This window comes from Eulemur rufifrons, chromosome 4 (genome assembly GCF_041146395.1).
Source record: "Eulemur rufifrons isolate Redbay chromosome 4, OSU_ERuf_1, whole genome shotgun sequence".
Lineage (NCBI taxonomy): Eukaryota > Metazoa > Chordata > Mammalia > Primates > Lemuridae > Eulemur > Eulemur rufifrons.
The window spans coordinates 23,144,427-23,288,605 of record NC_090986.1 but is presented as its reverse complement, the minus strand read 5'-3'; the positions used below and the strand labels follow the sequence as shown (position 1 = coordinate 23,288,605).

The 144,179-nt window shown below is 38.8% G+C and overlaps 2 protein-coding genes, 1 non-coding gene and 4 pseudogenes across 3 annotated transcripts; 6 read left to right on the top strand and 1 right to left on the bottom strand.

Annotated features, from left to right (window-relative positions):
• Window positions 1-57,471: 57,471 nt before the first annotated feature.
• Window positions 57,472-66,057, top strand: LOC138382442 (ATP-dependent RNA helicase DHX58 pseudogene; annotated as a pseudogene).
• A 6,804-nt stretch (window positions 66,058-72,861) lies between these two features.
• On the top strand, window positions 72,862-73,795 carry LOC138382441 (formylglycine-generating enzyme pseudogene; annotated as a pseudogene).
• Window positions 73,796-81,613: 7,818 nt separating this feature from the next.
• Window positions 81,614-81,688, top strand: LOC138383073 (U6 spliceosomal RNA; annotated as a pseudogene).
• A 19,844-nt stretch (window positions 81,689-101,532) lies between these two features.
• On the top strand, window positions 101,533-112,592 carry LOC138382440 (N-alpha-acetyltransferase 16, NatA auxiliary subunit-like). The gene is made up of 5 exons (XM_069466940.1): window positions 101,533-101,812; window positions 108,161-108,245; window positions 110,274-110,375; window positions 111,801-111,958; window positions 112,572-112,592. Exons 1-5 carry the CDS (start codon window positions 101,759-101,761, stop codon window positions 112,590-112,592), a joined length of 420 nt encoding a protein of 139 aa, XP_069323041.1. The 5' UTR covers window positions 101,533-101,758.
• A 4,723-nt stretch (window positions 112,593-117,315) lies between these two features.
• On the top strand, window positions 117,316-118,865 carry LOC138382438 (serine/threonine-protein phosphatase 4 regulatory subunit 2-like; annotated as a pseudogene).
• Window positions 118,866-119,129: 264 nt separating this feature from the next.
• LOC138382437 (leucine-rich repeat transmembrane protein CCDC168-like) lies at window positions 119,130-124,677 on the top strand. The gene is given in 3 exon segments (XM_069466939.1): window positions 119,130-119,151; window positions 122,749-124,273; window positions 124,275-124,677. Coding segments are annotated over 3 exon segments (1,950 nt in total).
• An 8,094-nt stretch (window positions 124,678-132,771) lies between these two features.
• Window positions 132,772-132,875, bottom strand: LOC138383119 (small nucleolar RNA U13). The gene has a single exon (XR_011233561.1). It is a non-coding gene; the product is annotated as a small nucleolar RNA U13 (small nucleolar RNA).
• Between the last annotated feature and the right edge of the window lie 11,304 nt (window positions 132,876-144,179).

Genomic DNA, 144,179 nt, shown 5'->3' with positions numbered 1-144,179 from the left:
TTTGGAGGAAGACACAATTCAACCCATAACAGAGCCCATTATCTGTATTTTCATAAAGCCCTCCATATAACCCTTAACCCTATCATTGCTTTATAATTGACTGTTCAAAGCTCTGTTAACTTCACGGGACTGTGAGATTGTTTGCAGAAGGCACTGTGTTCTGTGATCTTTATACATCCAATGTTCCAGCAGTGTCTGGAACATCTAGGAACTTAATGAATGAATAAATGAATGAGAGAATGAGTGAATGAATAGAGCCACTGAGACGACCCAAAATATTATAAATGAACTATGTACAGATTTACTTCAGTCAACTTAAATATATATTTTTGTAAATACATACACAGCATAATTTAGCCCCAAATTGTACTACCATTTGATTTGCTACCTGGAATCCCTTTGCATCTCACCATGACAAATCTTAAGGTCCCTTTCTTGCTCCCAGGAAATTATTTTTACTGGATATCACTGCTTGAATTTTCTTCATTATTTTTTATCAGTTCTTCCTACCTATAGGCTCCCTGTTACCAATTCATTTGAATTATCTGTCTTGAATCAGTGACTGTTTTTACCATTTACAGATCATTGTTAAGCACTTATTTAGTGTGAGATTTGACTATAAAAGAAAGTGAACGTTTCTAACACGATAAAAAACATATATATATATATATACACACACACAGCATATATAAACATATCTATGTAAACATACTTGTTTATATATACAAGACTATACATACCCAAAACAGTAAACACATGACATGTAGATATAATAACTATGGTTAAACTGCCAATCCCTACCCAGCTGTATATTTGTAAGGTTTTTGCCAGCTCTGTTCCAAATCCTTTTCTTTTTTCTTTCTGGTTTTATCTTTTCTGAGCTCTTTCTTTGTCCAACCCCAACAAGTGGTTTCCCTGAGTCAGAGCCACTTGGTGAACGCAGAGAACCTTGGGCTGCTCTGCTGCCTAAACCCATTTCCATCACTCCTTTTCGTTTCTGTTGCCTTTGCATAACCCCGGCACTGAACTTCCCCTTCCTTCTGCTGGAGCTGCCCTCTGGCACTTCCTGCTTTGCCAGATCCTCCCCAGTGGAGGTTTGGTCAGGAAGGGAAGCGTTCTTGGGCAGAAGGCAGCCAGGAAAACAGTAACCCCTCCCCGCATTACTTACAAATTGTGTGTTCCATAATTATTTCCCAATTCTTACTGCAAATATTCTCACAGCAAATACAGAGATCTCAGACCCAGGCGCCCTGGGGAATGCCAGTTCAGCTGGCCCTTATGTGCAGATAATACTCTCAAAACTCTTTCATTCCCATGACATTTGGGTTACAAATGTTTAGAATATTTTCAGAAGCTCTGAACAATCTCCAAATTAGAGTTTGCTCTGGTCCATGCTTAGTCATTCTCGAGGTCCTTCTCTGAGTGATTCACATCTCTGGAGTTTTCTCACCTGTTTGTTGGTAGAGCTGGCACATTAACACCCCATCGCAACAGGGTCAGATGCAGAAAAGGAGGTATAATACATGTGCACACGTGTTTGGTTTTTAAAATTAAATACTGGCCTGATTGTCAAAAGTATTTTTAATAAATGCACACACTTACATTAAAATTCAAGAACAAGAATCATGTCATGAGTGCCAGTGTTGTATGAGCTTCCCAGGAGTGAGGGCACTAATGGAAACCGACTCTTGGCTTGCGTGAAAGGGCTAGCTGAGTTAATTACAGCAACTTATCCTTGAAACTGACTCCAGAAACCAAGTCTAGAAGATTTGAATTCTAACCCTTTCTCTGCTACTTCCTCACTGTGGGACCTTAGGCAAGTTACTACAATTCTATTCCTCTTCTGCCAAATGGTTATATTAGTAGTAGCTAATTTATAAGTTTCTGGGCCGGGCGCGGTGGCTCACGCCTGTAATCCTAGCACTCTGGGAGGCCGAGGTGGGCGGATCGTTTGAGCTCAGGAGTTCGAGACCAGCCTGGGCAAGAGCGAGACCCCATCTCTACTAAAAATAGAAAGAAATTATATGGACAGCTAAAAATATATATAGGAAAAATTAGCCGGGCATGGTGGTGCATGCCTGTAGTCCCAGCTACTCGGGAGGCTGAGACAGGAGGATCGCTTGAGCTCAGGAGTTTGAGGTTGCTGTGAGCTAGGCTGACGCCACGGCACTCACTCTAGCCTGGGCAACAGAGTGAGACTCTGTCTCAAAAAAAAAAAAAAAATAATAAAAAAAAAAATATAAGTTTCTGATAATTCAACAAGGAGGTAAATGTTTAAGGTGTAACTAAGTATCTATAATAATAACACCTGATAAGCCCAGAATAATTACTAGTTAATATTTATTAGTGTGTATAGGTCTGTCTGGCTCAGTGTCCATACCATTAAATATAATGCTAAGCATATTTAATTGTTTATAGTTTTTTATTTTTCACATTTTCTGTTTTCCATGGTTATGGATGATTAAAACAGTTTACATGATATAGTTGTATAAAGTACATGGCAAAGTACAAAATAAAAAGTACAAGGTGTCCAGGTGCAGTGGCTCACTGCTCACTACAGTGCAGTGTAATCCCAGCACTCTGAGAGGCCGAGGTGGGAGGATTGCTTAAGCTCAGGAGTTCGAGACCAATCTGAGCAAGAGCGAGACCCTGTCTCTACTAAAAATAGAAAAATTAGCCAGGCATGGGAGAGCATGCCTGTAGCCCCAGCTACACAAGAGGCTGAGGCAGAAGGATCACTTGAGCCCAGGGGTTTGAAGTTGCAGTGAACAACGATGACACCACTACACTCTACCCAGGGCAACACCATAAGACACTGTCTCAAAAAAAAAAAAAAAAAAAAAATCAAATCCTATCTATTTTCTGAATATCCAATCACTTTATACTGCCTCCATCACTACAGATGAAATGTAAGTCACCATCATCTCTCCCCCTAGACTGTTAAGATAGCACCATTCTAAAAGGTATCTCTGCTCCATACATTCCTGCCATCTGTCAATGTCCTACAGTGCAGCCAGCTGGATCTTGTTAAAACAGTTAAGTCAAACCATGTCTCTCTTCTGCTTAACCCCCCCCATTATGCTTAGTGTATCAATCAGAGCTCTTGCTCCATCCGAGCCCGGCCCACCCCCAACCTCCTCTTGCTGTGCCCCAGTCTTCCGTCCTTGAACTTACCAAGCACATTCCCATCTCAGGGCTTTTGCACTTGCTGTTTCCCCTCTGCGGGACCCTTCCTCCCCAGCAAATCTGCATAGCCTCCCTTCTCACCACATTCCCATCTCTGTTCCCCAGAGAACCTTCTATGCCCCTGTCTTAGAGAGGACTCTCTTCACTCTGTAGCCTCCTGTCCTGCTTCAGTTTCCTTCCCAGGTCGTGTCTACCAGGTATCATACACCTGTTTACTTATTTGGCCCCTCTCCTAGAATATAGCTCCAGGAGGGCAGTTTATTTCTGTTTTATTCGCAGTTGTATTCCCAATCCCCAGAGCAGTGCCCAGCACATACTAAAAGATCAGTAAATATTTTTTGAATAAATATAGAAATTGCAGTTAGAGACCAGGTTACAGGGTACATTATGATAAGAGTCTAACTGGGAGAAGGAATGACAGTAATAGTAAATCCATATTAAACACTTAAAGCTCTGTGTTAGAATTTACTGTATAATTTTCTTTAATCCTTAAAAAGGCTTTGCCTCTTTCCAGCTGTGTGATCTTGAGCAATTGCTTAGCTACTTGGAGACTCCACTTTCTCCTCTTTAAATTTCAGATTATGGTACTTACCTTAAATGTTTTGTGAGGAGTAAGATGATACATTTCAAGTGCTTAGCACAGTACCTAGAAAATAATGATCTCTTAAAAAAATGTTAGCTAAAGCTATGATTTGTACAATTCCCCGAGAAAACTGAGAGAGATTGTCACACTATACCACATACACAGTAAATGATGCACCTGGGATTAAAACACTGCTCTGTGACTCTAGATCTCACAGTTTTAGTCACCATGTTCTTGTAGTAATTAACTGACTAATCTCCTTATTTACTCATTTGACATATAGACACTGGTTGACTACTATGTGTTGGGCATTATGCTGAGGACTAGAAATGCAGCAGTAATTTAAACAGGCAAGATCCTTACCATGAAAAAGTCTATAATCTCAGGAGGAAGACTAATAATCAAAAAGTCAACTGGTCATACAATCACCTAAATGTTTTACTTCAAGCTATAGTAAATATTATGAAAGAAAAGTAGAATGAGTCGCTGATGTCAGCAAAAATGGAAGAATTTACGCCTCCATAAAAGCAATGAAAAAACTTGCAAAAACTATCAGAATCAAAATTTTTATTGAGGCACAATTGACAAATAAAAAGTTGTATATATTTAAGGTGTATAACATGTTGTTTTGATATAAGTATACATGTGCAATGATTCCCACAATCAAGCTAATTAATATATTCATCACCAGACATAGTTGCCTTGTGTGTGTGTCATGAGAACCCTAAAGATCTTAGCAAATTTCAAATATACAATATATTATTATTAACTAATATATTATTATTAAGCTAATTAATATATTCATCACCAGACATAGTTGTCTTGTGTGTGTGTGTCGTGAGAACCCTAAAGATCTTAGCAAATTTCAAATATACAATATATTATTATTAACCATAGCCACACCATACTGTACATTAGATCTCTAAAGCTTACTCAACTTATAACTGAAAGTTTGTACTTTTTGACCAACATCTTCCCATTTCCCCCATATCCCAGCTCCTGACAACCACCATTCTACTCTGTTTCTCTGAGTTTGTCTATTTTAGATTCCACATATAAGTGCAATCAAATCATGCAGTATTTGTCTTTTAATGTCTGGTTTATTTCACTTAGCATAGTGTCCTCCAAGTTCATCCACATTGTCGCCAATGGCAGTATCTCCTTTTTTAAAACTGAGTAATATTCCATTGTAAATATGTACCATAATTACTTTATCCATTCATCCACTGATGGACACTTAGATTGTTTCCTTATCTTGGCTATTGTGAATAATGCTGCAATGAACATGGGAGTGCAGATATCCCTTGTGATTTCATTTCCTTCCAATATATACCCAGAAGTGGGGTTACTAGATCACGTGTTAGTTTTATTTTCACTATTTTGAGAAACATCTATACTGTGTTTTCCATAATGGTTATACCAATGTACATTCCCACTGACAGTGTACAAGGTTTCCTTTTTCTCCACATCCTCGCCAATGCTTTTTATCTATTGTATTTTTGATAATAGCCAACCTAACAGGTGTGAGGTGGTATCTCTTTGGTTTGCACTTCCCTGATGATTAGTGATGGTGAGCACTTTTTCTTATACCTATTGACCATGTGAATGTCTTCTTTAGAAAAATGTCTATTCAGGTTCTTTGCCCATTTTTTAATTGGGTTACTTGTTTTTGGCTATTGAGTTGTATGAGTTCCTTATATATTTTGGATACTAACCCCTATTGAGATATATGATTTGCAAATATCTTCTCCCATTCTGTAGGTTGCCTTTTCATTTTCCTGATTGTTTCCTTTGCTGTACAGAATCCTTCTAGTTTGATGTGGTCCTACTTGTCTACTTTTGGTTTTGTTGCTTTTGTTTTTGGTACCATACCCAAAAAATCATTGCCCAGACCAATGTCATGGAGCTCATTCTTTACCTTTTCCTCTAGGAGCTTTTTAGGTTCAGGTCTTACATTTAAGTCTTTCATCTTTCATTTTGAGTTGGTTTTTGTGTATGGTGAAAGATAAGGGTTCAATTTTATCCTTTTGCATGTGTTTATCCAGTTTTCCCCACACCATTTATTGAAGAGGCTATTCTTTTCTCCATTATGTTTTTTGGGCTCACTTGTTGAAAATTAGTTGACCATTGTCAACTAATCAATTTTTTACAAAAGTTTTTTTTAAGTTGATGCCTGTCCACATTTGTGAGGGTGGATCTTCTTTACTCAGTCTACTGATTCAAATGCCAATCTCTTCCAGAAACAGCCTCACAGAAAAACTCAAAAATAATTTTTTATCAGCTATCTAGGCATCCCTTAGCCCAGTCAAGTTGACACATAAAATTTACCATCACGGAAAAAGAAATAAAAAAACCTGTGGAGAAACTGGAACCCTTATACATTGCTAATGGGAATGTAAAATGGTAGAGATACTGTGGAAAATGGTTTGGAAGTTACTCAAAATGTTAAACATGTTTACCATGTTTACCATGTGACCCAGCAATTGCACTACTAGGTATATACCCAAGAGCATTAAAACAGGCGTTCAAGCAAACTTGCACATGAATTTTTATAACAGTAGTATTCACAATAGCCAAAATGTAAAACAATCCAAATGTCTATTGACTGATGAACAGGGAAACAAAATGTGGCACATCCATACAATGAAATATTATTTGGCCATAAGAAAGAATGAAGTACTGACTCATACTACAACATGGGTGAACCTTAAAAACATTATACCAAGTGAAAGAAGCCAAACAAAAAAGGTCACATATCCTTTTATTCCATGTACATCCAGAATAGGAAAATCCATAGAGACAAAAAGTAGATTGGGTGGATGCCAGGGACCAGGGAGATGGGGGGATTGGGAGTGACGTTAATGGGTACAAAATTTCTTTTAATTGTGATAAAAATGTTCTAGAGTTGGATAGTGGTAGTGATTGCACAACTTTTTGAATAAACAAGATCCACTGAATCATACACTGTCATATGGTGGGTTTTATGATACATGAATTTTTACATTATGTCAATTTTTTAAAAGGAGAGTGAGACTTGAGAGTGTGAGAAAGGGGTACTGGTCATGTGAGGAAGAGGGTGGAGCGGTGAGTGGTTTCCCTGAAGTAATGATATGCAAACAGCTGAGTGGGAGTTAACCAGGTGAGGTGGAGGAGAAGAGCATTTCGGGGAGGGCCTGCATAGGCAGCACATCCCTGGAAAGTGGTGTGAACACCCAGGAAATGCTAGAGAGTCCGCATCCCCGAGCATGAGAAGATGAGGCTGGGAGACTCAGTCCCCATCACTCAGGACCTGCTGGTTCAGAGCTCCCTGGCTGTGCACGTGGAACATGCCCGTGTGCCACGGCTGCATCAGGGTAAACCATCAGGTGGATCCCATCATCCTCTAGGGCAGCCTGAGCCCCTAAGCTGGTTGCCTCTGAACATAAACAACCTCATTTGTTTCGTTGTGAAATCAAAACAAATGCTCCCATTTTCTATGTGTGCTAACATGTAAAGAATATTGGGAAGTCCAACTTTAGATTACATAAAGGATTCTGATGGAAAACCGGAAAACCGTTGACACATGACTTCATTTAAGCAGGGGCGTCACCTTAAAGAGATTGCTTTTTTAAAAGATTCCTTCAACTGCAGTATGAAGTAGTGATTGGATAGTGGAAAGATCAACTAAGCAGCTGTTTCAATAGATTAGGCAAAGTATTATGACAGCTTGAAAAGTGCAGGTGGAGAGGTATAGCTGTACTTGAAAGACAATTAGAAGAAAAAATTAATTTGGCAATGGACTGGCCACAGAGGAGCAAGATGAAGCAGCAAGGATATCTTAATAGGTTTTCAGCAAGAGCACCGAGTAATCCAATTCTCTCAGAGAAAACTGGAGGAGGGATGGATTTAGGGGAAGATTATGAGTTTGGTTTTGGGCATTTTGAATTTGAGTTGCATGTAAGATATTGAATAGTAGATATCTGCAAGCAGTTGGATATATGGATCTGAGTCTGGAGATAGAAATTTAGATTGTGCATGTGTGTTAAGGGTAATTGATGCTTTGGTTGTGGATGCTGTCACCTGGAAAGACACTGTAGACTGAAGAAGATGTTCTTAAACAACTGCCATATTTACAGTGCAGCTACAATAAAATAAGTGAGAAGGACCAGCTTCAGAGGCAGGTGGAGACCCAGAGAGGCTCTGACATAGAAATGGAGGGGAGAAAGTGTCTCTAAAGGAAGATATAATACCTGGCAACAAAAGTTGCTGAGCGTGTGGTGATGACAGAAAATTCCCCGTCAGATGTAACAAACTGAAGGTGGCGTTAGCTGAATGAAGTGCACTCCATCTAAAAAGCTAGATGGAGTGCATGGAGAAGTCAGTGGGAAATAAACAGAAGGAGATCTCTTTCGAGAAGTTTTGGCTATGAAGGGGAGCCAAGAAATAGCTCAGAGCTGGCAAGGAAAGGGAGATAGAGACTTGAGCATGTTTGAGGGTGAGTGGGGAAAATTCAGCGGAGAGGATACAGTTTGCCATGAGACAGAACTGGCTAAAAGGCACAAGGAAATAAGCCCAGGTGAACAAGATTAACCTAGAACAGACTGTCTGAGGGATAAGGTCGAGGATGTGGGACAAAAAATATTTAAAAAGAAAGTCACAAGCCATCAGAGCTGATGGGCTCTGGTCCAAGGGCAGAAGCCGTTTGTTCTCCTTTCCACTGTCCTGCAGGTTTGATCAACAAATATGAAGACATCTGCCACACTCCAGGCACCAGTTCAGGGGACAGGTAGTCCTGGTGTCAAAGGTGAACGTGATCCCTAAATTAGCAGATATAGAAATGCTAAGATAACCACCCATTATGGAGGTGGCACCTTTGCAAAAGGAAGGACACCCAGGATGAAAGAAAGAACTGAGGAAATGGGTAAGAGAACACTAACCTAGTATTTAAATCATTAAGTCCCACGATGAGAGTAAGGAATTCTAAGACAAACAAATTCTGAAATACCCATATATGCTATTGTAAGTAGTTGCCTACTTTTCTGTCATGTTAAGTAGGTCCCTATCCCACTATGGTAACTAACTTGCTTATTTAAGGAGTTACCAAGCCTCAACTTTGTGTCAGGCACCAGACTAGGAGCTGGGCATATGTTGAGAAACCAATCAGAAACAGTCTCTTCTGTAGTAGAGCTTGCACTGCAGTAGAAAATGACAAACATCCATAAATAAACTATAATTTCCAATAGAGATAAATGCTCTAAAGAATAAAAGAGTTAGGGAAGAGTACAGTACAGGAAGTTCGTTAGAAGAGGTAGTCAGGGAAGGCTTTTCTGAAGTGGTGACATTTAACTGAAGCCTAAATGATGAATAGGAGTTAACTTGGTAAAAAGAGGAAAGAACATCCGAGAATTAGGGAACAGCACAATCAAGCTGAAAATAAGTGTTCTGACCCATTGCACTAGGAACCCACTAGTGGTCTCACCATGTCAAATCAACAAGGAATTTCATTTCTTTCTCTTCATCTTCAATCTCAAGCTTTCCTCAAACAGTCCGTACCATCTTGCCCTTGATTTTAAAAGAACACTAACAAGAAGAACAAGGATATATCTGATTACAGCATGCTCAGTCTTAATTGCAATAGTCAAAATGACTTTAATTCCACTGCAGAGATTTTTTTCTTTCATTTAATTCTAGCCTACCATATTTTAAACTCAAACGGCCTGAGATTTTAAGACCAAAACCTTTCATGTTCTCTGTGTCTGAACCCAAGGATTGGGCTGTTGGTGCCCACATGCTGGCAGTGCAGTTCTGGTGGACAGAGGTCAACTGTGGCTTCTCCTTAAGGTGAGAAAGGACATAGGCAGGACAGCCTCCACCCTGACCTTGTGCAACTCTGATCATGCTCCAGAATCATGCCACATTCTGGCCTTCGGAGCAGGGGAGAAACAAAAGATAGAACTGGGAGTTAGGGAAGGGGTAGACAAGAAAATGAGAAGGAAGAAAAAGAGATCAGGGCAGGGAGGGGAAAACGAAAGGGCGGGGGAGGGAATATTCCATAGGAAATTGCACCTACGTACAATGGGAGGGAGGGAATATTTAAACAACCAGTACACAAGTTTTTCACCTTCCTTTACTGCCTCACCCAAGGACATGTTTATTCACCGGGGCCCAAAATACACAAATTGCTATTTTAGAATAGCCCATAGAAAGAGTTTTTTGGCCAAAACTCAAAAACACTGAGCCCAGGATCCAAGTTAGACTATACATCTGTGTATATTAACATCTTTATTTTGCTTTTTGAAATAGCACAAGCCCCAACACACAATACCCTGTGTACTCCTTCAGAAACATGCTGGCATACGCTGCCTTTATAATGTGCCTTAGGCACTACCAGACACCGAATGGGTTTGATTTATTTGCGCATCTGACAGTGCAAGCTCCTAGGTGTCTTTGATAGAAACTATTTGACTTTGGCCTTACAGGAATCTGACAGGCTCAAATCTATCCACTGGATTGTAAGCCCCAGCAGAGGATTCTTGAATATTTTTTTCCTGAGGACCTGCTTTGATGTGAGCTTTGCAAGAGGAAGGGCAGAGGAATGGAGGGTGGATGGGGAGGGTAAAGGGAGAGAGGAAGGAAAGAAAGAAGGGAGACAGGGAGGGAGGGAGGTCTTTGACTGAAGAGGAGGATGGTGCACATTGGAGAGGAGGAGGATGCATGGCCAGCTATGGTTTTTGACATCAATCAATAGATTATCACTGGCCCATTGGTGACAGCTGCTCTATTTGCACTACACACAGCCCCAATCCCACACAGGGCCCAGTGTAGAGCTCTGAATGGTGGTTCATTAACTGAGCACCCTCCAGGCACTGCGCTCAATGAGACACTGTTCCAGTTCTCTCAAAGTTCACCCTCCAAAGAGAAGAGAAATGGACACTGATACCAGCCCAAAAACACACACAGTTCTATTGAACACACAAATATAAATTCATACACTCTGAAACATTCACTTTTCTGCCCTAATCTCCACCCCCTATTGTTGAGCCAGCACTGGAAAATTAGAAAAGGATGTCTGTCCCTCTGGATAGATGGGCCCATGGGCCCAGGGGTCTACACAACCGTGGTGGCCCTGTTCATTATAAACACCCTATGCATCTAGAATCCAAGAGAAGAGGATTTGGGGATTATTCTGGATTCTGAAGAGTAAGTATGGTAGTATCTCTGGATATATTATTTTACAGAAAAATGAGTAGGGGATAGAAAGTGAACATACCTTTGTATTTTTCTTCAAAACAGCCTGTTAAAGCTCCTCAATATGAAAAGGATTTTTTGTTAATGTTTTACATGCCTGTCTAGGCACCTGTGCTTGCTAATGGATATTTCTACTTAATCCAAATGACAGAGTTCCACGGACCTCATAAAGAAAAGTTATTCTATTGTGGTACTCTATTTACTAACTCAAAAGCCTGACATTTCTGGAGCAGCAGCCACAAGTAATTTCATGATAAATTTTATAAGACAAAATATTCTGCTCTGCGGAGCTCAGGTGTAATTTAAAAGGAAGATAAACAGTTCCAACACTTAATGGGTAAACAAATGTGACAGAATAATTTATTAAGATATTAATTTGTGATTTTTTTTCTTGATCCTGTGGGAGTCTGGAAAAATGGAAAGATATTGTCCTTTTCCCAGGCAAGAATGTGGGCATATATGAGTCTGAATTCCTTTGCATCTATTACTAACAGCAGTATAAAGTGGCCAGGTGCTGTTCATCCAAACAATGGAAGTACAACCTCAAGGTATTTCATGGATTATCAATGCTGCCCATATCACAGCAGTCCCAGAGTGACAAGGCCCAGGGGAAAGAACAATGTCAAAAGATGGGTCCTAAGCTTCTGCAGAACCTCGGTGTTTGCTGTCCTGCACCACCTCGAGTCTCTGCTCCTGAATTCTGACACAGTACTCCTTGGCAGCCCTAGGTGTGAAGCAGGCCATAGTGGCCACCCCTGTAGAAGGCATTTGTACATTTGGCAGTGCCCACACAGTGCCATCTCCACAGGTGCACAAGCTGTGGGGGCGTGACTGCCTCCACTTGGATTTCAAAGGGTCCCCCAGAGAACTAAGGGCCCAGTGGAAAACCACTGTGGGGCAGGGCCACAGCAGAGAGCACCCACAAGGGCAATACCCAGTGGAGACACCAGAACTACCCAGAGCCTTGGATGCCCAACACCTACCCAGCAATGCAGTGGAGGTTGGACCTCTGCCCAGTGGACCAGGAGGACAAAACATTGAATCAAAGATTATTCTGGGACCTTAAGCTTTAATGTTATTTGATCTCTTGGGTTTTGGACTTGCTTGGGACCTGTCACTTCTTCCTTCTTCTTTCCTATTTCTCCCTTTTGGAATGGGAATGTCTATCCTATGCCTGTCCCACCATTGTATTTTGGAAGCACATAACATGTTTGATTTCATAGGTGCACGGCTGAAGAACAATTTGTCTCAGGATGAATAGTACCTTGAGTTTTACCCATAGCTGACTTATATAACATTTAGATGAGACTTTGGACTTAGAACATTAAGGTTGATGGTGGAATGAACAAGAGTTTGGGGATTACTGGGATGGAATTAATATATTGTACATGTGAGAAGGACATGGTTTGGGGGATTCTAGGGGTATAATGCCATGATCTGAATGTTTGCCCTCCCAAAAATTCATATGCTGAAACCTAATCCCCAATGAAATAGTATCAAAAGGTAGGGCTTTTAAGAGGTAATTAGGACATAGGGGTAGAACCCTCATGAAAGAAATTATAAAAAAGAAGCCCCAGAGAGCTGCTTTGGCCCTTCCACAGGTTTGCCTACAGGAAAGTCAAGTCAGAGCATGCACCGGTGCTTATACCTTCAGACTCAGGACGACTGTCCTCCCTCTTCCTTCCTCGCCCTGAGTTGTCTTCATCCCATTGGCCCTATCAATTTCCTCACTTGTAGTAACCCTATTTAAAGCCTATCCTAAAAATGGGCCTGAACAGAACCAGTCTAGTCTATCCCAATAATTCTCTCTTAACTCTGTGTCTCAGGGTATCATAAGTTGAATTGTGTCCCCCAAATATTCATACGTTGAAGCCCTAGCCCCCAGTACCTCAGAATGTGGCCTTATTTGGAAATAAGTTCATTGCAAATATAATTAATTAGATGAGGTCATACTATATAAGTACCTAATCCAGTATAACTGGTGTCCTCATAAAATGGGGAAATTTGGGCAAATGCACACAGGAAGAACACCATGTGAAGATAAAGAGATACAGGTGATGCTCCCATAAGCCAAGAAATGCCAAAGATTGCCATCAAACCACCAGAAACTAGAGGAGACGCATGGAACAGATTCTTGCACAGCACCTTCAGAGGTAATATGGCCCTGTCAACACCCTGATATTGGACTTCTAGCCTCCAGAACTATAAGCCAATAAATTTCTATTATTTAAGATAACTGGCTCATAGTACTTTGTTATAGCAGCAAACTAAAATACAGGGAGAAGGTATTAGGGGTCCCTGTTTCTTACCACTCATAAGAGTCTTGTTTCTTTATACAAATTATCAGAGTCTCTTCCCCAGCTCCCTTGTCTGCAAAGCAATGTAAAATGAAAGGCCTTGTCAAACACTTTCCCCAGGTCAATGGCTTATGGACTAGCCATGCATATAAGTTACTTTCCTTATTAAAAAAAAAAAAATTAATCCAACTCCAGGGTAACTAAAGGCTTCCTATATACAAAGAAATAATGTTATAAATTTTCTCAATTTTTACAGCAACAAATAAATATCACTTTATATACACTATCAATTTGGGTTATATGCATTATAAATTTGCTTTATTTACAGATTCTTTGATCCTGGAAACCCTGGAGAAACAAACGTTACATATGCATTTAATTATACCATGTTTGAATGCCTCTTTTGACAAATCAGAATTTCTCTGAGCAAATTATTTCTTGTTTTGGAACTTGCTTATGCTATGCATATATGGATATCTGAAATACATCTCTATTAAACAAGAAAGAATATAAATGAATTAATTAAGGATTTGACTCAAGAAGTTAGAAAAAATAACAAAGTAAGCCAAGGCAAAGTTAAAAAAAGAAAGTAATAAAAATAAAAGCATGAATTAATACATTATAAAAGACATGTAATATATATGATAAAAAATATGTAGAACCTATTATTTTCTTTAAGAAAAAAAGCCATATTCAGCCAAAGTTTGTTAAAAGGGAGAAAGAGGAAAGAAAGAATACATGCAAATGGAAATGAGTAAAGAGTACCACAGATACAGAAGAAATTAAAAACTTGCAAGTCTTAACTCTGACTATAGCTCTCTAACTAACTTGGAAAACGTGAGTGAAATGTCTACTCTTCTGAGACAATTGAAATTACCAAAATTGATTTCATACAGATAGAAATCTTATCCTCACAGACCCATATCCTTAAAAGAAATTAAATTTTTTTGTCCAACAACCTCTTCCTGAAAAAACATGTCAGTCCTGAAGCTTTCTGAGGTAAATTCTTTCAAATCTTCAAGGTTTGAATTCCAGTAGTACATATATCTTTCCATTAGAGAAAGTAAGAGCATTGTTAAATTATCTTTTTTTTTTTTATTATTTTCATTTTCTACTAAGTGAAGTATCCCAAGAATGGAAAAATAAGCACCACATGTACTCACCATCAAATTGGTTTCCCTGATCATCACCTAAGTGCACATTTGGGAATAACACCAATTGGGTGTCAGACAGATGTGGGAAGTGGGAGGAAGGGATGGGTGTATACCTACATAATGAGTGTGATGCACACTGTCTGGGGAATGGACATGCTTGAAGTTAAATCATCTTTTTAAAAGCAAAAAATAAGACTTTCACTTCTGCCCATAATGGAGTAATAGAGAAAAAAGTTACTCTCCAACCTAAATGAAAACAAGAAAAAGAAAAGAGACAAAATACATGAAACAATAGTTTTTAAGGCACTGGACATCAGGCAATGAAGGATAGTGATCCCTAAAAGCCAGAAAATAAATAAAATGAGCCCTATGATTTCCTAGGTACTGCCTAGAGAAAGTTTCCAGGCTCCAGCACAGAAAGGGGTGACCCTGGTGGAGCCCAGTGGACTCCCTGAATTGAGGAGATGATACTGAGAGCCCAGAAAGACCAAGACAGTTAGATCTAGCCAGAGCAAGCTGTATAATGGAGGAGTATGGATAGAAATTCAGTTTTTATGTGTACATATCAAATATTCCATACAATGTCTTTAAGAATTTACCTTTTCTCCTCTGAATCATCTTTGCACTTTTGTTGCAGACAATTGTCCACTTATTTATGGATCTGTTTCTGGATTTCTATTCTATTCCTTTGATGCATCTATCTTTACACTAATACCATAGTAGTCTTTATTACTATCATGTTATAATAACTCTCAAATCAGGTAATGTCCCTCTATCTTTGTTCTTTATTATCATTGCTCTGCCTGTTTCAGGTCCCTTGCACTTCCACAAGAATTTTAGAATCAGGGTATATATTTCTACAAAAACTTATGCTGTAATTTTTGAGGGTTGTGTTGAATCTAGAGATCGATTTGGAAAGAATTGACATCTTTAGAAAATTGAGACATTTATTTATTTGGGTCTTCTCTAATTTTTCTCGGGAACATGTTATAGTTTTCAATGTACATGCATTGTATACCTTTTATCAAATTTATCCCTATGTATTCAACATTTTGCTGCAAGGCTGCTTTATATTTCAATTTTGGATTATCCATTCCTAGTTTACAGAAATATGATTAATTTTCACATATTGATCTTGTACAATGCAATTTTCCTAAACTTATTTATTAGTTCTAATAACCTTTTTGTCAAATCCATCAGACTTTCTACAAAACTTATTATGTCATTTGCAAATACAGACAGTTTTACTTCTTCCTGTACAATCTGAGTGCTATCTTATTTCTTGCCTTGGGTAGACCTCCAATGTAATGTTGAATAGAAGTGATGAAAGCAAACATTTGCCTTCTCATAATGTTAAAGAGACACTGAGTCTTTCACTATCAAGAATGATAGCTGTAGGTTTTTCATAGATGTCCTTCATCACATTGAGGGATTTCCTTTTTTATTCCTAGTTTGTTGAAAGTTCATATCAGGAATTTATGTTAGATTTTGTTCATGTTTTTTCTGCACCTAATGAGGTGATCAAATGATTGGTCTTTCTTGGGAAAGGCAATGTCCTGAGTGCAGTCTTTTAATCCCTATTCAACTGCATAAGAATGGGCCTTGGGCCTGGAGCACTTTCTTGGCAAGATATAAAGAGTCCTCACAGCCTATGCTGAACTTGTTGCCCTGTGTGGGAATATATCTGTTTCAGACTCAAGGTGTGCTATTTTGTTCTGCTTTGTGCATCATATGGCACTTGGCCATTCCCACTGCTGTATCTGTCCTCTTCAGGGGATGTGGCCCTTCTGCTGAAGCACAAAAGGGGCATGTGCAGGCCAATTGCCCTGCATCAGCTTCCAGGAGGGACCCACTTGCCATGGGGACTGGCGCCAGCTACTGAAACTGATCTTACTCTCTCTCTTCTCAATGTGAATCAAGCATCGTTCCATTCAGTGCTTGACTGCATTGTATTTTCTCTGGTGACTCCAATAGCAAGATACAGTGGGCAGAAGTGCACAGACTTCTACTCCTGATAATAGGCAACAGAGACCAGTTGCTCAACAGACTTTAATTATTTTGCTAATATGGTGAATTACATTGGTTGATTTTCAAATGTTAAACCAACCTTGCATTCCTGGGATAAACTCCACTTGGATAAACCCTTGTGTGCATTGATAGATTTTATTTGCTAAAATTTTGCCAGGATTTTTTGCATCTATGTTCATGAGGAATATTGATCTGTGGTTTTCTTTTCTTACAATGTCTTTGCCTGGGGATTGTTTTTTTTCTTTTTTTCTTTTTTTTTTTTTTTGAGACAGAATCTCTCCGCTGCCCAGGCTAGAGTGCCGTGGTGTCAGCCTAGCTCACAGCAACCTCAAACTCCTGGGCTCAAGCAATCCTTCTGTCTCAGCCTCCTGAGTAGCTGGGACTACAGGCATGTCCCACCATGCCTGGCTAATTTTTTCTGCATATTTTTAGTTGTTCAGATAATTTCTTTCTATTTTTAGTAGAGATGGGGGTCTCACTCTTGCTCAGCCTGGTCTCGAACTCCTGACCCTTACCAATCCGCCCGCCTCAGCCTTTCAGAGTGCTAGGATTACAGGCGTGAGCCACCACGCCTGGCCTTTGCCTGGGTTTTAATATAAAAGTAATGCTGGCCACAAAGAATCAGTTGTGAACCATTATATCTTCTTAAAGTCTTCAGAAGAATAGTTGTAGAATTGTTATTATTTCTTCCTTAAATGGCACAATTCACCAGTGAAGGGATGTGGGGTGAAAGTTGTCTTTTTTTAAAGTTTTTAACTACAAATTTAATTTATGGAATAGACATAGTTCTATTCGGGTTATATATTTCATCTTGAATGTGTTTTGGTAATTGTATCTTTAAAGAAATTTGACCATTTCATCTAAGTTGTCAATTTTATTGCCATATAGTCATTCACAATATTCTCTAATTATCTTTTTAATGCCTGTAGGAACTGTGGTGATGTCACCTCTTTCCTAATCAGTCTGGCTAAAGGATTATCAATTTTATTGATACCTTCAGAGAACCAACTTGGTTTCAGTGATTTTTTTTCAGTTGTTTCATTTATTTCCATTCTGACTTTTATCATTTCCATTCTTATTCTTTTGGATTAAATATGCATTTCTTTTTCTAATTTCTTAAGGTGGAAGTGGAAGTAATTGATTTGAGTTCTTTCTTCTTTTCTACTGACTGCTAAAAATTTCCTAATAAGTACTGTTTTAGTGGCATGCCACAAATATTGGTATGTTAGGTTTTCATTTTCATTCAAGTCAAAATATTTTCTAATTTCCTTTTTAATTTCTATTTTGACTCACAAATTATTTAGAAGTGTAGTATTTACTTTCCAAATAATTGGGGATTTTCCAGATACCTTTCTGGTTTGGTCAGAAAACACACTTTGTATGACTTGAATTCTTTTAAATATATTGAGACATGTTTTATATTCCAGAACTGGAGTACCTTGGTAAATGTCCCCTGTGGACCTGAATAAAGAAATATGTATTCTACTATTGTTGGGTGAAGCGGTCAAGTTGGTTGATAGTATTATTCAAGTCTTCTACATCCTTGAAGATTTTCTGTCTATTTGTTCAACCAATTATTGAAAGAGGGATATTAAAATCTCTGATTGATTTATCCTTGCTGATCATTCAGATTTGGCTACATTTTCTAAAAATCTGTATCCTTAGGTTTATGATTTTTGTGTCCTCTTGATGAGTTGACCGTTTCATCATTATGCAATGGCCTGCTCTATCCCTGGTTATCTACTTTTCTCTGAAATCTACTTTGGCAGATATTGTAATAGCCATTTCTGCTTTCTTTTCATTAATGTTAGCAGAGTATATCTTTTTTCATCCTATTACTTTAAACACAATTGTGCTTTTATATTTAAAGTGTGTTACTTATTAGTAGTATGTTGTTGGGTCTTATTTTTATTTTAATACAATTTTAAAATATCTCCCTTTTAATTCAATGTTCAAACCCTTTACATTTGGTGTGATTATTGATATTGTTAGGTTTAAATCTCCCATCTTGCTATTTGTTTTCTATTTGACCTATTTGTTCTCTGTTCCCTCTTTCCTCTATCTTTTTTTAATTCATTTTTATCTCTTTCATTTGCTTATTAGCTATAGCTCTTTGTTTTGCTATTTTAGCTATTGTTTTAAGGGCTTGTAGTATATATTTTTCACTTATAACAATCTACCCTAAAATAATATTATACCAATTCAATAGGAGTATAAGAACCTTACAACAATATAGACAGATATTCCTTAACTTACAATTGGGTTATGTCTTGATAAACCAATCTTAAATTGAAAATATTGTAAATAGAAAATGCGTTTGATTATTCCTAGAATACTGAACATCATAGCTTAGCCTAATCTACCTTTAATGTGTTCAGAACACTTATGTTAGCCTATAGTTGGGCAAAATCATCTAATGCAAAGTCTATTTATTAAAAAGTGTTGAATATGTTGGGTAATTTATTGAATACTGTACTGAAAGTGAAAAGCAGAATGGTTGTATGGGTACTTAAAGTACGGCTTCTACTGAATGTGTATCACTTTTGCACCACAGTAAAGGAAAAACAATCACATCAAACCATCACAAGTCTGGGACCATCTGTATTTTGATTACATTGATTTTTCTTGTCTCAAAAAGTCTTTATTTCTCCTTCATTTATGAAAAAATCTTTGCTGGGTATAAAATTCTAGGTTGAACAAATTTTATTCTTTTAGTACTTTAATGATGTTGCTCTACATCTCTTTTTTGCTTTGTTTCTGAGGAAAATGTGCTGTTATTCTTATCTTACTTCTTCTGTTCTTCTGTATGTAAAATTTCTACTGTTTTCCTCTGGCTGCTTTTAAGATTTTCTCTATATCACTTGTTTTGTATAGCTTATTATGTGTCCTGGTATAGTTTTCTTCATGTTTCTTGTGCTTGGGGTTTGCTGAGCATCTTGGATCTATGGGTTTATAGTTTTTATCCAATTTGGAAATTTTTCATCCATTATTTCTTCAAACTTTTTGTCCCCTGCCTCCCCATATGCACATATCCCTATTATTCCTGCAGGGACTCCAATTATATGTATATTAGTTCACCTGACATTGCCCCATATCTCACTGATGCTCTATTCTTTTTTTTTTTTTGTCTCTGCATTTTATTTAGACTAGAATCTATTGCTATGTCTTCAAAATCACTAACATGTGTTTTTGCAATACATTATCTGATGTTAATCCTATCCAGTGTCTATTTCATCTTAGAAACTTAATTTTTATCACTAGATATTCAATTTGGGTCTTTTTATATATATTACATGTCTCTATTTAACATATCCAATCTTTCTTTTAGTAATTTGAACATATGGAATACAGTTGCATCTATTTTAATGTCCTTGTCTACCATATATAACGTCTATGTCAGTTCTGGAATGGTTTCAATTAATTGATTTTTTTCTCCTCATTATGGGTCATATTTTCTTGCTTCTTTGCCTTATGAATTTATAATTTAATCAAATCTTTGTAAAAGGATATTCACCACATTATGATTTTTAATAGGAAAAATGGACATGACCTATATGTCAATTAATAGTAAATTAAATAAGTCAGAAATATAGAATATAAATATGAAATATTAGGCAGATAATAACAGGAATGAGGTTGTTGCATGTTTGAAAATATGGAGATATCTCCTAAATATAGATTACAAAAAGGCACGGTTATGACAGTATAAAATAAAAATGTAAAGGGTTTTAATGTATATAATACATATTTACTGGTATATGTATTTTTTCTGTTTAAATATAAAAAAATATATTAGTGGTTACTTTTAAGAATAAGACATTCAGGGATTCAGAGCATAGTTAGAAATGTTTACTATTCATTTTCACTGAGTGGTACATTATATTACCATGTGCATGTATTACTTTAATTTTGCATTGTTTTGTCTTGTGTTGTTTCATTAATGTAATGGTGTCTTTCTGAGAAAAAAAAATGGAGTTATGAGCCACTTCCACTTTCTTCCAAATTCTTTTCTACATTTAAATAAATAATAAATAAAATATTTACTTAACAATAAAGACAGATCCAGATTCTATGGGGGCTGATGTTTAAACAACCTGGAGAACTCTCTTTAAGACCAAAAAATATACAAGTATCTTACTTTTGCAAATTTTTCCAAAACATGACCATGCAAATGGCTCCTCTCTTGGAAGTGGCTATGCAAGTGAGGGCTGTAGGGGCTCATGCTTCCCTGGCTTCCTGATAGATCTGCAAATATCCATAGAACTCAAGCCTCTTGATAGAACCTCTGAGATGGTCACTAAGCTTTTGCAAAGAAGAAAGGGTAGGAGGAAGGGAACAGAAAATAGGAAGAAAGGATCCAGGCAGAGAAAGAATAATACCTACTGAATGCTTTCTAATGAAGACACATTGTTAGGCAATGTCACTAATTATTAATATGTCATTTAATTTTCACAACACCCTCTGAATAACAATAAAAATGCTTTTTTGTGCATGCTTTGTGTCAAACACTGATCTAAACAACTAAATTAATCCTCCTAACCTATTTCATGAGACACATAGTATCATCATTATCATCATTGTGGCAATAATGAGCATCAGTATCATACTCATTTTAGTATGGAGAAACTGAGTCATGAAGGAGTTACATCATGCCCAAGTTGGACAGTGGCAAAACTGGAATCGAACCTAGGCAGTCTGGTTCCAGAGCCTGTGATCTTAACCACACAGCTACACTGCCTGTATATTGCATTGGTTTGCTAATTTAGAACCAATGAACACCTATTACATAAAAGCAGGTCCAATTCAATAAAAGAAAAAAGACTTTTAGGAAAGCATCCCCCAAAACATGAAAGAGGAGGCTCCTTAATGAAGTAGTGAGTTTCCTGACACAAAAAGTGTTCAACAAATGTATAAATCCTTGTCCAGGAAGATCACTCTATTTAAATGACATTTCCCACATCTACCCCACTATCCCTAGGTCACTTTCCTATCTTATTCTTTCCACATCACATATCACTTTCTGCTATATCACACGATGTCATTGTGCATGTGTTTATTGGCCTCCCTTCTACTAGAATGTAAGCTCCATGAGGGCTGGTTTTCTATCTGATTTGCTCACTGTTGTACCCGCAGTACTAACACATGGTAGACACTCAACACTAGTTGAATAAATGAGTCAATTGGATGGAAGTTTGAACTCTGTAACCTCTAAGCTCCTGCCAGTGCTAAGATTGGCGAGCCTGTATTTGGGGTATAATAGAGGACAAATCCCTGAGGGGGGGATCCTCCTTTTTCTCTCTCCTACTCCCTTTCCCCACGCCTACCCAAGAAAATCCCTTACCCAACTTTCACTTCTCATAATTCTTGGAAGGGAATGGATGTCCTTCATCACACGTCTGAGAGATAACTAATAATTGGTTGGCAACATTGTCGAGGCAAGCGCCAAACATCCAGCACTAACCTTGGTCTGCCCGAGTCTGCTGGCAAGGAGTTCTGTAGCCATGATTGGTTATTAAATCTTAATCACAGCCTTCTCCTGCAATCAAGAGCTTTGATTAACTCCATTCACAGTCCTGCAAGGTCAGAAATGAGGAGGTGGAGGGAGTAGAGAAATCAGAGGGGAACCATCATTTAGAGCTCCACAACTTGTCCAAGGCAACTATTTCATTTCTTGTTAGCCCTAAGAGGTTACAGGCCAGAACTTTCACTCTCCTGTTATGGTCCTTCCCTGCCAGAGACTTTTCTGCTGTGAGCCCTGCCGCCAACCTAGGTTCCCAGGAGAGAAGCTATACAAAATACAAAAAAGCAAGTCAAGTCAAGCGTGCACCTGGTCAGATGGGAGGATTCCTTAGGGACGGTCAGAGGGAAAAATCAGCAGTTTTGGAGCCACCAGCAAAGGCCTGACAGCCCATGACCAGAGCACACGTTTCCCCTAAAAAATCAAAATGTTGCTTTGAGCTTCCTTAGCAGAATCTTGACTGTTCTTGGAGACAGCTGTCTTGTTGCATGATGAGTTTGAGGCCGAGACTATTCCCTCTTTTGACTATTTTATGAGGCCAACACCATCTGGGATGATATTTCATTTTTGAACCTCACTGAGAAAACTAAACTAGCCCTGGGGGTAGTCATTATGTTGCAAATATTTGGTTGTCATTCAGAGTTTTCTGTGATCTAATCAGTTCTCATCAAGTTCATGTCATAGACAAGACACTCTGAGGACAGCATGCCTTGTAAGAAATATACAACCTTCAAGGGGAGATGACATGTAAACTGGTAATTATAACACAAGGTAAAGCAGTGACTTAAAGAAGATCCCAAAAAGTATCAAGGCACTTAGTGGCTGAAACCCTATCTGGTGGGAATTGGAAAAGCATGGGGAAAAGTAGCTTTGGAGATAAGCCCAAAAGAAGGAGAACTATTTCAACAGGTGGAGATGGAGTGTGAATCTAAAACGTTCCTCTAAACTTCTCAAACATTCACACCTTTAAATTTTCCACTGAAATGTGTCGGGCTTAATTAATTCAGTTTCAACCCCTCATTTGCCTCTTTTTTCTCGACTGGTTGCAGCGAGATGGGAACAATGTGTTCCTGCTTCTCCACCCACTGGCTGGTGGAAGTGCAATGCCTGTGAGCAGCAGAGGTAAGGCTGAGAGGCTTAGTCACAAACTCCATTCTTTTTTTTGGAACTGCTCTACCGAGGTATCATTGACAACAAAAACTGTATGTATTTAAGGTTTACCATTTGACATTTCATATGCATATACATTGTGAAATGACTACCACTGATGAAAGGGAGCAAAGCTTCGATGCAGACCCAGTCCTGACACGTGGCCCTGGGGATGGAAGGCTGCTCTCCAGCCTCAGAAAATAGCCCTGGAGGTCTGATGCTTCTATGACAGAAACATGCTCAGGCCAAATAAGTTTGGGGAGATTGTTCTGACAGGGATGCTCTTCTGTTTAGGTTAATCCAAAAGGCATCATGTGTTAACTGCAGCTCCTTGTGCCTGAAGCACAGGCCACACAGAGCATCTGGTTTTGGTCAAGCCTTAGTTTGTATTCAGTTTCCCGACTGGGCTGAGTCACCACAAGGTCAAAGCACGTGCCCTGTAACTGCAGCCTGTGGACACCCAAGGGTTTGTGGACCTATTTTCAGGGAGCTGAGTTCTCTGAGTGTTTTCTTTTTTCGGAGTGTGTTTTCATTTTACTGTTTATATTAATGTAAATATATCCTCTGGGTAATCATCTTATAACCAATTTTCTTTCCAGATTTCATTGCTTATGTTTGAGTTTATGTTTGTAGTTATGTCAGAGACAAGTAGAACTATCCAGATAATGAGAAAAGAAGTGAGGTTAATCCATAAATGAAGCATGCTCACTTAATGAGAACAAAATGATGCTAAAATGATTCACCATACAAATGAAGGTTTGTCATGGTTTACATAGAATAAAATAGTGGGAAAATTGATTAACCACAGAGCCTATGGGGGTATAGGCACAGCAAACTTATTAGCAAATTGAGGTGCTGAATAGCAGTTTAATTTCAGCAAAATAACACCATCCTCCACATCCAATTAATGTTGCAGCTTATCAGATTTTAAATTTTTGTTTGTATTAACTTTATAAATTTGATTTTAATGAATAATTTTATAAAAGCTGTAAACATAAGGATGCTATCTCTAGTTTTATGTTTGTTTGTATTTAGATTAAATAATAAAAATGTGAAAATGATTTAAGTCAAAAATTAAAACATCAAACATTTTATTACACTTTTGCTCAAATTTGAGAAATAATGAAGCAAGCCTAATCCTTTCCCTGTGTCTAAAATGTGGTGGGCTAGATCAAGAAGTCAAGATCCCTGACTATCTTTCAAGCCAGTTTAATTAAAAGAGAAGCATTTCTGTATAATGAATGCAAAATGGTCAAGGAGCTAGGATTTCAAATCTAACCTCTGCCACTTGCAGGCTGTCAGAACTTGAACAAGTCACTTTCACTTCTCTAGACCTCGGCTTTATCATCTGTGAAATAAGAAGGTCTTAGTAGATAACTTTTTCAGGTTCCTTTCAATTTTGAAATTTTATGATTCTATTTCTCCTTTATTCTAAAAAAGTTCCCTGGAAGTCTCTGGCCCGTGGAAGCCTGCCCTCTGCTGGCAGAAGCCCATTGCTGCAGTCCTGACATTTACCAAATGTGAAGGTGAGGGACCTCCACTGGGCTGCTAAGAAAAGTCAGGTAGCCTAGTTTGCATTTTTCCATCCTCTCTCTCTTTTCTCCCTTCTCAGATTCTTCTGTTGGAGTAAAGTAAATGCTGAAGTTGTCCTTCATGGTTAACCTCATCTCTACCCTGTTCTTAGAAAACAGCCCTGCCTACCCGCTGCCACCTACAGCAGCTAGATTTACACTACGAGATCCCACCCCACCTCACCACAGCTGGCTGGCAAGTCCTTCAGATTATCCTGCAGCATATGGCATGACCTGCAGTGAAGAAGAGCAGCATGGTGTAGAATCTTGCCTCTGAATTGATCAAATCTTGAGCTAAAGAGATGTGGTAGCCCACCCCACACTGATGAAACAAATTGTAGCTGACACAAACATGTTCATGGATTGGAAGAATCAATATTGTTAAAATATCCATACTGCCCAACGTAATCTACATATCCATTCAATCCCTATCAAAATACCAATGTCATTCTTCACAGAATTGGAAAACTCAATCCTAAACTTCATATGGAACCAAACAAGAGCCTGAATAGTCAAAGCAATTTTAAGCAAAAGAACAAAGCTGGAGACATCACATTACCTGACTTCAAAATTATACTACCAGGCTGTGGTAACCAAAACAGCATGGTACTGGTATAAAAATAGATACATTGATCAATGGAACACAGTAGAAAACCCACAAATAAAGCCACATATCTATAGTCAATTGATCTTTGACAAAGCAGACCAAAATATACACTGGACAAAGGACACTCTTTTCAATAAATGGTGCTAGGAAAATTGGATTTCCATATTTAGAAGAATGAACCTGGATCCCTATCTCTCACCATTTACAAAAAATATCTTTCACCATTTACAAAAATCAACTCCAGATGGATTAAAGACTTAAATGTAATACCTGAAATTATAAAAATACTAGGAAAAAACCTAGGGGAAACTCTTCTAGATATAGGTCTAGGCAAAGAATTCATAAATAACACCTCAAAAGCACAAGTGACAAAAACAAAAATAGACAAATGGTACCTACTAAACTAAAAAGTTTCTGCACAGGAAAAGAAATAATCAACAGAGTGAACAGACAACTTACAAAAGGAAGAAAATATTTGCAAACTATCTGTCCAATAGGAGTCTGATATCCAGAACTTATAAAGAACTCAACTCAAAAAAAAAAAAAAAAAATCAAACGACCCCATTAAAAAGTGAGCAAAAGACATGAATAGACACTTTCTAAAAGAAGACATGCAAATGGCCATCAATCATATGAAAAAATGCTCAACATCACTGAGCATGAGAAAAATGCAAATGAAAACCACAATGACATACCATCTACACCAATCAGAATGGCTACTATTAAAAATCAAACAACATATGTTGGTGAGGATGCAGAGAAAAACGAATGCTTATACACTGTTAGTGGAAGTGTAAATTAGTAAAACCTCTATGGAAAACAGTATGGAAATTCCTCAAAGAACTAAAAAGGGAACTACCATACCACTCAATCAAGCAATCCCACTACTGGGTATATTCCCAAAAGAAAATAAATCATTATATCAAAAAGGTACCTACCTGCATGTACGTGTTTATCATAGTGCTATTCACAATAGTAAAGATTTGGAATCAAACTCAGTGTCCATTAATGGATGAATGGATAAAAAAATACAGTATCTGTGTGCGTGCACGTATTATGTATGTATATGTAATATACATATACACACACATATGTGCACACACACATGCAAACACACAATGAAATACTATTCATCTATAAAAAATAAAATCATGTCTTTTGCAGCAACCTGAATGGAACTGGTGGTCATTATCTAAACTGAAACAACTCAGAAATGGAAAGTTAAATACCACATGTTCTCACTTATAAGTGGAAGCTAAATATTGTGGACACATGGACATAGAGTGTGGAATAATAAATAGACGATGGAGACTAGGAGGAGTGGGAGGGTGGGAGGGTGACAAGAAATTACTTAATGGGTACAATGTACATTATTCACCACTACACAATATATCCATGTAACAAAATTGCACTTGTACACCTTAAAATTATACAAATAAAAAAATTTTTAAAAAGGAACCAGTCAAGAAAATCATAATTTAAATCTACATTTAACATAACTTGGCAGGTATGGTCATGAGACACACTAAGATAAAAGTAACACAGCTAGAACGAATGTGTTATGTTCATGGGTGCATTGAGAGGGTACAGGGATGTGCATGTATGTGGGGAGATTAGGGAAGCATGAACACAGAAACCAAGACTGAGAAAGGTGGGGCTGGAGAAGTTATAAAAAGGTTTGTTGTTCACATTTATGAGGCTTTCTGGGGAGAGCAGGGCAGGCTTCTCAAGCTAGTCCAAGAATGGCCTTAGAGAGCAGGGCACAAACCAGCACAAGACAAGACTAGGTTTGTATTGTGCTTAGAGGGTGAGTCTGGGGTGAGGGTGGGAGTGGTGCTGCTTTGAGCTTCCTGCCAGTGCCAAAGGACGGAGTGCTGGGATTTCTTATCAGTTTGCCCAGGTGTGGGTCACAGGGGAAGAGGGAGGGAGGAGGCTTCAGAGCTATCAGCAGGAAACCATCAAAAAATAGAGTCAGACTCTTTATTATAATTTTTAACTAATAATACTTTGGATTTGTCTATTACATTTACATTTTCCAAAGAACTCTCATGTCTTTTTTTGTGGTAGGCTTGGTTTAAATGGAATCAATTTAAATGACTAATCAAGGAGACTCAATCAACGTATCCTACAAAAATGCATTTTTATTTGATATTATCTTGCTACGCAGTTCAGAAACCCAGTTATATGGCATAGAATTCATGGAATTACAGAGGTACACACTGTATTGTGAAGCTGATATTTTATGACCTATTTTATAGTCACATGAGAAAACCTAATGATAATATGATTATTTTTGCCATAGTCAACGAAAGCAGATGCTGCTTTAGTCATAGTGTGATGAAGCTTTGCTAACCAAAGAGGTGAATCAGGAATGAATGCAGGATGTTGTTTTTATGCTCTACTAGGAAGACAGCAGCCACCATCAAAGCCATATGTCAAACATAAAAATTAATATTGCAATAGTGCTCTGTGGCTTAAACACTGATTTATATTTTGTTTACTGCCTATCTCCCTGCATTAGAACGTAAGCTAGGTGGAAGCAGATTTTTCATCTGCCTTGTGCACTACTGTATCTTCAGGTCTCATAGCCCATTCAGGCTGCTATTAGAAAATACCACAGACTAGGTGATTTGTTAACAACAGAAATTTATTTCTCACACTTCCAGAAGCTTGGAAGTCCAAGATCAAGGCACCAACACATTTGGTGTCTGGTGAGGACCCATTTTCTGGTTCATAGATGGCACCTTCTCGCCATGTCCTCACATGGTGGAAGGACAAGGATCTCTCTGAGGCCTCCTTTTTAAGGGCACTAGTCCCATCATGAGGACTCTGCCAGCATGACCTAATCACCTCCCAAAGGCTCCACCTCCTAAGACCATCACCTTGGGGGTAATGATTTCTTTTTGATTATTTCAATAATTTTAGGGAATATAAGTAGAGTTTTGTTACATGGATATGTTGTATAGTGGCGAAATCTGGGCTTTAGCTGTAACCATCACCCAAATAGTGTACACGGTACCAGTAGGTAATTTTTTATCCCTCACCCTCCTCTTACTTTCCCCCATTTTGTGTATCCAAGGTCCATTCTACCACTCTGTGTGACTTGTATAGCCATTATTTAGCTCCCACTTCTAAGTGAATATGTGTGGTATTTGTTTTTCCATTCTTGAGATACTTCACTTAGGATAATGGCTTCTAGTTTTATCCAAGTTGCTGCAAAAGACATTACTCCATTCTTTTTTATGGCTGAGTAGTATTCCATGGCATATATATATACCATATTTTCTTTATCCACTCATCAGTTGATGGGCACTTAGGTTGATTCCATATATTTACAATTGTGAATTGTGCTGTGATAAACATTCAAGTGCAGGTGTCTTTTTTATAAAATGACTTCTTTTTCTTTGGGTAAATACCCAGTAATGGGATTGCTGGATCAAATGGTAGGTCTACTTTTAGTTCTTTGAGGAATTTCCATGCTGTTTTTCACAGAGGTTATACAAATTTACATTCCCCATTCCCACCAACAGTGTATAACCATTCCCTTTTCACACATCCACACCAACATCTACAGTTATTTTACTTTTTAATAATGGCCATTCTGACAGGGGTAAGGTAGCATCTTATTGTGGTTTTGATTTGCATTTGCCTAATGATTAGTGATATTGAGCATTTGTTTTCATGTTTGTTGATCATTTTGAAAAATGCTTTTTGATCCTCTTTTGAAAAATGTCTGTTCATGTCTTTTGCTCACTTTTTAATGGGGTTTTTGTTTTTTCTTACCAATTCATTTGAGCTTTGTAGATTCTGTATATTAGTCCTTTGTTGGATGTATAGTTTGCAAATATTTTCTCCTATTCTGTAGGTTGTCCATTTATTCTGTTGATTATTTCTTTTGCTGTGCAGAAACTTTTTAGTTTAATTAAGTCCCATTTATTTACTTTTGTCTGTGTTGTATTTGCTTTTGGAGTCTTAATCATAAATTCTTTTCCCAGGCCAAGGTTCAGAAGAGTTTTTCCTAAGTTTTCTTCTAAAATTTTTATGGTTTCAGGTCTTATATTTAAGTCTTTAATCCATCTTGAGTTCATTTTTGTATTTGGTGAGAGATAGAGATCCAATGTCATTCTTCTGCATGTGGCTACCCAATTTTCCCAGCACAATTTATTGAATAAAGCATCCTTCCCCCAGTGTATGTATTTCTCTGTTTTGTCAAAGATCAGTTGGTTGTAGGTATATAGTTTTGCTTCTAGGTTCTCTGTTCTATTCCATTGATCTGTGTGTCTATTTTTATACCAGTACCATGCTGTTTGGTTACTATAGCCTTGTAGTATAATTTGAAGTCTGGTAATATGATGCCTCCAGATTTGTTCTTTTTGCTTAGGATTGCTTCAGCTATTCAAGTTCTTTTTGGATTTCATATGAAATTTAGGATTGTCGCTTTCTAATTCTGTGAAAAAATGACATTGGTATTTTGATGGAAATTGCATTGAACCTGTAGATTATTTGGGGCACTATGGACATTTTAACAATCTTGATTCTTCCAATCCATGAGCATGGGACATTTTTCCATTTGTTTGTGTCATTGATGGTTTTCTTCATCAGTGTTTTGTAGTTATCCTTGCAGAGATCATTCACCTCCTTGGTTAAGTATATTCCTAGCTAGTTTATTTTGTTGCAGCTATTGTAAATGCTATTGAGTTCTTGATTTCTCAGTTTGGCTGTTATTAGTGTATAGAAATGCAATTGATTTGTGTACATTAATTTTGTAGCCTGAGACTTTACTGAATTTATTTATTAATTCTAGGAATCTTTTGGAGGATTCTTTAGGGTTTTCTAGATATAAAACCATATCATTGGCAAACAGGGATAGTTTGACCTTTTTTTTCCAATTTTGATGCCCTTTATTTCTTTCTCTTGCCTGATTTCTCTGGCTAGGACTTCCAGTACTATGTGGAATAGATGTAATGAAAGTGGTCATCCTTATCTTGGTCCAGTTCTTAGAGGGAATGCTTTTAATTTTTCTTCATCAGTATGATGTTGGCTGTGGGTTTGTCATACATGGCTTTTATTGTCTTGAGGTATGCTCCTTCTATGCCTAGTTTGTTATGGGTTTTTATCATGAATGGGTGCTGGATTTTATTGAATTTTTTTCTGCATCTATTGAGATCATATGGTTTTTGGTTTAATTCTGTTTATCTGATGAGTCATATTTATTGATTTGCATATGTTGAATCATCCTTGCATCCCTGGGATGAAACAGACTTGATCATGGTAAATTTTTTTTTTTTTGAGACAGAGTCTTGCTCTCTCAGTCCAGCTAGACTTCAGTAGTGTCATCATAGCTCACTGCAACCTCAAACTCCCAAGCTCAAGCAATCCTCCTGCCTCAACCTCCCTAGTACCTGTGACTACAGGCATGGACCACCACACCTGGCTAATTTTTCTATATTTTTGTAGAGAAAGGGTCTCACTCTTGCTCAGGCTGGTCTCAAACTCCTCAGCTCAAGTTATCCTCCCACCTTGGCCTCCCAGAGTGCTAGCGCTCCTGACCAATTTTTCTTTTTTCTTTTTTCTTTCTTTTTTTTTTTATGTATTGTTGGATTCAGTTTGCTAGCATTTTCTTGAGAATTTTTTCATTTATGTTCATAAGAGATACTGTTCTGTAGTTTTCTTTTTCTGTTATGCCCTTTCTTGGCTTTGATATCAGGGTGATACTGGCTTTGTAGAATAAGTTAGGGAGGAGTCTCTCCTTCTCTATGTTATGGAACAGTTTCAGAAAGATAGGTACTAGCTCTTCTTTGTAGGTCTGGTAGAATTCAGCTGTGAATCCATCTGGTCCTGGGCTTTTTTGTTGTTCTTCTTGGGAGATTATGTATTACTGATTCAATCTCACTATTCATTATTGCTCTGTTCAGAATTTCTGTTTCTTCCTTTTCAGGCTTGGGAGGTTGTGTGTTTTTATTTTTCTTTTGCAGCAACTTGCATGGATGGAAGTTTCAGTGTTTTCAAAAATTTATCCATTTACTCTAGATTTTGCAGTTTGTGTGCATACAAGTGTTCATAGCAGTTTCTGATGATCTTTTGAATTTTTGTGGTATCAGTTGTGATGTCTCCTTTTTCATTTCTGATTGAGTTTATTTGAATCCTCTCTCCTCTTTTCAGAGTTAATCTAGCTAATGATCTATCAATTTTATTTATCTTTTCAAAGAACCAACTTTTCATTTCATTGATCCTTTGGATTTTTGTTATTGTTGTTGTTTCAATTTCATTTAACTCTGCTCTGATCCTTGTTATTTCTTGTCTTCTGGTAGCTTTGGATTTGGTTTGTTCTTGATTTTCTAGTTCCTTGAGATATGACATTAGGTTGTTAATTTGTGATCTTTCTTTCTTTTTGATGTAGGCATTTAGTGCTGTGAACTTCCCTCCTAGTACTGCTTTTTCTGTATCCCAGAGATTTTGGTAGATAGTGTTGTCATTGTCATTCAATTCAAAAAATTTTTATGTCCATCTTGATGTCATTGACCCAAAGATCATTCAGCAACAACATGGGTGAAACTGGAGGACATTATGTTAAGTGAAACAAGCCAGGCACAGAAAGACAAATACCACATAATCTTACTTATATGTGGAATCTAAAAAAGTTGATCTCCTAGAAGCAGAAGGTTGAATGGTGGTTACCAGGGACTGAAGTGGTTTAAAGTTGGAGAGATATTGGGAAAAGGGTATAAAATTTCAGTTAGACAAGAGGAATAAGTTCAAGAGGTCTATTGTACAGCATGATAATGTTATTCTTGAAAATTCCTGAGAGTAGATTATAAGCGTTCTTACCACAAAAAAATAAGTGAGGTGATACATATGTTAATTGACTCCATTTAGCTATCCCACAGTGTATATATATTTTAGAACATCATGTTGTACACAATAAATATATATAATTTTTATTTGTAAATTTAAAAAGTTAATTTAAAAAAAAGAATTTTTCCTCAGCAGGGTCCCAGAGGCTAATGGGAGTACAAAATGAGTTAATGCATAAAAATATTTGGTGAAAGTTAGCAATTATCTTTGCTGCTGCTGGTGGTGGTGATGTTTGATGACTGGCTGACCTGGGAGATCAAACTATGGCTTCCAGTCCTAACTCAGGACTCTTCCACTGGTTAACACTATCTAATCTCAAGTCTAAAGTTTAGATCCACCCGCCCTCTAAATCAAAATTCAAATCTATCTTTCCAAGCTGGCATGTTTTCCAGATTGAACAAAAGTTATGAATCATGGAAAAAGAAGTCCAGAAGAGGCTCAGGTTTCCAAATCTAAATCTCAGAAAAATAAAAGCAAAATATGTTCCTCCAAGAAGCTACATCCCAGCCCTGAAAAATATTGATTTTCAACACTCAGAGCATAACCTATCAAAATAGTTAGATTGGGCTGGGTATATTGCAGCTTTGATAAATTTCACAATGACTTAATATAATTTTAAACAATTCACATTTTAAACTATCCAGTAAATCTAAAGATGTAACAGTACTATAGCAATAATGCAACCATTTGTGTGTAAATATGTCTTTGTTTCCTTAAAAGAAGGCTCACAAAAGGATTTAACTCAGAACCACTTGAACTAATTTAATTCGACTATTTGGAAGCTTCGGTTTTCAGCAAATTGGCCACTTTCTAAATAAATCATCTAATGGTATTAAAAGATATTAAACACTGATAATGCTTATTAGAGGCATAATCCCATCTCAGGCAAATTCTCTTGGAGGTTAATATGGAAGATACATTTTCTTTCTCTAAAGATAACAATAAATGCTTAAATTTCAGTTACTGAACCAAAAGAATATTAGAGCCCCATCTGGTGGATTTAATGCTTATTCAGTAGACAAAATGGAATTTTTCACCAAGCCATTACTGAGCACTGTGCTGTTATTGCTTTTAGAATATGGCAGTTAGTCTCTGTCTCTTCCTTTTACATTTTGGTGTCTATTTCCTTTTGCCTGAATGGCTGGACTTCCTCCTCTGGTATCTGTCTGCCTCCCTCTCTAGAGAAACAGACTTCATCTAGAGAGTGATTAACAAAATGATGTTTAATATATAGAAAATAACTTTTCAAAAGAGTATATTTTAACAAAGTAGACAGATTAGATAACATAATCAAATAATTATATCACAACAGAAATTATATATTATAGTATACATAATATATATCATAGATTATTAAATTTTATATTAAAATAGTCATGTGTCACTTACAGATGGTGACACATTCTGAGACATATGTTGGTAGATGATTTCACCATCGTGTAAGCATCATAGAATTTACTTACTACACAAACCTAAATGGTATAACCTACTACATACCCAGGTTGTATATGGTATAACCTATTGCTCCCAAGCCACAAATGTGTACAGCATGTTACTGTACCGAATACTACAGGCAATTGTAACACAATGGTATGTATTTGTGTATCTAAACATATCTAAACATAGAAAAGGTGCAATAGAAATATAGTATAAAAGATTTAAACATAGCAAAGGTACAGTAAGAATACAGTATAAAAGGTTTTACAAAATGGTTCACCTGCATAGGTCACTTACCATGAATGGAGCTTGCAGGACTGGAAGTTGCTCTGGGTGAGTGAGTGAGTGGTGAGTGAATGTGAAGGCCTAGGACATTACAGTACACTACAGTAGACTTTATAAACACTGTACACTTAGGCTACACTAGATTTATAAAAAATTATTTTTCTTTCTCCAATAATAAATTAACCTTAGCTTAATATAACTTTTTTATTTTATAAACTTCTTGATTAATTTTTAACTTTTGACTATTTTATAATAACATTTAGCTTAAAACACAAATGTACAGCTGTACAAAAATATTTTCTTTCTTTATATACTCATTCTATAAGATTTTTCCATTTTTAATTTTTTTTTTTTACTTTTTAAACTTTTTTGTTAAAAACTAAGACACAAACATGCACATTAGCCCAGGCCTACACAGGGTCAGGATGATCAATATCACTGTCTTCCACCTCCACTTCTTGTCCCACTGGAAGTTCTCCAAGGGCAATAATGCACATGGAGCTATCATCTCCTATGATAATAATGCCCTTTTTCTGGAATACCTCCTGAAGGACCTGCCTATAGCCTGTTTACAGTTAACTTTTTTTAATATAAGAAGGAGAAGTACACTCTAATGATAAAAAGTATAGCATGGCAAATATATAAACCAGTAACATAATCATTTATTATCATTATCAAGTATGATGTACTGTACATAATTGTGCATGCTATACTTTATATGACTGGGAGTACAGTAGGTGTGTTTACACCAGCACCACCACAAACACATGAGGAATGCATTGTACTACAACATCATGACAGCTGATAGGAATTTTTCAGCTCTATTATAATCTTTGGGGACCACCGTGATATATGTGGTCTCTTGTTGACCAAAACATCATAATACAGTGCATGACTGTATATATATATACATATATATGTTAAACTTTATATATATGTTAAACTTTATATATACCTTATAAGCCTATAAGATATACTATCAAACATGGACAAATTTTAGGAATAGAGTACTAACAGCCTTCATTTTCTCAACAAAGAAGATGAGGCCATCTACTGAAATCCCAGGAGTGGTAGTTGTCCAAAGAACTGGAATAGCTGCTGAGCATGGCAGAGAGAAATAGCTACTCTAGGAAAAGTAAAAGCATTTCTCAAATAAGGCTTGCTCTTGATAATCTGGGGACAGGGTCGGAAAAATTAACTCCAGAACTTGAAATGTGTAAGAGTCAACCTAATGTAGATGAGATTGGCCATGAATAAACATCTTCTCCAAAAGGAGTTTACTTCAGATATCCACTCTAAATGTGTTTCTGATGAGGCCAGGACATGTTCTAAAATCTGATTGGGGGAAAAAATTCTAAAATCATAGTGAATAAGACAAATGGAAGTGATCAGTGCAACTTGCTCATCATGAAGTAATGTAGAAGTAACAGAAGTTTGGAGTCACTAATAAGAAATAATGAAAAGGGGAAGTTGCCAATTGCCTTCCCAACATCTGCTCTCCCCTTATTCTGTCCTGGCTGAACCCCAATGTTGTGCAGTGTAATAATCTGCCCTGCCAAAATATTTTGACTCCCACCTTCCTTGCAGCTAGAGGTGGTTAGATAGGCCAGCCCAGGCAGTGAGATGCAGGCTGTTCCTGAGGAGGGCTTCCAGGATGAAATGGTAAGGCTCACGGATGTTAAGAGTAGGTGAACTTGAGTAAGAAGAAATACAACATTGAGCAGCAGGGTTAAGAGTAAAGAAAAATAGTTTGGAGAAATATTTAAGGTATGTAGAAAAAACAAACTTCCAGTGATGGTGCCAAAAGCCAGCTAGACACATACAATCCTTCACAAGAGATCCAGCTTCAAATGAGTGCAGTATTTTTACCCAGCAGGAGGTAGAACTCAATCACACAGTTTGTTCTCTCAGTGTCATTTTTTCACGGAACTACCCCCAGCCACCCTTGTCTGGTACCTTGAGAAATCATCCTGTCCCAAAGCCCATCAGATGCAGGACCTGATGGACAGATGAGGTCATCTCATGAAATGGAAAACTTGCCCTCCAGGAAAGATGACCTTTTTCATGCCACTGCTGTGGGACTCTACGAAAAGTCCAGTCTCTTCTCCAATGCTGCCACCACCTTAAGAATGCTTAGGCGTTGCTTTGGCATCTACAGCTGAAATCTCCCTGATTGTGAAGTTTTTCTAACTGCATCTTTTGAATTCATTTTGCAAAGGCTGATGACTTGGCTCAAAAAAAAAAAAAAAAATACAGAGCTTTTAGAGACCATTATCAAGCCATCAGAGCTGCTTCCCATTTTCTGATGGTTCATTCCTCTCCATCACACTTATCCATGAAGTCAATTTCCTTTATTGGTTTACTGAATCAATTCATATTAAGATAAAAGGTCAATCTTCTGGTTAAATGGCAAAAAATCCAAAGTATTGATTTTTTGTATTTTATCTTGGGTTCCCTTCCTTCTTTCTTTTATAAAATTAATTTGTGGGTATTTTCCTCACATATTTGTTGTAACATAAGAAGGGATCACTTTTTAAACTTTTTATTGAATTATAGAAAACATCCAGAAAAATGTACTAATCAAACCAAACAATATCCTTTCACAAAGTGAACACACCAACATATCCAGGGCTCGTATCAAGACACCAAACATTACCAGAACCCTAGAATCCCCCTCAAGCATCTATTAATATTTAATACCAGTGACTATCCCCTAGTGCCCCCAAAGGTAAACCAATATCCCAACTTCTAACACTATGGATTAGTTTTACCTGTTTTTGAGCATCACATCAATAGAGTCATATCCCATGCACAGTTTTCTGTCTGCCTTCTTTCACTCAAGATTATGTCATATCGACTTTGTTCATTTCCATTAAGTAGCTATAGTTCAATCATTCTCGTTGCCACATAGTATTGCATTGTTGGAAGATACCACATTTGTTTTATCCATTCTACTGTTGATGGCTGGACATTAAGATTGTTGTTCATTTGGGGCTATTACAAACAGTACTCTGAGAACACTCTCCCACATCTTTGGGTGAACGTATGTATGTATGTATTTCTGTTGGGATTGTATCTGGTAAGGATCATTTTAATTTAGAAGTTATTCCTATAAAAACAATTCCAAATATTCTTGAAGAAGCTAGTATTTTAAATTCTGAGTTCCATATCTAAACTCTCAGAAGGATTCTCTCTATCACATTCCCTTATCTCAAAAATAAACAGATTTTTGTAGAAGAAAGGGGCCAGACATTGAAAGGTATCCAAGTATTAACAGCACAGGAAATGTAGTAGAAAAGAATATTAACACTTAAATGATTCATGCTTTTTCTTTTTGGGAGTGTTAGAAGTTTTAATTTTCTTAATATATTTCAGTCACTGTAGAAAATTAATTTTGAAGTCAGAACCCAAAGCCAAGCAGTTTTTCCTTCAGTCCGTTCCAACTTCACTCTCCAGAGGGCCAGCTGACTGAAGGTCATATTTAAAGAGTATAAAAACAAGTTTCTACCAATTGTCAGTGATCTGTCTGCAGCTTTTCCTCACCAGAATACACAAACTAGAGTGAGGTCAGTCAAGGGATATGGGTGGCAAAAGTAATAGACACAAAAATGGTCTTTTTGGAAATGGAAAATGATACAGCCACTTTGCAAGACAGTTTGGCAGTTTCTTACAAAGCTAAACATACTCTTACCCTGTGGTCCAGCCATCATGCTCTTTGGTATTTACCCAGAGGAGTTGAAAATGTATGTCCACGCAAAACCTGCACATGAATGTTTATAACAGTCTTATTCATAACTGCTGAAACCTGGAAGCAACCAAGATGTCTTCCAATAGGTGAGTGGATAAACAAACTGTGGTACATCTATACAATGGAATATTATTCAGAGAGAAAAAGAAATGAGCTATCAACCACAATGAGATACTGCCTCACACCCATTAGAATAGCAACCATCAAAAAGCAGAAAATAACAAGTGTTGACAAGGATGTGGTAAAATTGGAACCATTGTGCACTGTTGATGGGACTGTAAAATGGTACAGCTGCTGTGGAAAACAGTATGGTTTTTCCTTAAAAAATTAAAAATAGAATTATGTTATGATTCAGCAATTTCACTTCTGTGGTCTATACCCAAAAGAACTGAAAGCAAAGAGATATTTGCACACTTATGGTCACAGCACCATTATTCACAATAACCAAAAGAAGGAAGCAACCCACATGCGCACGGATGGGTGAGTGGATAAACAAAATGTGGGGTAGACACACAATGGGACATTATTCAGACATTAAAAAGAAGGAAATTTTGACACAAGGTATAACATGGATGAACCTTGAGGACATTATGCTAAGTGAAATAAGCCAGTCACAAATCGACAAATATCATGTGATTCTATTTATATGACGTACCTAAAGTAGTCAAGTGAAAGAAAAAGAAAAAAAGTAGAATGGTGGTTGCAAGGGCTGGAGGGAGGAGAGAACGGGGAGCTATTGTGTAGGAAGAGTTTCAGCTTTGCATGATAAAAAGAGTTCTGAAGGTGGATGGTGGTGATGACTGTACATTAATATGAATGTACTTAATACCACCAAACTACACTTAAAAATGGTTAAAATGGTAAGTTTTATGTTATGTGTATTTTATCATAATTAAAAATAGTGTTAAAAAGAAAGAATGAGCTCTCAAGCCAAGAAAAGATATGGAGGGAGTTTAAATGCATATTGCAAAGTGAAAGAAGCCAGTCCACACACTGTTTGATTCCAACTATTAATATATAACATTCTGGAAAAAGCAAGACTATACAGTAGAAAGATCAGTGGTTGCCTGATATTCAGTGAAGAGCAAGGGAAGGATGGATAGGTGGATTGGAGCACAGGGATTTTTAGGGCTGTGAAACTCCTCGGAATGATACTGCAATGGTGGATACATGACATTACACTATTGTCAAAACCCATGGAATGTATCACACAAAAAGTGAATCCTAATGTAAACTATGGACCTTAGTTAATAATACTGTATAAATACTTGTTCATTGATTTTAACAAATATACCACATCAAAGGAAGATGTTAAAAATTGGGGAAATTGAGTGTACGTGGGAGCTCTCTTTATTTTGACCCTGTGGTCCACCAGTGGAATCCTGGAAATTGAGTTCCCAAAACTTCTCCTCTCTCTTAGCAGTCAGGTCATCATTATTTTATTGGTCACTGGCACCCACCTCTGCCACCTCTGGTGCCTCTGCCCTTGTGATCCCAGCTGCCTCTGGTACTCCTGTTTCCCAGCGCGGCTGACCTTGCCTTGATTCCGTCTGGAGTCTGTGGCCGCCACAGTAGCCCCCTCTCCCTTCTCCACTGATGCTAACCTGGACACTGACACTGCTCATGCTGGGGAAGCACACCAAGAATTCTCTCCCCACCAAGAATTCAATGATTATAAAGTGACTGAATGGGATGATCCTGATCCCCCAATCTCCTGCCTCAGCCTTTGACACCCTTTAATTAGGTGTTAGCTCGCCTACAACCCCTGCCTTCTTCCCACGTCCAGGGGATTTAACCAAGATGCCTTTGGGACTGAATAAGGTGTTACACAAGTGACCCTACACAAAATCACATACAAAATATTCCTCTGTTTTCAAGGTAAGTCAATGCCTTATGCTTCACCCTTACCTCTGATATCTCCCCAATCACCAAGAAATGGGAAGCTCTAAAGTCTTAATGACAATGTCCTGAGCACCTCATCATTAGTCACTCAAAGACCTTGAAACTGTTTTTCCATTGGGATGACTGATTCCACATGAAATAGATTCCTGGGAGATCTGCCCTGGTGTTCCAGGTTTTTCTAGAGGTGGGTTCCCAAATGCTAGTCCATGGAAAAGTTCTCATGATCCAAAAAAATTTTTTTAATTTTCCTAATCCATAAAAATCCCAAAGTCTGCAATTCATTGTCCTCAGTGACAGATTTCCCCACTTCTTCCAAGGATCTTAAATACCTACAAGACAAACTTGGATACTTGAAAGCACCACCTAACCCAGAAATTGTAGCAACCCAAAAGTCCCACCACCTACTTCTTGCACTGAATCTCCTGCTAGAACTGCCAGCCCAGGCAGACTTTTCTGTGCCGCTTCTCCTCTTGATCTGCTTGATGACTAAAATCAGGCAACACAAGGGAGGAAGTGGAGACCCAAATGACTGAATCATGTATCTGTATCCAGATCCTTGAAAACGAGGTTTTTCTGCAGCCCATCGCAGTTAGATCCTGCACCCAGTCAGAGCCTAGCACAGGCCTGAGATCCACAATTGAATCTCCTAGTTAATGGGAGCAGGTGTTTGGAGCCAAACACAGCAACCTGCAGGCTTCTGTGTGGCTTTAAAGATCACAGGCTTGTACAGGATTCATTCATCTCTTTGGAGCTTAAAGGAGAAGCTTGAACTGGGACCATTTCCCAGGAAGACCATCCCACAGGGCTTGAGGGGGAAGAAACATCACTCCTACCTGGAAAACAAGGCTCATTCGCTTTAAAGGAACCTCCTGTGGGCTACTGCACAGGCCATTTCTTTTTTTCAATCTCAAAAGTGGGATGACTCCATTATTAGTCACTAAGTGAAGATTTATTATAAAAATTGACATCAGTGAAAATGTTGGCTTGTCTAAGATGAAAGAAAATTTCTTTGCCCATGTCCATTTTCAAATTAGGTTCATTATTTCTCTCTGGCTTTGCATAATGATTCATCTGTGAACTTGAATCACTTTCCTGATATCCTTGAAAACTGAAGGGAGGCTGCTATTAATTAATATAACCATTTTAGAGACCGAGAAATGGAGACAGAATTCAACTCCTCCGTGAACCAATAGACCAGCTGGAAAAAATATCCCTGTTATCCATCGTTATAGCAACTTTCTTGCAATCAGACCATACTTTCTCTTATAATAAAGCTTGCAATGAAGTAAATCTGTGAGCTTAGAGTAACCATGACTCTTCGGCTTCTGAGATTCTGTATGTATCATATAAAGGTCTGCTTAAGTCCTATATTTGATCAAATACAAATTTGATACAACTTCTAGAGGTTTTCAAACTGTGCTCGGTAGGGAAGGAATCCTTTTAAGGGGAAGAAGATGTGGGTACAAGTGGAGACATTTGGAGCGTTAAAACTCCACCCCTTTGTTCAACCACAGTAAATCCACTTTTATTATTCTCTTACATATTGGGCTTCCATGTAAGAAAATGCAAGAAAAAGTTCATTCCTTTTGAAAAAACGTTTGCAAATTACTCATAAATATGAAACTGTTTTGCAAACTATAAGGCACCATGCAAATATAGATACAGATTTGTTAAATATATACGCACAAAGGGAGTGAAGTCTGCTCATTAGTGGGGAGAAGCAAATGAACATTTCTTGAATGCCCATTATAAAGATGAGAAAAATGAGGTAAATTCACATACCTAGCAATATTTGAGAATGACTAATTCCAAAGCCTGTGTTTTTTCTTCTTCATCAGGTTCTCTAACTTTTCAGCCAATGCATGTGTCTGGCTCCCTCAGAAAATTAAGCACCACAATTTTGGTTCTAAAATATCCACAGGGTCTCAGCAGAAGGTAAGGTTGGCAAGTTCAGCTCTTACTGCTATTTATGATATTTTTATCACACCAACTGTCAAATATATGTTTTAAAATTGTTTTTGAAAAAAAGAACCATTTACTGTTTCTTTCCTGAAATAATACACGTCCAATTTTTTAAAGCATGGTCCTGATTCCTTCAATGGCAACCAAGTCGTTAGGCTCCACCTGGCGTTTATTAGGCTTAATGAGAAAGAAACAGCCAAAGGTTCTCCTTCCTAGGAGTGTTTTATTCAGTCTGCACTGCATTTTCTTTCTCTTCATCAGTAATAGTCCATATGGATGCACCCGTTGCTTGAAAAATGATTGTCATTTTTCTCAATAATTCTGATGAGGACCCCTATTTTTAAAACCAATCTAAAATACATTAGAGGATCCATCTAGTGTTTTGAAGTTGGCATTTAGTGGTTATATAGAACATCCCTCCTCCCTAAATTTGATTTACCATCTGTGTTCATTTTCAGTGTTCCAACACATCAACACAGGGTATATATTTCATTTGGGGGAGAAATGAGATTAAAAAATAAGAGCTCTTTAAGCTGCCTCACACCTGATTCCCTGGTATGTGGAGCAAGGAACTTAGCTCCATGGTTACTGCAAGTTCCTTCTTTGGTGTTGGGTACATCAAGGTAATAGCACATAAACAGCTGATCCATTTGAAATAAATACATTGCATGTTCAGAAGCCTCCTAAACATGAAACCTAGATTATATTAGCTATTTTTTCTGACACCAAAATAGGGCCAAACTTGGCTGAGGCAGAGCAGGTAACAGTCTACTTCATGAAATTTTAGAAGCTTCAGAAAAGGCCCCAACACATCTTCCTCCACCTTCTGCTTAATGCTTGTTAATTTTATAATAGCTTTACTGAGGTATAATTGGCATGGGACAACTGCCTATATTTAATAAACTGTGCAATTCCATGAGTTTCAGCATATGCCCAGACACGAAACCATCACCACAATCAAGATCTCCGCTAAAAGTTTTTTCATTCCCCTTGGTAATTCATCTCCCCATTTTCCTCCCCCAATGCTAGGCAACCACCGCTCTGCTTTCTTTCAATACAGGTTAGTTTGCCTTTCTAGAATTTTATAAAAATGCAATCATGTAGTATGTACTCTTTTTTGTCTGGCTACCTTCATTCAGCAAAATAAATTCTTCCGTGTTGTTACATGTGTCAATATTTTGTTGTTCTTTGTTGATAAGTACCATTCCATTGTAGGCATATGCCACAATATATTGATCCATTCACCTTTTGATGGATATTTTAATTGTTTCCAGTATTTGGTTATTAAAAATAAATCTGCAATAAATGTACTAGTCTTTGTAGAGACATTTACTTTTATTTCTCTTAAGTGAATTTCTAGCAATGGAATCACTAAGTTGCATAGATCATACATACATGGCATTTTAAGAAACTGTCTGTTTTCCAAAGTGGTTATATCATTTTGCATCCCACCAGCAATATATGAGAGTTCCAAGGACTCTAAATCCTCACCAACACTTAATATTTTTAGTATTTGGATTATAGCCATTCATACATGTATTAATAATAGATGTATAATGGTTTCTCATTGTGATTTTTCATATTTTTTGTCTTTTATTAATATATAATATTTGTACGTATTTATGGGGTACATGTGATAATTCTTCATGCATTACACATGTAGAAAGTGTGTAATGGTCAAATCAGGGTATTTAGAATATACATCACCTCAAATATTTATTATTTCTTTGTATTGATAACATTTCAAAATTTCTTTTCTAGCTATTTTGAAGTATACAGTATGCTATTGTTAACTATCATCACCCTACTGTGCTATTGAACATTAGCATTTATTCTTTCTAACTGTATGCTTGTACCCATTAGCCAGCCTCTTCATTCCTCCACACACACACATACACACACACACACAGACACACGCCATTTTCCCAGTCTCTGGTATCTGTCATTCTATTCTTTCCCTCCATGAAATCAACCTTTTTAGCTGCCATATATGAGTGAGAACATATATTTGTCCTTCTGCACCTGGCTTATTTCACTTAAAATAATGACCTCCAGTTCCATCCATGTTGCTGCAAATGACAGAATTTCAATCCTTTTTATGGCTGAATAGTATTCCATTGTATATATGTATCACATTATCTTCATTTATCCATTGATGAACACTTAGGTTGATTCCATATCTTGGCTATTGTGAATGGTGCTGCAATGAAAATCTCATAATGGTTTTAATTTGCATTGCCCTAATCACTAATGATGATCCACATCTTTTCATGTGCTTATTTGCCATCTATGTGTCTTTTTTGGTGAAGTGCCTGTTCAAATCTTGTGACCACTTTTATTGGATTTTTGAAATACTCTTAGTGTTGAATTGTGAGAGTTCTTTTTAGATCCTAGATACAAGTCCTTTGCCAGAAATATCTGTTGAAAATGTGTTCTCCCAGTCTTATTTTATTAATTGTATCTTTTGAGAGTAAAGGCTTTTCATTTTGCAGTCAAATGTGTTAACATTTTCTTTATAATTTGCACTTTTTTTGGTCTTATTTAAGAAAACTATGCCAAGGTCACTAAAATGTCTCATATGTTTACTTCTAGAAGTTTAATAGTTTTAGCTTGTTAAATTAAAGAATCAAAGGGCCTGATGCTATTTCCATACTTTTGAGTTAGTATATGATGAATCTCAATCTAACGTAGTAAGTAAACAAATCAAAACCTTAATTAGGAGTATAACAGACAGCCAAGTTTTACCCAATCACAAGCAGCCAGATTTCAGCCAATCATAGGCAGCCAACTCATCAAACCATGTCCAACGAAGACAGATGCCCAACCCAAATATGTCCAAATAAGGCACTATGACAAAATAAGGCAGATGCCCAGCAGCAGCCAATAAGGTGATTTCTCTACTTTGCTTCTGTGTCTGTTCTATAAAAGCTTGCTGCTCACACTGTAGGACAGAGCTCTCTGAAGCTTTTGTGGTTCTAAGTGCTAACCAATTCACAAATCATTCTTTTCTCAAATAAACTCTGCTAGATTTAATTTGTATAAAGTTTTCTTTTTAACAAGCTGTTACATTTAGGTCTATGAGCCATTTAAAATTAGTTTTTGCATGTATTGTGAGATAGGAGCTGTTTGTTTCTTTTACATATATATGTCCACTGTCCCATTGCCATTTGCTCAAAAGACCAGACTTTCCCCCACTGAGTTCCCTTTACACCTTTGTCAAAAATCAGTTGGTTGTTGGACTACTTTTGGGTTCTCTATCCTCTTTCATTAATCTACATATCTATCTTTATGCAAATATCACAGTATCTTTATTACTGTAGCTTTATAAAAAGTCTGAAAACAGATATAATATACCTTCCAACTTTGTTTTCTTTTTAAAAATGTTTTGCTTCTATTGCAATCTGAATTTTTTTTTTTTAAATTGTTTTGGCTATTCCAAGTCCTTCTTGTTTCCACATAAACAGAAGCAGCTTGTTAATTTATATAAAGAAAGCCTGCTGAGATTTTGATTGGTATTCATTGACCCATTGGGGGAGATATTAAGCCTTTTGATCCATGAACATAGTATATCTCTCCATTTATTTAGGGTTTTTTGTTTGTTTTACATCAGCAATGTTTTATAGTTCTTAGTGCACAGTTCTTGCATATATTTTGTCAAAATTATCCCTAAGTATTTTATATTTTATGCTATTATAAGTGGTATTTTTTTCATTTTTGATTGACCATTGCTAGTATATAGAATACAATTTATTTTTGTGTACTGATTTTGTGTCCTGCAAACTTACTAAATTCATTTATTAGCTCTAGTAGCTATGGGGTAGATTCTTAAGATTTTCTAGATAAACAATCGAAACAATCTGTGAATAAATATAGTTTTACCTTTCCCTTTTCAATCTCTATGCCTTTTATGTCTTTTTCTTTCTTTATTGCACTGGATAGAACCTCCAACACAATGTGCAATAAAGGTGGTGAGAAAGAACATCCTTACTTTGTTCCTGATCTTAGGGGGAAAGCATTCATTCGTTAACATTAAGTACAATGTTAGCTATACATTTTTCATGAATAGCCCTTTATCAGGATTAAAAATTCCATTGAATTTCTAGTCTCTGAGAGTTTTTATGATAAAAACTCACTACCTATTGAGATGACCATATAATTTTTCTTCTTTTTAATAGATTTTAGTTTTTAAAGCAGTTATAGGCTCACAGCAAAATTAAATAGATGGTACAGAGATTTTTCTATACTTTTCTTTATTCTGCTAATATAGCAAATTGATTTTCAAATGTTAAACTAACCTTGCACTCCTGGAATAAATTCCAGTTGGTTTATATCTTGGTGGATTTGACTTTCTAAAAATTTTTTCAAAATATTTTTTATTTAAATTCATGGGAAATATTGGTCTTTCATTTTCATTTCTTATAACAGTTTTGGTTTTGGTTTCAGAGTAATTCTGTACACAAACAAAGAGTCAGGAAGAATTTCTCCCTCTCTTATTTTTCTGGATATGTTTGTTTACAGTATGCATTTTTTAATGTTTGGTAGAAATCACCAGCAAAACCATCTAGTCATGGCCTTTTTTTAAATAAAGGTTTTTATCTGTCATTTAACTTAATATATGTAATAGATGTGGGGCTTTTGAAAGAATTTGTCTTTTTCACATAACTTGTCAAATTATTGTCATGGAGTTGTAAATAATATCCCATCATCACCCTTTTAATGTCTTTAATGTCTGTTTAATGGTGTTCCTACTCTCATTCCTGATATTGGTTGATACTGGTCACTTGTGTCTTCCCCTCCCCCCCCGCCACACCCCCAATCATTCTAACCAGAAGTTTGTTAATTTTACTTATCTCAAAGAACTAGTTTTGGTTTTGTTGATTTTCACTATTCTTTTCCTTTTATCTCTTATTTATTTCTGGTCTTATTTTTATTATTTTCTTTATTCTGTTTACTTTGCTTTTAATTTGCTCTTCTTTTTAAGGTTTCTTAATATGGAGCCTTGGAATATTGATTTTAGATTTTTCTACTTTTCTAATTTCTTCAATGCTATAAATTTCCCTCTAATACCACCTTAACTGTATCCCACAGATAATAAGTAATGTTTTCATTTTCATTCTATTCTGAATGTTTTCTAATTTCTCTTGTGATTTCTTCTTTGACCCATAGGTTATTGCTAAGTGTGAGATTTTGTTTCCAAATATTGGAGAATTTTAAGATATATTTCTGTTATTGATTTCTAGTTTAACTTCATCATAATGAGTCTATAAGCACATTTCAATTCTTTAAATTTGTTAAAATTTATTCTGTGGCCCAGAATGTGGTCTGTCTTTTTAAATGTTTTGTGCACATCTGATATGAATGCGTGTTGTCCTATTGTTGGGGAAAGTGATAGAACACTTACAGATAAATGTTAATTAGATGAAGTTAGTTGATGAACTTTTTCAGGTATTCTATATCTTTACTAAGTCTGTCTACTTGATCTATCAATTGTTGAGAGAGGGGCATTGCAATCTCTATTAATACAATTGTGGGCTTTATTTCTCCATTAAGTTCTGTCAGTTTCTGCTGCATGTATTTTGAATCCCTGCTATTATGTAAATAAACATTTAGAATTATTATGTTCTCTTAGGATATTGACCTCCGTATCATTATGAAATGACTCTCTTTATCCCTTAAAACATTGCAAACTCTGAAATCTTCTTTGTCTGATAGTAACGTAACCACTTCAGCTTTCTTTTTATTAATGTTAGCCTGGTATATCTTTTCCCACATTTTTTTCTTTTAGCCTATCTGTGTAGTAGACAGCATATAGTTGGAATATTTTACAGTCAATTTAACAATCTTTGCTTTTAATTGAGGTGTTAAAACCATTTTATTTAATGAGATTATTGACATGGTTGTGTTTAAATCTACTATCTTGATATTTGTTTGCTATTTGTCACATCTGCTTTTTGATTCATTTTCTTCTTTTTCTGTCTTCTTTTGGATTAAGATTTTATAAATTTATTTTATCTTTTTTTTTTTTTTTTTTGAGGCAGGGTCTCTCAGTTGCCTGGACTGGAGTGGAGTGCAGTGGCATCATGATAGCTCACTGCAGCCTCCAATTCCTGGGCTTAAGTGATCTTCCTGCCTCAGCCTCCCTAGCAGCTGGGACTGCAGGTACCCACCACCATGCTCAGCTAATTTTTCTATTTTTTTGTAGAGACAGGGTCTCACTCCTGTTCAGGCTAGTCTCAAACTCCTGGCCTCAAGTGATTCTCTGGCCTCGGCCTCCTAAAGCTCTAGGATTACAGGTGTGAGCCACCACACCTGGCCTATTGTATCTTTTTAATTCCTTATTAACTATGTATCTTGATTTTGTTCTTTTTGGTGATTGCCTTGGAGTTTGCACTATCCATCTTTAACTTATCACAGTTTACTCTCAAGTAATATTATACTACTTCACCTAAGATATAAGGATCTTGCAATAAAGTCTACTCCCATTTTCCCCTTTCAACCTTTCTGCTATTTTTCTCACACATTTACTTCTATATATTTTCTATCTGTTTATATTAAGTCTATGATTCTTGTCACTGTTCAAATACCTCTCCGGGTTCATATTCACTGGAGTGTGAATGAAGTGCCTGAGCAGGGTTTGATGAAAAATGATGATGGGAAGAAAACTTAACATTACTAGGAGAATAAACACAGCACCAAGGGATAAAGAGAACAAAAAGAGACTGCCTATTTTAAACTTTTGGGAAGGCAAGCTTAGCCACAGGCTAACGGTTTGAGAATTCTCATCAGTTTTCCCACCAGACTTCCCACATTTGAAATGCTGAACAGTACATTTATAGCATTAATTTTACACTGGAAAGCCACAAGAATTAAGAAAGATGAAGAGAATGTAAGATGATAGCTTTATTATGGACATAACTAGTTTGGAAATCAGCTAATTCAAATGCCACTGTTGTTATCACATTGGCTAAACAAGTAGTTAATTGCATATGTATTCATTTTTCATTTGTTTAGATTTCACATTTAATGCCATAAAGGCCTATTACTTTTTCAGAGACCAGACCAAATTTATAATAGAAATATAACAAAGTGAAAAATAAATAAAATTTACCAAATACCATCCTATAAACAGGATTGTTTATTCATGAGGAAATTTTTAAAATATACTCCTTGGGCTATAAAACAGAAATTCCAAAGAGACTCAAGAAATATAAAGCCTCCCTCTCGCTTGCCATCCTTTATACCCACTCCTACTCTTGCATCTGTCTGGACTCCAAACCACAGAACAGGAGAAGATTGGAGATCCACCAACTCCACGGTCTTGGCAATACTTCAGTAGCCATAGGGTCTAGGCTTAAGAATTCATGTTCCTGAATCTTAATGGCATCTTAACACTTTACCAAGAATGTTTGGCATAAAGGAGCTATTGTGGGAAGAAAGTCTTGGAGATATTTTTCTGCAAAAAAAGGTTGCCACAAAGTTAGAGAAGTTTTCTCAAGATCACCTCTTTTTTTGGAGGAGACATGTATTTTCCACTGTACAGATTTCTAATAAGCTTCAACGTCCATTTTTCATTCCCTTCTTATTCCTCTTTCCCCGTTTCCCCTTTTCTGTCTCTTTCTTTACTCCTCCTTCTTTCCTTTACATAGGATAGTGGTTAGGAGCATGGACTCTGGACCTGATTCTCTGAGTCCAAATCCTGACTTTGTCACCTATCAGTAGAGTGACTTTGGCCACCTAACTTCTTTACTTCTCTGGGCCTCAGTTTCCTCATCTGCAGAAGTGAGGATAATAATTATTCCTACCCCATAAGAATGTCAAGAGGATTAAATAATATATATATATAGAAGCATTTAATATAAAAATATATATTAAGATATTTAATATAAGCTCTGGCACTCCTAAGGATTAGCTATGAGTATTACTATTATCATCATCATTTAAGTGAGAAACATTTAATCCCCTGGAAGCGTGTGGGAGAGAGAAGCCACTGACCTCCTCTGCATTGCTCTTCCACCAGCTTCCACTCTGACCACTCCAATTTGTGTTAAGTGCAAATTTGGGGTCCCCCAGAAGAGACACTCTCTGGGTAGCCTTAAGAGGTCTCCAAGAACAGAGCTGAACAAGAACCATCTTGCCAAGAACGTACATAGTGAATCCACGCAGATTTGCTGCTAACATTCTATGTCACCTTGTACAGTCACTTTTCTCCTCTGATGTTCAAACTTCCTCATCTATGGCTTGAGGGGTTTGGATTAAAATTATCCCTAAATTCCACTCAAGCACCCCAAATCCCATAACCTATTCTGGGTATACAAATACCTCTGTATTTGCAAAACACAATATATACAGGACATTAAGAAGTGATCAATTCTGCCTCTATTGGGAAGTTGCCAGGAAAGGGGAGCACCCGGGGGTGTGGTCACATGATTCTAACAGTTCAACTGCACCCACTGAGAGGGAAGTGCAGTGGATGGTGTTTCAGACATTTGCTGGGGCAGCAAGATCCTTCCCAAGCAACTATCTTTCTAGCTGTCTTTAAAAAAGAAACACCAGGAGTTCATCACCAGAATTAGAAAACAAGGTGTCTCCTGTCGCCACCACTATCTTATGTACTCTTCTTCTACTTCTCTTCCTCCTCAACTCTCATTTCCTTTTGCCTTTTTTCTCCCTTTCTTTGGCATCGCTTCCTACTGCTGCTGAGCTTTAGGACAGAGAGGCTGCCACCACTGTGCCAGAGAAAACCTTTCCACCCAGTCTCTCCTTCTCATTTGGTAGGCATGTTTCTCGCTTATATGCCATTACTTGCACAATTTTGCACAGATAAGTTGTACAACGTCAAAGAAAAATAAAGAAGGAAGAGCAAAGGAAGAAAGGGAAAAATTGACCTATATGCCTACCACCCATATTTTGGTATATTTTCTAACCTTTTTTTATGCAGATTTTTGTTTTCCCAGGGAGTATCACATATTTCCATTATGTGGTAATACCACAGTTTAAATCCGCCTTTTTCACTTAATGCTATTTCTTAAGCATTTTCCATGATAGTGTATATGCATCACAAATAAATTTAGTGTGTATATATCATATCCTACCAAGTGCATATGCCAAAGCTTACTTCAACTCTCCCCTACTATAGGCCATTTAGGTTATTTCCAGTTTTTCACTGTCATCACTAGCATGGCAATGAGCATCTTTGTGCATTAAGATTTTACATACTAGAGATGTTCATTTTTGATCCCGTAAATTGAATCACTGGGTCAAAGGGTGTCAACATTTCTAAACCATATATCCAAAATATTTTCCAAAAGACTGTGATTTCAACCACTTACTTTTGAAAAATTAATGGATAATAATTAATGATTCATTCATTTTATAAAATTTTATTAAACATGTACCATGTGCGGGCACTATCTAGATGCTGTGAGTAATAATGGAAAAGGCAGACTGGAAGCTTCCTTTCCTTCTAGCCGTCTCCAAGAGCACCCTCTCACTGCCCCCAGGACTGACCCATCTCTGACAGAGCTGAGTAAACTGCAGCAGCTGTTGCATGTGCACTGATGGCTTCTTTATGTAAATGATTTGTGAAGTTTGTTACATGCAATCAAAGGTATATAACAACCCTATAAGGAGGTATTTTCATAATCCTTTACAGATAAGGAAAATGGAGCATACCCAAAGTCAGATTTATGAGAAAGAATAGGGCTTGAGCAGGTTCTGCTGGCTCTCAGATCTCATTCCTTTAACCCATAGACTGTGCTGCTTCCCATTTCTCAGCTTTATGTCTTCAGGGCCTGTCCTTCATTTCCCATTTCTCAATGAATCCTAGTAACTGGTCAGTTCTTGAGCTCCTCCACTTTTGGGATCTCCCTTCCTCTCCAATTCAACTTCCGTATCATGGTTCTTCATATCACTCAATCTCTTGCCAACCTCCTAAGTCCCTGGCATTATTGTTCTACATCAACCCCTCAGCAAATCTCAACCCTGGACACATTCAGACTGATGTTGAACCTTCTCTCCAACCATCCTGGACTCCAGTCCATGGAACTCCATCTTCTCCCTCACCTCTGCATCCAGGGACGTGGCATCCCCTCTGCCCCCTCTCTTTCCTTCACCCTTTGTCTAGCTAAGTCTTGCTTATTCTTTACCACTGGGCTGACACATCACTTCCTCCAGGAAACCCCATTAAAGAGCCTCTCCTATGTGTTGCCACAGGTGACAGAACTCTTACCAGACTGACTGGTAATTTCTTGTCTAATGGTCTCCTTTGCTATGTAATGTGATCTCAGTAGGGACAGGGACCCTGGGTGTCTTGTTTGCTCCTGGACCCATATCTAGCCCTGCAGCTGAAAAGTAGCAGCCCTCTGTCTCTGTTCAAAAACTGAATGAACATTCTAAAAAATGTACCTACATGGAGATGCTCTACCCATGATAATTAATAATCTCTTGTACTCCACATTTTAAATGTCTCAAATTGCTTCCTTCTTCACGGGTTTAATACAGTATACCAGGGTATGTACACCCATTTTTTCAATCTTCAGACACAAACTTTATATGAAATAGAAATCTAGCTTGATGGAACAATGTTTTGTTTGGACTGAAAGTACTTATCTATTGTTTGAAAAGGTTTTAGTGAGTCTGCCTGCTGTCTATATTTTCTCTTTTTTTTTTTACATTTTAATTATGCCAAAATATACATAACATAAAATTTACATCTTAACCATTTTTAACCATACATTTCAGTAGTGTTAAGTATATTCACACTGTTATGCAACCAGTCTCCAGAACTTTTGTGCTTTGTCATTTTTTTTGTGTGTGTGTGAGACAAAGTCTCGCTCTCTCTGTCACGTGGGCTAGAGTGCCTAGCTCACAGCAACCTCAAACTCCTGGGCTCAAGCGACCCTCCTGCCTCAGCCTCCTAAGTAGCTGGGATTATAGGTATGTGCCACCATGCCTGGCTAATTTTTTCTATTTTTCAGTTGCCTGGCTAATTTTTTTTTTTTTTCTATTTTTAGTAGACACGGGGGTCTTGCTATTGCTCAGCCTGGTCTTGAACTCTTGATGTCAAACGATCCTCCTGCCTCAGCCTCCCAGAGTGCTAGGATTACAGGCGTGAGCCACCACATCAGGCCAAGAATTTTAAATTGGTGGAAAGGCAGTGATAGGTATTGATTGATGGATTGGTGGATTCAGCGTTTCCATGTAGCTACTACTGAAAGATAAATTCAGAAACTGTGGGTGTTCATATTCTACATGTTCATCTGCACCTTAATTCTGTGAGGGGGTTATTATCCCCATGCCACAGATGGGAACAAAGAGGCATGGAGAGCTCTGGGGCCTTGAACTTGGACATTAGCTATTTCTCCACTCCCCGTGCAGTGCAGCTGTCACTGGAAGTTTACTTGTGTGTCTTTCCATTAAATTGCGAGCTCCATGAGCTCCCAGTCAGTGTCCTGTCCAGTGGGTGCCCAAAAATGTTGATTAAATAAGTGAATGAAATTATACCTGGTACTATGTGTGGTTAACAAAGATGAATAGAAACAATGGTCTGCAAGAAACCTACCCAACTTAATCAAGCATTGGGGAAATATGGTTAATACGTCTGAAAACTCAGAGACCATTTAGAGTTCAGCATCTGTCTCATAAGAATGTGATCATTGTTTTCTGTGTCAGCCTACACCAAGTAGGATAAATGAGATAAAGCTACAGCAATGATTCTCTTTTAAAGTACTCCAAAGCAAAGTCAGGCTATAGGCTGTTTAATTGTCTGAGTGTTTTTATTCTAATGCAGTCGTTAACACTACTTTAAATATGACTTCTGAGCTCATAAACTGTATATTTACCTGTCAGTATAGTCACTGAGGGGCTAAAATTTTAACTATTTTCCACTCCACAATAATTACATGATTTTTTTTAAAGTAATGAATTACTCATCAGTAGTTGGAAAATAAAGGCTGTTGTGGTGAGATCTGAGAGATTCATGATTCAGAGATGCTTTGGTCTTTGAGATTATTTTATAAATAAATTTAGCCTCCCTTAAACACAGTTTTAAGTTATATCATATTCTGTTTTTAACACTGTCATAATCCTAGTAATTCTCAATAGCTTGACAATATCATTTCAGAACCTCAGTTCCAACTCTATATGAGATATTGATCATTAAAACTCATCAGAATTGACAGCCTCCATAGTCTGAAGAGATAAATGGGAAATTTTTGTTTGATTATAAGAGCAAAGAGAAATTTTTCCCCTAGTACTTTTTTGGTGGGGAAGAGACAAGGTCTCACTCTATTGCCCAGGCTGGAGTAGTGTGGTCTGATCATAGCTCACTCAAACTCCTGGGCTCAAGCAATCCTCCTGCCTCAGCCTCCTGAGTAGCTGGAACTATAGGCACATGTCACCATGCCTGATAATCAATCAATCTTTCTTTCTTCCTTTCTTTCTTTTTGGTAGAAACAGTTGTCTAGGGTAGTCTAGAACTCCTGGCCTCAAGTGATCGTCCTGCCTCAGCCTCCCCAAGTGCTGGGATTATAAGCGTGAGCCATCATGCCCAGCTTCCTTAGTATTATTGATAGATGTCCCAATCTGTCTTCAGATCAAGCAGATAAGTTTCAAATTTATTCATAGAACACATTTCACACCTCCTCTGTGTCATAAGTTTAATATACTTCTTATACCATATTGTACCAAAATGCATAACTGAAATGGGTTCTGTTATAAATTGTTTCAAAATAACAAATTCTGAAGTCAGATTAGTATTACACTTACTTAGGCACTATCCATACTGAAAGATGTTGAGGAAAATTTTTCATTTATTATTGCAATTACTTTTCAGGGAGATAAATTACTATCATACTATTTTTCAGTGTTAAAGTTACTTCTTTTCAAAATTATTTCTATGCCACACCCAGCCCCTTTTAAAAGCTCACAATGATACAATACGTATGGGTCATAATCCATTTGGTTTTTGGAATTAGATCATGCTTTCAGCAGTTTTATTACAACAATTATTTCATTTTTTCAATGCAATTCAGGACACATGTTGGCAAAACATAAAGTATTATTAGTTTTAATGTACCACCCATCATCTTTCCAGAACATTCATTTCTTTGTATATAGAGATGGCAATGCTGACCCATCGTCAGTGGGAAATTCACTGGATTGTTCTGCTAGCTGAGGAAGGGTCTGTCGTTAGTCATTCCCGCTTTCTCAAAATCCTACTTTTATTAGAGATGTTCGAGGAGCATAGCTTTCTCTCAGCAATGCTAACTGAACCATGTGGTAACTAAATTAGTCACTGAGGTCACATTAATACAATGCTAATCACCTAAGTTATCAAACTGAGACACTTTCTATTTTGGGCAGTGCTCCCTCAAGTGCAATCAACAGACACCCAATTAAACTGGCTTAGACAAAAGGGAGAATCGATTGGCTCCTGGGGAAACTATAAAGTGCAGAGGTACGAGCGGCTTCAGACACAACAAATTCAAAGGCTCCAAACAGATCATCAGGACCCGGTGCCTCGCGCTCCGTCTCTCCGAGCTGATTCTTCTCTAGGCTGGCTTCGTTCGCAGGCAAGCTTTGTGCACACTACTGTACCGGCAGCTTCTGGCTTCCCTCGGACAGTTAGCAACCCCAGTGGAAAGACAGTGTCTCTTTCCAACCCCTGGGCAGGACACTCAGAAACCCATCTTTCAATCAATTACAGTGGCCAGGGGACAGGACCTGTCACTGGCCGGGGACAGGCAACATGCGCACCCCTGCCTTCAGCAGATGAGGTCAGTCCCTCTGGAGAAGAGACGCAGGTCATTTCCCCAGAGGAAAATCTGTGTGCTGGCCCAGGAGAAAGGGGAATGTCTGGGCAGGTGGAACAATAGCTACCCACTGTATCCCGCGGCGGGGCAGCCCAGTGAGACCAAGACAGAGTTGTCCTTCCCTTCCTCAGATGTCTTCGGGGGCCCCGAGGTTCCTACAGAATGGCATACAGCAAGGTCCCCCCAATAGTGAGGACAAGGGTTCTCTTGCCAATTGTGCCATTATTTAAAGGAATGACTTTGAGAAAGTCATCGACTGTCATAGGTCTATTTCCTCACTATTTAAAAATCTCACCGGACTAGGCCCCAGCCACAGGAGTCTTCAACAGTGATACTCTGCCTGAAAGGCCCCAGCACAAGGTTTCCAGACTTAGTGTACACAGGATCCACCGGTCCATGCCCCTGCAAACCCATCCGGACAGCCCTGAGACGCGTCAGGCTCAAGGTACGCTCCAGCCCCATTCTCTCTCTCTCTCTCTCTCTCACACACACTCTCTCTCTCTCTCTCACACACACACTCTCTCTCTCTCTCACACACATTCTCTCTCTCTCTCACACACACACACACACACACACTGAGCCCACATCACTTCCTCCTTTTGTGTTCTGTTCCTTGGCAGGTGACCCCACACACTAGCCGAAGCCGGGACCTAGAAATTCTCTAAAATAACCACCAGATGTCAGGCTACGCATGTGTCCCCTTCCCTCAGAAAGGCTCTCAGCTCCACTTGGAGCCAGGGACTCATCCTGGAGCCCATGGATGGGTTCCGGAGAGTCCATGGACCTCCTGAAATTACATGTCAATGTGTGTGTATGTGCACACGGGTGCATGCATGTATTGGATGTTTCTCTAAGAATAAAATTTTAGTTCTCAGCAGAATTTAAAAGAAGGTCCACCCCCATGTGTCCCTTACAAAAAGTTAAGAACATTATTTTAGCCCAGCATGGGGCTGTCCCGTCTCTCCCATCACATCTCTAATGACTCCCACTCAGATGCCCTCTGGGTGATTTTTAAATGTGGCCTCAAATTCCCTGATATTTCTCTCCATGAGAGGTGGGGTCTGTGGTCCATGCCCTGGAATCGGGGTGGACGTGTGACTGCAGGGGCCAGCAGAGAGCAGTAAAAGTGACACTGGGTAGCTTAGGAGGCTGGTCAGCTTACAAGGCCATGCGGTGTCCACCTGGTCACTAGAACATCCTTTCTGGAGCTACCTGGATGGACTCTAACTACCTGCAACCTCCATGGTTGAGAGGCCATACACTAGCCAGAGCCAGAGGCTTTGACAGGGGTCAACGGTCCCCGCTGAGCCCAGCCTTCCAGCCACTGCTGTCGTCACCAGAGGTATGAGTGAAGCCACCCTGGACCCTCCAGGCCAGCCCCTCTGGCTGCTGATTATCACGGAGGGACCTGCTCAACGGAGCAGAATCACCAGATGAGCCCTACCCAAATCCATGACTCACAGACCATGAGATATAATATTAATAAAGTGGTTGTTGACAAAGCCAGTAAGTGTTGCTGTGGCTTGTTGTGTGGCAACAGATGGCCAGTACATCCCCAAACATCCTTCCCAGGTCAAATGCCAGGTGCCTGCCTGGAAAAGACCAATGTAGGAGGCAACCTCGCTCAGCTAAAGATGTCAAGATGACCTGTGGCAGAAAGTGAAGGACCTGAGGGGAGCTAGACCCAAACATGCGAGTTTGTGCACAGCAGTTAAGAACAACTGGAAGCTCCTTAGACGCCAACTCTCTTCTGGGGATAATGAAGTCTAGAGAGAAAAAGGAAAGCAGCCCAGATCCAAATCAGGGCAGAGCCACATCAGCAGGATATTGAAGTCAGTAGGGTATGGCTTAGTTTCTGAGCATCTAAACCACAATCACAATGAATACTCTTAACTGAGCACTGTGACAGACAGAATAATGGCTCCCCCAGAGATGTCCACATCCTAATCCCCAGAGGCTATGGATATGTCAGGTAACATGGCAGAGGGGGATTAAAGTTGCAGACGGGATTGAGGTTGCCAAGAAATTCACCTTAAAATAGATTATCCGAATTTATCCAGGTGGGCCCACTGTAATCCACTCAAAAGTGGACAAGGAGGGTAAGAGAGTCAGGATATTGGGACCAGGGAAGAACCGCCGGAGAGGGGCAACATGCCTGGCTTTGCAGGTGGAGAAGGGGCCTTGCACCGAGGCCTCCAGAAGCGAAAAGACAAGGAAAGAGATTCACCCCTGGAGCTTCCAGAGAGGAGCACAGCCCTGCCAACCCATCGACTTGAGCCCAGTGAGACCCCTGTCAGACTTCTAACTTACAGTACTGTAAGATAATAAGTGTGTGTTTCAAGACAGTGCATAATAATTTGTTAGCACAGAAATAGAAAACAAACACCTACCATGTTCCAGATATTATGCTATGAGCAAGGAAGATGTGAATATATGACCTCACTGAGTCCTCTCAAGGTGGTATTGCTACTGCCGCTTTTTAGATACCAAAGCAAGGTTCAGAGCAGATAACCAACGAAGCGCAGGTCACGAGGGTGGCAACAATCGGCAGAGTCAGGATTTCAACACAGGCCTGTCTGATTACAAATGCAGGAAGCCCATGGCACCTCTTTTTAAATTTTTATTTAATATTATTACACAAATGTATTTGATATTGGAACTGAATCATTAAGTCTACTCATATATAAAAGTTTCCTTGATAACTGACTTATTTACATTATTTCTGAAAGTTTTATCACATCTTTGGAATAAAAGATCCTAAAACTTGCTTTAGTATCCAAGTGATTTCTCCAACACAAGGACTGCCTCCCTGGAGATTGGTTGGAGGTGGGAGGATACTCTGGACAAAATCTGGCACTAAAACTAAGGGCTGGAGAGGCCACTCCACAATACCTCTCCCCCCGCCCAACTTTATATTATTAAATGTTCAAACATATATTTAAATGAAAGAAGATAACAATAATCCTCTTTATATATCCACCAGCTAGATTTAATTGATGAGTTGTTAGCATTTTTTATATACGATACGTGTGTTTCACCCCTAATGGCATCAGCATGTACCTCCTAAAAATAAGAATATGATCCCTCATAATCGCAATGTCATAAAAAAATCAATAATAATTCTCTCATAGCCTCTGATATCCAGTCCATATTCATACTTCCCCAGTTGTCTCAAAAGATAACCTTTATAGCCAGTCTTCTGAACCAGTTTCCAATCAAGTTGCACACATTGCCTTTTGTTGCTGTGTCTTTTTACTGTCTTTTATTCTCGGGTAATCTTCCTCTTTCTTTATGACACTGAATTTTTGAGAGACCGGGCGCTATGGGTTGAATTGTGTCCCCCTCAGAAAAAAGATTCGTGCGTTGAATGCCCAACTCCACAGTACCTCAGAATGTGACCTTATTGGGAAATAGAATTGTTACAGATAAAATGAGTTAAATTAAAATAAGACCATATAGGAGTAGGGTGGGTTCCTAATACAATTGTCCTTATTACAAAAAAGAAAACGGACACAGGGAGACTGCTTGTGTGAAACATTTCTCTCCTCTGGGTTTAAAACCTAGTCTTCACTGCAAATCTCTTTGTTAACAGTTTGTAAATCAAGTAGAGGAAGAAAATAGAAATTAGATTTCGGAAATTACAAATGTGAAACAGCAGAAAATAAATGCTTGTCCAAAAATATATAAGTAAATAGGTATTGGGGATCATAATTTTTTAATATCTCAATTATTTTGATATGAGAGTTCTATTTCAAAGTTCTTCACAATGATACTTTATGTTCCTGTGTATTGTGCTCCAAATTTATCTAAATACAAGATGGAAACTTTGTGCGAAGCATGTTCTTTCAAAAAAGAAAAAAACAGCCATTGATATTTTATTGGTATATATTTAATATATTTTTCAAGAACATATTTACAATAAGGAAATTTTTAAAAACATATATACAAATGTGTAAGGAGATGGGGGGGACAATAATTCTGTCCTCGATAACCAGATGCCCCTCTTACAACACAACTCTAGCTTGTTATCTCCTCAAACTCCACTTCTACAGCAAAGTCCTTTGGGTAGATTGTCCATGTTTTTGAGTTATTGCATGTGTCCAACTCATTTTTTGGCAGATAAAGCCTAAGAATAGAAAAAAATTATTACAGTTTATTTTAGGGCTAACTGAAAAGCCAGCAGTGGGGCAACCTAGGTACAGCTTTTTAAAAAAAAAAAAGGACTTGCTCACCATGATTAGAGCCTCAGCCCCAATTTTTTTGTGTGCCTCTGTTGTTTCCTTCCACCTTCCTGGTGAGATGCAAAGTATCTAATCTCCAGTAACACATGTTACTGATTCTTTTAACATTGCCTTTTATGGAATCAATGACATCCAGGCTTAATAAAATATCTAAATTTCTATATGTGACAGAAATCATTCAGAGACTAGGTGTGTATTAAAACCCAGGAATAAAATACTGTGTCTCTTTTAAATGATGGCAATTGGCATTTTTGATTAAACAACAATCTCATGACTAATAAATACAGCTTTACCAAGTAGTATGTAAATTTATGTTATAGAAATCCTTAGAAACTTATATAAAAATTATCTAACTTATTGCTTCTCCAATATGAACGTGATATTTTGTTTATTTGCTTTAGAGTGCAGTGGCATCACCATAGCTCACTGCAACCTCAAATTCTTGGGCTCAAGCAAGCCTTTCGCCTCAGCCTCCCAAAGTGCTGGAAGGGGTGAGCCACTGCACCCATAACCATGAACATGATGTTTGAAAGAAAAAAAATGCAGCCTTTAGCAGGAACCACTTCCGAGGAGTAGCACCAAATGAAGCTCCAGATCTCACCATTTGAGGAACTTTGCTCATGTTATGAGTCAAAGTTTATTTGTATACATCCAGGAAAAAAAATCAGTAAAAATATTCCATCAAATCCAAAGTTTACTCTATAAAAGTCCATTAAATGTGTGTGCATTACAAGTATGTAGATCAGGTGCCTTAATGGACTTGAGGGGTTATTCGGTCAAATTCAGACTTGAAGAAAAGACTAGGTTTGGATGTAACAAATAACTATAAATTCATGCCACGTACAACCACAACCACTTCTTCAACTGTGGCCTGAATGATTTTTAAAATATTATTTTTTCCTTTTGTATCAGATAGTATGGTGATACCAAAAATCTCAATTTTTCACCACCACAGAACAAACAGTCCTTAAAGAGGAGAACTTCTAGACTCAGGAATGAGTTTCCAGATATGGTAGAAGGTTCTTTGGAATAAAAATCTTCAAATCCAATTAATGATTACTTTTTGTTTGTTCGCTTTAGAAGCAGGCTCTTGCTCTGTCACCCAGGCTGCTGGAGTGCAGCGGCATCATCATAGCTCACTGCAGCCTCAAGCACCTGGGCGCAGGCGATCCTCCCGCCTCAGCTCCCGAGTAGCTGGGACTACAGGCATGCACCACCATGCCTGGCCAATGTTTTTTATATTCTGTAGAGACAGGGTCTCACTATGTTGCCAGGCTGGTCTCCAACTTGTAGCCTCAAGCAACCCTCCTGCCTCAGCCACCCAAAGTACCAGGATTATAGGCTTGAGCCACTGCACCCAGCGAGTAATTACTTTTTTAAAAAAGGTTTCCCAATATGGTTATTAGAAAGTCATGTTTAAGTGGGAGACTCTCAACTAATGATTTTCCATCTGCCTTCCTTAATACTTACTGTGTCTTGTAACTTCTGCCCCAGATATGTGTGTCAATCAGCTTTTCAGCTAGCTGAAGCCTCCCTGGATTCCACCTTACTTAGCACAGAGTTTGGTGGTGGTCACTTATCAGTAACTCAGCACCTACTGAGGACCTGTCATATTCAAGGCACTGAGCAGACTCATATTAAACTTCCATGGGAGGAGTTTATTATCACTCTCAAGATCTGATTATAATACTTTTTAACCTATAATACAGTTCTATGGCATGGATCTTGAGGATAATGCAACAGTCAGTCTCAGGAACAATTGTATTTTTAAAATAACCAGAGTAAGAAGAATCAGGCAATGAAGAATGGTGACTCAAGGATGTTACAGTTTCTATAAATTGGGCTTACGACAACTGGCAAAAGACTTGTCACTACAAAGATTAGACTGTGTCTATTGGATTATATTATATCCACACCTGCTATTCCTTATAAAAGACGTATGAAACTAAAAGGAAAATTGGCGCTTGCTGGGTTTTTCAGGAGCATCCTAAAAAGATATGGTTAAAAAAAGGTTATTTTCATAGTAAAATTGATACTAAGAACTAATCATTCCAAAAGGATTAAAATTACTTCCTTTGTTCCTGTACATATTTATCAATTGTAGCCACTAAATATGCAGCACTCTATGGTCTGTAGCAATCCACTCGAGACACAAAGGAGGAGGCTTTAAGAGAATGCCGTTGCTTTCTCTTACTGTTTATATCAAAATTCTCGAGGAAATATATTTTTCCATGATGGATACTTATAAATTTAGACACTGATCTTTTAATCTGGTTCAGATAGTGCTAAACAGAAAATCTAAGAAGGACCTATGTCTATCTCTATATATCTATATCTATCTATCTATATATATATACCCAAACATATTGTAGTGAATTTTTATGATTTTATGTTGCCTCAGCGTCCATTTTAAATATGTTGGACTTTCTCACACCAGAAGCAAGGCTCAGTCGCCCTTGACACAGTCTCCAGTTCTCCACCTCCCCCCAGTTCCTTAATGTGATTGATCCAGATATCTGCCTTATACAGCCACCTCCTGGTGACTACTTCCCTGTGGGAGAACTAGTACAACCTACTTGCCTCACCCACAGACCCCCATACTCCACATGGATTGTGTGCATATGTCATAGTGACCCCCCTCCGTCACAGCATGACTCCATGAAACCTGGGCCTGCTAGCATTAACCCTACCAATTCGGCCTCCCCCCAGGAAACCTGCTCAGGTAGCACCTTGGACCCCACTAAAGGCTGTAACTCTCAGGCCCCTCTCTCTCTGCTGCTCTCCACCCCACTAGCCAAGCTCAGGCCTCATGGATGGCTCCACCCTTCCAGTTGGCCCTGCGAGGCGTGCTGACCTCTTTTCTCTGAAATCTGTAAGTAATAAAACTGCTTCTGTTATTTCATGTGTTTTATTGTGCTGCCTTCTCCGTTTCACCTGACCAACACACCTAACCCTAAACCTCCTCCCAGTCAGTGGCTATTTGGTAGGAATAAACTGGATACAGGCCAGACAAGAGCCATAAGGGTGTCTGCCATAAACAAATTTTCTATGACAGAGACACTTGGTTGTGGGTCAGACACTCAGGCATTAAGCCATGCACTAGGATAAAGTGAAAAGCACACTGTAAACATCCACGACCACCTCACCTGGAGCCCCATCGGAGCAGGCCTAGAGTTTACAGCCACTCTCCAGAGAGAGATCTCAAGACCAAATTAGGGGAAAACACAACACTCATCATTCATTTCTACAAGGATCAGCTATATTGAATAATTAACCATCCTTATTGGTGATAATAGAAATACCTAAATATTTTTTAAAGTGCTTTCATCTCATGGCTCTTGATAATTGCAAAGGCTGAATATTACCAAGGTCCCCTGGGCCAGTGACCTTTACGCCATTGCTTTTGCTTAGAGACCACTGTTCCAGCAAGAATTCAGTGACTGCATTCTTCAAGGGGGAACATCTGATACGGGAACTATCCAGGCCACTTGCTTCAATACATTTGCCACGTCATACTTAATAGATTCTCCTCCAACAGGTAGCAAGCAGGCGATGAAGGAGAGCACAAGAAATAAATTTTAAATTGATCAACATACCTACTTGTTGGCAGTTCTGGTTGACAATTTAATAGCACAATGAATTAAAACTTTTAAGGCTTAGAAATTTGTTATATACAGAATAATATTCAGGTATACATTTTATGACTGGCCAATATAAATCAAACACTTATCATATTCAGAGTAATGACAATTGAAGACATTCTCATTTTTCATGAAGTAAATACTGAAATAATAAATGCTATTTATAACCGTATAATATCAATGCAGAGAAAGGTCACATCTCCCTTGCTTTAAAGTATTTTATGAATTATGGGGAGCAATGTGTTTTAATGATGCAAAACAAAAATGTGACCATTGTTATGCAGTAAAATATACCTTTTTTAGCATCTTGACTTTTGTATTTTTTCTTACTTGAAAATTAATACGTGTAAATTATATAGAATTTAGAAAAACAAATGAGCAAAAATTTTTCAAGTTACATATGTTCTTATTTTTTTAAAAATTGTTATAGATCTGATTTGTTGTTTTCCTACTCCTCCCTGGCAAAGGGTTAACATCCATTATTTCCCTTGTTGGAAACTGTCGCAAAGGAAATTCCAAACCAAAATCATTCAAAACACCAGACAAGGACAATTGGAAGAGGCTGTTTCTTGATTACTCACGGAGCAAATGGAAAACTGCATGTTCACATCTTCCTGCAGAAGTGGGCAGTTCAATGGACATATTATTACTCTGTTCAATTCACTTTCATGAAAAATCTGTGAATGAACACATGGAATTCAGAACTATAAAACTAGCAGATGATAACAGTGAAGTTCATTTTGACTTATCAAGGCTTCCTATATTTATCAAGTACTTCTGGTCTCATAGCCCAATCACTACATGTATAAATAAATATTAATAATCTTTTCTATAAAGTTGCAATACAATTTATATTTTTAAAGGCCAACATGTTTGAGGGTTATTGTGGGGCTCTTTTGAAAAGTATTCCATTTTGTATTAGAGTTTAGCCAATTAAATATTATTGCTAAATGTTATTATTGTACATGTCATCTGATTTTTATATGTTGAGGCCTCATTTGAGAATACACTAAGAAACTCAAGTTTAAAGCTGGACATCCATGACCACCTGGAGATGCCTGAGTTGAGCTGGGACTTTGGGACGCAGACTTAGGAGCAGCAAGTGATGGAGTTGAGTCAGGATGCCGCTAAGGCCGGGCTGCAGCAGCGGCGCGTGCACGCACTTCACCTGTGGCGCTGCAACGACGCGCTGCTCATCCACGACACGGTCCGCGCCGTGGGATTTCTACGACAGGGAGCGCATCAGTAAAACCCAGATCCTGTGTGCCGAGCGCTGGCTGCTGGCGCTGTTCGCTGACCACAAGACTGCGCTGGCCCGCTTGGCAACTCACGGCCCAAAGAATCCAAAACTGGAGATGTTGCAAAAGATCCTTCGAAAGCAGTTCTCTAGCCCCGACAGCCCCAGGGCATCATCTTCACCCGCACCCGCCAGAGCGCTCACTCCCTGCTGCTCTGGCTCCAGCAGCAGCCCGGCCTGCAGACCATGGACATCAGGGCCGGAAACAGCAGCCAGAGCACCCACGTGACCCAGAGGGACCAGCCAGAAGTGACCCAGAAGTTCTGAGTTGGCACCCTGCACCTTCCGGTGGCCACGAGCCTGGCGGAGGAAGGGCTGGACATCCCCCAGCGCAACGTGGCGGTGCGCTATGGGCTCCTGACCGATGAGATCTCCACGGTCCCGGCAAGCGGCCGTGCCCGGGCGGGTCAGAGCGGGTACTGCTTTGTAGCGGCTGCGGGCAGTCGGGAGCTGCGGCGGGAGCTGACCGCGGAGGCACTGGAGACGCTGATGGAGCAGGCAGTGGCTGCCGTAGGGAACATGGACCGGGCCGAGTCCCAGGCCCTGGTCAAGGGGGCAGCCCAGGCGGCCCAGCGGGAGAGTCGGCGGCAGCAGGTCCCCGCAGAGCACGTGCAGCTACTCTGCATCAACCGCATGGTGGCCGTGGGCCACAGGAGTGACCTGAAGAAGGTGGAGGGTGCCCACCACGTCAGTGCGAATCCCAACTTCTCGATCTACTGCACCGTCCCCCAGGAGCCTGTGGTCATCAACAGAGTCTTCAAGGACTGGAAGCCTGGGGGTGCTGTTCGCTGCAGGAACTGCGGGGAGGGCTGGGCTGTGCAGGTAATCTACAAATCCGTGAAGCTGCCGGCGCTCAAAGTCCGCGGCATGCTGCTGCAGACCCCTCAAGGGCGGATCCAGGCCAAAAAGTGGTCCTGCGTGCCCTTCCCTGTGCCTGACTTCGACTTCCTGCAGCACCTGTGCCCAGAGCCTGCGGGACCTCTCCTGGACTGCCCACCTTGTCGCTGCAGTGCCGCGCTCCGGCTGCAGGGGGCAGGGTAGTCCACAGCAGCCATCACCTTACCCTGGATCTGGGCCCCTCCTTTGTGAGTCACCAGCTCTGGGCACCCAGCTGACCAGCCTCGGAGGAGCCGCGGGTGCCCAGGCTGACTTAGGCTCTCCAAATGAGGAAGCAAGTGGAGGGCCACAACTCTGCCCCGGAGCTGCCTCATGGTACACAGACAACTTTCATTTGCACGGAATGGGGGAAGGGAAGGCCCAGGCAAGAGAACTGCCACATTGTACCAGGAATCATGACATCCCTTCCCTGCCAAGGCCGCTTCTATTTTTTGAGGCTCCTCATAAATTAAAAATAAAGAAATGGAAAAATGGGATTAAAAAAAGCATTCAAAAAGCAATGCATAACTCATCATGTTTTATCAAAAATATTGCATTTGTTTTACCACTGAGCTATACTCCCTGTAATAATATTGCATTTGTTGACAGGATAGTAGGCCATGTCCATTGCAGGCTGCTGGATGGAGTGACCAAAGATAGGTCAAGTTTTTGGAATGAATGACTTTGAAGCTATCCTAAGTATTTCTTTGTTATAGATTCACCCTTGAAAATAATGACACCCACAATAATGAAGGTCTATGGTAGGCCCTGTGAAAAACACAAAAGAAGGTGCAGACTCAGTTGGTTGGTCCTTTCAGAGAGCTGTACACCTAAGGAACAATGTAGAATGGTATATAACTGTCAAGCTATATGATCACGACCTGGTGTGTGAAGGAAATAAGCTCAGTTTGATAGGGCTATAATATCCTGAGAGCTCAAAAGCCAGGGAAATAAGAGTGAAGTTGCTGAAGAATATAGTGGGACACTTTCTATGTGACAAAATGGCCTTATGATTATCACATAGAACCTTTGTTTAGTGATTTATAGTTCACAAAGCAACTTCACATATATTATCTAATTTAATTCCCACAACACTTCAGATGTGATATTTATTTTATAGATAAGATGCTGAGCCAAAGATGGTAACTGACTTTGACCATGGGCACACAGTGTGTCCTCTGCTCAACCTACAGCTTTTCACAATGAAAGCAGTATTTCAGGATGCATATTTCAGGATTCTATATCCTGCATTGTATAAGGAGAAAGAAAGGATGAAGGAGACTATTTTAGAAATCTAGGCATGAGCAAATGGGGTCTCGGACTAGGTAGCGGCAGTGGGGACAGAAAGGTAGGGAGAGTGAAGAAAAATTTCAAAGGTATAATCAACAGGAATTGGCGACTAATTGCATATTAGGGGACCAAGGCAAAGAGAGAATCAAAGGTACTATGAAATTTTGAGGCCCAAGTGGGAGAATGCTGGTGCCGTTTGCAGAAGCAGAGGAAAAGCTCATTTGATAAATCTGGATTGACTAATTTGTTTGAATTGTTGGAATGGAGACTGTCCACGTTGTAGCTCCTGCATCTACAACTCACTGGGTGTTCATAAATATCTGCTCAGTAAATGAGAGAACAAATAATTTAAAGAAGCAGAATGGGTGAGCATAACCAAGAATAGAGTATTTGCTGCAGTAAGAATAGAAAGCCAAGGATCAGGCCTTGGTGAATGGCTTCAGTTAGGAAACGCCAAAAAAAAAGTAGGGGGAGAGGAATAGGGTTGGTAATAGGAGAATTTGAGGCAAATGTCTGGGAGGAAATTATAAAAGTTTATGGTTCTTAGACTCATGAAGGAAGCTTTCTTATTGTTTCAGAAAAGGTCTGTAGTTTGAGGCATTTCTTGATTTTAGCAAAACATTACTTTGGATAAAGAGATTCCTCCCACTCCTGCATTGTTTCTCATAGTGTCATCTCACAGAACCTGAGTTAGAATCACTTGGGACGTTTCTCAGTCTACAGGTTCCTGGGCCCGATTCTAGTTTCCTGAATCATACATTAGTACAACCTAGGAACGTACATCTTTACTAGCTCCTAGGTGGTTTTCATGCACACTAAAATTTTAGAATCATTTAGTAAAAGATAAAATGACCCGGAAGAAGAGAATATGCCTAAAATGACCAGATATGTGAATTTACAACCTTGATAGATTCCTGGGAACATGCTCAGCATTTGTGGGAAAGTGAAAGGCAAAGCAACACTCTGCACTAAAATATATTTTGGAAAGTATCCTGAAAAAACTATTTTGAACAACGAAGTTAATTTGTCTCTGGTTTGCATCTAAACCTTCAGTGATGCCAAGTTGGATGGTAACAAGAAAGCAACTGGCATCTCATTAGTTTGAGTGATGGTTTGGGGAGGTCAAAATGCTGATTTGACATTGGGCTTTAAAACAAATGCCAGAATTTTCAGTTCACATGTTTTCTCTGACCTCAGCATTTATGGAAGGTGAACAGGAAAAAACCATCCTTCACTTCATTGTTATTTCCATGAGTAGATCACTCCCATCGCCGTTTCCGAGTCCTAAATGAAATTAGAAAGTTAGGCTGTTTAGAGAAAAGATCAAAATGTCTTGCCAATTAACATTATGGATTAAAAAGAAAAAAATTATCCCAGCTATCAATGTGTCAATATTCAATCATTTGGTCTTGCATAGATTTTGTCTTCGAGAAACGAGGTTTCAAAAGCCCAATCCTGTCTCCTAAAGCAGAACTTATACTAGAGAGAGAAAAAAAAAAGACATATAATTCTTGCCCTACTTTAAGACCAGTTCCTAATGCAATCTCTATGAAAATATAGGATAGTTACATCCAAACATTCCTGTGGTGTTTAGTATATATTTACAGACAAATGGTCTGTTGTCCCTTTTTTCAATTCAAATGATCCACTTTCTTTAGCATTTCCTGAAAGAACTAGTTTCTCAAGCCTCCAATTAATTTTTATTACTTTATTTTTTTTCTGCATATTATGGGGGTACAAAAGTTTAGGTTACATATATTGCCCTTGCCCACCCACCCCCGCCCCGAATCAGAGCTTCAAGCGTGTCCATCCCCCAGAGGGTGCGCATCGCACTCATTATGTATGCATACACCCATCCCCTCCCCCCCACATATGCCGGACACCTGATTAATGTTATTCCTAAATGTGCTGTTATGTGATGATCAGTGAAACCAATTTGATGGTGAGTACATGTCGTGCTTATTTTTCCATTCTTGGGATATTTCACTTAGTAGAAATATCCAGGAAAATACAAGAGGTGCTATATCACCATTGTTTCTTATAGCTGAGTAATACTCCATGGTATACACATACCACATTTCATTAATCCACTCATGTATTGGTGGACACCTGGGTTGTTTCCACATCTTTGCATCCAATTAATTTTTATTGCTTTCGTTTCAACCCTGCATATTTCACTTTAAGTATGCACAAAACAAAAGGTAGAGAATTTTAAAAAATATTCTAATAAAATAGTATATTAATCATTCTTGATGGCTAGTCTCATATTCTGGTTATTTTCTTTTTATTTAATTTTGTTTTCACTAACTCTAGGCTGTTAATTGTCTGTAGGAATTACAGTTTCTTGCCTCAGTTCGCTCCGTCCCATTCCAGGTGCAGAACTAGTTTCTATTGCTGTCTACAAGAAAGCTGTGAAATGTAGAACTAAACTAAGTCAAATACTTAACACATGACAAGAAAAGAGCACTGATTTATAAGCTTAAATTCCTACACATGTAAACATTTTTAAATAACTTAAATATATTTACATGATTTAAAAATAAAAAACCAAAAAAGATATGAAGCAAAATTCTCCATCTCACCAGTTCTCCCCCGTTTAGGTCCTCAGCTGAGTACGTAGCCACTACTGTGTCTTGTCTTTATGCATATGCAAGCAAATATGAATATATATCCTCCAAGAGGTTTTATATATGTAAATACACACAAATATGAACACATACTATTCCCCCTTTTGTTTTACAGAAATAGTTGCATATCATAGCACTGTCTTGTACCTTGCATTTTTAAACAATTTAACATTTGCCAAAATGGGTCTATAATCAATTGCATTCCACTGGACACAACTATTTGCATTTCTATGGACAAAAATTACAGTAGTCCCCCCTTATTCTCAGGGAATACATTCTAAGACACCCAGTGGATACCTGAAACTGCAGACAGTATTGAACCCTATATATACTATATTTTTTGCTATACATACATATCTATGATAAAGTTTATAAATTAGGCACAGTAAGAGATTAACAACAATAATAATAGAATAGAAAAATTATAACAATATACTGTTATATAAAAGTTATGTGAATGTGGTCTGACTCTCAAAATATATTAGTGTTCTGTAGTCACCTATTTTTGGACTGCAGTTGACCACAGGTAACTGAAACCGCAGAAAGTGAAACTACAGATGATGGAGGACTACTGTATCTGCCTTAAGATCAGTTTTCTACAACTTCCAAAGTTGTAAAATAGCTCAAAGACAATAAAAGGTGGAAAGGCAGAGATAAACCCGGAAGGGTGCACTAAACAAGATATTATCCATGTCCAGGTTTTTCTCATACTTTTTCCTGGTGGTCTTCACATCCATCCCCTTTCTCTTAGGGTAATAATCTCAAAGGAAGACTATTTTTATTTTAAAATAAGAGTGGTCTCATTAGGTTTGGCCTGATTATTTTTATGGGTGCAGGAAGAATTTTAACTTGCCAGACAGGCCTCATTAAGTCTGCTCTGTGAGACTAGACCTACACAGTACTGGACAGCTTAGGTCACACACACCTCAATGTTCTGTCTGGAAGTCTTCATGAAGAATCTCAGATTGGACTTTTAAAATCCTCTATTTTATGTTAGCCAGAGACTAGGAAATCAAGCTCATGAAATTCTCCACTAGGCTTCATCTGCAATACTTATAAATTTGGGTTAGTTCCTCTGCTCTTCAGATCTGCACCTTATAGTTTTTAACTCAATAATGTCACCGTAGGGTTTAAATAAAATTCAAAATATTAATAAGAGAAAAGTCACAGTCTTGGGATATAATATCAGACTGAGACAACATATAAAATTGTAGAACTTATTAAGCACATTTTTAAGCTTAGAATTTCGAAACACTAATTCTGTTCTCACTGTTCATATTACAGAAGTACATTAAAACTTCATTAGATTAAATGCCTATTTGCCTGCCTGGAATAGTTTAATACTCACAAAGGCTTGTTTAGATACTGTCATTCCTACTGTTAACCAACAGGAAATTGAGGCAGAGTATGCACTCAGGTATAATACAAGCTGTCACACCACTGAGTTGGGTTTATAGTTGGTTTTAAATTTCTTCGTGGGAGAAACTGCTCCAACAGCAGACTATGTTGCCACTCACACTGCAGAATAAAGCAACCTAGCTCTTTTTGCTGGGCCCTGCTGAGTGTGGAGAGAAAGGTCTGCTGTAGGCTGCCTTCTAACACCTGCTGAGCGAGCCTGGCACCTCTACCTTGGGAGGTCTGACAACAGTGGGGTCAGCCACTAGGCTCCACTGCAACCCTATCCCTCTTAATTCACACATTTCCCATCAAGCAGTCATAATGGACTTTGTAGAGGACTTTGCAGTCTACAAAGCCTGTTCAAAAACAGTTGCTCATTATATACCCAGGCAGTCTCCTGCAAGAACAGGCTGGGTTTCAAGGGTCTTCCTGCACAGCTGCTAGTTTGGAAATCTAGACCAAAATTTCCCACAGAAACAATGCTACTGGGTTGAAGTTTGTTTTCAGAAGTCAGAAACCTATGTAATCTGTTTGTGGTACTCCATTAACATTCCTCACCACCATTAAGAGGTGGTGGAGGTATGTGTGGGGGAAATAAACATGTGCAAATAATTTTTAAAAGCATTTTACATTTTAATGAACAAGTGTCATATTTTTGACAATGAAGTTTTAATTTATATTTTAAAGGCTTCTTTTATTTCTGAATAGTTGGACAAAATGTTAATGAAAATATGTCTAGATCTTATTTAGTGTGCCTTCTTAGAAGGCCAAAAATAACTAGGCTGTCAGGGTGGACACCAGTATACTGGGACCTCCTCGTGGTCCACAATCTGACTGTTACAAGAGGTTTGCTGCAGGAGTTCAGAAGCATAACCCCCTTGCTGCCTCTCTGGCAGTGGGAGTGGTGAGGTCCCATCCTCTCCACACTGAGACATCCCTGCTTTTGCTTTCCCATCTCCCCTGAGGGTAGGCTGGGTCGGGGGGAAGGGGGGGTGATGGAGGACAGCTCGCTCTCTCTGCTTTCCTGAGTCCCACAGATGGGTAACCTGACCAATTTTCTTGCTTTCCTGGGTAACAGTGGATTCCAGCCATAGCTTTCTCTCTCTTCTGACATTCTGGAAGCAGGCAAATAGTCAGCTCTTTGGAAGTTTACAGGGACTTTTACTACTGGTTATACTTGGTAACCGCTAGGGGGCTGAGAGACACCTCCTTAGGGCCCCCTGTTTTCCCAACTCTTTCCATTTTCATGTAGATTCAGGTGAGGAGGAACTAAGTGCTTCCCTTTAGGAGGCTTTCCTTGCTATCCCCAACACTGTGTATCCCAATGCTGTGGTCCGTGCTTTATCCATGTACTTAGTTCTCTTCTTTACTGACCCAGGGACTCCTTACTGGCAGGGAAACACTAGCACAGGGCCTGGCCCAGAGAAGGCATTCAGTAGTTACATGGCAACAAATAAAATAAAATTAATTTGCTGTTTTGGTATGTAACACATCTAGATGGAGTTGCTGGGGGTGCAAGGGTTACACATAGAAGAGAGAGGGGAAAGAAAAAACCCGGGGTGATGAGAAAAAAGGACCTCTGAAAGGAGTAGGTGAGAAAATGATACAGGAACACCTCTACCAAGAGGAACCCAAACTGGATGTGGTTACGAGAAACAAGCAGTCTTGAGGGTACATGAGTCTTTCTTCTCTCCATCAGAGGCTCTACCCTGAAAAGTCCTATACACCTATGACAGTCAAGCTGAGAGTCAAATCAAAGGCTTGATAGTATTCACAATACTCACAAAGAAAATAAAATACCTAGGAATATATTTAACTAAGGAGGTAAAGAATCTCTATAGGGAGAACTATGAAACACTGAGGAAGGAAATCGCAGAGCATGTAAATAGGTGGAAAACTATACCATGCTCATGGATCGGTAGAATCAACATTGTTAAAATGTCTATACTGTCCAAAGTTTCAATGCAATCCCTATTAAATTACCAACATCATTTTTCACAGATACAGAAAAAATAATTTTATGCTTTATATGGGACCAGAGAAGACCCCGTTTAGCAAAAGCAATTTTAAGCAACAAAAACAAAGTGGGAGGTATTAATTTGCTGGGTGCCTCTGCACTTGATGCTGTGTGGGTGGCACGGAGCAAGTAGGCAGGGACCGGTCAGTCCCCCATGGACTCCTGCGCTGTGGCCTGGGGCCCCTGGCAATACAGGCTGCCACATTACCCGAACATCCAGGCCTGGTCCCCAGAAAGTGGCTGCCCACGCCCACCAAGATGGTCCCCATCCTGCCCTACGATGCGCACATATGAGCCTCAGGTAAAGGAGAACAGGGAAGTACTGGTGAGGAGAGTTGCTATTGATGCCGTTTACATGGATGCTTGTGAAGTCAGTGATGCTGAACTTGAGAAGTTTGTGAACTCAACTGGCTATTCGACAGAGGTTGAGAAGTTTGGCCACTCCTTTGCCTTTGAAGGCATGTTGAGTGAGCAAGTGAAGACTGATGTACAACAGGCAGTTGCAGGTGCTCTCTGGTGGTTACCTGTGAAAGGTGCTAACTGGAAGGGCCTGACTCTACTAGTCTACACAGGCTGGACCATCCAGTTCTCCACGTCTCCTGAAACGAAGTGGTTACCTACTGCACGTGGGCAGGAACATGGTTGCTCATGGAGGTTGAGTGGGAACATAGCTGTCGAGGAGGCCTACAAAATAGACTTTTCCCTTGGGGCAGCAAACTGCAGCTGAAAGGCCAACACTGTGCCAACATTTGGCAGGGCGAGTTTCTGGTGACCAACACTGGAGAGGATGGCTTCTGAGGAACTGTGCCCATTGACGCCTTTCCTTCCAATAGCTATGGTTTATCCATCAGGGTGGGAAATGCGTGGGAGTGGACTTCAGACTGGTGGACCATTCATCCTAAAGAAACATTCAACCCTACAGGCCCCTTCTGGGAAAGACCAGGTGAGGAAAAGTGGATCCTCCACGTGCTGTAGAAACTCCTTGCCATAGGTATCGCTGTGCTGCTACAAGCTGGAACACATCTGACAGCTCTGCTTCCAATCTGGGATTCTGCTGTGTGGCCATCCACCTGCCCAACATGGACTGACAGCCAAGAAGAGTCTTCCCGAATCCAAGAAGTTGTGTTTAATCTGCACTGGGCTGCCCTCAGAACTCTGAAGATCTTATGCAAAGAATTTTCACTCCCAGTTGGTTACAAATCTACCCAATGGCCAAAGTAACCATCTTGCAAGACCAGTTCGCTGACCTGTGTCAGTGCACGTGCTTTATTGGTTGGTGCATCTTTTGAAATCATCTCCATGTTTTGCTTTGGAGAGTCTTTGAAAGACGAACGGGAGTGGAGGGAAGCCCGAACCAGGCTTCTGGAGGCCTGCATCCTACTCAGGCTCTGCCACAGGGGTTAGACCCCAGTGTCCAATACTTGGGTTTCTTGGGCCTCAGGGCCCTCATGTATCAAATGAGAGGTGGACAACATGACCTCTGAGGTTCTCCCAGATTCTGAGTGATATCAGATTCTATTGTGATTCCATAGTGAGAATTTATGACAGATATATTTTTTAGCTCTTTTTTAAGTATGTGAACCTTGGATGATGCTAATCATTTAAAGTAAGTGTTCTCTTAATGTATTATTTTCAGGGGTAGTGATGCGTCCTTTATATTCATAATGCACTTTGTTTTTTCAATGAAATCAGTGTCTTTTACATTGTTCTGTGAATCTCACACAGGCCAGTGATGGTATGCTAAAGGTCTGCAATCTGAACACACAGGAATGTCTGTGGGGTAACTCTGTGTTTTATCTTCCAACATTAAGTGCCTTTGGTTCAGAGGGGCAGTTATAAGCCCTATTTCTCCCTCTGCCCACAGCCTTTGGTGAAGGAGAAATATGTGCTAAACGGGAAATCTGTTTCATTCTAGATACAAGAGAAAAGGAAGAAGGACCTTGAATTAGCTATATTCAGGGTATCCAGTATTTTGTAATAGAGAAGTAAGAAATCTTGTTGGCTATGGAATATCAAATGCTTTGAGTTATGCACCATGTTGAATTAACTGGTATCTGCTAAATAAGGAAAATAAAATAAAATAAATATAGGAGGAATGAGGAGAGTGCAAAATCACTATTGTATAATCAACACCATAGTAATTGTTGCAGGGTAGAGCTACTGATAGATCCTAGAATCCGTGGGTGAAAGTTTTGAGGTAAAACAGGCAGGATATTAGCGCAGTCTCAATGTATCTCCTCCAAGATATTAATATCTATCAATTACAAAGGGAAAAATACTGAGTTTATACTGGAGAAATCTGGTAGATGCTACCTTAGCCAAGTGATCAAGGTTAAGGTCACCAATAATAGGATATGTCCACATCATGTACTTGCCGATATGATGCACTGAGAAGGGTGCATCACCTCTGTGGTACTCTCGCCCCAAATCCATAACGTCACTCTAATCATGAGAAAACATCAGACAACCCCAACTGAGGGACATTCTACAAAATGCCCAACCAGTACTCTTCAAATGCTCAAGGTCATGGAAGGCAAAGCCTGAGACACTCTTCCAGATTGGAGAAGACTAAGGAGGCATAATACCCAAATGCTATGTGGGCTTCGGGATTGGATGCAACAACAGCAAAAAAGACGCTAGGGGGAAAACTCATCAAATTCAAATTAGGTCTATAGTTTAATAGTATTGCCAATGTTAATTTTCTGTTTTATATCATTTAACTATGGCTGTATAATTGTTAACATTAGGGAACGCTGGGTGAAGGGTGTGCATAAACTCTCTCTACTGTTTTTGCAATTTTTCTATAACTCTAACATTATTTAAAATTTAAAGTTGTAATTTTTAAGACCTTGGTTCATGTCTCAGCTCCAGGATTTATTAGCTCTGTGACCTTTCTGGGCCGCAGTTTTCTAACTGAACAATGAGTTAGGGTGGATGATCCCTCAGCCCGCTCTGGAGAACTGTGGAGTGGCTTTCTTGCCCACAATGTTTGCCTTCCTTTACTTCCCCAGCCGAATGGCCATTCATCAGCAGTTGTTGAAAGGAGGAATCTTGAAAATAATCATGAAATTATATTTGCAGGTAATTTATCTCCGAGGTTCAGCTTTCCAATTTAATGCAGAAGGATACAGGACAGGAGAATTATTCCCAGCTTGTTAGGGATCAGAAACTGCTTTCATGGATACTATGCCAAGAAGCAACTTATCCAAAAGTATTGTTAAAAAAAGAGAATTTTTACAAGAAAACACAAAAATACAATATAACCTATTAAATATAGTGGAATTATGAGGGGTCATTTCGTTTCAGTTTTCTTAATGTTATCATTGTCTTTTTAGAATTAAAAATACATCTACCAAAAAAATGCTTGTACTTGTAGTAGATAAATGTATTGTTGAAACTCCCTACCTCTCTAATCCTAGCAACTAGAGAGGATGTCCCAGGAATGCTTTGGCAGCTAAAAAATAAATCAGCTTGGCAGTGATCATTTCCCTTGATACCCTCCCACACACCCACATACGCATTTCTTTTGACCACTACGGACATTCCAGGCTCTTCCCTTCCAACAGTATCTGTCTCCCTGCAAGAACTCTTCCGAGGGGCCTTCATCCCCGCAGAAACATGGCCTCTATTCAAACATGAATCTAGCTCAAGGATGCAATGCCTCAGCCTGGGAAGGTGCCTCTTCTGAGCAAAAGTTCAGCAAAGTTTTCCTTAGTCTCTGACAATTGTCGTCTTCTTTACCATTCCACCTTTTTCTCTCGTTTCAAAGTTCTACTCATCAAGCTTCTCCTTCAACCCAACAACTAAGTATTTTTAATACTTTGCCCTACCTTGTACAGTAGTGCTGTAAGTGTTCTAGGAAGTTGAGTTGGTTTTTTATTTTTTTTTCCAGTTTACTAGAACATTTCTATAATAAAATCTCTGTAGAGTAGAAATGCTCTCTGGGAGCCCATTTACAATGGTTTGCTTCCAGAAGAACTAGCAAGACCTTTTCTTGGCTTCCCCCTATGGAGGCTGTATTACTCTACTTCCTAAAATCATTCATTGGATGCACTTAAGATAAAATCCAGCATGCTGATTTTATCAAGGAAAGCACACGCTTTCTGCATTACTCAGCATCATTACAGAAATAAGAAAATGACATGCTGGCAGTAATGGGGCTAAGTCAATACTTGTTGGGATTACATGACGCATTTTAATTGCCTGGAGCTCCACTTAGTTGTTTAATGTTAGCCATTTACTTGAAGGTGGTTCCTTTACCACCAGTCCTAGGTTTTCCCATGGAGTGGCTTTAATCCTTGCCCAGATTAATCTAAGTATCTGAGGTTTTCTCCCTTCAAGCACTAAAACAAAAATATTATTTAAGCTGTTCTCTAGAGAATTTATGGTTCCTTGTATCTAAAATAGAGTATACTGCACATAGTTTAACATTTCTGGATGAACCCTATTATAAAATGTGATGCCCTATGTCCAGAGAAACATAGAGCACTGTGTGATTTTTGTCTTAATTATTCCAGGCCCACACTCTTTTTAAATTCTGAGGTCATACTTGGAGTGTTTCTTTTTCTCCTTCACTGCCAGGATATCAGCCTGCTCACTATCACCATTGTGCCTATTGGGGTACTTTTCAGCTGCTTCTAATCTGAGGTAGGCTTGGGAATGAGAAATGTAGGATCATAAAATCACATGCAAAGTCGAAGTCCATAGGAGGCATGTGAGGTAACCTCTCACATGTAATTAATATACATGAGCTTTGAGTATGATCCAGAAGTGAAGGAAGCTAGAAAGAAAATAAAATGGCTCATTGGACTTGATTCCTGAAAGAGTCTCTCATGAGCAGCCAAGTTACAAAAACATAAAATTACACTGTTCTTTAATTGAGATATATTTCATACACAATACTGTGTATAGATTAAGCAAAGCAAGAAACAGAGCATTTCTGTCACTTCTGAAAGTTCCTTTGTGGCCTTTCAAGCCAAGGTCCACCATACTCCATACACATCCAGAGGCAATAGCTGTTTTCCAGCGTAATGTTTTGGTGACTCAAGTTGTTGCGTGTACTGGTGGTTCTTTTTTTATTATTATTATTGTTGAGTAATGATCCATTGTACATAGTACAATTTTTTCATGCATTCTTTTGTTGATGGAATTTGGGTTGTTTCCACCTTGGGGCCATTATGAATAAAGCCTGTGAATATTTAAGTACAAGTCTTTTTGTGGACATATGTTTTTGTTTCCCTTGGGTAAATACCTAAGAGTGGAATTTTTTTTTTTGAATGGGTCTGGTCTTCCTACTTGTTTTTATAATGACTTATGTGCACAAAATCTTTTCTTAAATGCTATATATTGGTTTTAAATTTTAGAATTAACCTATAAACAAAGTAAGTGAAATATAACTATAATCATAGAAAAAAAGTAAAGAGCAGACAAAGTGCATAGTAGATAAAACAAACATCGTGTGCAAAAGCCCTGACGAGGAGAATACTTGACGTCTTTGAGGACCTGAGAGAAGCCATGTGGCTGGAGTACACTGTTTGAAAGGAACGGTGGTAGGAGATGAGTATGGCTGGAGCCAGACTATGAAGAGCTCGTAGGCCACATTCAACATGCTGGGTTTTATCTTAAGTGCATCCAATGAATGGCTTTAGGAAGTAGAATAACACGGCCCACTATTTTCTGTGGAGGGAAGGGAAATACACAGGGAGAAGCAGAAAAAGCTACTGCAGTAAAGCATCACAGAGACGGGCATTCCCTTAAACCAGAGATGGAGAGACCTGGGCAGATTTGAAATGTATTTTGGAAGTAGAATTTGAGCTTATGGCATCTACCAAGATAAATAGATATCTATGTTTCAAAAAAAAATTCCAGTAAATTACCAAATACTATTTCTGAAATTTTATCTTTGTGTGTGTGTGTGTGTGTGTGTGTGTGTACCTAATGATTTCCTGTGAATTATTGAAAAGTATTGCCAAGACAGCTAAAGGAAATGAGGCTAAGAATAAATAGAAAAAGCAAAGAATGTGATAGAACAAGAGATTACTCATTTGATTTTAAGTATCAAAAGTCAGTCCTAAAATAGAGATATGTGATATCAATGAATGATGTCTTAGTGCAGCCAGTCTCAAGAAACTTTATTAGAAGGAAGGGCTCTTTTCTTGGCTTCATATCTGCCTCCTTGATGAGACAGGGAAACACCAAAGCCCTTCACTACACAGTGGCGTACAGATGTTACTATCCCTAAAATATATTGCACAAAATAAGCTATGCATGTGAAATAACTTTAAAACATACTTAAATAACTCTAAAGCAGTGCTGGGGAAAGGACATAAATCAATCTAATTCTGTGAATTCTCAGGCTGAAAGCAAACGACAACAAGCCTAGGAAAAGTCAAGGAAGTAAGTTGGAGAAGAGATTCTCTAACTAAAACTCCAAGACTTCAGCAGAGTCAAGAACTGCCAAACTGCCAGAGCTTAGCCTTTTCTAGGCCTATAATACTAAATCAGGGAAACCCAAAGTTGAATATGACCCAGAGGAAGAAGATATACCCTGACAAAGTGGAAATAACCCTGCCATCTGACCAAAACCTAAGAAGAGAGAACACAGCCCAAGTTCTGTAACAAAAGCAGTCACATACAATCAGCTGAGCTCTATCCTGTTCCCCATCCTGCCATACCCTCAAGCTACAGAAGAGTAGAAAAAGAAATACCAAGCTCTCAAAATGGATTTCAGAAGGGAAGATATACAGGCATAAAATGAGGAGTAAAGTGTGAATTTACCCATGCTACAGAAGAACAAAAATGTCTCCTAGTGTAGCTGACCAAATGACACAATAATAATGCAAACACAATATAGGAAGTGAAGTGTCAAGCATCTATCCTCCTCCTCTTATATAAACTATGTTACAGGGGAACCAGATATTTTATGAAGGAAAGTTATTTACAAGAAGAATTCTAGCTAATCAATGCAGACAAAATGATGATTAGAATGAAATAAAGGATCAGTGCAACGATCCTCAATGGCTGCTAAAATCATTAGGTGAGAGGCCAGTGAGGAGCTTTTTAATGGGCACACAAGGGTGACAATCTCAACATCAAAAAAGAGAGACAACCAGAATGCCTCTTGCCTCCAGATATGATATCACAGGGAGCACAAAGCACCAGCAGCAAGTATTCAAATGGAACTGGAATCTAATCAAGCCTATAAATCTAACTAGAAGTTTACAAGAAATATGAATGACAGTAAAATATATTACATGATACCACAGAAAGCAATCAGCCAAATCTAGAATATGGGATATCCTATAAGACAAATGACCTTTCAAAAAATGTTTAAAAAAGAAAAAGGAAGGGGAGGTTATTGCTCTAGATTAAAAGAACATAAAAGACATGACAATCAAATATATTAAGCGTGAACCTTAACTAGATGTAGATTCAAATAAACCAACTACAAAGACTTTTTTGGATAATTGGGGAAATCTGAATGTGGACTGGGTACTAATAGATATTATAGCATAAGGTTAATTTTGTGCGACATAGCACTGTAGCAACATCTTCTGTTTAATCATTTTAAACAGAGATGCATACTAAGGTATGGAACAATATGCCTAGAACTTTGCTTTATAAATACTCAAAGAGTAGGGTGCAGTGTCACCCCTCTGTAAGACCAGCTACTCAGGAGGCTGAGGCAGGAAGATAGTGTGAGCCCAACAGTTCGAGACCAGCCTGGGTAACACAGCAAGATCCCCATTTCAATTAAAAAAATACTCAAATAATGACATGTAAAAGACACATAAGGAAACCAGACTAAAGTTACCATCTGAATGACTGAAACCATTCTAGAGTGTTTTTAAAATTAAGTTGCCTTGATTTACATATTTCCCTACAAATAGATAAACAAAGGACCAAATTATTCAGGATTAAAAGCACTAAAAGAGCAGAAAAATCAGAGAATTTAGGGATTCTGGAAAAATAGGTTCTAATGTAAACTAACTGCATGGTCTTGGGCAAGCCACTCGACCTCTCAACTCCATTTCCTCATGTTAAAACAGAGCTAACTCCCACCCCATAGGTTTATGGAAAATTTAAATTAAATAAGACTGAAAGTGCTCTCATTTCATTCACTGATGCATAAACTATTTAATAAGTAGTTATGTAGCACACATAAAAAACATAAAAAAGCATTACTGTAAGAGATTACAAATGAATTGAAATGAGTAATCAAATTCTAATTCAATGTAATTTAAACTTACCATAAAAGGCTAAAAAAGTCACAGGTTTTAAGAGAGGCTTCATAATTAGTAACAAGTTCTTGGATTATAGAAACTTGTTAAAGAAACATTTTTAAAATTTAAAAATATTTTATTGGAAGTATTTTTATTTATTATGGATTCAATTAGATTTGGAAAACAATATACAGCTTATTTCAGAACCATAAAATACTAGAGTATCTACATTTTCCTCATTTGCAATATGAATATTTCCTTGTGGGGGGATGGGGAAAAAAGAAAATACTGTACACTGCTGTCTTTATTAATAGGGCCTCATTAATTTGAAGTTTTGAAGGACAAATTGTCACTAGTTACTACAAAACCTTTTTTTGCCAATAAACACATCTGTTTAATTTATTATTAACAGTTAATTTATTTGCCTTTTGCTTTCTATTGTTATATTGTGAAGTTGTAAACCATTAAATATATATTCAGATTTCCTAAAATGTCAAGCATGACAAAAAAGTCAAGTGAAATGACCCAAGGTTTGAAAATTATAAGTGAAATTAAAAATGACTCTGTTTTGCTTATTATTGTTAGCAACCTTGGGAAAAGGACAGAAAGTTGGAATCTGTACTCAATACAATTACAGGTTTTCCTACCCAATTTGCTCATCTTCCCACTACAAAATAAGATCTGGTGCTTGCTTTGGCAGCACATATACCAAAATTGGAACAACACAGAGAAGATTAGCACAGCCCCTGCACAAGGATGTGAAAGGAGGATGCTCTGTGGCCAGCGCGTGCTCCGGCACAGGCTTCGGAAACTGGAAGAAAAGGTGAGTGGCAGCAGGCGGGTGAGACATACACTTTATTGTCTGGGGATACAGCAGCAGCAAAAAGCATGGTCAAGAACATGGCGAGCGCTTATATATGGCTCTGAGCAAGAGTGGCAACATGCCATGGGAAAGCGTGATCACATGCGTTCACACAGGAGAAAACACCTTGGTTACATGAGTGTGCCGACTCACACCTCCCCGGAAGGCCGGCTAGCCTAGGGGGCTGCGCCGAGAAAACACTGCAGCAGTCATCTTAGTTTGGCCTAAGAAACCTGTTGCCTATATAAATGCATTTTCCCTTACAGGATGACATGTAAATTCATGAAGGGTTCCTACTTAAAAAATAAAATAAAAATAAGGTCTGACACACTGCTTACTATTTTGCAAAAACTGGGACTTTAGACATTTTTCTTTTCAGAAAAACAACTATATTTCTTTTCTATCTCAAGGCCTCTTTACACACCAACCAAAATTCACTAGGGGTCCCCTGCCACTGAAGAGCCGACCACGTGTCACAAAGTCCTAAACAGATTTTGGTATATATGGCAAGGAAAGAAACCTCTTCATGCATTCCATTTAATACAAGATGGTATGATTTAATTAGCTTTATTTTGAAGCCACATTAATCCCCACCCCAGAAACTTGCAGGTTAGTGTCCACAAAACTGACCATCCTACTGACACCAGTCAAAAAACACAATACAACAAAAACCAAATTAAAACACTTCTGAGGACTGCATGATATCTTTCTCATGATTTTGCATTATATGGCATAATTCTCTAGTAGAGTTTAGACAGATGGGCAGTAAAGAAAATAAATGGGAAACTAACACTAAGGACAATGTGTAACTAACACAGAAAAAACAGGAAGTGAAAAAATGTACACATACTATGATTTCACTAAAACAAGTATGTACAGATACTTCATACTCAATGAAAATACAACCGAAGAGATTAGGGTGGCAGAAAATGAGTATGTCCTTTGTTTTTTGTTTTTTTTAAAATAATGATTATTTAATTTGAAAACTGGTTCAGAAAGGGCAATCCTCAGACCATTGACATCATCAACATTAGCATTAGCATCACGTGGTAACTTGTAAGAGATGCAGTCCTATGCCACACCCCATAATGATAGAATCAGAAACTCTGGTTTTTGTACAGTCTGTTTTTAACAAGCACTTTAGTTAATTCTGACACACAAGTAAGAGTTTGAGAAACACTGATAAAACTGCTGCAAAGATTTTTACTATAAAGCAAAATTCATGGTAGCAAGCATTTTTAACCTAACATGACTGCCCCAAAAATCTCACTTAGAATATATGTAACTTAAAAAACTTTTTGTAAGCCTAGCCAACATAGCAAAACCCAGTGTCTACAAAAAACAATAAATAAAAATTAGCTGGTCTTGGTGGTACATACCTGTAGTCCCAGCTCCTCAGGAGGATGAGGTGAGAGGACCACTTGAGTCCAGGAGTTTGAGGTTACAGTGAGCCATGATGATGCCCCTGCACTACAACCTGGGCAACAGAGTAAGAATCCTTCTCCAAAAAACAAAAACACAGGCTTAGAAATTCAGCAGTCTAGCTGTTCCTCTTAGGAAGGCAAATACTTTTTTCATGAACTTACAGCGCCGTATATTGGCAGTTGCAAAAACTGCAACTAGAGCAGGTTTTTAAAAAACGGTATACTTTCATGCATTTCCAGGATGAAACATTTTCAAAGAAGTCAATTTTAATAATAAAAAGTACAACAAAACATATATTGAAGTTACACATAATCCTTCATAAAGAGTATAAACACTACTGAATAAAATAGATCTTCAGTTTCAGAACTTCAAAACATCTGATCATGAAACAAAACAAGATAATGGAAATTTCACATTAAATCTCCTAAATAAAAAACCTGCAAACAGCACTGGACTTCATGCTTCTTTAGGCATACTTCTTTGAATCTCAAAAATTTATGTTATAGTCACTTTTAATTCAGTAATTAAGTGAACAATTCAATATTCCAAATTTGTCTATAAAAGGGAATCTAAGTATTACTAAAGAATGACCCATTTCACTCAAGTTTACTTACCATTTATCTCAACTAGGTAGTGTGTAGCATGAAAAATTAAATGTCTATGAAGGTTTTATCTATTTTTAATTCATTTATTTGGGTTTTGTCTGTGTGTCCATATGTAATATGCCAACACTGATTTGTGTAAATAGCAAATATGGAGTTATAAAAATAACTAAGACACAATAGAAAGAAAAAAAATTCCTGTTAGTCCTTTCACACAGATAAGTAAACATAAATATGTAATTTGGAATTACACCAGAGTCAATAAGGAAACTGATGCTTTAATATAGGTTCATTGAAAAATAAAGAATTACATAATGGACAGTCTGGATTTATACATAGAAATCAGAAAGCTTAAAAGCAGAAATTTCTGGGAGATTTTTATAATTATGAATTTTTATAAATACCAAAATAAACAATAAACCAATAATATTACATGTAGGAACTGTAAGTATAAATAATTTCAAGAAACATTATAAAGGAGTCCTTTAGATTCTGCTCAAAAAAATCTTTCAGAATGTGAGAGTGTGTGTGAGTTTGAGGGGAAGAGAGAGAATGGGGGAAAATGCCTACCAGTCCACCAGATCTGCACAGTTTCTCAAATTGTTCAGCTTAATAGTTGTTGGAACTCAGTGCCTAAATTATCCAATATTTTTCCTTTCCCTCTGTTTAAGCTAATAAAATATAGTCTAGTGAATAATAATGTGGCCTCTAGATTCAAACTTAACCTGTCTGATTCTTCACTTAATATGTTATTAACAATGCTGGTTTGTTTTTTTTTTTTTTTCTTTTTTTTTTTTTATTTAATTTTACAGAATCAAAGAGTCTAACAGTATATCTTGTTAGATACAGTATGTCCTCATAATGTATACATTATTTCTTGTACAATGATATGAAATAATATGGGAAATATTCATGATAAATTATTAAGTGAACAGTGCAAGTTAAAAACAATAGTTTCATATTTTTTTCCCCACCCCCCCTTTCCCGAGTCAGCACCTTCAAGTGTTACCACTCCCCAAACGGTGCGCAATGCACTCATTGTGTAGGCATACCCCCATCCCCTCCCCCACCCCCCACCTCAGTCTGATGTCCAGTTGGTGTCGTTTCCAGATTTGTATTTAGGTGATGATCAAGGAAACCAATTTTCTGGTGAGTACATGTGATGCTTGTTTTTCCATTCTTGGGATACTTCACTTAATATAATGGGTTCCAACTCTCTCCAGGAGAACCATAGAGATGTTGTATCTTCATCATTCCTTATAGCTGAGTAGTATTCCATGGTATACATATACCACAGTTTACTAATCCAATCATGTATTGATGGGCATTTGGGTTGTTTCCACATCTTTGCTATTGTGAATTGTGCTGCTATAAACATTTGGGTACACGTGCCTTTGTTACAGAATGACCTTTTTTCCTTTGGGTATATGCCCAGTAATGGGATTGCTGGGTCAAATGGCAGGTCTACTTGAATCTGTTTAAGATACCTCCATAATGCTTTCCACAGAGGTTGCACTAGTTTGCAGTCCCACCAGCAGTGTATTAGTGTTCCTGTCTCTCCACACCCACGCCAACATGTGTTGTTTTGGGTTTTTTTGATAAAGGCCATTCTCACTGGGGTTAAGTGATATCTCATTGTGGTTTTGATTTGCATTTCCCTGATGATTAGAGATGTTGAACACTTTTTCATATGTTTGTTAGCCATTTTTATATCTTCTTTTGAAAAATTTCTATTCATGTCCTTTGCCCACTTTTTGATAGGGTTGCTTGATTTTTTCTTGCTGATTTTCCTGAGTTCTAAATAGATTCTTGTTATCAGTCCTTTATCTGATGTGTAGTATGCAAAAATTTTTTCCCATTCTGTAGGTGGTCTGTTTATTCTCTGGACTGTTTCTTTGTCTGTGCAGAAGCTTTTTAATTTAATCATGTCCCATTCATTTATTTTTGTTGCTGCTGTGATTGCCTTGGGGGTCTTCTTCATAAATTCTTTGCCTAGGCCAATGTCTGTAAGAGTCTTTCCTACATTTTCTTCTAGAATTCTGATTGTATCACGCCTAAGGTTTAAGTCTGTTATCCACCGTGATTTGATTTTTGTGAGAGGTGAAAGCTGTGGGTCCTGTTTCAGTCTTCTACAAGTGGCTAACCAATTCTCCCAGCACCATTTGTTGAATAGGGATTCTTGTCCCCAGAGTATATTCTTTCCCGCTTTGTCGAAAATTAGGTGACTATATGAGGATGGTTCTATATTTGGATTTTCTGTTGTGTTCCACTGGTCTGTGTCCCTGAACTTGTGCCAATACCAGGCTGTTTTAAGAACCACGGCCTTGTAGTATAGTTTGAGGTCTGGCAAATTAATACCTCCCATTTTGTTTTTGTTGCTTAAAATTGCTTTTGCTATACGGGGTCTTCTTTGATTCCATACAAAGTGTATAATTATTTTCTCTATGTCTGTAAAGAATGATGTTGGTAATTTAATAGGGATTGCATTGAATCTGTAGATCACTTTGGGTAGTATAGACATTTTAACAATGTTGATTCTTCCGATCCACGAGCATGGTATATTTTTCCATCTATTTGCAAGTTCTGCTATTTCTTTTCTCAGTGTTTCATAGTTTTCCTTATAGAGGTCCTTTACCTCTTTAGTTAGATATATACCTAGATATTTTATTTTCTTTGTTGCTATTTTGAAGGGTATTGAGTCTTTAATTTGGTTTTCCGATTGACTGTTATTGGCATATATAAATGCCTCTGATTTGTGTATATTAATTTTGTAGCCTGAGACTTTGCTGTATTCGTTAATCAATTCCAGGAGTCTCTTGGTTGAATCCTGGGGGTTTTCCAGATATAACATCATATCATCAACAATGCTGGTTTTTAACAATGAATATTAATAATATACCTAGAAGTCATGTAACAATGTCTAGCAATAGACAGTGTCCAATACATCTTGGTTTTTTTAATTTGGGAAAAAAGTGAACACACATACACACAAACATGCAGATGTATGTGTGTACATATGTGTATGCATTATAGCTATAGGTATATGCACATATTAATATATGTTAGCATATATATTTTTTCACAGAAAAAAATGAATGAAAAAGTATAGGTCAATACACAGTATACTTTAGCATTTTAGAGGTATTAACACACTGAAATGTTGAATAGAAATAAGTATTTAAGCAATAGTAGGACTAGACAGCTGCTACAAGTCAAAGTGGAAGAGGAAATTATCACTGGGGAAACCACAATGTGGAGTGCTTAATCTACTTTCACCATTAGCTAAAGAATTCTTATATTGTCATATACCAGTAACTATCAAATTCTTGCTTCACTCTGTGTTGTTTAGACAGCTCTGCAGCTCCCCTACTCAACCAGATTTATGACTTACCTTCGTATTGGCTGCTAACTTGGTATTCTTAAATTTTTGAAATTCTTACGCTTTATTATAAACTTTCTAAATAGTAGCAATTTTATTTCTTCTGATACAATTCTGCAAACTTTGTGTATGTCAAAAGCATATGTGGCAACACATTATAGTCTGAAGAATAATACATTTTCACTTAAATATACTATATTTTATTTGCAAATTTGGATATTTCAAATTCATCATTTGCATAAATATCTACTCCTAAAATATCTTGTAAGTGTACTGTTAATGTGGCCTATCTCATCACGATGAGACTGATTACTCTATGACGTAATGCAATATGTCACCCAAAGCTGGCAAGGATTCAGACAAACTGGATTTCTCATACATTGGTGGTGGGAATGTAAAATGGTACAGCTACTCTAGAAAATAGTTTGGTGCTTTATTAATAAAAAGGAAAACAGAAAACAGGCAAACAAACTGAGAATACTCTTGACTTAGCAATTTTACTTCTAGTCATTTACCCCAGGGAAAAGGAAATTTATACCAGTACAAAAACATGCATGTAACTGATTAAAGACACTTACTTTATAACACCTCCCAACTAAAAACAACCCAAATGTCTTTTAATGGGTTAAACAGTGCCAGGAAAGTAGAAAATCACAAAATGTCTGAGGGTGATGTTGGTTCAGGTGAAATCCATCTGGGTTTACTACTGGTGCTTTCTGGAAGGTAGGCTCATGTCCTCCCGACGAGACTGGGAGACAGGAGCCTGGATATTAGGTTATGGGTAGAATAGCCAGTAAATTCTTTGGGCAGCTTTAAATTTTCTCAAGCAGGCACCTTAAGGGGGATTGGCATCATCCTAGGAATGTGGCCCTGAAGTATTAGAAACTATGTTAGTGTTTGTCCAAGTCTTTATATGCTAAGGTTGAGGCCTACTTGAAAAGAGGGCTCAGTGGAACCTGGCTAGAGTTTGGTCAAGGAAATCATCTTTGTCAACTACTGTTACGTAAGATGTTACCATTGGAGGAAACTGGGCTAATGGTACATGGGACCTCTGTGTACTATATTCCCAACTTCCTGTATATCTACAATTATTTCAAAATAAAAAAAAATTCACTGTGTTATACTGTCATAATTTAAGGTTATTAATGTTTAAGTGTTTAAAGTTTGCCATAATCTTAAGTAGCATATGGGGTAGAGAATTTTCTAAACAGCCAATATTTATTTAGAAAACAAAAAAAATCTTTTTCTCACGAACAAATTCTTTGCCATAGGCTAAGAATTTTCTGTGTTTAATTAATTTTGTATAATAAATGAATATATTGATGGTCAGCTTATTAATATTTATCAGGGATATCTAATCTCTTTAATCTCACTATATGTATCAAAATTTCTATATTAGCTTTATTTAGAAAGAAGCAGAACTGCTCCCTTATACTCTGAGAGAGTAAACTATTTACATCACAGTCTAGGAAAATAATGCTCCCCAACCTGGGTGAGCTAATTTTCAAACACAAAGATTTGTATTCATTTATTGTTCGGTGAAAATCAATACATTGGCAGGTGATTTCATTCATAGGTCACCTTTGGTTTACAATATAGCAAGTCAGTTCTCTACATTAGGTTACTGCCTTAATGGAATCAACATTTCAATCAGGAAAGTTGAAGTCACACTCTAGGCTTGTAATTGTGTAGCAGTAGGCTAGTACTCTAGTAATGATCTATGATCTTGTGAAAACATGCAAGAAGCTCCTTCCATTTGCTATATCTTATCTTTTAAAAATCGATGTACATTATTTTTATCAACTTTTTATACATTGCATTAAATTACTTCAAGAAACAAACATATAAAAATGGAAACAATGTTATCTAAACATGAAAGCTCTCAAACATCATTATCTTGAGATCTAGTTGAGATCTAAAACAGTAAGTAGGAAACAAAAATTTTTCTAAAAACTGCAAACTCTTTTTTAACTTTCTTTAAATTTCAACAAATGCAATGCAATAAATGAAATAATTTTAAGAAATTGTGAAACTTAAAATTTTATAAATCCTTTTCTATTTGAGTTTGATGATTACTACCAATAGGTGATCTAAGCTCTAGTTTTTATCACATTTTGTGATTATCAATAGCTTTTTATTTTTTTATTTTTTTATTTTTTGAGACAGAATATCATTCTGTTGCCTGGAGTAGAGTGTCGTGGCATCTGCCTAGCTCACTGCAGCCTCAAACTCCTGGACTCAAATGATCCTCTGTGTCAGCCTCCCAAGTAACTGGGACTATAGGTGCATGCCACGACACCTGGCTGATTTTTCTATTTTTAGTAGAGACCCAGTCTCCCTCTTGCTCAGGCTGGTCTTGAACTCCTGAGCTGGAGCGATCCTCCTGCCTCGGACTCCCAGAGTGCTAGGATTACAGATGTGAGCCACCGCACCCAGATGCTTCTTAAAATTTTAAAAAAATTTTTCTGTAGTATCTTCTCAGGTACTGAAAAATAACCAACAGAAGTATGTAAGTAGTTCAAAACTGATAACCTCCTTACTGACATACTGAAAATAGTAAACATGCATTTCTTTCTGAATGTAGGAGAATCATATGGTGATTTATTACTTCTGAAATGCAATGATGAGTAGTGGAAATCAAACTCCTGTCCAATGTCAACTAATATGACATTGGTGTTATCACAGAAAGAACAAATGCATTGAAAAAATGTTGATATTAATACATTTAAGGTATTTGTATGTGATAACACTTTCCCTTTCCTTCTACAGCACTGGTTGTCAACCAGGGTGGTTATACCTCCAGGGACAGGACCACTTGGCAATATCTGGATACATTTTTTATTGATACGTTTTGATGGTCATTGTTGCCAGTATCTAGTAGTAGAGGCCAGGAATGTTGCGAACATTCTACAATGCACAGGACGGTCCCCAAAATGATTATCTGAACCAAAATATCAATCATGTCAGGCTTGAGAATCTTATTCTACAGTCACTTGTATGGATTTAATAATTTCTAATCAAGATAGCTAAATATTTAGAGACTACCTAGATAGAGTTCATATAAAATAGAAGGTGATGTCACTTCTCAAAATTCATTTGATTCAAACATTGTATATCCTTAAAATTCAAATCATTAAGTCTATCCTGGTTATCTATAGACTAATTTCTAGACAAAGACTCAGACTTTTTGATTTTTAGGCTATAAAACAGTTTTAAAAATAAGATCTTTCTGAATTTAGGTCTTCACACCTACAGTTGATATTCTCAAACCAGAAGATAAAATGTATTCTGAAATCCTTGATTTCAATGATGATAGCCACTTCAGTGACTTTTTTTTTTATCATACGCTGAAATGGAATTCAGTTTTGAAGAGTCAAACAGATCACCTTGATATGATTAAACTTTGTCAGAATAAGTTATTTAAAAGTATTTGGTGAAACGAGGGCATTTTGCATGGTACTTTCAAATTGGTATTTATTATTCATATTTTATTTTTATCACTATGCAAATTCTAGATTACTTTAAAATAATTTTATGTTACTTATACCTACCTATGTACAGTTAGTATGATTTTTTCCTATTGTTTTTGCCAAGCTAATATAGATTCCAGTAATCTGTTTCACAGGTGCAGAACTAGTGAGCCTTCTTTCCCATCAGGCAATACAGGCACCACTCACACCCATCAGGCCTTTAGGAATTCTGACTGAAGGTTTAAAAGTATAGTTACCATTTCTTGCTTAGGATTCATCACCCCTGCTTCCAGCATTCATAGTTGCATCCCTGATCCTGGGATAACTGCATCAGATGGGTGGGAAAATATTTGAGGTAATGTGAGGAAGAAAGAAAAAATATATAATCATTATACCAGTGTACTCTTCCCTTGGCAAGAATTGCATAGTCGCACCAGCATCTTCTCCACGCCTTTTCCCCAGATCAACTGGAAAAACATGTTGAGTGTGAGCACGCACCCCTGAAGGCATGGAAGCCAGCCCTTCATGCTTTTATCTCCTCCATTTTAGACAACCAATGTTTGATAGCCTGTTCTACTTCTCTATCAAGCTATTACTCTGAGGAGGATATCACTCTCCCCGTTGTTGGACATTATGGGCTGTATAGTGTGTTCCTCGGTCTGAAGAAATGATTGGCCTTCCAAATCCATGCAGTATCTTCTGTTCTGGGTTTTTCTAAATAGCACTCTGAGCATTTGTATCTTCCAGAGAACCAGGTCCAGAGTCAGTGTCTATCCCTATTGTCAACCTGAAAATTGAAAGGATCAGAATCCAGTTTTAAAGCGTTTATTCAAGCAAAAAGCTAGGAATGACCAGACTCCAGAGAAATGGGGTCAATGTTTTAGAGTTAAAATTTAAGGTCTTACTTATAGATACAGAAAGCAAAGAAATTTAGCAGGATTATAACATTTCTATACAAGCCTGTTTTATGAGTTACAACAATTTAATTAGTTACATTTTGTTTTCTTTTCTGTACAGCTTGTTTTCATTTCCTTTCCAATTTAAAAGAGTATATTTAACATTCCATCATAGGGAATGTGATAGTCATGAAGTCTTTGTGAGAGTGAGGAAAGAGTGAAGTTAATCTATTACGAAGATCAACAGTGAAGAGGGAAAGGGTCTTCCCTGATGCCCTTTAGTCATTTACATTTTGCAAAACAACTTAGGTAAGGAAGAACGCTATCTATAATCAGAGAAACAAAGGTTATACCTGCCTCAGTTTTGCATCTGTCTGTCCCATGACTTAGGTCCCATAATCACATTCCTTTAAGGCTCAAAATAATTTAAAGTTCCCCAGGTGGGAGGATTGCTTGAGGCCAGGAGTTCAAGACCATCCTGGGCAACATAGTGAGACCCCATTTCTACAAAAAATTAACTGGGTGTGGCGACATACAACTGCAGTCCTAGCTACTCAGGAGGCCGAGGATGCAGTGAGCTATGATCTTGCCACTGCACTTCAGCCTGGGTGACACAGTGAGACCCTGTTTCAAAAACAATCACCAACCCCCAAAACAAAACAAAACAAAAAATAAACTCCCAATGGCTTAGATTTTTAAATAACTTATTTTTACCCTATGAAGAGCCATTTGATCCCCACTCCCCAGCATCAGTCTCACTTGCCAACTATGTTCAGGACCTTCTCACCAAGAAATCTGCCCCACAGCCATCAGCAGTCTCCATCTCTCTTGGCGAGTGAACAGTTTTTATTGGTGTTATGTACCTGAGAGGGCACAAAAGGAATATGTTTATATCCAGCCCATCTTTGCATCCTTGCATACCCCATGTCCACTCATTTTATAGAGTGGACGTGGCATCCATCCACTTCCAGGGAGCACATGGGGATATCTGCTTGACAATTCTAATCACCTGCCAAACCTGGAAGGGCTCTTTTGATGCATATCAACATGTCCTACTTTAATGTATCCCTCAAATTTCCACAGGGCCATGCCCCATATTAGCATCCATTTAACAGGCCAGGTTTCCATTGCCCTCCTTCCTGACGGTGTGGCCAGGTTATTGGCCATTGCCCAAAAGTCAGTAAAAACCCATACATAAGGGGTTTTTATCACTGTTCAATTCTTCCATCACTGCTAGGAAAACAGCATGCAGTTCAGCCCATGGAGCTGATCTATTTTTACCTTCTTAGACCAGATTGGCATCCTTCCAAATAGGATATTGTCTGTTCACCTTGGAATTGACATCCACAAACCAAGCAGTTCTTTATTGGTCAGCTGAGACCTGTTTGTAGGGCACTGTCCGAGTGACAATAGAACCTAGTGGCTTTTCATGCAGTTCCAGACTCAGTCTTAGAGGAAAAGAAGTTCCCTGTTCATCTCTTTGTTGTATTCCCCAGGTAGCTGATTCTGTACACACCATTTCCATTTCCTTACGGAACCCTCCCGGGCACTGCCATCCCCATCAGGGTGTTCCTCTGACAGCACCCAAGACATCATGGGTATTTCAGGTTTCAAGATCATTTTATGTCCTTCAATCACAGTGTGAGCTTCAACTGATGTCCCATAGCATGGTAGTAAATGCCCCTCAAGTGAAAATTCTCAAAGTCCCAGTAGTCACGGCAGGGAGGCACTCACAGGCTTTTGCCTTAATCTCTAGTTACAATACATATAGGGCTATCAAACAGAGAATTTGTGCATACCAGCACTCCATCTTCTACTCAACACTCTGTGTGGGACCGGGCAATCTTACTGATTCCCCTTTAACGTGTCCAACATTAGTTGCTTGAAGGGCAGATTTACATGCCTTCTGGTTTATAATACCAGGTAGGGGAAACATTCCCCAGTCAGGTACAATGTCCATTCCAATAATACAATCAGGTAAAAGAGATGCAAATACTTCACATGAAGCAGTTCAAATATACCAACTCTCCTATAAGCTTTTACCTTAATTCTATCGACCCTTACTTTCCTAACTGTAGCCCCATTAGGACTACATCAACAGGTTTGGGTTTTACGATATAAGGTAGAGAAAGTCTTCCCCGGCTAGACATAATATTCATTCCCATAAAATATTCATAACCCTATCAACCCTTACAAATTTACATTCAACCTGGCCCATCTTTTCAAATGACCTGCATATCACTTTCCCTCTCAGGCACTGTACTCCAGCCACCTCCTTGAACCTAAGAACAGAGACAAGTTCTCACTTGTCCCTTTTATTCCTTGACCACACCAATCTTTTTCTTGCATTAGGCAGTTGCCTGTGGTTCCCTGTGCCTGGAAGATGATGTCCCACTTTTTCACATCAGCTCCCTTCTCATCCTCAGGTCTCTGTTTGCTTGTCGCCACCTTCCCAGAGGGTTCCCATTCCTGCGTACTTCGTTTAAAGTAGTCCTTCCAGCCAGGTGTGGTGGCCCATGCCTGTAGCCCCAGCTACCCAGAAGGCTGAGATCTGAGTATGGCTTGAACCCAGGAGTTTGAATCTAGCCTGGGCAAAATAGTGAGACCTCGTCTCAAAATATATATAATAATAATAATTTTAAAAAGTAGGCCTTTCCTCAGCCCCCTTTGCCCTCATATCACCTTGCACAGTCTGGAATTATACTGTTTATCTGTTTGTGTTTATTGTTGGTTTCCTCTTACTAGAATATAAACTATATAAGGAAGTAGAAAAATGCAAATTTTGAGGGGAGTACCTGAAGAATAAAAATTCAGGAAGAACAAAAAGGGATGTGAAGAAGATCTCAAAGGGAAAACATGATAGTGCCATTTCTTCCTCAGAAACAACAGCAAGGAAGGCAGAAGAGACCAGAAACATCAGGGAGTCTGAGGTGGAATGCATTATGCAATCTGGTAAGTTCTTTTCCCAACAGCCTTTAATTACACGGTTAAATTGGCTGTGGGAATTGCAGCAAACTATTTGATTTTACCCTGCCAGCTGGCTTTGGAAGATATGCTGTGTATATGGAATGGAGAAAATCCTTTTCCAGATTCTTTTCTCCTTGGCTCTACTAGACTTAGCAAGGAGCATCACTGGCCCATGTCATGTACATAAAAAGTGCTTTGGCAGCTGTGAGGGTCTTTACAGATGTGTCACTGTTATTTTACTTTGTGCATGATTCTGACAGAGTTATACCCTGTCCTGAAGCACCAGGAAGGAGCATCTGGGTAGATGAACATGATGCCCCCGCCAAGGGGCTTCAGCATTCTTCCTGAGAAACAGTGAGTTCAGATTTACATTTGTTTTTTATCACGGGCTTTGAAATGACTAAGCATTAAATTCACATAACCCTGCTGTGAAACAGATTACAATAATGTTATTCTCTCCTTATTTTCTGTTGAAAGGTGGAAATAAGATTTGCTCCAGACTAAACAGGAAGTCAGTAATAAAATTACAGCTACTGGTTAATCCAGGCTATGTGATTGTGCATAGGTTACATATTTTGTACACTAATGTTCCGGGTGACAGCTGTGAAGAGCAGAATTGGTGTTCTTTTCAATTCTCAACCACTCTCCTCACTCCCACCTGAAGCAGACGACCAAGGTATGCGTGCATGGTGTGTGAAAGACAGATGAAGAAAATATTAAATATGAGCATTTATAATCACCCACTTCCTAGTGTTTGGGATTACAGGTTTCCTTTGGGTTACTGGGATTATTTAGGAGAAGTGGGCAGTGTGTTCTGGGAAAGGGGAGAAGTTGGCAGTGGGTAGGAGGCTGCAGCAAGCAAATGAATAAATACCATGTGCTGCCTGATTGTGAGGCTGGGGAGAGCAATGGTGAATGATGCTGATGATTTGGTAGCTACCAGAGACAGTGGAGATACTTAACAATTTGTGGTAAGTAAAGCTAGAAGAGGCCCACAGGAACTTCTATAAAAGTAACATTCCTTGTATTACAATTGGCACTATGCTCTTTTCCCCTTCTCTTTTACTTTCTTTTAAAAAATTGTCATTTTTAAATAGGCCTTGAGGTGAGGCAGAGTGGCTTCAGTTGGCCAAGGTACATTCCAGAAAAGTCCATGTCCCATGAGTGTCAAGGAAGGGCTTGACTAAAGTACTGAAAGTTTGGCTTGTCCCATGATTAACTTTTTACTCTTGAGGATGTAGATTAATTGGGAGCCAAAGAAATTTCAGGAATTAGTAATGCCATGGCAAGCAAACACTGTGTAGGGGTCATGGAAGTGGTCAAGTACAAGGGTGCTGAGAGCATGCCCTTCTTTGTGCCTGCTACGCTGTTTGGGTAGGGGACTGCCACTAGCTCGGGTGCAACTCAGCCAGGCTCTCAACGCAGCCCTTCTTGCCTACATCCCAGCAGCTTGAGAAGGCTAGTTTCTAAGGAGAACACACAGGCCCTCCAGAGCCCCATTTTTGATAACAGTACCTTCCTTATTTTAAAAGGCTCCTACAGTACTCTCTCCAATCTCTAACCAACTCAGGCTAGAAAGAAGAAAAAGCAGATAAATACCAGTCCAGCTTAGATTACAGCCCATTAAATGCAATTACACACCAATTCCGCCAGTCTCAAAAATATACACGTATATAAAAAATTAGGATCCAGAACACGTATAAGTCTATGTACATAATGTTTACATATACCTTAATACTAACACCACCTTGTATAGCTGTTTATTCTTGTCACTGATGTATATCCATATTTTTCTAGACTCACACATTACTATCGTTATGCTGCTTTTTATTTGTTGCAGAAAATGCTCCAGAGTTGGAAGATCCTGGGTTTGAATCCTGTTTCTCCCATTATTATATGGCTTATATGAAGAGGCACCATCTGAGGAGAAAGAGTAGGTAGACTTGGAGGCTCAGTGGCCCCGTAAAACCACCGTGATTCCCACTGAGAATGGTGGATGTTCGAAACTGCTGGAAGTATGTTTCCGACCTGTCCTTCAAACATGCTTTCACGTCAGTCATTTCAAGGCCCGCCAATGGCCTCACATACGTTGTGAATACTTGTTTGGTCTCCACTGAAACGACAAGGCTTCTCTTGAGTCTAAATCACTCCAGGGACAGCAGGAAGGAAAACAAGTCCGTCCTGTACCAAGAATATACTTTGTGTCAAGCACTGTTTAAGTTCCGAGGGAGAAATGCAAAAAAATCAGACTCCAAAATAACTAACATTATTTTGGGCCACAAGCTCACCAAGCAGAGCGCAATGCAAGCCATAGTCTTACGTGGGGTGCTGGAGCTCTAGAGGCCCGGGTGGCGCCCACCTTCGGGAGACCTCAGCAGCCACGGAGCACAAAACCTCAGGCATCCCCAGCCACGCCCCCGCGTCCCCCACCCCCGGGCCGAGCGCCCGCGCATGCGCACAGCGCCCAGCGCAGCGGTTGGGGTGGGCGAACCCCGGCTGCCACCTTCCAGCGCTCTGCAACTGCCGGGCCAAGGGAAAGCGTGTCTTGCTCAGACCACCTTCCTTTTCCATTGTCAACCTTGCCAAGCAGCCTGGCTGCCCAGCCCCAACTCCGGGCCAATGAACTAACCTGTCGCCCGCGGCCCGACTGTCAGCAGTGGCTCGTCCCGATGCCCAGCCCCGCGAAACGGAGCGTCCGGGCACCCCGCCTCCCCGCCGGCCGCGATGCCCAACACGCAGCTGCCGCCCAAGGAGAGCAGCCTTTTCAAAGGCATCTTGGTGAGTGGGCGTAGGCCGCGCCGCCGACCCCCGGATCCCCCCCGCACCCCAAGCCGGCCGGCCTGGAGGGCGAGCGGTCAGGTGGCGGCGCCTCCGCGCGCTGGGCTCGGCCTCCGCTGCTCCGCTCTGTGTTTACCTCCGAGCTCTGAGGACCCGACTTCCCCGCCCCGGCCTGGCGGCTCCGGCCGCTCCTCCGCGCGCCCCCTTTGCTCTGCAGCGGCCGCCTCGCCCCGGCCGCGCTCTGTCCAGAAACTTCACGCCGCCCTCCGCAGTCCCTGGGAAGCCACTTCGGCCGGTGGTGGCTCCAGTGCCTCCTGCGGGGCCGGGCTCGCAACCTTCCTGCCCGGGCCCTCCTCGGTTTGTTTCTCCTGTCAGTCTCCCCTCGGTGAGGTGTCTCCCCTTCATTCGCTGCTTTCTGTCTAGCAGATTGCACAGCACTCCCCAATTAACACCCGTTAAAGCAGGATCGGCCCGTTAGTGGGTGGAGGTCCTGACCTATACTGGTTACGGGAAAATAAAACCGCATCCCTAGGAAGCCAAAGCCTGGCACTATCTCCCTGTGGGAGAGAGTTTACTTGTTTGTGATGTACTGTGTTTACCGTCTTTGGAAGTGAATAGACGAATAGGTGACTTGAGCTGTGTTCCTAAGTTGTCACCAACTCCATCACAGCTCTTTGCTTTAACTCGCACAGGCCTTGCCTTGAGTGATCAAAGCCGCGCAGACTGGCTGGTTTTGCGCTGGGAGAGGAGCATTTGCTTTATTTCCGAACAGAAAACTGAATCGTGGCCCGGTAATGACGATGCTGCCTCGCCGAGAGGGCAGGTTTCTGTAGTCCGTGCCAGGGCCCCTGCAGTCTGTGCGTTTCCGGGAAGAAGAGGCAGCTTGCCTTTGCTTTTCTCAGTGTACACTCGGGACCACAGATGTTAAACTAATGTTGTTAATAGCTAGCTGTCTTTTCTAAGCTTCTTTTTTCATCTGAAAACAAGAATTTATTTGCTAAACAAGCGTTTAGATTTTAAGAGTGAATTCATTGAGAGCGTGTGTTGGCTATATTGCTATTAGCTGTTGCTTAACTTTACTATAAATAAAACGCTAATTTTAGAACAGCTGTAAGTATTACAACATCAACGGCAGATAAAATTCATACTAGCTGTTCTGTTTCGAGCCAATAGAAAGTTGACACTTAATTTTAGGGTGTTAAGAAAGATACACGGTAGACGGGATGAAAATTTTAAATCTTAATTTTATACAGTGCTTAGTGTTGAGCAAAATATGAGACACAAGTGTGAAAACATAGAACATACTAATAATTACAGCATGTGGCTGATTGTTTCATTGGGCTTCGTGTATTTTTTTCTTATTTTACTTTCGTTTTTCTCAGACCCTTCTATTTTACATAGTATGGAATTGGAGAAGTGAGCTCCCCCCCTTTAAGGTTTTTTTGTTTGTTTGTCTAGGGAATCTGGAAGATTAATGAAAAAATCATCTATAAGTTGTTAGTTGGGTTTCAGGACATTTGGCTTTGTACCTAAATGATGACAGCACTTCTTTTCTCTATGGCTATTTTCTAGTTCAAATCATGTATCAGTAACATAAAGAAAAATAGTTATATGATTTATTATTCTCAAACCACAAAAGTTAAAGCTGCTGCTGAGTTAACTTTGTCCTCAGATAAATTGGAAAATACTAAACATTTTCTTATGTGGGTATGTAATGTTTATTTTAAAGGACACGGTTAAATTGGCTGTGGGAATTGCAGCAAACTATTTGATTTTACCCTGCCAGCTGGCTCTGGAAGATATGCTGTGTATATGGAATGGAGAAAATCCTTTTCCAGATTCTTTTCTCCTTGGCTCTACTAGACTTAGCAAGGAGCATCACTGGCCCATGTCATGTACATAAAAAGTGCTTTGGCAGCTGTGAGGGTCTTTACAGATGCCGTCACTGTTATTTTACTTTGTGCATGATTCTGACAGAGTTATACCCTGTCCTGAAGCACCAGGAAGGAGCATCTGGGTAGATGAACATGATGCCCCCGCCAAGGGGCTTCAGCATTCTTCCTGAGAAACAGTGAGTTCAGATTTACATTTGTTTTTTATCACGGGCTTTGAAATGACTAAGCATTAAATTCAGATAGCCCTGCTGTGAAACAGATTACAATAATGTTATTCTTTCCTTATTTTCTGTTGAAAGGTGGAAATAAGATTTGCTCCAGACTAAAAAGGAAGTCAGTAATAAAATTACAGCTACTGGTTAATCCAGGCTATGTGATTGTGCATAGGTTACATATTTTGTACACTAATGTTCCGGGTGACAGCTGTGAAGAGCAGAATTGGTGTTCTTTTCAATTCTCAACCACTCTCCTCACTCCCACCTGAAGCAGACGACCAAGGTATGCGTGCATGGTGTGTGAAAGACAGATGAAGAAAATATTAAATATGAGCATTTATAATCACCCACTTCCTAGTGTTTGGGATTACAGGTTTCCTTTGGGTTACTGGGATTATTTAGGAGAAGTGGGCAGTGTGTTCTGGGAAAGGGGAGAAGTTGGCAGTGGGTAGGAGGCTGCAGCAAGCAAATGAATAAATACCATGTGCTGCCTGATTGTGAGGCTGGGGAGAGCAATGGTGAATGATGCTGATGATTTGGTAGCTACCAGAGACAGTGGAGATACTTAACAATTTGTGGTAAGTAAAGCTAGAAGAGGCCCACAGGAACTTCTATAAAAGCAACATTCCTTGTCTCCAAAACATTACAATTGGCACTATGCCCTTTTCCCCTTCTCTTTTACTTTCTTTTAAAAAATTGTCATTTTTAAATAGGCCTTGAGGTGAGGCAGAGTGGCTTCAGTTGGCCAAGGTACATTCCAGAAAAGTCCATGTCCCATGAGTGTCAAGGAAGGGCTTGACTAAAGTACTGAAAGTTTGGCTTGTCCCATGATTAACTTTTTACTCTTGAGGATGTAGATTAATTGGGAGCCAAAGAAATTTCAGGAATTAGTAATGCCATGGCAAGCAAACACTGTGTAGGGGTCATGGAAGTGGTCAAGTACAAGGGTGCTGAGAGCACGCCCTTCTTTGTGCCTGCTCCGCTGTTTGGGTAGGGGACTGCCACTAGCTCGGGTGCAACTCAGCCAGGCTCCCAACGCAGCCCTTCTTGCCTACATCCCAGCAGCTTGAGAAGGCTAGTTTCTAAGGAGAACACACAGGCCCTCCAGAGCCCCATTTTTGATAACAGTACCTTCCTTATTTTAAAAGGCTCCTACAGTACTCTCTCCAATCTCTAACCAACTAAGGCTAGAAAGAAGAAAAAGCAGATAAATACCAGTCCAGCTTAGATTACAGCCCATTAAATGCAATTACACACCAATTCCGCCAGTCTCAAAAATATACACGTATATAAAAAATTAGGATCCAGAACACGTATAAGTCTATGTACATAATGTTTACATATACCTTAATACTAACACCAACTTGTATAGCTGTTTATTCTTGTCACTGATGTATATCCATATTTTTCTAGACTCACACATTACTATCATTATGCTGCTTTTTATTTGTTGCAGAAAATGCTCCAGAGTTGGAAGATCCTGGGTTTGAATCCTGTTTCTCCCATTATTATATGGCTTATATGAAGAGGCACCATCTGAGGAGAAAGAGTAGGTAGACTTGGAGGCTCAGTGGCCCCGTAAAACCACCGTGATTCCCACTGAGAATGGTGGATGTTCGAAACTGCTGGAAGTATGTTTCCGACCTGTCCTTCAAACATGCTTTCACGTCAGTCATTTCAAGGCCCGCCAATGGCCTCACATACGTTGTGAATACTTGTTTGGTCTCCACTGAAAAGACAAGGCTTCTCTTGAGTCTAAATCACTCCAGGGACAGCAGGAAGGAAAACAAGTCCGTCCTGTACCAAGAATATACTTTGTGTCAAGCACTGTTTAAGTTCCGAGGGAGAAATGCAAAAAAATCAGACTCCAAAATAACTAACATTATTTTGGGCCACAAGCTCACCAAGCAGAGCGCAATGCAAGCCATAGTCTTACGTGGGGTGCTGGAGCTCTAGAGGCCCGGGTGGCGCCCACCTTCGGGAGACCTCAGCAGCCACGGAGCACAAAACCCCAGGCAGCCCCAGCCACGCCCCCGCGTCCCCCACCCCCGGGCCGAGCGCCCGCGCATGCGCCCAGCGCCCAGCGCAGCGGTTGGGGTGGGCGAACCCCGGCTGCCACCTTCCAGCGCTCTGCAACTGCCGGGCCAAGGGAAAGCGTGTCTTGCTCAGACCACCTTCCTTTTCCATTGCCAACCTTGCCAAGCAGCCTGGCTGCCCAGCCCCAACTCCGGGCCAATGAACTAACCTGTCGCCCGCGGCCCGACTGTCAGCAGTGGCTCGTCCCGATGCCCAGCCCCGCGAAACGGAGCGTCCGGGCACCCCGCCTCCCCGCCGGCCGCGATGCCCAACACGCAGCTGCCGCCCAAGGAGAGCAGCCTTTTCAAAGGCATCTTGGTGAGTGGGCGTAGGCCGCGCCGCCGACCCCCGGATCTGCCCCGCACCCCAAGCCGGCCGGCCTGGAGGGCGAGCGGTCAGGTGGCGGCGCCTCCGCGCGCTGGGCTCGGCCTCCGCTGCTCCGCTCTGTGTTTACCTCCGAGCTCGGGGGACCCGACTTCCCCGCCCCGGCCTGGCGGCTCCGGCCGCTCCTCCGCGCGCCCCCTTTGCTCTGCAGCGGCCGCCTCGCCCCGGCCGCGCTCTGTCCAGAAACTTCACGCCGAGCTCCGCAGTCCCCGGGAAGCCACTTCGGCCGGTGGTGGCTCCAGTGCCTCCTGCGGGGCCGGGCTCGCAACCTTCCTGCCCGGGTCCTCCTCGGTTTGTTTCTCCTGTCAGTCTCCCCTCGGTGAGGTGTCTCCCCTTCATTCGCTGCTTTCTGTCTAGCAGATTGCACAGCACTCCCCAATTAACACCCGTTAAAGCAGGATCGGCCCGTTAGTGGGTGGAGGTCCTGACCTATACTGGTTACGGGAAAATAAAACCGCATCCCTAGGAAGCCAAAGCCTGGCACTATCTCCCTGTGGGAGAGAGTTTACTTGTTTGTGATGTACTGTGTTTACCGTCTTTGGAAGTGAATAGACGAATAGGTGACTTGAGCTGTGTTCCTAAGTTGTCACCAACTCCATCACAGCTCTTTGCTTTAACTCGCACAGGCCTTGCCTTGAGTGATCAAAGCCGCGCAGACTGGCTGGTTTTGCGCTGGGAGAGGAGCATTTGCTTTATTTCCGAACAGAAAACTGAATCGTGGCCCGGTAATGACGATGCTGCCTCGCCGAGAGGGCAGGTTTCTGTAGTCCGTGCCAGGGCCCCTGCAGTCTGTGCGTTTCCGGGAAGAAGAGGCAGCTTGCCTTTGCTTTTCTCAGTGTACACTCGGGACCACAGATGTTAAACTAATGTTGTTAATAGCTAGCTGTCTTTTCTAAGCTTCTTTTTTCATCTGAAAACAAGAATTTATTTGCTAAACAAGCGTTTAGATTTTAAGAGTGAATTCATTGAGAGCGTGTGTTGGCTATATTGCTATTAGCTGTTGCTTAACTTTACTATAAATAAAACGCTAATTTTAGAACAGCTGTAAGTATTACAACATCAACGGCAGATAAAATTCATACTAGCTGTTCTGTTTCGAGCCAATAGAAAGTTGACACTTAATTTTAGGGTGTTAAGAAAGATACACGGTAGACGGGATGAAAATTTTAAATCTTAATTTTATACAGTGCTTAGTGTTGAGCAAAATATGAGACACAAGTGTGAAAACATAGAACATACTAATAATTACAGCATGTGGCTGATTGTTTCATTGGGCTTCGTGTATTTTTTTCTTATTTTACTTTCGTTTTTCTCAGACCCTTCTATTTTACATAGTATGGAATTGGAGAAGTGAGCTCCCCCCCTTTAAGGTTTTTTTGTTTGTTTGTCTAGGGAATCTGGAAGATTAATGAAAAAATCATCTATAAGTTGTTAGTTGGGTTTCAGGACATTTGGCTTTGTACCTAAATGATGACAGCACTTCTTTTCTCTATGGCTATTTTCTAGTTCAAATCATGTATCAGTAACATAAAGAAAAATAGTTATATGATTTATTATTCTCAAACCACAAAAGTTAAAGCTGCTGCTGAGTTAACTTTGTCCTCAGATAAATTGGAAAATACTAAACATTTTCTTATGTGGGTATGTAATGTTTATTTTAAAGGTTGCATGAGTTTAGGAAGGTGCTGCAAAAATGAATGATTTTATCCTCTCACATTTGCAATATATGTGGGTAAAGTTTTGCTACAGCAAATTCCATGGCAAACAGAAGTCTCTATAATGAAACTATTTTTTAAGTTTGGTTGGTGGATCAAAGTGCTTTGCCGGCAACACTAAGTTTTTTTTCTATTAATTATCAGTGTACTTAAACACATCCACACAAAGTCACTAGCTAGTTTTTTTTTTTTTTCATCTTCTGCATGGTTTATATCTGCCTGTCTTATTCCTCAGACTGGCTAGTAGCCTTACAGTTTGTTGAACTTTGGAGCTATTCCATGCCCTCTTTCACAGAGACACAAATCAAACCCAGTAATGGTAAATGACTAAGTGTCTAAGATTCTCTGTAGTAGCAAAGTTGAGACTAGAATCTATCTTTTCTATTTTCTCGGTTAGTAGCAAAGTTGAGACTAGAATCTATCTTTTCTATAATGGTTCCTTACTGAACCTTAGGGTTGTCTTTACCTGAGTGCTTAGACTCTGGAGCCAGACTACCTGGGTAAGAACTGTGGCTTTGACACTAGCTTTGTAAACTCAGTAACTGTGCCTCAGGTTCTTCATCTAAAATGGAGATAACATGCATTTCATAGGCTTTCCTGGGATTTAAATAAACACTAAATGAGGACAGTGCCTGACACATAGTAAATGCTTCCAATAGGTGTTAACTATTATTATTATTATTACTGCTATTAGCAGTTTGGTTATTACTACTTTTAAACCACTTGGTAAGTCAGAAAACAAAATAGGTCATCCCTTGGTAGAAGCAGGGGGATAGGTTCCAGTATCACCTCCCATATCCAAATCTGCCCATACTTAAGTCCCAAAGTGGGCCCTCTGTATACACCAGTTTTGCATCCTGAAAATACTATAGTTTTGACCTTGTTTGGTTGAAAAACATCTGCTATGAGTGGACCCAGGCAGTTCAAACCTGTGCTGTTCAAGTGTCAACTGTATTTCTCTTTTGCTCTGCTTCAGTAGTTCCTTCTGCTTGTTTTTTGTTTGTCGTTTGTCAGGTGAACTCCTGTCTGTAGTCAAACTCAGATTGTTATTTTTATATTTTAAAATATTTTTGGGCACAGCCAAAGAAACAGTCCAGAGAATAAACAGACCACCTACAGAATGGGAAAAAATTTTTGCATACTACGCATCAGATAAAGGACTGATAACAAGAATCTATTTAGAACTCAGGAAAATCAGCAAGAAAAAATCAAGCAACCCTATCAAAAAGTGGGCAAAGGACATGAATAGAAATTTTTCAAAAGAAGATATAAAAATGGCTAACAAACATATGAAAAAGTGTTCAACATCTCTAATCATCAGGGAAATGCAAATCAAAACCACAATGAGATATCACTTAACCCCAGTGAGAATGGCCTTTATCAAAAAAACCCAAAACAACACATGTTGGCGTGGGTGTGGAGAGACAGGAACACTAATACACTGCTGGTGGGACTGCAAACTAGTGCAACCTCTGTGGAAAGCATTATGGAGGTATCTTAAACAGATTCAAGTAGACCTGCCATTTGACCCAGCAATCCCATTACTGGGCATATACCCAAAGGAAAAAAGGTCATTCTGTAACAAAGGCACGTGTACCCAAATGTTTATAGCAGCACAATTCACAATAGCAAAGATGTGGAAACAACCCAAATGCCCATCAATACATGATTGGATTAGTAAACTGTGGTATATGTATACCATGGAATACTACTCAGCTATAAGGAATGATGAAGATACAACATCTCTATGGTTCTCCTGGAGAGAGTTGGAACCCATTATATTAAGTGAAGTATCCCAAGAATGGAAAAACAAGCATCACATGTACTCACCAGAAAATTGGTTTCCTTGATCATCACCTAAATACAAATCTGGAAACGACACCAATTGGACATCAGACTGAGGTGGGGGTGGGGGAGGGGATGGGGGTATGCCTACACAATGAGTGCATTGCGCACCGTTTGGGGAGTGGTAACACTTGAAGGTGCTGACTCGGGAAAGGGGGGGTGGGGAAAAAATATGAAACTATTGTTTTTAACTTGCACTGTTCACTTAATAATTTATCATGAATATTTCCCATATTATTTCATATCATTGTACAAGAAATAATGTATACATTATGAGGACATACTGTATCTAACAAGATATACTGTTAGACTCTTTGATTCTGTAAAATTAAATAAAAAAAATGTAAAAAAAACAAACAAACAAAAAAAAAAATATTTTTGGAAGAGGCAGTGTATTCACGTGGTTCAAAATAGAGGTTTCTCTCCTATCCTTGTCTTATAGCCACCTAGTTCCCATCTCCAGAGGCAATCAAGAAGCCTCAATTTAAATGTGTGTGTGTGTGTGTGTGTGTGTGTGTGTGTGTGTGGTGTGTGTGAAGATTTTTCTTATTCTGCCCTCCACATCCAGCCCCTACTGCAAGGCTTGATCTTGTTCTCACCCATTACTGGTGCCATTTTGCTTGGAACTTCATAGGCTATATTTATGGAGCAGCTCCTGTTGGTGTAGGCTGTGGGGATGCAGCAGTGTTTAAAATAGGTGGGAGCCACGCATGGTAGCTCATGCCTGTAGTCCCAGCTGTTCTGGAGCCTGAGCCGGGAGGATCAGTTGAGGCCAAGAGTTCAAGAGCAGCCTGGGCAACACAGAGAAACCATGTCTGGAAAAAATAAAAATAAAAAATAAAAAAACATTAGCTTGATGTGGTGGCACACGCCCATGGTCCCAGCTCTTCGGTGGGATGCTGATGTGGGAGGATCGCCTGGGCCCAGGAGTTCAAGGCTGCAATGAGCTGTGATTGCACCACTGCACTCCAGCCTGGGTGGCAGAGTGAGAACCCGTCTCTAATAAATAAATTAATAAATAGATAGATAGATGCATAGATAGGCAGGCAGAGTGAGGCTCCCTCTCTAATAAATAAATAAATAGACAGATGAGATCGTTGTTCTCATGGAGCTTACATGGTGGTGGAAAAGACACACACTAATCGAATAAATCAGATTTCAGGGAAGCGCTGTAGAAAATGAAATAGAGTAATGTGATAGAGAATATGTGTGTAGGGGGAGGAGGTAGGAGGCTGGCAGTATTTGACAGAGACTTGGATAATGAGGAATACAGCCATGGGAAAATCTGGGGAAGAGCTTTTCAGGTGGAAGGAACACAAGTGTAGAGGCCTGAGCGAGGATAAGCTTGGCATGTTAGGTAATAGAATACCCAGTCTGACTGAACAATGTAAGGGAAGGGAGGATGGAAAGAGATGAGATGTTCTCAGGTCAGTGGCTGCTGAGGAGAGGTGTTCATTGCTTAGCCCAGCTGATGGCATTTAGGAACAAAGATATTGCTTATGCTTGTATTAGGCTAATGGTGATGATGGTCTTTGGAGTCAGACCAGAGGTTTGCAACTAAGCTGAGCCACTTATAAACAATTTTTTTTTTTTCCTTAAGAGACAGAGTCTTACTTTGTCACCCAGGCTGGAGTGCAGTGGCAACATCATAGTTCATCGCAACTTCCAACTCCTAGGCTCATGGGATCCTCCCACCACCCGGTCCCGAGTAGCTGGGACTATAGGTATGCACCACCATGCACTGCTAATTTTTAAATTTCATAGAGACAGAGTCTCTCTGTGTTGCCCAGGCTGATCTCAAACTCCCAGCCTCAAGCAGCCCTCTCACTTCTGTCTCCAAAGTGCTGGGATTACAGGTGTGAGCCACCAACCCTAACCCTAAACAACTTTTTTGAGCTCATTAGTTTCAGTTTCTACATCTGTGGAAGTGGAGGTAATGACACCTATCTTAAGGAATTGTTAAAAGAATTAAGTAGGATATAACAAGTTTTGTACAAACACATAGTGGTTGTTCAACAAGTGGCAGTGTTTTTTTGATATGTATGTACATGCACCGTATTTTCAGTCTTGCCACGACAAAGGCTTTTAGTGAATGAAGTTTGTAGTATTTTTCTGTTATCACATGTTTTTGCTTTTGAATTAAAAAAATTCTGTGGCAGTATCAGTTTACAGTTAAATATCTTTTTTCTTTATCTTTTATAAAAGTGAAAATACTGAGATTCTAGAATGATTTGGGACTAGGCATGGTGGCTCACGCCTGTAATCCTAGCACTCTGGGAGGCTGAGGTGGGAGGAGCCCTTGAGCTCAGGAGTTGGAGAGCAGCCTGAGCAAGAGTGAGACCCCCGTCCCCTCTAAAAATCGACAAATTAGCCAGGCGTCCTGGCACATGCCTGTAGTCCCAGCTACTTGGAGGCTGAGACAGAAGGATTACTTGAGCCCAGGAGTTTGAGGTTGCTGTGAGCTAGGCTGATGCCATGGCACTTCATTCAGTGCAACAGTGTGAGATTCTTTCTCAAAAAAAAAAAAGAAAAAGAAAAAAAAAAGATTTGTCAAGAGTAGATAACAAAAGTATATTTCATGTTATAAGTGATATGAATCCTTTCCATCGTGTATGTTTTAGACCTAATTTTGGATCTTGAATTCAGAATGTATGATACAATGAAAAGTTGCTCCATTGTATATTCATTTTATAAAATAATTTTTCTCCATATTTCTTTACAGAAATGTTACAAACAGAAGCAGTACAAAAATGGCCTCAAGTTTTGCAAGATGATTCTTTCAAACCCAAAATTCGCTGAACATGGAGGTATTGTCTCATCTGTGAGAGATTGCTTTAGGGAAATCTTAATTCCAAAATCAGACTCATAGGATTTTTAACAGTGAAAGAAGAATACTTCTCATATTCCAAGGCCTTGAAGCTCTATTAGAGTGCATAAATATTCAACATTTTTAGATACACTTTATGTGAGTCTTATTTTAGCTTACTTTTATTGTCCTTAGGTATATGTACTGTGTCTTCACTTTTAGATGAGAAGTGGTTGGTTGCTCCATTGGGGAAAAATTGGACAAGATATATACTGGTATTTTTATAGACCTCATTTCCTTGTTACTTTGAAAAGAAACGTACATTTATACCTTGGTTTCCTGTGTATAAAATTAGGATAATATATGTAACTTAGAAATATTATGAAGATATAGTCACATGAATTTTATTGTGTGTTTTTTATATGTTATATCTGACCTTTATATATAAATATGATATTACTTATTTTATCATTAGATTATGTGTGTTGAGTGATTTTTCTAGCACTGGTGGTATTAATAAGATCTGTATTTTCTTGTATTCTTTTGCACTAATAGCCAGGTTTTGTTAGAAGGGTATGTCAGGTTAGGCATGCAAACTATAGCACTATAGCATAAGCAAAGCTAGTTGAGGTCAATGATTATCAGACTTGAGTAACTCTTGAGACCATCTTGTTGGAAAAATAGGCTGACCCTACTTACCTTTCTAATAATGTTTAAGAGATTCTTTGAGGGAAATGGAAAGAAGCCTTCATTTCATAGAATTTAAAAAATTTAAAGCTTAGGGCATGGTGGCTTGCCGCTGTAGTCCCAGCTACTCAGGAGGCTGAGGTGGTAGGGATCACTTGAGGTCAGGGGTTCATGACCAGCCTGGGCAACATACCAAGACCCTATCTCCTAAAAGAAGAAAGAAATTTAAAGTTTGGTTTCATGCATTTTAGCTGTGGAACCCTTATCCAAATGAAGGCTGTGGGGAAATTGAATATGTAAAACAGATAAAAGGTGGGGGCTGGGGGGCTTGGATCACCATGTTCTGAAAACCATGGAGTCCACAGAGATCAGTTTGAAAACCATTGTTCTTGTCTGATTCCCCTGTTATGGATTATTCTGAGAATTATTTCATTCTAAACCATCTTTCATTAACTCCCTAACGTATTTTTGGTTTGCCACTCACATAGTCCAGTGTTGGGCTCTTGAAATGCAAGCTGATGTTTAATTAGCCTAAGTAGAATTATTTGGAATAAACCTGCTCCCAAAAATGAAGTCTGTTCTGATATTGATTAAGATGATTTTTAAATAATGTATAACTCTTTGTTAAGGTAGATTGAGTATTTTCGTGTGGTGTAAAAATCAGATGATGGATTAGAATTGATCTTAGTTGTAAAAGCTGTGTAGCTGGGTGAGGTGGCTCACTCCTATAATCCTAGCACTCCAGGAGGCTGAGATGGGAGGATGGCTTGAGGTCAGGAGTTTGAGACCAGCCTGAGAAAGAGTGAGACCCTGTCTCTGCTAAAAATAGAAAAAATTACCCAGGCGTGGTGGCACATGCCTATAATCCCAGCTACTCGGGAGGCTGAGGCAGGAGGATCCCTTGAACCCAGGAGTTTGAAGTTGATGTGAACTAGGCTGGCACCATGGCACTCTAGACTGTGCCTCAAAAAAAAAAAAGGAAAACTGTGGAAATGCAGTAGATTTAATTCAACAGGACTCACATGCCTGTTTTGTTAATTTTTTTCTGCAGAATAATATTAACCCCCTTTATAGAGTTTTATGAAGAGCAATAACCATTTTAGCTATTCAGTCTCAGCCTAAGGAATTTCAGAAAAAGACTTGGGCTGCCAAGCTTTAAGCAAATACTTCAGTGTAGTTTTACTTTTTGCACTTGGACAATACTAATTATGAGATTAAAGAGATGAATAACATAAGCATTGGAACAGTAGTAATCCTTCAGATCTCAAATATTAAAATATTGCTGAGCGAGTACTTTGAATCAATCTTTCATGTGTAAATAGCGGTTAAAATTATTTTTCAGAGACTTTGGCTGTGAAAGGATTAACGCTGAACTGTTTAGGAAAAAAAGAAGCATATGAATTTGTTCATAAAGGACTTCATAATGATGTCAAGAGTCATGTCTGTATCCTTTTCCAGTAGTTAAGTAGTTTAATTTCATGTATGTTTTCATTTACTAATTTTTTTCTAATTCAAGTTAAAAACGTTTTACAATTTCGAACCTACATAGAAGAGAGAATTTAATGAACTCTATGTACCCATTACTCAGCTTCAGTAATTATCAACATTTTGTAATATTAGTTTCATCTATTCTCTACCAGTGTTTGTTTATTTATTGGAGTACAGAAAATCACTATAAAATATGTGTATGTGTTTACTTCAGTTGTGCTTACTGTTAGGGAAAAGTTACTTTGATAATTATATGTGACTTGAAACTCTTAAACATTCATGAACTGAGTTATACTTTCCTATTCCAAATAATAACTTTTAGCTAATCATCTATACAGTAAAATCTGTGTGCCTTAAACCTTCTGTTAGATATTTTAAAAGAAAAATTTAAAAGACACTTAATTTCAGAACACATTTTATTTATTATTAAGTATGATATTATATTGGTTCTTCAGCTTGGTTTCTGTTAACACAGGGACATAGCTGTGACTTCATTGGATCTTTATAATTGTATTTTTCTTTGGCTAGTCTTCCGGTTTGTACAAAACCAGCAACACTTTTTAAGGATGGATCATTGAAATTGACTTTGATTCGTTTTGTCTATCTGTAAGTTTATCCACAAGCTATTCAGGTACTACCCTTGTATCTTAATTGGTTACGTTTAATTCACTTAGCCATTTGCTACTGTTCAAATAGTCTTAGTAGTGTTTTCACATATTTAGCTTAGGGTTCTCTCAAAATACTAAATACTTATTTCTTTATCCTGGTGTTTACCCCAGAGTGAAGAAAAAGGGCATGTAAGTATGATAGTTTTTTTTTTTTTTTTTTTGGCTCCAATATATACTAAGACTTTAATTTACAATAAATAAAATTTAATTTTTGTGTCCTTTAATATCACTAGTGAATTAAGTCATGTTATATGTTATTTCAGAATTGGTTGAATGTAAACTTGTTTTGAAAGATAATTGCGATTTTGGTATATATTGTTTCAGTACATCATGAAGACTAGGTGAATGTTGAAGTTGCTGGGGGAGGAATGTGAGAGCATAGAGGGTAGAAAATGTGAAGAACTTTTGGCAAGAATTTTTTAAGGTTCATTAAAAAATACTACAGAATGTTTCAAATGTGTACCCAAGTAGAGAGAACAGAATAATGAACCCCCATGTGTCCATCATCCACCTGTAACAATGTTAACAATTGTCAATCAAGGCTGATCTAGTTTCATCTTTAACTACCCTCACCATCCCCCTTCCTCTGACCCCTGATCATTCTGAAACAAAACCCATACAAGATACCATTTCATCAAGGTAGGCCTTATGTTAGACATGTAGCATAGTATATTCTAGTGTCTGTGAATGTCTCTTTTTCCTTAACTTAATAGGTTGGCGTGTATATGGACTCTTGCAGCGTTCTGATAAGAAATATGATGAAGCTATTAAGTGTTACCAAAATACCCTCAAATTAGGTAAAGATAATCTACAGATTTTGAGGGATCTCTCTCTGTTGCAGATCCAAATGAGAGACTTCGAAGGTTACCGAGTAAGTACTTTAGTCTTAAATGCATGTGTTTTTACAATAGATTTAAGTATGTGAATTCAGAATGAAGTGAGCTTGAGACAAGCTCTTGGAGATTTGATTGCTCCATATGGTCTGTACTAGAAGGGGAAAGTCACCTGGGACCCTCTCCCTCAATATTTATGGAACTTTCTACTTGAGCACAAAAAAGAATAATTGTTTATTCAACTAGAATGTCTAGGTGCAAATGCTGTACCGTAAGATTCTTTGTGGGTTTGGCATTTACAAATTTGGTAAGGTAATAGAGCTTTTATAATTGAAATCTAGACATAAAGATAAACTAGCTATTTTTATTATTGGTTAGTAAATATAAAAAAATGTGAGAAGGATTGCCATACATCAGTCTTTCTGTAGTTCAGACCTCTTCAGACTTGCATCTTCACCTCTTTGGGGGGCATCTCCATGTGTTCATTCCACTTAGTATCTTGAAATCAGTATGCCCAGAATAGAGTATTCTATTATGTGAAGGAGGCCACCAAGTCTTAACAGTTCTCGTTAAATACATTCTTCATATATTTCTTATTTTTGCCCTCTACTGTCATATAAGGCCTTATACCCTATGCCTGGAATTTTGCAGCAGTTTCAGGGGCTCTGCTGAACTTAATAATGGCACCATTCTTCAAAGTGTGTGGTTTTTTTTCTTTAGCTGTGCTTAGGAGCCTGGGTGTGGTGGGAATTAAAATCAATTGTCTTTAGGAATGAGACATAGAAACTAATACTATTGGTAGAACAGTGGTTGCTAAACTGGATTGCAAAATAAATGAAGTTAAAAGAGAGCTGGGTGTGGTGGTGCGCCTGTAATCTCGGTTACGTGGGAGGCTGATGAGAGAAGATCGCTTGAGCCTAAGAGTTCAGGCCAACTTGGGCAACACAGTGAGACCGTATCTTTAAAAAAAAAAAAAAAGAAATGCTAGTGGTAAAACTGTGAAGTATGTGTGTGTATGCATGATAGAGAAACATAAACATCAAATTTTAGAGAAGTGGTAGCAATATGGAGAGTCTTTTTGGCTCATCGGTCTTTTCTTAATTTCTAAAAGGAATGTGTATGCATATATATACACACACACACACATATTTGTGCATATGTGTATAACCTTTAAAATGAGAAATAGTGGTTATTATTTAAAATACAGTTAATATCGCCATACTGATCCAACAATATTTTCAGAAAATGTATCCATCTGAATCATACACGCACACACACAAACGTACGTATGTATCTCTGTGCAACAGCAAAAATGACTGCCACAAAATTCAAAAACTGATTAGTATAGTACCCTTAGAGCAATGATTACTGGCTTAATATTGAGGAAAACAATTAAGGTATTAAAGTGATCAATTTGTTAAATTGGTTATCCCTGTCCAGAGGAAAATCAAAAAGATGAACATTCTGTGTCTGCATAGCATGGGGGAAGAGGATAAAATGTCTTATACAGTTCAAAAATTCATGGAATCTCTTACATGAAATCCATATGTATTCAGAAATCAAATATAAAAAACTATAAATATCTCTAAGAAATTTAATGAACACTGATCAGTTCTTTGAATTAGGAAGAAGTAAGTGTTGCATCAAAGGAAAATCAATAGGTTCAATAGGTTTAGGTTTGACTTCATAAAAATTTGAATTTCTGTTTAGAAAATTCCACAACAAACAACCAACAGGGGAAAAGATTTTTCAGTATAATTAACTGAATGGGGACCCTACCTACTAGAAGAAACAAAATACCTCATTAACAACAACTTAAGTAGTACTCCCTCATCCTATAGATAAATGGACTAAGGACATAAACAATCCACAACAGTGAAATTACCACCAACAGCCCTCATAGATAAATATTCAGCCTCGCCAATAAGAAAGTCAAAACAGAGACATGCCATTTTCACCCTGGAAATTAGCTGTTTTTAATGAGAAAATTCAATGCTGGCAAATATGGCATGAAAATAAAACCTTTGCTTTATTGCTAATATAATAAATAATACAATTGCCCTTGGAGTATTCAATGGTACCGAGGCCGAAAATTAAAAGATGGCGAAGATTTTAGGACTGTAGCTAATATATATCTGATTTTTCTCAATAGCTCAGCCTTTGTATGGGCTTACGAACTTTATAATCCCTGGAACTCTTCCTTGTGATGCAAAAATAGAAAACGCTGTTTGCTCTTTGAAAATCTTCTTGCAACAACCTGTACCTTTTGGTTTTCCTAAATCTGCTAAGCCCTTTTCTCTGCCTATCTTAGCACATTCTTTGATTTGGAGGCGAAGGTACCCACACTCTCTTGCATGAGGTGGCAACAGTGGCCAAACTTGTTGATTCTTCCATCATAGTACTTGTTTCTCCACTAACTCTATGGGTCCTACATCTGTACAATTTTTGCTACTTTAAGGCAGCATTTGACATTTCTGTTAGCAAATTTAGCACTTAATGAAATTTTACTGTCTTCTTTGTATATTCAATGTTGTTCAAACATAACCCTGAAACTTTATTTCATTTTAAGGATAAAGGAGAACCACATAACTGTTTAGCATCCTCTCAGGAGTTAAGTATGCCTGGATCTGAATCTTGCACCCTTTAGTCAATCTTGGTTTAACATACTTTGTAGATGGTTCTTGTCTTAAAAATGACAAAGGTATTCCCTGTGCAGGATATGCTGTTATCATTGAACATGGAACCACTGAAGCAGCTCTATGGTGTTAATTTCTAGTCTGCTCAGGTAGCTGAACTTGTATGTTAGATTTGAGCATGCACTCTGACAAAGATAGAAGAGTAAATATTAATATGGACAGTAGATATACTTTTTGGGTAGTTATGATTTGTGGATTTTATGAAAATGGATGATTTATTACCTGCTCTTTGGATACTCAAAAATGGCAAAGAGATCAATCAGTGACTTATTAGAACTTTGTCAATACCCCAAGGAGATAAGTTTAATAACTGATAGAAACCAAGAGTCTAGAGACCACCCCAGATGCAAATATGAATGTCTTTGTTTTGATTTACATGCTAAATGACATTTTTGGCTTTTTAAAAAAATACTCCAGCTAATATTAAGTGTTGCTAAATTTATAGTTGTCACCACCAAACCTACAAAAAGAAAACTGGCTCAATTTAGATTAGATGTAATTAATTCATAGTTATCAGTTCAATCTACTAAAAAGCAACATTAGCAATCAAGGAATGCTTAACCCATAAAAGATGGATTCTGGCAATTTGGGATGGCTGCCCTGAAGTGGCATGATCCATCCAATGGACCTTGGTCAAAAAAATGCATTTTTGTACAACTGCTGAAGTCTTGAGTCTCTGTCTACATATTACTTATTGTTTGTAAAGTTTTTGCATGTGTAGAAATGCTTCCCTTCCTGAGAATAAGGTAGATTGATTCCATTAGTGGTCTCAATTCCTCGTCTTTCCCTCTATCCATACCCTCACTCTTCACCTTGTTTTGCCGTCTCACTGTAATGTTGAGTTCCATCATGCAAGTTGATTTGGTCAATGGGAAAACACGAAGCAGAGGTCGCAAAAGCACTTGTAAGATTCTATTCTCGATCTTGCCTTTTGCCATCACCTTGAAACATATCCAGGGTATCCTGATGGAGAATGAAGATGAGTCAAGCAGATATGAGTTACCCAAGATACCCCAGCTAAGATCATTGTAGACCAGCTGATAAAGACATTTCAAGAAAGAAAAACTGAATATCTCTCATGAACATGAACAAAAAGTTCTATATAAAATATTAGCAAATAGAATGTAATGATATATGGAAAGGATAGTATATTAAAGACCAAAGGGAGTTATTCCAGGAATAAAAACAAAAAGGTTGTTTTAACATTTGAAAATCTTGTTAATGGAATAATAGAGAAAAACACTTTGATTATCTCGATAGATGCAGAGAAAATATCTGATAAATTCAATACCAATTCATGAGTTAAAAAACTTATAGTAAACTAAAAATAAAATGGAACTATCTTAATCTGGTAAAAGATACTACAAAGCCTATAGGCAATATCATTTCTAATAGTGAAATATGAAATTCTTTCCACCTAAGTTTGGAAACATGACAAGGCGGCCTCCTCTTACCCCTTCTATTCAACGTTAGAGTAGAAGTCCCAGACAATTCAATAAAGAAAGAAAAATAATAAAAAGTATAAAAAGTGGAGAGAAAGTAGTAACTTTACATGATTGTATACATAAAAATCCCAAGGAATCTACAAATTGTTAAAATGAATGAATTTATGAAGGATGCTGGATATAAGGTCAATATACAAAAATCAATTATATTCCTATATACAAATAGCAAACAATTAGAAAATAAAATATTTAAAATTTCATTTAAAATAGCATAAAACATCAAATGCCTAGAAATAAAACTAACAAAAGATATGTAAAACCTGTACACTGAAAACACTGCTAAAGATAATCAAAGACAACCTAAGTAAATGGAGAGATATACCATGTTTATGGGTTGGAAGTCTCAATATTTTTAGACGTCAATTCTTCCCAAATTAAGCTATACAGTTAATGCCTCCCAAGTTAAAATACCAGCAGGGTATGTGTGTGGGGTGTGCATGGGGTGTGTGTATGTGTGTAAATTGACATGATGATTCTAAAATTTATATGGAAATTCAAAAAAATCTAGGTGAGCCAAGATAGTTTGAAAGAAGTACAAAGTTGGAGGACTTATATACAAGTTTTCAAGACTTACTATAAATTCATAATAATTAAAACTGTGATTTGGGCTCAAGTATAGACAATCAATAATGGAAAGGAGAGTGAGCCCAGAAACAGACCCATACATATATGTTCATTTGATTTACAACAAATGCACTTTGTTCACTTGATTTATACATGTGTTGACTTGATTTACAATTCAGTGGGGGAAATGATGCTCTTTATAGGAGCATTGGATAGCTGTATGAAAAACATGAATATTGACTCTTTCTTTGTATCTTTACAATACTTAATTGGAGATTAGTCATAGACTCAAATGTGAAAGGTAAAACAATAAAGCTTTAGCAGAAAAGACAGTGGAATGTTTTCATAATCTTTGGGTCAGATAAACATTTCTTATACAGAACACAAAATCGCTAATGATAAAAAAAACTGGTAAATTGGACTTCATTAAAATGAAGCATTCTTCTTATTAAAATAATCAGTAACAGGATTAAAAGGCAAGCCACAGACCAAGAGAAAATATTTACAATGCAAATATTCAACAAAGTACTTATTTCCAGAATATATGAAGAATTGTTGCAAATCAGTAAGAAACAATTCAATTTTAAAATGCACAAAATACTTAATTTAATGACACATTTCCCAAAAGAGGATGCCTAATTGCATGTATCTACAAAAAGACCTGTGTAAAGATCTTCAGCAACTTCATAATAACCCCAGAATGGAAATAATCCGAATGTTTAAAAACAGTCAAATGAATAAATGAATTATGGAATATTCAAGCAATGCAATCTATTCAGCAGTAAAAACAAACTACTTGCAGAGCTGCACATTGGAGGGCTGGTGGATTTAAGCTCCCTTCCCATAGTCTGCTTGCCTGGAGCCTGTGCGAGGGAGCGGAGCGCCTGGGGGAAAGAAAGAGGGCAGGGGTTTGGAGAGGTCCTCAGGTTTGGCTTGGGTTCAGCTTAGGTTTCGGGAGACCAGCGGAGGGAGGCAGAGGCTGCGGGGACTATGGGAAGCCATGGACTTGGACAGACTGCAGGAAGACCTAAAAGATTGTGAGAGGAGGAGGAAAAAGGAAGTTCTTGTTCTGCATCGGTTTCTTTGTCGTGTAGCCAAGACTGGAGAAATGACTCAATGGTCTCAATTTAAAAGTATTTTATTCTCAAACTGGAGAAAGTAATGAATGATTTTCAGAACTTCAGCTCCTGAACCAAGAAGTCCTCCCAACTCTAGTGTCGAACGTATTCCCTTTGATGAAATGAAGGAAAGAATACTGAAACTTGTCAGTGGATTTAATGGGAGAAGATAAATTACAGCTACTCTCTGAACTGAAGTTACAGTTTTTTAGTATTCTTTTTACTGTTTTGGCCACGATGTGAATTGCTAACAGAACCAAAAACAAACTGTACGGGCACAGCCACATTTCTAAGGGGAGCAGAAAATAATGTGATGGTCGTTAGCTATGTTTATCCTTCTTCAGAGAAAAACAATCCCAATAGTTTAAATCAAATGATGACGGCCCCTGTAACAACAATAGCTGGTGTGAGAGCACAGAGAGCAAAGAGTCAAACTTGGCGCAAAATCACAATGACTTTCCAGCATCTGGAATCAGAACGTTCCTAAGTGAGCCCTATAAAAAAGTCCAGATGAAGACGCTGTGGAAATTAAGGGACATGAAATTTCACAAAGAAGGTGAAGCCAGAGAGATGGCCAAACAAAACTTTCAGTAAAATTTCTTCCGTTTTGATAGAAGAAACAGAAGTGTCCTTGTCATCTCAGCATAAAGACAAAGAGAGTAATTGTACCAGGCTTCACTGTACAGAAGAGGATGAGGAAGAGGAAAAAGAGTCGTTTATGACATCAACAGAAATGATCCCAGAAAGGAAAAATCCAAGAAAAAGAATCTGATGATGCCTTAAACCGTGAATGATGAGACTTCTGAGGAAAATAATCAAATGGAGGAATCTGATCTGTCTCAAGCTGAGAAAGACTTACATTCTTAAAGTAGTGGAAACACAGGCCCTGCTAACAGAGCAGATACTAATACGGATAATATTAATGATTCTGACTGCCATCAAACAGAAGAATTTGTAGGATCCAATTCCAGTAAAACTGAAGATATTCTTTCAGAATCCTCTGTAGAAAATGATGACGAAGCCACGAAATTCACAGATGAATTGATGGACAAAACTATTTAGAAACATTTAGATGCAGTATTTTACATACAGTTCTAGTTTTATACTGTGTCTGTTTATGTAACAAAGTGAATCTTTAGTTTTACAAGAGCAGCAGGTTGTAAAATAAAGTACTTTATAGGATAAAACCTGAAAGAGTTGTCCATAAAATAACTGTGAATATCAGCTCCCCTGGGTCCTGCTTATACCTGATTTTTTGGGGGTGGGGTAGGGTAGAGGGATTTGGTCAAATCAATGGCTTGTGAAAAGACATTTTTAAAATTTAGAATGAAAGTTTATAAACTGGAGGGTAATAATTACAATTTTGAAAACCTTTAGAGAGTATCACATTTAGTTTCTACATATGCAAGAAAGATTGTTGTCTTGTCTGTTTGCCAAAATCAGCAGTTTTCATATTTTAGTCAGAGTTTCAACATTTTAACATGTGAATTACAGGATTTCATGCTGGTTTCCAGATTTTATTGTTTGACTGGATGCAATGGAACCTTAAATTTCTCATACCTACATACACATGAATTCTATGTTATTTATATTTATAAATACAGGTTATATATAATTTACATTATATAATATGCGATATATATTATTCTAAGAGGGGGAATGTTATATTTTTCTGTTTCTATAAGAGATAAATACAATGGATACTTTCTCTTTTGGTAATAATTGAATTCACTTCTTTCAGAAGACGGCTTTTTTGTCTTCTGAGTAATCTAAAATCTGGTCTTTGTGAAACCCTGTAAATCTTAAATTTGTTAAAATCTCAGGTTAAACACATTCCAAGAATTCTGTTCAAACTAAAACTCTTTTGTATACTTCTGAGGTGCCTGAGAAAAAGACTTCATTATTTATGAGAAAATGTGCTTTCTCTTGGAAATTGTATGCAAACATTAGCTTACTATTTTGTAGAATGAATCCTTATGAAGCTGACATGAGACTATCTCAGAAGAACTGGGAAGGTTCCTTAAACTTTTGCTTGTTTTTCTGAACACTGTGAATAGTACCCATTTCCCTCTAAATTATTGTACAGCACGCAAATGTCAATGATGTGAAACACCACTGTGCTGGAAGAATTAATGTATTACTTTACTAATGTACCATAGCTAAATGACCGAAGCTTTAGGTCATTTAGCATAGACAACACCATAATATGCATGGCATTTTGCAGTGAATTAAATACTGTTGAACTTGCTTCTTTGATAGCCAGTGTTCTATTTTTCAGATAAACATAGAGCACAATGATTACTCGAAACTCAATATTTTCAAATTCAATATTTAAAGCCATGCAAGCTGAAACTTCCTTGTCAAAAGTTTTGGCTGCCAGATTTATACCTGTTTCTTCAGCTGTATATTTTTTAAATTTCTGTAAAGTAGATTTTATAGAATGTAACGTGTTTGCTGCCTTTGTAGAACGGTGTATAATTGCATAATTTCTGTGTATAAACTGAATGCTTTGGGTTTTCCATACATTAATCATTGTCTATAAGGCAATTGTCTATAAGGCAATAAATATTAATGTTATAAAAATAACTACCAGTGATCACACAATATTGGATGAATCTCACAGAATTTATTTTTGAGGTTAAAAGGCCAGTCACAAAAGGTGTACTGTATGATTCCACTTATGTGAAATTCAAGTAAAAGTAAAAGTAATCTGTGGCGACACAAATCAAGATAGCAATTATCTCTGGTGTATTGGGATATTGACTAGAAACGGGCAAGAAATGTTCAATACCTTGATAGGGTGATGGTTACATGCATATATAATTATTTGTAATGTCATCAAGATACATACTTAAATTAGTACAACTTACAGTATTTATTATATCTCAATACAAATGTAATTATATATGCACGTGTGTATATATATGTATACTTATAGGCATGTATACATACAGATAATTAAATTTTTATTGAGGTATAACAAATAACTGTAAATTGCACCAATGTACACACATACACATATCTAGACTTCTTAAACAACGGCTTGCAGCTAGAATTTTATAGTAAACAGCACTATATGTTTGAAGTTAGTCATCCACAGATCCTAAAACAGTATGTCTCCACTATAATTTAGGATCTCAATTTAAGAACACACATTTTAGTTATAGTCTTCCCATCCTTTGTCCCTATGATAGACTAAAAAAAAAAAAAAATGGCCATGATTCTTTGCAATTCCTTTCTCAGAAGATGGAATATGTTTTTTACTCCACGAATCTGGACTGGTATTATATTTTGCTTTGTCCAATAGAATGAGGTAGAAGTCATATTATACTAGTTTTGAGCCTGGACCTTAAGAGGTTTTGTATACTTTTGCTTTCTGCTGCTGGGACCCCTGTCACTGCCACCATGTGAACAGGTCTGAACTAGCCTACTGGAGAATGAGACACAAAATGCAGCCATTCAGCCAAGCCATATTATTTTATTTTAGTTTTATCTGTTTCCTTCCTTCTGTTTTAAAATTTTTATTTGACACATAATAGTTGTACATATTTATGGGGTACAGTGTGATATTTCAATACCTGCATGCAATGTGTAATGATCAAATCAGGATTATTAGCATATCCATCACCTCAAACATTTATCATTCTTTGTGTTGGGAACATTCCAAATCCTCTCTTTCAGCTATTTTAGAATATCCAATAAATTATTAACTATGGTCACCTTACAGTGCTACAGAACAACAGAACTTATTCCTCGTACCTAGCTATAAGCTTGTACCTGTTAACCAACCTATCTCCCTATCACACCCTCCCCACTTCCCAGCCTCTAGTAACCACTATTCTACTCTCTACTTCTTTGACATCAACTTTTTTAGCTTCCATTTATTTGTGAGCCCATGTGATATTTGTCTTTCTGTGCCTGGCTTATTTTACTTAACGTAAGGTTCTCTGGGTTCATCTGTGTTGCCATGAATGACAGGATTTCCCTTTTATGACTAAATAGTATTCCATTGTGTATATATACCATATTTGCTTTATCCATTGATGGACACTTAGGTTGATTCCATATCTTGGCTATTGTGAATAGTGCTGCAATAAACCTGGCGGTACACATATCTCTTTGCCACACTGATTTCCATTCTAAATATATTCCTCATAAATTGATTATACTATTTGTATAATCTATGAAGAGGAATTAGTCTTCAAAGTACTTTTTTAAGAATTGCAATTGACATTAAAATATTATTAATTCAAAAGGAAGCAATTAAACTGTGCAAATCTATAGATAGTATGAAATCTTACTCTCATGCAGAGAAGAAGCCTAAGTTAAATGTTTCCAGAATTAAGGAATAATTCCATATGTACAAGGTATTTAATAAAACACTTTACGTATTGAATTTTAACATGCATGCTTCAGTATTTTTACTTTTACAGGTGGAAAAAACATATTAATATGTGACTATTAGTCTTAAGCAAATGCCATTTCTTTGAGTGTCTTAATGTCTTGCTGAAACCAAAATTCCAAGATAAATTAGATTACCTTAAATGGGGCTCATGGGCCATTGGCAGCATATTGACAGTGGAAATGCTTTTTGCTTTGTGTTTTCAGATCCTTTCTCATTAAAAATACTGATATTAAATGTCATATGTATTTAATATATGTCCTTTTCTAGGGTCTCACATACCTATACACAGAGGATGACACAATTGGATGCAGAGTGTTCTTAATGTTCCTCCTTCAAAAAGAAGTAAAAATAAAATTAATCACAGATTTCCTGTAACATACATTATGCATTTAACCAAAACACAAAGGCCTCTGTAAATATAATTTTAAAAGAAAATTCTTCAGAAGTGTATTTAAAAATGCTTTCTACTAATAACTAAAATTTTCACCTTCCTGTTTCATGAGTTTTTTTTACTTTCCTATCTAGAATATATGTGACTAGAAGACAGAGTACAAACAGTAGCCATGAAAGTTTGCTTAATGCACCCCAGTGGCGGTGTTTTCAAGGCAAAGGCATCAGTAACTCCACATGTGTTCAGTTTCCCTGAGCACAGCACTCTGAGCAAGAGAAAGGAGCCGCCACAGTGGGACATTAAAGAGAAAGTAGCACAGAAGCAGGAAAGAGCAGGAGATCCTGATGGGGGTCTGACAAAAGCTTATCCTTTCATGCCTTCTCCCTCTCACCATAGACTCTTGCCTTCACAACTACAGCTTCCTATATCATCAGGTGCAAGGAAAATCGGACGTGCAGATTCAAAGGAAGGTATTAACTCATATAATGTAATATTAAAAGCAAATCAAGATATGCCACACGAAGAGGCAAAGGACAGAGTAAAAACAGAAGACAGGGAGGGTAGAATACTCCCCCTAAAAATAAGTCTGAGAGCAGAGACAGCCCCATTTGCACATCTGTGCAATAGACAGATACTCCCTTTGAATATTAAAGAGCTAAGGGAAGAAGCACAGGAAGGCAAAAGTGAACTCAGAACGGTTCCCAGGAAAACTTGTGCTTCCTCACCTTCTCTTCCACCTTACCTGAAATGTGACACTAGAAGGGATGAAAAGGAAAGTGCACTGGGAACATCACAATTCTGTTTTCCACCAATGAAGATTCAGGATTCATCAGATTCAGGCAAAAAACCATCTGCTGAGTCATTGTATACTTGTATGTTAAGCAACAGAAAAGAACCAATACAATCTATGACACAGGAAGAGGAGAAAGATAGACTCAAATTGGATAGTAAAGACAAAATGCTTCCTAAATGTATGGATCTGAAGGCAAAGAAATTACTAATGTCATATATACTTGATACCAAATATTTGAAGTGGAAAATTAAAGAACAAAAGAAAAAGATGCAGAAAGATAAAAATCAACTAGTTATAGGTCTGACAAATATTAATGCATCTCTTCTTACTCCACCATATCGTAAGTTTGACTTGACAGAAGGAGAGGAGTGCGTGATAAGAATTACAAAATTGTCTCTCTCACAATTACAGTCCAAGGAATTGTCAGATGCAGGGAGAATATCATGTCTAGAAACAACTGGTGGAGAACCCTCAAATGATGTGAAAGAATTAACAAAACAAATGCTACAGAGAGAAGAGAATGATAGAAAAAAAGTTCTTATGGATATGAATAGTATAGTGGATCCTAACAATATATATTCAAAGGCAAATAAATCCCCTATTTTACCCACACGTGATTTAAGTGACCTTCAATTGAAAACAAGACAGCCAGAGGAAAAGGTACAGAAAGTTAAAAGTGGGCCAGGTTTCAGACTGACTAGGAGTCCTTCTAGATCTTCCCCACTTCACCCTAACATGAATACCAAGATCAAGGATGAAAGCATAGCAGTATTAACAGGATCCTCTTCTTCCCTAACCAACCTCCAGGAATCAGATTCTGGGGCAGGCATGTATATAAAGCCAATTACTAGTGATAGTGATATTTTCATCAGTCTACAAAAAGAAAAACGTGCCACAGGACAAGAAAGAAGATGGAGTACAAGTAATAAAAATCATAATATTCTCCAAACATCAAGAAAAGAAGGTGCAGGAATGTAAAGATGAGCCAGGTATGGTTCTGACCAGACCTTCTCCTTCATTACCATCTCTCTCTCACTTCATGTTGGATAAAGAAACACAATTAGATGATGTGATGCTAAGACTTTCAAGGTCTGTTTTGCAGATGTTATCACACTCAGGAGAGACCTTACACACACAGAGTCATTTGGTGGTGATATCACAAATGATGTTAAAAACAAAAAAACAACATATGCCTCAGAAAGAAGAGAGGAACAGAGAAAAAATGGTAGATAGGAGATGTAACTTTGAAGTCAAAGAAATCACCTTGTTCCTCTATGCTCCATAGATCAGAATTGCATATGAACATTAGAGGGCAAGAGTGAAAGGAACATGGAGGTAAACCACCATGTATGGATCAAAGGAAAATTTATGTTTCCAAACCTTCTCCACCTGACTCTAAACTGGATAAAAGTACACAAGTGGATGGAGAAAAGCTTGGAAGTAAAACATCCACTCTACTTCCACAAATGCTTCCAGAATTCTCAGATGCAGAGAAAACAGCAGATAGAGTGGCAATGTGTGGTAATGTAAGAAAAGGAAAACCACACGTGTCACAGAATGAAGAAAAACATGAAGTGAAAACAGTAGACATGAAGATCTGGATGCCTTGCAAAGAGGCAAGGATCCCCCCAATTTCACAGATCATTAACTTTTAAAAATATTTTTTGACTGGACACCCTTTGATCATGTCTTCATAAAGCAATTTTGTAATATAAATTTTTATATAAAGATCAAATGTAATCTAGTCTTCTAGTGGTTGACTGAAATTTGTTATTTAGTGTTGACAATTTAGAAAATTCAGGCACTTTTTCTGACACTGGTAATTTTGCATACCATTCCATCTGGAACCACCAGACTTCATCAGAACAGGACACATCAGATACGGTGAAGTGCAAGCCAATAAGTTGGGATGCATAAAATGTGTGACTTTCACACTAGATGTCCTTGCTGTTTGTGGTACTGGTATAGGTTTGTATTGTACAAACAGAAAAATTCTGGTGGACTCTATGTCATATAATCCCTATCAAATATAGAGTATGTTCTGCTCTTTGAGTATATTCTTGTCAGAAGAGAATGTCCTTTTTGACCAGATGTTGTAGGGAAAGATGTATTAGCTAATGATTCTACACACCTGTTAAATGAAAGCCTTTTCCCCAGGCCAGTTTCCTACGCTGCACATTTCAAGCCTCATTTCTCCTCTATTCTGCATGTTCCTTTGGTGCTGGGTGCTGTGGGAAGCTTTCATGTCGTGTTACAACCCCTGGCCTTGCACTCCCTCTGGTCCACGTCACCATCTGGGATGTGTCCTTTGCAGTGGGCAGGATTCATGGAAGCTAGTTCTACACTGGATGGTTAGCAACTATACACCAAAGTGAACGTCAATCACAAACATACGGCCCACTAAACCCAATCTAATGCACCTAACTCAACCTCCCCTAAGCCCTGTCCCCAAAATGTTTGTAGCCTGTCTAATCTCACTGATGTAAAGTCAGACATGATACAGGGTAAATCAAAGTGGAAAGAAATAATGTTTTCAACTAATTGCAGTGAAAATATCTTTACAAATCTTTGGGGCCCTGAAGCTCAAACTTCTTCGGCTTTTAGAGTATAACTGTTTATGCAAATAACATAATTTATTAATTTCCATATTTTAGCAACAAACATTTATTCAATATCTACCATATGCCAGGGCTTGTCCTGGGTACTGGATCTAACAAAAATTAACAAAGCACAATCTCTTTGCTTTGGGAAGAAAGAGAATCTCTTGAAAGGCCCATGACACACATAGACACATACACACATGCATAAACACAGTCTGGTGGCATCTCATTTTCCTAACACACATCAAATGTTACTGGTATCTTTGCTGGTGAAAAGAAAGCAGTCCTGTGGCCACTATTATTTGGCCTAAGCCATCTATCAAGAGTTACCCATTTGGAGTGGTTGTTGACAAAAAAGATGAACGTCCAAGACAAATCTGGTGACCCACATGGTCTGGCTTCTTTTAGAGACACAAGACTCTGGGGGAGCTAAGAGGCACACGTTTCTTGGTTTTAAACACCCAGATTATAACAGATGGTGATGATATAAACACATGCCATTAAAACTAAGGAGAGATATTTAGGCTCAAGTTTTAAGGTAATGAGAGATCTTGGTAGAGTGGGGTAGAAAGAATATTTGTTTTGAGATTTAGACTTAGATTTGCAAGATTTAGACTTAGGTCTGAGAATTTCTTTTCCTCTAGTTTTTTGGGGATTTTGTTTTTGTTTTTGTTTCTGTTTTGGTACACAGTGCTTCTGCTGAAAGGGTCTAAGGATTTCCTTGTTCTATTTCATACTACACCCCTCAAGGGCCTTGACCCATTACTTGAAAGAAGTAGAGAAAGCAACAGGAATCATTTTAAAGTCAGAGGTACCCAAACTTTCTCAGTTAATGGTGCCCTTGTGTCTCTAATTTTCCATTGCACCTCTAGGCCACAGTAAATAGCTAACAATTGCATATTAAGTAGCTTAGGTCTAAACAACTTAATAATTATTGTTAAGATTAACAACTTAAGTAGTTATTTAAAAATAATACACGTGTACACTGGGACACAATGTAAAATAAACTTCTTATTCTTAATTTTACTCTGTTTTTTAAAAAGTTTGAAAGCCATTGTACTACAAACTGTCAATTCCTGAGGTCAGGGATCGTGTCTCCTTCACTCACCATGAACACCCACCAACTAGCACAGTACCTGGCATGGAGGAGGCAGGCACTCAGTACATAGTAAGTACTGTAGAAAAAAGAGCAGTATGTGAATGAATGAGCTTTAGAGACAGGAAATAGTTAACAGTGATGTTACTCTTTGAAGAAGTTTGGAAATGAAGAGATGGAGAGAAAAGGAATCTGGAGCAGGAGAGTTTTGTGAAAGGGGAGACATGATACATTGATTCACTATTGCTAAGGATCTAGCAAAAGTGGGGAGGGAAAAAAATGGAAGATGAATAAGATTCATAATTGATGGTGTAAGGCCCAAACACAGGCAGGAGAGTACAAAATCCAGTATAAAACTAGAAGGATTAACTTGAAGAAAAGGGAGAGATTTCCTTTTCTGACATTGAATGAAAAGAGAAATGTTGAAGTTGAGAACATGGGTGCTGGAGGGGCTCACTTTTGAAGGCCTCAACTCTCAACAAGTTATGAATCAAGGTTTACGACAAGAGTAGTAGAATTCTGAGCTTGAGAACAGTGGGGACATTTAGGAATAAGTCCCCTCAAGAAGGAGAGGAAGTCACCCAGAGAGAAATCTGACGCCAACAGAAAGAAGATATATACATTGACAATTATAAACATGAAATCGGGCTAATCTGCATGATTATATCATTTTTTTCCCTCAGCATTACCTTCTGGAAAGAGGAATAGAAAATCAACTGTTTAGATTAAAATTAAAAAGTGGCTCTTAGCTGGGTGTGGTGGCTCACACCTGTAATCCTGAAATTTTGGGAGGCCAAGGCAGGAGGATTGCTTGAGCCCAGGAGTTTGAGGTTGCAGTGAGCTGTGATGATATCACTGCGTTCTAGAGTGGGTGGCAGAACAAGACCCCATCGCAAAAAAAAAAAAAAAAAAAGTTGCTATAGTAGAAGGCCAAGGAAGAGAAAAGAGAATACTGGTGAGAAAGTACAGTATACTTATAGTATAAATCAGGCTGGGGTACAAGGGAAATGAAGCAAGGAGAGATTAGGGAGCGGTTGAGGGCTTAGAAAAGTGCATTAGGCTTAATTTAGTGGGAGAGAATGAAAAGATAAGAAAATATAACTGAAAAGGAGAACTTTAGAGTTTAAGATTTGAGAGGTGGCAAGAAATCTGGGTTATATTCCTTAGGGGTAAGGAAAACAGGGGGGAGGGGCAAGATGGCAGATGAGAAAAACCACCAGCCAGAGTGTCTCTGCAAGAAAGACAGATTTTAGAAGAAAGTGAAAAAAAAATAAATAGGCAGACAAACACAGATTGGATGAGGGTCAGAAGGAAAGGTGCCTGAAACTACAGGAGACTCCATGGGAAGAAGTTGTGGAGGAGAACTGGAAGGAGAAAGGCCCCCAAGAGGCTTGGAGACCAGAGGGTAGGTGGAGTGGTTAAATTTCCCCTCCCTTGCATCTCGGACTGCTGGTGGGCTCCTGAGCAATTGGAGAGACCTGCCAACACCAGCCCAGAGGTGGCAGCCACCAGTGAGCGGTGAGCCTCTCGTGGACAGGGCCCCAGGCTCCCAGCTCCCTCAGGGCACCTCCCAGCCTGCAGACCTGAGCCGATCAGCAGGGGCCATATTGCTTCATTCTCCCCTTCCCCTTCCCTACCTGTGGCTGCCGAGAGAGACAATTTAGCCACCACCCAGAAACATCTGTCGGGAATGGGACCTTTCCTTTTGGGGCCCTACAGTGGACTGAGGGGTACAAAGACTATGAGCTCCCTACCTGCCAGCCCTCCCAGGCACCACTTGCCTGGTGACTCCAGGAGAGTGGGACAAATCCCGAAGCGGAGAGATATCACTCCAGCTTGGGCACCCAGTGGGTGACTTGACACAAGCACTCCTCTCCCTGGCAGGGTCAGGGATTGATCTCCTCTGCAGACAGGCGTGCAGATCAGGTCTCCAACGCATTGCCCTGGGGCACAGAAGGGATATCTGTGAAGGAGCCTACTGAGGTATGTGTGCCTTCAGGGCATGTGATCAGCTTGCTTGAGGGGCAGCCCTCCACCCATGGGAGGGCCATGCGCCCAGCTCAGGCTGCAATCCTGGGCAGGGAATGTCCCAGCCTGCATCACAGCCAGGGGAGATCCACTGACTTGAGGTCCTGCCCACCAGCAGAGACCCAGGACAAACTCCGGAATAGGCGGGGGTGGAAAGGAGCCAGGCCTGCTCCAAATGGCAGGTCTCAGACAGCCCCACCCCCACATGCAGACTTTTTGGCTGAATGGGGCCATTTCAGCCTCTCCCTGGCAGCTTTGCCCAGAAGCAGAGAACAGAACTTTGACCCCTGCTAACAGCATTTGTGGTGCTTGAGGGCAGGCTCACCCAACCCAGCTCTGCCCAGACTCACTTCCCCACCTACCCCTACTGAGGTGGAGAATAAGGACACACCTGGAAGTCCCAGGGCACTAGAGTGCCTCTCCAGAGGAATAACTGGTTACAGGACCCAAGAACAACACTGCAGCCTGCTCCTCCCAGCAAGCGCCATCTACTGACAGGGAGGTCAATTTGCACACCCTTTTACTGCATCTACTGACTCATCATACAGGGTGTGGTCAAATCTCGCCACAAACACCACCTACTGGCTCAGGGACTAAACAGGATGTGTCATTATCCAAACAAAAATCTAAAGGTAGGAAGGAACAGCTGATCCAGATGGGAAGGAATCAGTGAAGGAACTCTGGAAGTATGAAGAATCAGATGGAAAGCACACCCCCCCCAAAGGGGAACACAGCTCTCTAGCAATGGACATCAACCAAATTCAGAACACTAAAATGACAGAAGAAGAATTTTGAACATGGATTGTAAGAAAACTCAATGATATACAAGAAAAAATGGATAATCAAAACAAAGAAACCACAAAAAAAAAATCCAGGAATTGGAAGAAAAATTCACTAAATTTGAAATATTAAAGAAAAACCAAACCAAACTTCTGGAAATGAAGAATTTATTCAGGGAATTACAAAACACAGTAGAAAGCCTCAAGAACAGGGTAGATCTAACAGAAGAAAGAATCTCAGGGATTGAAGACAACACCTTTCAATTAAATAAGTCAGTCACAGAGACAGAGCAGAGAAATAACAGAAAAGAGCAAAGCCTACAAGAAATGTGGGATTATGTGAACAGGCCTAACGTGAGAATCATAGGCATCCCTGAGGGTGAAGAAGAAAATACATAAGTGTTGGATAAGCTATTTGAGGATATAATAAAGGAAAATTTCCCAGGCCTTGCTAAAAATCTACATATCCAGGTATAAGAAGCTCAAAGGACTTCTGGGAGATTCATCGCAAACAGGAAGACACCATGACACACAAGCATCAGACTGACCAAAATAACCACCAAAGAGGCCCTGCTATGAGCTATAAGGCGAAAGAAGCAGGTAACCTACAAAGGCAAACCCATCAGAATAACAGCAGACTTCTCAACTGAGACCTTACAAGCAAGAAGAGACTGGGGCCCAATCCTCACTCTTCTCAAACAGAATAATGCAAAAACAAGACAAAACAAACAAACAAAACCCTTCTCTTTCTCTCACATTATATATCTAATTCTTCAGAAGATCTACTGCTGCCACCCTGACCCACACTACCATCATCTCCTGCAGGGATGAGTGTAGTTCCTAACCGAGCTCCCACTCTCTCTTTGTCCCTATTCAGCACAGAGGCCAGGGTGATATTTAAAACTTAAGCCAGATCTCTTTGCTACTCCATACCTCCAATGGCTCCTATTTTCACTCAAAGAAAAAAAAAAAATCAAATTCTTTACAACAGCCTTGAAAGCCCTCCATGATCTGGCTGTCTGCTAACCTTCTAAGTTCATCTTATACCTCTCTTCCTCTGACTCCGTGCTAACCACAATAGCCTCCTTGCTGTTCCTTGAATACAACACATATACCTCCACCTAGGGTCTTGGCTGTAGCCGCTCCACTTCCCAGAATGCTTTCCCCCCAATTCTTGTTGAGTTAATTGAATGATAAAAGTGTTACAATAAGAATATCAACACGACACACATTCTAAACGCCTTCTATTCTTTCACTAAAATACCCTATATTGGCTTCCCAGGTGCAACTCTGGTAACACCCAGGGGTCACCTTGAATGCTATGCATTTCTAGTTGCCTACATCATGGTCCTTTGCACTGTCAGTTAATAACAGCAACTAGTAGGATTTTGTTGGAAATAATAATTGCCAAGTCTTGGGCCAGGGAGAGCAAGATGGGCCGAGAACTCACAGTTGCTTGTGAGAAGTGACTCCTCCAGAGGTATTTGTAGGGTACCATTGAGCTGCACAGAGAAATCATCAGGGGAAAGGCTCCTACCCAGGGAACTGTCCAGGCAATGGCAATTTGAGTGTGTAAAGCAACAATTGCTATCAATATGAAGAGAATGAGTGAATGAAAGCAAAAACAAAGTCCTTGAATCTGTGATTATGACAAAACGAGTAAAGTAATGTGAAGTATGCCAAAAGACAGCTCTCAAGGCACACCAGAGTTTGGAATGTCTTCGACATTAGGCAGTACTAACGAGCAAACCAGATTATGATGGTAGTATGGTGAATTTCAGGTATCATGCAAATTACTCAAAACAAATGCTTGTTGCCTCACTAATCTTCAGCTTTATACAGATTAGTCTGGTTACAAAGTAAAAACAATTTTTTTTTCACCAAAGGGGATGTCTTCATGCTCCCTTCCACTTCTTCCAGATGCTCGGCCTCTGTATGGAAATCCTTTCCTGCCATCAGCCTCCTCCACAAGCTTTTCCTGCCCTCCCATGGACTTGAGCTTTTCAAACAAAATTCAGGAAGTTTTGCAGGTGAATTTTGCTTTTTAGCCCTATCACACACTTCTATGGAAGCAATAAAACTAACCAGGCTACCTCCTTGAATAAGGGGAGCAAAAGGGGAAATTACATGGAAAAGAAGGAAAATCCCAGCAATAAATCTCTTCAGATATTATCCATTAGCTGGGCATGGTGGTGTGCCTGTTTTCTCAGCTATTCAGGAGGCTGAGGTGGGAGGATCACTTGAGCCCAGGAGTTTGGGGCTGCAGTGAGCTGTGATCATGCCACTGCATTCTAGCCTGGGTGACAGAGTGAGACCCTGTCCCTCTTAAAAAAAAATAAAATAAAATAAAATAAAATAAAAAATAAAGCTGTTATCCAGCCACACAAATAGAAGAGGAGCTACTCTTGTTAAAGGGAAAGCAGGGGAGCCCCTTGCAGCTTGGCCCTCTACCCTCTCTCCCTTCTGTGCTGAAACTACAGAGCTCCTCAGAGCACTCTGAAAAATAGTAGTAGAGAGACCTCAAAGTGGTAGTGGACCTCAAAGAATGTGAAGTTCCATCAACAACCAACATAAATAATGATCCTTACAAATAGAACTACATCCCAAATTAATGGTGCTGAAAAGAATGTAGCATAGCCCAGTGCTCAGTTTAAATGTGGATGATACAGTCATCACTGTGCTCAGACATCTGGTGATAAACACTGAAGATACTTTGGAACAGGAATGAGTAAACACAATGGCAAAGCTCTGAAAGACGACTGGCTAACTGAGCAGAGAGATTAACAGAGCTGACCATCACATGCAAACAAGTCTTGTCCATCCGTTCACAGGACATGACTAGATTACATAATGTTCAAAATACTTTTTTTTTTCCACCTCAGACAGGTAATGTGTCCATTTTGTAACAAGGTTTGAGGGAGGCACATCTCACACATGAGCATGAAAACCCAGTCATCACTCCTAAGAACTACAACAGGATCTCAATATACTTTAAAATAAGCATCTCGATTTTAAAGATATTTTGAAAACACTGAACTCATGTCAATCCTGAAAGGTCAACTTTAAAAGGAAGTGTTGGTTAAAATATTCCATTAGGCCAAATTAGAGTCTTCAAGGACTGGAAGCTATTATTAATACTATCTTTTGTTAAAAAAAAAAAAAAAGCAAACAAGGGCAGATGAATTCTGAGTAAATTTGGTAAGTACAGAATTTCTTCTTATTTCCCCAAAGAATCAAGTAGAGCATTTATCTTCTTGCACCAGATATCATAATATTTTAATAGAAAATGTAAAATATGAGTAATATACAGTAGATAAAATACTTGAAGGAAAGATTTGGAAAATCTATAATACTAGTGTAATGAAAGTAACGTAGCTTTGGAGTCAGACAAGCCTGAATTTGATTCTTGTTACTAAGTTATCAATGGCATCTTAAAACCAAAGCAGCGCCTGGAAGGATCAGGAACCAAGGCCGCTCTGTGTGCATGAGGGTCAGGGGAGCCTTGGACCAAAGACCATATTCTTTGCTTTGTACTTGGAGGGATCCTGGTAAAATCCTAGGGCTGATGTTCCGACATGAAGATAAGCAAGTCACTAACTTGCCTTCCAATCACATCAGTTTTGAAGTTGAATGAACTTTGGCCTCATCATCTAACCAACTCTCCCAATTTGACCTGATGGTTAGAGTAGAGGAGGGGGTCGGAAATATGGGTTGATGGGCTAGTTGCACGGGAGTGTCATGGGGTGGGGATTGTATGCTTGTGTCTCTATACCTTCATTGCTTCCTGGGCCAGTCCCAGTCCCATATTAAAATCCCAGGGTTTGGTAGATGGGAGAGAGAAATTGCATTACTTTGTAGCCACCTAGGGATAGCACGACACAATTTAACATTCCATTTCTTTTTAGAATGCATCATCCTCTACAGGGAGAACACGCTCACCACCAGAGCCATTTTTCCTCATTTCATTTTAAGAGTTATATAATTTCATATTGAAGATGGTTGCCAGTTTTACTAAAACACTGTCAAACATCTATTCCTGATCCCTTCTGCACACCCTGTAAACATATCTATGACTTTTCTACCAACTCAAATATTGCCCCTAAATATCTAGAAAAACATAATACTACATCTTAACCAACTCGTTAGTAGATTTAGGTCATGCATATCATCACAGGATTACTAGAATTATTACAAAATAAGCCATATCACCTCTCCTTGGTGACAAAAATAAACTGGAACTCTGGAAAGGAAAGCTTGCCCTTCGTCCAAGAATCTCCACTGATCCTGAGCTGCTGCACAGCAAATTTACCAGGCCTCAGCATTGCTCTGTGTCCATTCTAAGTTAACATGTCGTCAGTTCTTTAGAACTCAGCTGTTGCTGGCGTATCGTTTTCCAATGGAGTAATTAAGTTGCGACATGCATTCTGAGCACTAAATGTTACCATCCTGATGTACAGACTGAAACGATGTGACCCTACCATGAGCATCATTCATTAGAAATTCTGCTCCCACACAGGACAGGGTGCCTCACCAGCCCACATTTATTAAGCGTAAGACACTCTTGATGTACATGTGTCACTTAATCCTCACACCAACCCTGCTATTACTACTCACATTTTACAGATGCGGAAACTGAGGCTCAAAGGTCAACTTGCCCAAATATACCAGTTAAGGGGAAGCATCTGAGTTTCACCTTTGGTCTAATTCCAAAGCCTCATTAGAGAGCAGAATATACAGTTCACATTACCTTTACAGATCGGGTGTGAGATTTCAAAGGTGGTTCCTTCAGGCTGGGCTTCATTCGCCTCCAGTTAGGAAAGTATCAGGAGCTCTGGTCTCCGTGGTCCTTGAATTTCCCTCTGCGTTCCTGCTCCCCCCAAAGCTGCCGCTGCCCTCACGGAGGCACGTGAGGATGTGGAAGGGCCTCAGCTGACAGCTGGGAGACCCTGGGTCAGACCCGGGTCTGTTACTGTCTGCCATACCTTCCTGGGCTTTTTTTTTTTTTTTTTTTTTTTTGCAGAATAAGAGGATGGTATAGATTAATGAGTTCCCCTCTCTATATCCAAGAGCCAAAATAAAAGATGCCTGACTTTTAGTTAGCATAATCTCAACAGTCTCTTTCTACCCTAGCATGCCGTGATTTCAGTGAGTTCTCGTGAAGCCTTTCTTCACAGCTCACCCCAACCCTGTGGGATCTCCTTCTCCCCTGAATTCAGGACTCATAGTTTGCCACATAAAATGCTGCCTAAAATTTAGGAGGCCTGGAGTGAGAATATAAAAGGAGGACCACATACCATTTGTCTAAATACGTAAAGTTTGTAAATCAAACTAATAAGCTATAGTATAAAATGTGTTCCATCCTTCTACCATGACAAATACATCTTCCTAACACATTGAGAGACCAGCCTTGAGTTTAGAGTCCTCAGACTTCTTAGAGATCTGTTTTGGAAAGTGACAGCAAATGCAGGGCCACTCTTGGTCCAGGACTGCGGCCCACAGCCTGCCCACTTCCTCCCCGGCCTGGCTCTGTTCCCACAGCAAGGAAGGGGGCATCGTGTTCCCAGGTGTGGACACACCAGCGCATACACACAAGCGTCGTCAACCTTCCCAGCACACAACACACATGCACACACACGCGGACCTGCCCTTGCCTACCTACCACTGGGTCCTCTGGAGAACAGACCTGGTAAGAGGCACATTCAGACCCTTAGAGTTGGCTCAGGACTTTTGAGGGCTGGGTATTCTGGAATCCCAGGAAAACAGCACGGTCCTGATGGAGGTGGGTGGGCATCACCCCTTACTTCCCACCTCCCCTCGCCCTCTCACATACGTCATGCATTCCTTGCCTGGAAGGCGGCTCTGGATAGGGGAGAGCCGAGCTCTCTAAGACATGGGTATGGAGCAGGGGACCCTCTTGCCGGTGTGTAAAGGCAGCACGAGCTTCATGACATTCCTTTCATCCTTTCTTAGCTTTACCTTCCCTTACTTTCTGCTTCTCAGATAAGAGTTTTAGAAAGTTTCACTTTCTGTGAGTCCCAGTCTTTCCCTAACTACCAGATATGGATAGATGTCTTAGTTACTTTGGGCTGCTGTAACAAAACACCATAGACTGAGTAGTTTATAAACAACAGACATCTGTTTCTCACCGTTCTGGAGGCTGGAAGTCCTAGATCAGGGTGACAGTGTGGTCGGGTTCTGGTGAGGGCCTCTCTTATATCACACACTGCCGTCTGCTCAGTGTCCTCACATGGTGGACAGAGGGTGAGAGAACTCTCTGGGGTCTCTTTTATAAGGGCACTAATCCCACTCATGAGGACTTCACCCTCATGACCTAGTCACTTCCCAAAGGCCCCACCTCGTAGCATCACCCTATTGGGGGTTGGGATTTCAACACATGAGTTGGGGGGCAGGGACACAAACATTCAGTCCATAACAATAGATACCTGAATAGTTTACTTGCAGGCTATCGACAAGTTTTCCTTTGCAGAATGCCTTTTCTGTTACAAGAATCTTTTTATTTTTATTTATTTGTTTCTTTTTTGAGACAGTGTCTTCAATTCCTGGGCTCAAGTGATCTTCCTGCCTCAGCCTCCTGAGTAGCTGGGACTACAGGCATGCACCACCATGCCCAGCTAATTTTTTCTATTTTTGGTAGAGACGGAGGCTCACTCTTGCTCAGGCTGGTCTCAAACTCCTGAGCTCAAGTGATCTTCTCACTTCAGCCTCCCAGAGTGCTAGGTTTACAGACATGAGCCACCATGCCCAGCCACAAGAATATTTATTTAGCATTTATACACAATTCAAGAAACCTAAACAATCTATCATCAACCATTTCAATTTAGCCATATATCAAAAGTCATAGCTCAAAAGTATTTCCTCTCCAATTCCTATTTCTCCAAGTCGATTTTCTAATTCATTTGTGGTTTGTTGTAAGTAGGTTTCTCTAGCACATTCATCACATAAAATATGAGTGTTATACTCTCTGAAACCATGCATATCCACGTAGATGTGTCTGCTGCTACCTGGATGCACGATAACTTGGCTGGGTATGGGAATCTTGGGTTGCAGCCCTTTTCTAGCAGTAGTTCATACATCCAACTGTGTCCTAGTTGTGTGTGATGACGAGCAAGACATTCAACACCACTACAAATCTTTCTCTTTGGTAGTTTCTGATTTTTCCATCTAGAAGCTTTCCAGTTTTTCTTTCTGTTTAGAGTTCAGGGATTTTACTAGGATACACCAAGGTCTGGATATTCATAGTCTTTTCTGGAGCATCTTGAGCCTTCTCAGTTTACAAGTTTGGGTCTTTCCTGTTTAGGGGCCTCCATCTATTTATTATCTGATCAGTTATTGCCCTTCTATTTGTTTCCTTTTCTCCTGCTGGAACTTCTATTATTTGCAAGTAAAGTCTCTTAGATCTGTCATCCACATCCCTCATCTTTCCCCTCATGATTTCTATTTGTTTTGACATTATCTTCCACTTGGTCATAAGTTTGTGTCTCAATAATAAACAACCTCTCCTTCCATTCATCTACTGAATTTTTTAAAAAAGGAATTGTTATTTTTATTGGTGGAATTAAGCACTTTTATTGAAGGATAACATACATACATAAAAGTGCAGATGATGTGTCCAACTCAATAGCTTTTTGTGAGAACGCTCCCATTTAACCACTACGCAAACCAAGATATAGAACATTGCCAGCACCCCAGAAGCCTCCCTCAGGCCCCTCCCAAAATTACTGCTCCCAAACTTCATCACTGATCTGACAGTCACCATAGATTGATTTTGCCTCTTCATTTTTGTAATTCATACAAATTGAATGATAGAATATGTACTTTTTGTTTGTGGCTTCTTACATTCAACATTTTATGTGCTATAGTCATATTGGAATAGGGAAAAAATCATTTTATTTGTGATATTCATCCATGTGGAACTTGGTGGTTTATTCTCTTTGTTAAATAATCTTCCATTATATGAATGCACCACAATTTATATTCTAATACTGATAGACAAATAAATGTTTCCAGTTTTTGGCAATTTCTAGTGATGCTGTTGTGAGCATTTGTATACAATTTTTTGAGGGGGTGCTGATATGTTTGCATGTCTGTTGTGTACACACTTAGGAGTGGAGTTCTGGTTCATTGGGTATTTATATGTTCAGCTTCAGTAAATACTGTTAAGCGCTTTTTCAAAGCAGTTGTACAAATTTACACCCTCACAATAGTATATGGAAATTCCTGCTGCTTCATGTCATTGCTAACACTTTAAATACAAATTTTTGTTCCATTTTAGCTATTCTGAAGGATATGTTCTGGTATCTCACTGTGTTTTTAGTTTACATTTCCACAATTGATTTTTTTCCCACAATTGATTTTTTTTTCTTTTTCTTTTTCTTTTCCTTTCTTTCTTTTCTTTTCTTTTCTTTTTTTTTTTTTTTTTTTGAGACAGAGTCTCACTTTGCTGCCCGGGATAGAGTACTGTGGCATCAGCCTAGCTCATAGCAACCTCAAATTCCTGGGCTCAAGCGATCCGTCTGCCTCAGCCTCCTGCATAGCTACGAGTACAGACATGCGCCACTCTGCCCCGGCTAATTTTTTCTATATGTTTTTAGTTGTCCAGCTAATTTCTTTCTATTTTTAGTAGAGACGGGCTCTCACTCTTGCTCAGGCTGGTCTCAAACTCCTGAGCTCAAATGATCCTCCTGCCTCAGCCTCCCAGAGTGCTAGGATTACAGGCATGAGCCAACATGCCCGGCCCCTCAATTGATTTTTATATAATGACTTGGTATCCGGTACACTTAGTAAACTCACTTATTAATTCTAATAGTTTGCCTGTAGATTCTTTTGTTTTATTCTCGTGCATAGACATATTATCTGAATATAATGACAGTTGTATCTCTTCCTTTCAATACCATATGATGTTTATTTATTTATTTATTTATTGTTTGCTAGAACCCCACTATAATGATGAATAGCAGTGGTAAGAGCTGGCATCCTAGTCTCATCGTCATTGCAAAAGGAAAGCTTTCAATATTTCATCCTAAAGTATAATGTGTATTTTGGGCTTTTTGTAGATACTTTTATTGAGATTAAGGAAGTTTTTATTCTACTCCTAGTTTCCAATAGTTTGTTTAAAGTATGAATAGGTATTAAATTTGATCAAATGTGCTTTCTACATCTATGACATGATCATATAACTCTTCTCATTTTTTTTTCTTTTCTCTTAATGTGGGAATTACGTAGACTAATTTCTGAGTGTTAAACCACCCTTACATTCCTGAAATAAAATCCAGTTAGACATGACATCCTTTTAGGCCATTTTTTTATGCATAGCTTGATATATTATTATTTTGTCTCCTTCGATTAATTACTAAGTTTTTAAATCTGAAAATAGTATTTTTCATTTTTGTATTTTAGTTCCAGAAGACCCTCTTGAATGCTCTTATTATGCACTTATGTTCACGTTATCCTCTGTTCCATTTAGAAGTGACTCTTTTTCACTAGGCATTGTGTATTTCACATGTTTTGCTAGTTCTAGTTCTGCCTTTCTCTGGCTGCTGTGTCTGTGATATTGTCTTTTGCCTATGTGTGGCTCTGTTCATCCTTAGGGGCTCAGGTCCAGCTGCTGAAGTGCTTTAAGCAACAGTCCTGAAACTTGCAGGAGTCAGGATCGCCAACTTCCCCTGTGGCAATTAGGCCATTCCCTGTTGGGACTGGAAGCTTATTTTCACCTACTCATCTCCACTGCAAAGGCCTTCAATTGCTCCCACTATCCTAAACTACAAGAGCTTTCCCAGCTTTGGGATTAGGGCAGATTCAGCCTAACTGTTCTCCTTCTCTGCTGGTCCTCAGCAGCCAGAGACAAGAGCAGGCAGATAATCCTAAGGAACGTCATGCATCTTTTCCCTTCCAAATCTGTGCATCACCACAAGCCAAGCTCTTTCCATGAGCCCTTGTTTATGACTTGGTCCATAATTCTCCCCTGCTGGTCCTTGGGCTCTCTTTTAGCCTAAGAGGGGGAAAACACCAGCAAGAGACCTCTTCATCTGAACGCTGGCAGAGCCTGATGTCTCTTTATGGTATCAAGGCCAATGATGGAAATCTGGAAGCCCTAGCTTTTTTCCTTAAAAGAAGTAGTTGGAAAAGGAGAATGGCACAGATACATTTAGGCTGCCATCTTCCCAGAGTGCCCCCTACCTTTCCGGCACTTTTTAAATGCACCTATTAATGTTAAATCTTGAAGGATACTGACGAATTACCCTCCAAAATGCCACTCCCTGTTCATATGCCATTAACAGTTTATGGCCAGGTGTGGGCTCACGCCTGTAATCCCAGCACTCTGGGAGGCTGAGGTGGGAGGATTACTTGAGCTCAGGAGTTCGAGACCAGCCTGAGCAAGAACGAGACTCCATCTCTACTAAAAATCACAAAGTTAGCTGGGCATCGTAGCATGCATCTGTAGTCCCAGCTACTCAGGAGGCTGAGGCAGGAGGATTGCTGGAGCCCAGGAGTTGGAGGTTGCAGTTAGCTATGATGAAGCCACTGCACTCTAGCTAAGGCAACAGAGCAAACATCCGTCTCACAAAACAAACAAACCCAAACCAAAAAAAAAAAAACCCCACATTTTATGACAGTGTTCTTTCTTCCACACCCGCACAATTATCAGATACTATCAATCTTTTAATTTTTTTCCATCTCTAATTAATGTTAAATAGTATCTCATTATTGCTTTTTTAAACAGCTTTATTGAGGTGTAGTTGAATACAATTAATTACACATTCTTAAAGTGTGCAATTGGATATGTTTTGATGTATTTATACACCTATGAGACCAACACCACAATCAAGATGATGAGTATATACGTCACCCTCAGAAGTTTCTTGTGCTCCTTTCTAATCTCACCATTCTGCCCCTGCCCACCCACTGCTGACCGCCATCCTCCAGGCAACCACTGATTTGCTTTCTGACACTCTAGTCTGCATTTTTTAGACTTTTATATAAATGGCATAATTATTCTGAGATTCATCCATGTTACATGTATTATCTGCTCATTCCCTTTTATTGCTAAGTAGTATTTTGTTGTACGGATATACCATAACTTGTTTTCAATTCATCTATTGGTAGATATAAGGCTTATGTCCAGTTTGGAGCTACTATAAATAAAGTAGCTATGAAGACTGATATACAAATTTTTAAATGAACATATTCTTTCATGTCACTTAAATAAATAATGCCTAACTGGCGTATCTAGTATGTTTAATTTTTTAAGAAACTACCATATTATTTTGCCAAGTAGCTGTATCATTTTACACTCCCATCAGCGGTGTATGAGGCTTCCAGTTTCTCCACATCCTCAGCAACATTAGCAGGGTAAGTCTTTTAAATTTTATCCATCATCATAAGTGCTTAGAGGATCTCATTGTGGTTTGGATTTGCATTTAGTTAATGACTAATGAGAGTGAGGAAACTTTCATGTGCTTATTTGCCATCAGGGTATTTTCTTTGATAAACTGCATACAAATCTTTTGTCCATTTTGTATTGAGTTATTTTCTTACACTGAATTTTGAGAGCTGGATTTTGTAGAGCTGGGTACAAGGCCTTTATCAGATATTTGCTTTGCAAATATGTTCTCCCATTCTGTGGATTGTCTTAAGTCTCCTAACAATGTCTTTCAAAGATAAGAAATTTTTAATTGATGAAATCTAATGTGTCAATATTTTTGTTTTATGTATCATGCTTTGAGTGTTGTATATAAGAAATCTTTGCTTAATCCAGGGTCACAATGATTTTCCCCTATATTTTCTTCTAAAAGTTTTAGTTTCAGGTTTTTTGCATTTATGTCTATGAGATCCATTTCCAGTTAACTTTTGCATATGGTGAGAAGTATGGATCAAATTTCATTGTTATACATATGGATAAACAATTGTTCCAGCACCCTTTGTTGAAAAGATTGTCATTTCTCCTCTAAATTTGTTTGACACTTATATCAAAAGTCAATAGACTCTGTGTGAATCTATTTCTGGACTCTGCCTAGTCCCCTTGATCTGTTTGTCCATCCTGATGTCAATACTGCACTGTCTATATTACTGGGTTTGTAAGTAGTCTTGAAGCCAGGTGGTGTAAGTCCTTTAATTTTGTTCTTTTTCAAAGTTGTTTTTGACTATTCTAGGGCCTTTGCATTTCATTATGAAGTTTAGAATAAGCATATCAATTTCTAAAAGGGAGCCTGCTGAGATTTTGATTGAGACTGCGTTACAACTGTAGATTAGGAGAGAAGTGACATCTTAACAATATTGAATTTTCTGATCCATAAACACTATATATCTATTTACTTAGGTCTTCTTTAATTTCTCTTAGCAATGTTTTATAGTTTTCAGAGTTCAGATCTTTCGCATCCTTTGTCAGATTTACCCCTAAGTATTTCATATTTTCAATGCTATAATAAATAGTATTTTTTAAAATTTGAATTCAAGAAAGATAACTATATGAGATGAGGTATGTTAATTTGCTTGACTTTGGTAGTCACTTCACTATGTATATACATATTTCAAGATAACTATATCAAAACAGGTTGTGTACCTTAAATATATACAATAAAAATAAAATAAAATGCATATATGTAAAAATTGAATCTCCAGTTGTTTGTTGGATTGTTGGACATTGTGAATTTTAATTTGAATATTTTTATATTTCTGTATATGTTTGTTTCTTGGCTTTGCTCTGAGACACATTTATTTACTTGGAAATATTTATTTACTTTTGGGTCTTGCTTCTAATCTTTGTTAGGTAAGAGTAGAGCAGTATTTTTTATTCCAGGACTAATTTTGCCCCACTACCGAGTGGGGGCCTTGGGCCAATGCCCAGTGAACTAAGTTAGTTTTTCCCTCTGGCTGGGGGAGTGAGCATCATGCCAAGCTTTGAGTGAGCTCTGGGAGGCCTTCCTCCAGCCCCTTTTGGTGGTTCTTTCCCTGGCCTGGGGTAGTTTCCTCACTTGCCTGTGCTGATACTACTCAACTGAGTAGTCGAGGGAGCCCTGGACAGGTGCCCAGTGTTGTCTCTCTGTGCAGCTCTCTCTCCTGTGAACACGGGCTGTCTTGTCTCACCGATGACTCCTAGCTCCATCTTCAACTCACGGGGCCTGCTGGGCTCAGCGGGGCTTCCGCCTCCCTGCTCCATGGCCTGGAAGTTTTATGTAAAGAGTAAGGCTGCGTCAGTCATAGGGCTTACCTCTTTTGTTTTTTCTCTCTGGGATCACTTTCTTATGTTGCCTGATGTTCAATATATTCAGAACCATTGTTTCTTGTATGTTGTCCAGTTTTTGTTGTTTCAGGCAGGAGAGTAAATTCAGCTCCTATTGCTCTATCTTGGCCAGATGCAAGTTACCTTTTACTAAGTTTTTAATTGAAATATTAATTTTTTTCAATCTTTCTTTTTTCATAATAAATACATTTAAGGCTACAAATTATCCTGTGAATATTTTGTCCATATTCTCCAAATGTTTATATATAGTTCTTTGGCTGCTCATTTCAATGGTTTATAACGTCTATTTTGGTTGATTATGTAATCTCTTATGTAAAAGTCTTTAAACTAGTTTATTATAAAAAATTTAAACACGAACAAAATTGTAGAGAATAAAACAATGAACTCCTACATACTGGTCCCCCAGATTCAACAGTTGTCAGGATTTTTCCACATTTGTTTCATCTATCCATTTCTGTTTTCTTTATCTTTGTTAAGGAATTTTTAAGAAAATTCTAGAAAACATATCCTTTCTTTCCTGAATATTTTAGTTTCTAAAATATAAAAACATTATCTTCCTTAATCCCAATGTTATCAGACCTAACATGATTAACAATAATTCTTCAGAACTATTTTATAATCAGCCCATGATCAAATTCTTGCAATTGTCTCCAAAATATTTGTACCGATTATTTATTCAAATTAGGATCAAATCAAGGTCCACTCATTGCATTTGCATAATGTGATTTCAAAGTCTCTTTTAATCAATCGAGTCCTTCCTCACCTCCTTTTCCCTGACACTAGCTTGTTCAATAAGCCAGACAAGCTGTCCTGTAAAATGTCTCAAATTCTGATTTATTTCTTTGCTTCCTTGTGGTTTTATTTAACTTCTTTTTTTATCCCTTGTGTTTCCTTAGAGGATTGGTAAGATTCAGGTTTAACTTTTTTTTTGGCAAGAATCTGTTACAGCTGGTGCTGTGTGCTTTGGATTGCATTACATCGGAGGCACATAATGTCTGGTTTCTATTTTTAGTCATGCTGAGA

Bases quoted from the DNA above. Each gene is read 5' to 3' on its own strand.
- LOC138382440 (XM_069466940.1), top strand. From the start codon at position 101,759: ATGCCCAACACGCAGCTGCCGCCCAAGGAGAGCAGCCTTTTCAAAGGC. The intron at 108,246-110,273 runs GTATTGTCTCAT...ATTATTTTTCAG, and splicing joins AAAATTCGCTGAACATGGAG to AGACTTTGGCTGTGAAAGGA. The intron at 110,376-111,800 runs GTATCCTTTTCC...TTAACTTAATAG, and splicing joins TGATGTCAAGAGTCATGTCT to GTTGGCGTGTATATGGACTC.